At 44.1% G+C, this 144,179-nt stretch overlaps 1 protein-coding gene and 1 non-coding gene across 3 annotated transcripts; one reads left to right on the plus strand and one right to left on the minus strand.

Annotated features, from left to right (window-relative positions):
- The first annotated feature begins 56,225 nt into the window (after window positions 1-56,225).
- Window positions 56,226-56,298, plus strand: TRNAE-CUC (transfer RNA glutamic acid (anticodon CUC)). The gene has a single exon. It is a non-coding gene; the product is annotated as a tRNA-Glu (tRNA).
- Window positions 56,299-64,455: 8,157 nt separating this feature from the next.
- On the minus strand, window positions 64,456-96,348 carry PCMTD1 (protein-L-isoaspartate (D-aspartate) O-methyltransferase domain containing 1). Of its 2 annotated transcripts, none has more exons than XM_065895419.1 (5): window positions 96,042-96,348; window positions 83,352-83,454; window positions 71,664-71,835; window positions 70,031-70,073; window positions 64,456-64,820 (listed from the first exon to the last, which is right to left on the minus strand). In XM_065895419.1, the coding sequence occupies exons 1-5, from the start codon at window positions 96,346-96,348 to the stop codon at window positions 64,456-64,458; spliced, it is 990 nt and encodes a 329-aa protein (XP_065751491.1). The 2 variants fall into 2 exon arrangements, with proteins under 2 accessions (XP_065751491.1, XP_065751490.1); XM_065895418.1 differs by having other exon boundaries at window positions 70,031-70,154.
- Between the last annotated feature and the right edge of the window lie 47,831 nt (window positions 96,349-144,179).

Below are 144,179 nucleotides of genomic sequence, written 5' to 3' on the forward strand. Positions count from 1 at the left end.
CCTGTTCGACTGTATGACTGGAATGACGGAATGATTATAATTGCTCACTTAGGTTTTGGAAACATTTCAAGCTTCTTTGCCAATTTGTAATTGATGGCACCACTTAATCTCTTGATCCGGAGATGGTTGGTCAGACTGTTACCCCCGATGGCAGGTAACATCGGGCTTTCAGATGAACTACAGATTGGCAGGAATTTATCACGTACGTGGGCACACACATAGTCACCGCACACACACTCATAACGTTAGACTCAATTCCTGATTTAATTAACCAAAGATTATAAAATAACTATCAAAAGCAAGGTCGCCATACTGACAGAAGTAAAGCTACCCTAGCTTCCCTGAACCTCAGAAACCAAAAGAGAGACATGGTAATCTAAGGAGTGGCATTTCTAAACCGTTTACAAAATGGTACTTTTCACACACACACACACACCCCTCCATGAACGCCGTAAGAACACAGAATACGTTACATCCTCCCACAGCTTCTCTGATCCAACAAATGCACTGGTGAACAATGAACATTATGATTTATTCATCATTTTTAAATTGCCCACTGCTGATAAAGTACGATGCAGTAGAAAAAGCATCGGATTTGGGATTAAGGTCTACTGTTGACTAGCTGAGTGGCACTGGCGATCTCCTTAACCTCTGAACTGAATGAGGTGTCTTCACCGGGAGAAAGGTGAGTTTTACCTAGCTCTGTGCTAGGTGCCACTCCTGCCAACCCTAATAATGAGGTGTCAGCTGCCATCAATCTGTATTAGCATGATAATTATCATCAGTCTGTCGGTTCAGTTATACAGTACCTGAAATCCATATGCCCCAAATAAATATCTCGTAAAGTGTCCTTCTCAGGAGTTAGAAGTTGCAAGAAAACCTATGACGTTTTCTCCTTCTGTAGCATTCCAGAAATGGCAGCCACAGAGACCCTTACACCTTTTCACTCTTTACCAAATCCTACTTGGAAACAAAGGTCTGAGTTATCTTCCAAAGTACAGAAGAATTAGATATTGTATCATTTTCCAAATCATGTGACTACATCTTATGTGCTAATTTTTGTCTCTATTTTACACAGATGGTAAACGCTGAGGAAAAGCGTAAACCAGTGCAAAGTCTTCCTTCAGTAGCCTCGCTGCCCGGTCACTCCAGGCTGTGGCCTCACAACTGGGACCCGAGCCCAGCTCCCGCTGGCTCTCCTGGACGCTGAGCCCACTCCCGGAGCTGACAGCACAGCACTGCTCGCTCCCCCTCGTGGGGTTCTGTTAACTAAAAATAACTGATTATGTGTAAAGCCAGTGTTAGCCAGGATTTGTCAGTGAAAGAGCTAATGGACTCTTACATTGCACTATTAGACTACAGAAGAACATTCATCAATTATAGGAAAACACACTCCTAACTTGCGCTGAAATGCTCAGTTGTCAACCAAAGTATTGCGTTCGGTTGTAGGTAAAAGGTACAAGCAAACAAGATTAAATTCAGGAGAAAGCAATTTCGATGGTGAAAGGCAGAGAAACTGTTAGAGGGGAAACAACTGAAAAAAAAAACTGAGGGGTTTTTTAACTTTGAAAAGACACAAAGGAGACCTGAATACCCTCTTCAAATATTTGAAAGAAATTCCGAGTTTTATACAAGTATGTTTATGTGAACTGAGTGACCCACAAACTCAGGGAATGGTAAATAAATTACGGCACATCCCAATTTTGGACTATTTGGAACCATACTTTCGAAGACTATTTGATGACGTGGAGAAACGTTTCCCACGTAAGACGTAGTTCTGAAAATAATGTGAGGGGCCAGAGTTCCATTGCCATTTCACACCTGAGTGTGTTTACAAGCACACGTGGGGAAACCTGTGAAAAAAAGATACCACATGCTAACAGTGACTGTGTCTGCAGGGTACAGTGTAGGGGAATTTCATTTTATTTTTCATTCCTTTTTATGTTTCCCGAAGTTTCTAAAATGAACAAATACTTCTTTTCTCAGTGTGAACAATATCATTATAATAAAAATTTGCTTACGGCTCTCCTCCCAAAAGACAGCAACAAAGACCAGCAGCCGTAGGCAGGGAGACAGATTTTGGCTTTAACGAAACGTTCTCAGTTTCTACGTCAGGTTTGTCCAGCGAGATGAACAGCCCTGGGAAACAATCAGTGCTCAGGACCTCAGACATTTCGACGAAGGCTAGAAGGACAACCCAACTAGTACCTCATAAAGAAGAATCAAGCAGAAGGTGTTTTCAACTTTTACAATCCTTTTAATGCAGAGAATCTATGATCCCTTAAATGTGAAAACCCAAGAGTCACAAAGCCGGCCTGTGCGAACAGTCTGGTTAAACCCAGAGCTGATGTACAGAAAGACCTTAGCCCTCCAGCGACTCAGACCTGGGAGAAGTTTAGGCTTTTCTAGGTTTCTAGATGTGGGTATAACTTGTTCAATATTTAATTAGGAAATGCCAACAGATCACAGATGCTAAATAATTGTCTTTTTAAAAATCTCTGAGGCATAAATAAGAAGAAGTTATATTTAAATGTACTAGTTAAAACAATTGACCCAAAACTCGAAGCCACACTAAATTCCATGACCAATTTATTAGTCCAGTATTTTCAACCATTAGATTTCAAAAATGCCTTTTCATCTCTTTGAAGTTTATGAAATATATTCAGTGTCTCTGAATTAGCGTACATGTTTCTCCCGTTTTCTACGTATAAGGAGCAGAATCCAAGTCATTGCCTGTTTTTCTCTACGGCCACTGAGAAGGCCCTTGATTCTGGATCCTGAAAAGAAGAAGGGATCGCAGTGCAGCGTTATGCACCTGCTCAGTGACGCAGGAACCTCAAGCTGCCTGGTGCCCAGATGGGTTCAAGGACCGAGTCCGGATCGCCCTGGGCCCTGGACTCTCCCCACGCCGGTGAACTGAAATGTGAAGGTAATAACGGCAAGTCGGCGTCTTGAATTGAGCGTCCAGGAAAACCCCTAAAATAACTGGATGCCACGACTTTGGAAAGAGAACCTTCCTATAGGTTGCTCTTTGCAGATAACCTCAGACATGGGGGCTCCTGTCGTTCACTTAACGTGACTGCCGTTGAATGACACATTCCCCAGGGCAAGCGGCACGGTGATGAGGCAGGTTACAGCGTGAACTTCATCTGGTTAAGTCTTTCTTCTGAGATTCCAGGTGGTATTCGGCACTAACATGGGAGGAGCTTGGACCTGAGTCAGGAGTCTGGGCTCCCGTCCTGGCTGTGATGGACACAACAGCAAGAGCCAGCTCACGTTTCACCACGACCCGGCTGCACTGGCAGGCCACCTCGGCATTACACGTGAGCACCTAGGTAACTTGCCCAGGGGCCACCAACCTGCTCAGGTAGTGGACAGCACAGCCAGTTTCAATCCAGATCTGTCACTGTCCGAAGTGCTTACTTAGCAGCCCTGCAACGCTTCCTTAGATTGTAGACAAACCTCGTTCCCTCCTTGGGTCTCACTTTCCTGGGCTGTGATGCTGTCGATCAGTGACCCGGCCGCCTCTGTCGTGATGACATCCCGAGTCTGTGGGAAACTGAGAGCAGCTCCTGGTTCCTGGCCACCCCGGCAACCACACAACCCCTCGTCTGCCAAACGCCGCCCTGCTTCTCCGGGGCTCTAACTTCACGCTCGGAACCCGCCTGCCCTTACAAGCCCTCATCTCTGTCCAGTGGAAGACTGTTCCCTTCTACGGCCTTCCTGATGCAAAGTCAACATGGAAACATTCTGAAAGTCACTTGTGTAGATTCTTAATCCAGTACATCTCTTACAGTTTTCTCCCCTACACACCTCAAGTATAACAGTCAGTAATCAGTGCTGTTTGGGGAAGTCACTAAGAGTTCCAAGCCTCTGCGCCATCCTTCAGTAGAAGGAAGGATGTGAGAGCTGAGTCCCCAGTGAGCAATCCTGGCGCTCAGGTTCCTGCTGGCTGAGCTGCGGGTACTATTATCTTTACCTCCCCCGATGCCCCGCCTGCGTCTTCATACACATCGGTTCCTTCCTCTGTCCTGGCCATTCGCTCTCTGACAAGCGTCTGTTCTCTGTGGTCCTCTCAGCACAGAATGGCCTTTGACCGCTAGCCCTCCTTTCCCATTTGTTCTCCAGCAGAGGAGACATGCCATGTTCCAGAAGCTTCCAGTCCCCCATCCAAAGTCAACTAGACCCTCCCACTTGGCTTAGAATTTCCAACCATGTGGGGATGATGTGCTTCTGGGCAAAGGCCTTATCTCTTCCATCTAATTAGTTCTAAGCCTGTGAGGACAGGCTTACGTTTGTGTTCTCTCATCGCTGTACATCACCCAGCTCAGTGCCAGAGAGCCCTTGCCCACATAATAAAAAAGGCCCTTGCCCTTTGACCTTGGTGATGGGGCCCTGGGGTCCTCCTCCTGGCACAGGGTTCACGTGACCTCGAGGACAGAGAGCCCCAGCCTCTGTTCACACACAGCTCCAGCCTCAGCTGTTGCCTCCTAAGCACCGTGTTGGCCTCGGACCACCGACTTTCTCCCCACCCACCTCCTCGTTACCCAAGCTTACCTCGTTAACTAAACATTCTAACTTCTGTAACTGTATAAAATAGTGTTTACTGTCTCCAGTCTTTCAATAAAAAGTTCAGGGATAGAGACATAGGTATTCAAGACAGACAGGAGGTTGTATGACTTGATGGGTCTCAAACTAGAGTTGACCAGACTCCCCTGCAGGGCTTGTTGAACACTGACGGCTGGACGCACGACCCACTCCCCGGCCCGCCAGGGCTTTGGCGAGCAGGTGTGGGGTGGGCCCTGAGGATGTCCAACCTCACACATCGGCAGACGATGCTGACGCTGTTTACACTCCAGGAGCCGTGGGCGCTGCCCTTGCTCCAAACCACGGGTACCACAAATCACAGATGAGTAGTGACCTAGGTCAAAGCAAGATCACAGCTTATATAAAACACTGAGATCGATCAAAAAGATCCAGAAATATTAATTAACACATTATGCATAGACAGATCAACAAGATGAAATAAGTAAGACACAGGAGCAAAGCAGAGGACATGCTCCCAGCCTCTCCTCTAAATCTTCCAAACAAAAAGCATCATCACAAGGGCTTCCCTGGCGGCGCAGTGGTTGAGAGTCCACCTGCCGATGCAGGGGGCACGGGTTCGTGCCCCGGTCCGGGAAGATCCCACGTGCCACAGAGCGGCTGGGCCCGTGAGCCATGGCCGCTGAGCCTGCACGTCCGGAGCCTGTGCTCCGCAACGGGAGAGGCCACGGCAGTGAGAGGCCTGCGTACCACAAAAAAAAAAAAAGCATCATCACGGACCATGCTTTGAAGTACAGAGTCTTAGCAAAAGCCCAAGAAAAGAGGCAGAGTCACAATTTTGTGCCTTTAATAACTATTTTCGGGGGAATTTTCAAACGTATTTTCAGGCAGTTTCCCTGGATTTAAACACAATCTATGTCTTCTAAAAACCATGGAGCCTCTATCCATTTCAAGAATACTACTCAATGAGCCCACTGTGCTGGAAATAACAAATTATGTCCATTCTAACATAAAAATAAATGCCATGAAAGTTGCAGGCAATAATAACATCTCTGCATTTACCGGCAGAGATGAGCACAAAGTAGCGAACAGTCAAAACACTGGTCAGGCTCAATGTCATAAAGAATATGTTGAAGGTTTGTGTTTTCTGGATCATGACTGCTGCCCTGTACTGTGCTTGTGTTAGGATGAGAACGAGTTATTCACTTCATGCCAAACGCTGGGTTCGTGCTCTGCATTACGGTCCTTATTTCACAGAAGATAAACAGAGACTGAGGTTCAGTTTTCTGGTCAACATCACCCATCTACTAAGAGAATTTGAAACCAAGGCTAATGTCTCTTCAGTTCAGGCTTGTAACACACAGGCTATAAAGGACACAGAAGAACATCTTTCACTGTCAACAGAAATGTGATCACAGTGTACATACTGTTTAGAGAAAAAAGCTAGAAACAAGAATGTATCTTAAAAAAGATGATAATGTACTCAGAGTTACTAAATCACAGTTCTGTTTTGCTCCCAAACATAATTCATTTGGGGAAAACACAGCAGCTTTCTCTTCACCACCCTCCATCCTACCAATGGGAACAAAGAGTGGCAGCCTGGTTTCCTGGAGAAAAATGCTTCACCAATGCCCGTGCCCCTGACACACCTAATCCCATAGAGCTGGTGCCCTTGTGAGAGAAGAAACAGCAGAGCCCTTTCTCCACCAGGTGAGGACACAGCGGGAGGCGGCCATCTGCAAGCCAGGGGAAGGGCCCTCTCCAGAATCTGACCACCCGGCACCTTAGTCTTGGACCCTCAGCCTCCAGAGCTGTGAGAAATTTATGTCTGCTGTTCACCACCCAGTCTGTGGTATTTGTTATGCAGCCCAAGCTGACTAAGACACTGGTTCAACTCAGAGGAGCATCTGGACAGAGAAGGCAGGAGACTGCTCCTCGCGGGACAGGACTCGAGGCTCAGGGAAGCGCACATACACGCAAAAACACACACATCTCATATACACATTCACACACGTGCACACAGGCACATACAGATGCATACAAATACATAAACACACATGCACACAAATACATACACACACATACATGCTACTTTGGAACAGTCTTTGTTGGTCGTGGTGCTGCTTTTTCAAAGCAGAGACCAGCAGACAAAATAGACACATATATGAGGAAAGTTATAGATAAAGAACAGAACAGTTCTTTAGATTTTCATTTAAGTGTGGAGGAATAGGGCTTCCCTGGTGGCGCAGTGGTTGAGAGTCCGCCTGCCGATGCGGGGGACACGGGTTCGTGCCCCGGTCCGGGAAGATCCCACGTGCCACCGAGCGGCTGGGCCCGTGAGCCGTGGCCGCTGAGCCTGCGCGTCGGGAGCCTGTGCTCCGCAACGGGAGAGGCCACAGCAGTGAGAGGCCCGCGTACCGCAAAAAAAAAAAAAAAAATGGAGGAATACACTCAAAACTAAATAAGGAAATAGAAAAGGTGATTACTCTTGTTCTAAAAAGATTTAATGAAGAGCTTATTGGCTTAAATGTACTTAATGGTGCATAAGAAAAGCAATCTGTTCTGCTAGGCAGTATACGTTGAGGGAGGGGCGGATTGCAAAATGATGTAGGCCTTCAAGGTGCCTGCTATCCGCAAGAGTTTCCTCTAGAAAGCTTCCTGATGACTACTGGTTAGTAAGTCTTTTACTCAAAATTATATAATTACAAGTACTTTCAGGAAAGCACATTCTACTTAGATGACATAAATTACATACATAAGCATTAGCGATTTCGTTATTAGTACTTCACATGTATTTATATAAACAATGTTTATCTTCATCCTGTTTAGATCCTTATGTTTATATCACAGATGAAATAAAACAGAAATGCAGGAATGCAGGTGGCTGTGGACTAGCGAGCCCCCGCCCCTGGCTCCTTCACCCAAAGTCTGCATTAAAACCTCCTCTTTCACGTTCAGTGGGTCTCCAGACATTGCTTTGAATAATTTGCGGTGACTATCATTCCAGAGCAGATGTAATGCATTATTCAATGATAATTCATTTTCCCCTTGTTTTAGAAGAAGAGTTAGAAATTCTAAGGTTTCGCTTTCAGGCTGGAACCGATGGAACGGTCTCCGTTCCACTTGGCCAAGCTGAGGGATCCCTTCCTTTCAGTCCCTGGCGGCTCATTAAAGCAATTAGCATCACCTCGGTGATGTATTTCCCACCCCTCTCTACATTGCTGTAATTAAACAGATTCCAGCGTGATTGATGTACACGAGCATCTCTCCACTGCCCATTTCTCTAATCCTAGCAAAACCAACTCTGAATGTCTGGTTGTGTTTCCATCGAGGGAGGTTTAGGTACTCGATTAAAAGATAAAGGCGAATAAAAAGAACAAAAGAGTGCCATTTGCAGCAATACGGACAGACCTAGAGATTCTCAAACTGAGTGAAGTAAGCCAGACAGAGAAAGACAAATATCATGTGATATTGCTTATATGCGGAATCTAAAAAGAAATGATACAAATGCACTTATTTACAAAATGGAAACAGACTCACAGACGAAGAGAACTCACTTATGGTTACCAAGGGGGAAGGATGGGGGGAAGGGATAGATTGGGGGTTTGGGATTGGCATGTACACACTGCTCTATTTAAAATGGATACCCAACAAGGACCTACTGTAGAGCACAGGGAACTCTGCTCAATACTCTGTAACGGCCTATATGGGAAAAGAATCAAAAGGAGAGTGGATATATGTATATGTAAAACAGATTCACTCTGCTGTACACCTGAAACTATCACGACAGTGTTAATCAACCATACTCCAAAATAAAAAGTTTTAAAAAAAGATAAAGGCTGGACTTCCCTGGTGGCGCAGCGGTTAAGAATCCGCCTGCCAATGCAGGGGACACGGGTTCAAGCCCTGGTCCAGGAAGATGCCACATGCCGCGGAGCAACTAAGCCCGTGCGCCACAACTACTGAGCCTGCGCTCTAGAACCCGTGAGCCACAACTACTGAGCCCGCGTGCCACAACTCCTGAAGCCCGCGCGCCTAAAGCCCGTGCTCTGCAACAAGAGAAGCCACCGCAATGAGAAGCCCGCACACCGCAAGGAAGAGTAACCCCCGCTCGCCACAACTAGAGAAAGCCCGCACGCACCAACGAAGACCCAACGCAGCCAAAAATAAATAATTTTCTTAAAAGACAGAGGCAAGATTTTTCAGATATAGGAACAAAGAAAACACATTCCTTAATTACTTAGAAGCAACTCAAACGGCACTTAGACGGGAAACATCTTAAGACAGTGGTTCTCAGGCCTGGCTGCCAGCTAGATTCACCTGAAGAAAGTTTTGAAATCCTGATGCCTGAGCCCCTCCCCAGAGATGCTGATATAAGTCATGTGGGACAGACCTGGTCCTGAGTACAATTTAAAAGGGCCCATGTGAGTCTTGTATGTAGGCCAGGTAGAGACCCGCTAGTCCAAAGTTTGGACTTTAGATGAATACTGAAATAGGCCATTAATCAATTTATTTTTTGTTAGAATGTTGAAAGTATTCAATAAAAAACACTGTATTAATCCAGAATACTCCTTTAAATATTTTTACAATGTTAGAAAAAATCCATGTTTCCCATCCAGGCTCACTTTAAGAAGCATGACCATTTACTCCACTATTTCTCCACAGTTTTTCAGTAGAGGATGTTCAATTTGCATAACAGCTCTCACACTGCAGAAGCACCTCCTGTTACTTTATCCATCGGTCTTCCGTAACAAGCTGGACAAAGGGCACTGACCTCTAGAAAACTTCCGAACGACTGACTTACTATTGGCGGCAGGCTCTCTACTGACGTACCCACTGGAATGCTGTGGCCCCCAGCTGACGCAGAAACACGACCCTCGGGCATCAGTCCTGGGAAATTAGCGTGGAAAGTGAATGCCAATAGCGGTGGGTGTTTGAGAAACTTGTGGACGATGGTGGGGAAAGCAAGGACACAGCCATGCAGAGAACTCTGCAGCTCTCACGAGAACTTTCAGATCAGAATCAACTCACACCCTCCCTTCACCCTACATGAAAGACACTGAAACTCGCTTGCCCAAGTCTCTGCATCTGTCAGGTGGGCAGAGGAACAGGCTGGAGTTTAGGAAGAGTAAATAAGAGGCAGTGTGAACTGGTACCACGTTCCCAGAACTGCACTTGGACTATCACGGCTTCAAAATGGTTCCATCGTTTTCAAATCTATCCAACCAATCCAGAGCTACACTGAAATGCAGCAGCAAAACTAAACTTCCTGACTGTTTTCTACGTCAACACAATCTCTTTGGTCACAAGCAGGGACCATGGAATCTGAACACCCAGGTAGCTTCGACACGTTTCATGATCTCATTCTCATCACCACATTTCCTCTGTATTCAGAATAACACTTCAGAGACATTCTTCTCTACACTGTAAACTGTGGCCACTCTCTGGAATCTTTTGCTAATCAGCTGAGGTTAAATGTACATAAAGCACCAGACGTACTTTGGGGAAAACCACTGCATTCATCTTTCACTTCTCAGTGAACTTCTTTCCTTTCCTGTGCTAAGGAACTCGAATTGAATACATTAATCAAACTGATTTTACACAGGTATAATTTCATAGTACAGCATAAATTTTTCATTTTGAGGACTTTTTTCATAGCAGAAGAGATGCGGTGTTTCCCATTAACAGCTGACCACAAAAAGCAGCCAAAGGAAACTTTCTGGGTGTTTTCCTTATATGCTCTTTATTTATTAGAAATTGATCATTAGGGGCTTCCCTGGTGGCGCAGTGGCTGAGAGTCCGCCTGCTGATGCAGGGGATACGGGTTCGTGCCCCGGTCCGGGAGGATCCCACATGCCGCGGAGCGGCTGGGCCCGTGAGCCATGGCCGCTGAGCCTGCGCGTCCGGAGCCTGTGCTCCGCAACGGGAGAGGCCACAACAGTGAGAGGCCCGCGTACCACAAAAAAAAAAAAAACAAACAAACAAAAAAAAAAAAAAAAAAAAAAAGAAATTGATCATTAACTTATCTGTCAATTTCATTGCATTTTTTTTTCAAATGAACAAGCATAATTGTATCTTTGCCAAAATTTGAGGATTTGGTTTGTTTTTGGTTTTGCTTCTCCAGCTTTTATTTTTGCCCAAACTTGCAAACTGTGAACTCTGACCTTAACCCAGCGTTTCTCACAACGTGGTCCCCAGAACACAGGTTCCTGGAACCCAGAGCCAGTCCCTCTGAGCCACCTGATCAGAAACTGCAGGTAATGGGGGACTTCCCTGGTGGTCCAGTGGTAAAGAATCCGCCTTCCAATGCAGGGGACGCGGGTTCAATCCCTCGTCCAGGAACTAGGATCCCACATGCCGCGGGGCAACCAAGCCCACGTGACACAACTACTGAGCCCGCACACCACATCTAGAGAGAGAGAGAGAAAAAAAAGAAACTGCAGGTAAGAAATACTGCCGAGTCCCAAGTGAAACTTCTAATGTCCACACAGAATCACCCTCTGAAGGATTTTCTATTTAATCTGTTTGTCCAGCTCATAATCTTGTTAATTCTAGTAGACATTTTAAAAGAATAAGGAATTTACGTGCACCGTGTTTAAGAAGCCCTCTCGTGAACTTGAGTGGCAAATATTCTGCTTTCGTTTATGTTGTGCTAAGACGTTTACTTGGACAACTAGTTTAGAGTATTTGCTTTTGTTTCTTCTAATGTTTTCCAGAGCAAAGTAATATAAAATTGTCTTCGAGCTTTTACTTTTTTTCTCGTAAGGAAAAAACAATCTACTGTCAGAAGTCTTTCCTACTTAAAAAAAAAAATCACAGAATCCACTACAAACACCCATACTCGTGATGCTGATGTCCCATGTGTCTGCCCCTTTTCAGCCTGTGACTAGCCTATGATAAGAATTTAATACATTAAATGTCATGTTTATTCAGATGATAGTCATTGCTTTACTAATTGAATTTACTGTTTGAACTTTACCAAAGCTACAACTCTGTGAGCTTTCAAAGCTTGATGCTAGACAGCACTTAACTTTTTTTCCTTTCGGTTTTCTACAGTAAGCAATGGATATTTTTTTTATAATGTCCCCCTGTGTCCCAGCCCTTTTCTGAAATTCCGAATAAAAAAAAGACAAAATTCATCACATTCCAGATTTTAAACAATAAAATTTGTGTAGAAGCAACTTCCTCCTTCCATTTCAAGCGAACCTGACGTTGTCTCTTGACCACATAGACGCACTGTGGTCTTTTGTTTCAGAATTATACAGTTTGTCCTCTGATTATAAAAATTACAAAGATGTAATAGAGTTAAGAGTCTACCATGACATGACACTCCAGAATTACGAAAAAGAAACAGTACATATCTGGGAACCAGAGAACTATGACCTCTAGATTCCAACCACTTTTTTTTGTATCTTTTTATTCTAGGTCATTATAATACTGATGTTTAAACTCAGGGAAATACCACCCTTGTACCTAAATTTTTGCCTTGCTAACTGCCTGCTTTGCAATTGCCCTGATGAAGTTTTCCTCTAAAATGTATATCTATAACTCTAAGGTTACAAAGCCATTTTCTCAAATCCAACCACTTTGGTCAATTTACTTTCAAGTGTCTTTGTTTTGTGAAGGGGACTTTCCACAATGTCCAAATGGAGGTGCTGGTCTAGACCAGCATTTCCAAAAGTATAGCACGTCTTGGTGGTATACAGTTGATTTTATTACGTGTCAGTAAAACACACTGTGTCTATGTGATTTTCCTTAGCACACCTGCTTGTCTTTTTCCTTTTTCCTTTTTATGTAGCATTTGTTACCATATAAACTATGTTTATTTACCATGTTTCTCACTTATTTTCTCCATCTCTCTGCTAAAATGTAAGGCCAGGAGGCTTGGTTCTGTTTAGTTCGCCCATCTGTTGCAAGCATGTAGAACAGTGCCTGGGACATAGCAGTCACTGAATAAACATTTCTTGAATAAGTGTTTAGACATTTATCACGTGGATCAAAGTTAATATAAACAAAATAGATGACTTTAGCTCTTCTAGTACAAGAAAAACGTAACGACTTTAGCCTCTATAGCAGAAGAAAAAAAATAATTTGCGTTGTATGGCAAAGTTTGAATGTTAGACACATGTTCCATACAGACACATCTAGATTAGACACAATGCTCAGGAGATTGTACAATTTGGTTTATTAAATTCTGCTAACTGTTAAAATATTCCTTTCTCCACAGTGGTCGCACCAATTTACAGTCCCACCAACAGTGTAGGACACACGCACCCCCATGTTCACAGCAGCTCTATTTACAATGGCCAGGACACGAAAGCAACCTCAGTGTCCCGCGACAGATGAGCGGATAAAGAAGACGTGGTGTACACATATATAGATATAGATATACAATGGAATACTACTCAGCCATAAAAAGGAGTGAAATAATGCCATTTTCAGCAACATGGATGGACACAGAGATTATCATACTAAGTGAAGAATTAATAAGTCAGAAAGAGACAAATACCATATGATATCACTTATACGTAGCATCTAAAATATGACACAAATGACCTTATCTATGAAACAGAAACAGACCCACAGACATAGAGAACAGACTTGTGGTTGCTAAGGGGGAGGGGATGGGGGAGGGATGGATTGGGAGCCTGGGGTTAGCAGATGCAAACTATTATATACAGGATGGATAAACAAGGTCTTACTGTATAGCACAGGGAACTATATTCACTATCCTGTGATAAACCATAATAGAAAAGAATATGAAAAAAAGTATATGTATGTACAGCTGAGTCAATTTGCTGTACAGCAGGAACTAAACAGAGCATTGTAAGTCAACTATACTTAAATAAATAAATAAAATATTCCTTTCAAACCTGTTTTGGAAATGTTTTAATATCCTATGATTAATGGGTAATAAAATACATTTCTTCATTTACAATTTTGCAATGTTTCGGAGCTCTAATTCTGAACACTATTTCACATTATGCAACAATAAACCACAGAAAGAAAAAGTATGGAAGACTGAGCCAAAAGGGTACTGACCACAATTAACTCCTTCATGGGAGCTAGTTTTAAGGTCATTTTTATCTTTCTCCTAAAATGTGAGTGAATAAAAAATCAGGTTAACCAATACTTGGGGTTTAATCCAGCTGAATTTTTCTAAATGGCTTAATAAGGAAAGCATTACCTGAAACTGGTTTACATCCCTTCTCTTTAGAAAATCTCGTTAAGACAGATGTACTTAAACATTACCAAGAATTTATAATATCAGCTGAGCCGTCCTAAGGCAGAGGTGAGGCTAAAACATACAAAATCTCACTTGAAATACCACCCAAGGCACCTCTGAGGTTTGATGTGCCTGTGCTTTTTTAAATTATTATTTTAAGCGGGGGTGGGGGGTCTTTAGTATTATTTTTTCTTATAAATTTATTTATTTTTGGCTGCGTTGGGTCTTCGTTGCCGTGCGCGGGCTTCCTCCAACTGCGGCGCGTGGGCTTCTCGTTGCGGTGGCTTCTCTTGTTGCAGAGCACGGGCTCCAGTGCACAGGCTCAGTAGTTGAGGCGCACGGGCTCTAGAGCGCAGGCTCAGCAGCTGTAGCACAAGGGCTTAGTTGCTCCGCTCGAACCCGTATCCCCAGCACTGGCAGGCGGATTCTTAACCACTGCGCCACCAGGGAAGTCCCTGCCTGTGCTTTTCTAATGAAGAAACTTTAAATCCCTAGAGCAGTCTTCTGGAAAGCAGCAGCTGGCTGTAAAGTGACGGTGTGACCTGGCATCCAAACAGGGACCCTTGAGGGTGGAAAAGGACGCCTTGACCCCGAGAGCAGCCTCGCATCCGCCTGGTCCTGCGACGAGACTTGGCCAACCCAGCTCCCACCCCGTGGAACCAGTTCAAACCGCTGAGCTGAAGATCAAGCCACCAGCATACGGACGCTGAGAACCAACTGCTCAGCCACGGAAGCTCCACGAGGTGTACGCTCACATGCTGCAAGGCCCGCTTAGTGAAACGGGTTTTACCCTTTTGTCATCAAAGTAGAAAAAAATGCAATGAGAAAATGAAGTGCTTGCCACAAAGAAACACACATTTTTCTGAGAAATCATTGGTAATACAGAAGAGCTGGTTAACAAAATCTGAACTTACCATCGTGGGCCATTTATCTTAATTAGGGCTGAAAGTATTCCCAAAGTATATTAGATGTCAGATCCAAGCAAAATAGTCACTAGCTTTATTAAAATAAAAGCGGGCTATTATTTAAAAAAAAAAAAAAAGCTTTGCCTTTCCTCTGTATCACTCTAATTCTCTACATAATTATATTTGTGAAATCCATGCAATAAAAATGTACATTGTTCTGTCAGCGCTTTCAATGAAGGAAACTGCACAAATAAGATCCAATAATCACCCAAAAACGCCCTTTAAAGCTATTTAAAATAGAGAGTACATTGTGATTTCAACCTCTTGTTAAGATTAGACTATTGTAATGAGTGAAACTGTCATCCCTAATGACCATTGCATAAATTGGTCACATTTTATGGAATGTTTTCCTCTAGGCCTCGTATTTTTTTTTTTTTTTTTTTTTGCGGTACGCGGGCCTCTCACTGCTGTGGCCTCTCCCGTCGCGGAGCACAGGCTCCGGACGCGCAGGCCCAGCGGCCATGGCCCACGGGCCCAGCCGCTCCGCGGCACGTGGGATCCTCCCGGACCGGGGCACGAACCCGCGTCCCCTGCATCGGCAGGCAGACCCCCAACCACTGCGCCACCAGGGAAGCCCCTAGGCCTCGTATTTTTTTTTTTTTTTTTTTTTGCGGTACGCGGGCCTCTCACTGCTGTGGCCTCTCCCGTCGCGGAGCACAGGCTCCGGACGGTTTCCTCTAGGCCTCGTATTTTTGAGTTAACAGGTATGTCCGTACTTTCTCTGGGCCTCCAGATCCCTCTTCTGCTTCACAGACTGACTGCTAGTCACTGACGACATCGCACTGTTAATGAATCCAAGACATCGTTTTGCTGATTTAGTACAATTGCAGCGCTCTCCCCCAGCACCATCCTGTCATGGCACTGAGGAAATCTCAGATAGCGTTCCATCCCCACTAGACTGTCTAAACATATCTCCAGTGAACAGACACTGCAGTCACTCTGGAGAGCTGTCTGCACTTTCTGTGAACGGCTCAAGGGAACAAAAAAAGCTTTTCCGAGCATAATATTCGGGAAAACATTCAATTTTAAACACTGAGATTGTTAAATATTGAGATCCTATTACCACAATAATCCAATTCTGAAAGCACTTGAAAATCTAGAAGGAATAAAGTGTCAGCAATTTTCACAGAACAATTCAAGGGAGAATTGTCCAGAGAAGAGAATCGTCCAGAGAGAAAAATAATTGCCAAGAAGGGGGGGGGGGGGGGAAATGATGACATAAGGTGTTTTTTCCAATGTGCCATTTTGCAAACTGAAATGAATCTAATTGAACAAATGAAATATATTTCCAGATGCTTTTTTTTCTTTGCACTGTCTGCTATTTTCCCACTCAATTTACAAATTCAAAGTCCATCAACAGATGAATGGATAAAGAAGATGTAGCACATATATATAGTGGAATATTAGCCATAAAAAGAAACGAAATTGAGCTATTTGTAGTGAGGTGGATGGACCTAGAGTCTGTCATACAGAGTGAAGTAAGTCAGAAAGAGAAAAGCAAATACCGTATGCTAACACATATATATGGAGTCTTAAAAAAAAAAAGGTTCTGAAGAACCTAGGGGCAGGACAGGAATAAAGACGCAGATGAAGAGAATGGCCTTGAGGACATGGGGAGGGGGAAGGGGAAGCTGGGACGAAGTGAGGGAGTGGCATGGATATATATACACTACCAAATGTAAAATAGGTAGCTAGTGGGAAGCAGCCACATAGCACAGGGAGATCAGCTCGGTGCTTTGTGACCACCTAGAGGGGTGGGATAGGGAGGGTGGGAGGGAGACGCAAGAGGGAGGAGATATGGGGATAGATGTATACGCATAGCTGATTCACTTTGTTATACAGCAGAAACTAACACACCTTTGTAAAGCAATTATACTCCAATAAAGATGTTAAGAAAAAAAAGTTCAGTTTTCTTTTGTCAAGGAAACAGAGAAAGCGTCAAGGAGGTATTGATATTCCTCCTTCTGTAAAGAAAGAAAGTGCAGAGCCATAAAGCACTTCCAACCTCCCCAAGTGTCCACTACTCAGACATCACCAGGCAGCGTTACCTGCCCACATCCTTGCCGTTTCCCTCAACTCTTCCTAAGGTTTCCGCTGTTTCTGAAAGCAGCTCTTTTGCCCCTTTCCTGTTTCCCCATTTCTGTTCCCCTCTAACCTTAAAAACCTGATTACAGGAATGAGATCCCTAAGCAACTGAACCTAACTCTTGACTTGGGCTCTCCTGAATGCACACCATGCCTTGCCTGACCTGTTCTTCTCCTAGATAAAAAGAAGATGAAGAATTAAGTAGTTAAAGAATGGCTAGCTCTCTACCCCCACCCCCCAGCGGCCCCCTTAGCAATGCTGCAGGCAGACCACGTGGGCAAGAGAACATCAGAGAAGAGTCAGCCAGTCTGCACATAATGGAGAAGGATGAAGAATCAACCTTCTGCCTCGATGATTCACCGAGATTCTCAAATCCCACTTTCCCCTTTCAACACTGTCCTGGCTGAGCAGAATCTTCAGAGCTGGTCTCTCAACACGAGTCCACCTTCTCCCCAGACTGCCGGCTTTTCTGATGAAAGCACCTTTCCTCTCTGTTGACACTTGTCTCTCGAATTATTGGCTTTTGAGTGGTGAGCAGCCAAACCCGAGTTCGGTAACAACTGATGAACTGAGTTTGGTTCAGAGATGAACACTAAACACAGACGCGCCTCACTGACACGGATGAGAAGGGAAGACTTCCTTTCTAGACTTTTACACCCTGCATCGCGACGACGTCAGTAAGTGCAATGGTGTTTGGTTTCCTCGGTGGGCATCTTCCGCCGTGGCCCTGGTCTCCAGGGCCCCCTTGTCTTTGCTGCCTCTGCTCCCTGGGCCAGTACACGAGGTCCCCTGTGTGGTCTGTTCTCCTCTCCTGTGTCACCTTTATTTCTTCCACATCATCCTCTTGTTTTTGACTCTTTTTCAAATTTGCTGACTTGGATGCTCTGCTCTACTTTCCTGATACCCCTCATTCCGTCGTCTATAAAGTGAGACGTCAGGGCTCTGGTGTCATCATGAAAACTACAGATAAAAATATGATTTTTGGGGTGGGATAGGGAGAGTGGGAGGGAGGGAGACGCAAGAGGGAAGACATATGGGAACGTATGTATATGTATAACACTTGGTTATAAAGCAGAAACTAACACACCATTGTAAAACAATTATTCCCCAATAAAGATGTTTTAAAAAATTTTAAAAAAAGAAAAAAGAACCACAGTCCTATTTTAGAACACTTCCATTGCCCCCCAAAAGTTCCCTTGTGCCCTCATTCCCTGCTTACACAATCAATCCCTATTCCCACCCCCAACACCAGGCGACCACTGATCTTTCTGTCGCTATAATTTTGTCTATTTTAGAAACTTCATATAAATGGAACTATAAAATATGTAGTTTTCTGGGTTAGGCTTCTGTTATGGGCTGAATTGTGTCCCCACCCCAAATTCATATGTTGAAATTCTAACTCCCAGTAGCTCAGAATGTGACTATATTGGGAGATAGGGTCTTTAAAGAGATAATTAAGTTAAAATGAGGTTATTGGGGTGGGCCCTAATCTAATATGACTGGTGTCCATATAAGAAGAGGAAATTAAGACACATGTACACTGCAGATGGAAGACCATGTGAAGACACAGGGAGAAGAGGGCCATCGACAAGCCAAGGAGAGAGGCCTCAGAAGAAGTCAACCCTGATAACACCTTGATCTCAGACTTCTAGCCTCCAGAATCGTGAAAAAATAAATTTCTATTGTTTAAGCCAAAAATATATATATATATATATGATTTTAATCTTCAGTGGTCTTGAAACGGGGCATCTGTTGGTGATACAGAGGCAATGGCCCCCTAACATACTCATGCAGGATAAGGGGGAGAATAACACCAGGCTCAGCAGGAAGAGGCCCAAAGGATACTGGTTTGTTTGCTTCTTGCCTGGTTTTCTAATTTTATGGACGAGGGAGTTGAATCCTTGAGGAGCTTGGTCTGAAGCTTCATGTCTAACAGGCGGAAGGAAGGGCGAGTCCCATGTCACCTGACGACCCCACCGTGCTCCGGAATCACAGATTTCAGCAACATCCCTCAAGAAACACAGAACCATTCAGGTCTATGGAACCGTACAGTATATGGAATTATTTAGCTCATAAAAAAGGAGCCAAGTTAGCATGTCTAATCATTTGCATATTGTCAAATGCTTTCTTAGGCTAATCTTTCCTACTTTACAAGTCCTTAGTGTCTGAATAAATAAGGACCTTAAGAAACCTTCAGCACCATCACACACAAATCTTCAACTTGCTGAACAACTGAAACCATCAGTGTCGTAACACGTGAACCTTCTCCTTTCTCCACAACTGCTAGTGGCTTAGCCGTTACCTTCATGCATCTATCAATGTCAGAACATTAGGTTTGTTAAACTTAACGTGTTTACTCTTCACTTTTACACAGACATGAGAATCTGATTAGTGAATGTGGTGGTTCTTCCTACACATCTGGTTCAATATTGGTATTTGGTCCACTTGGAAGACTCTTGTTTTGGGGAGGGTGAAATTTCCGCCTCTACCCTTCTTGGGCTCTTCGGGCTGGACTAATAATAAAGTTGATACAAGACAGACGAACAGGAGAAAAAGAAACAAATTTTAATTTGTGCACATGGAGGTCTCACAGAAATGGGACCCAAGAAGTGGTCAAAGCAGGCAGCTTTTATACTTTTTAGAAAAAGAAACAATACACTGGTGAGGAATTGACAGGACAAAGAAACTTCGGTTTGGGTGCTCATTTAGTGAAGAATCTAAACAGACCTTGGGCCTGGGGAGTCAACTAGAGGAGTCAGAAGTTTTGTTCACCCAGCCTGCTTGGCCGAATTCCCTATCTCTGGAGATAAGGACGTCCTTCTACCTCTGGACGCAGGGAGAAGCACCTTTCACATGAGAGACTGATTTCCTGCTTTCAGGGAGACAGAGAGGAGGGTCAGAGTGTCCCCCTTGCCTTGGCCGTTTCTTAAGTAACTTTAATTCAAAATAATCTGTCAAGCAGAAAGGAACACACCATTGTAAAGCAATTATACTCCCCAAAAGATGTTTAAAAAAATCAATCAAAATAATCAACATTGATTATTTTGAGGCATAGTTGGAGGTGGCCCACCCTGAGTCCCAACAGTTCCAATATGAAAATTTAAATTCAAGAGTTTACTTTTACCTTTCTGATTCCTAGATACTGATTCTCTCTGCGGGCCTCAACCACAGGCTGATCGGACACTCACAGATCCCTCCAGCATCCGAAGCTGGGGTCCCACCTGGACCAGCATTCCTCGACACCTACGGTGAGGCCTCCATCTCATTCACCAATGTCAGGAACAAAAGGCGTCCACAGGGATGGCTGCCTGCAAAACACTAAATTCCCATCTGGCAAGATCCCAATGACAAAGGAAAGCTCTGTGTTTAGTGAAGCAGTTCCCTTTTGGTCCCTGTTTCTTGGCAGCTGTGCCCTGGGGCCACTGCAGTTCCGGCTTCAACAGTGCCCCTTGAAAACCATAAAACCCTAAAGCAAACTCGGCTTCAAATGCTCACACATAGAACAAAAACGCTCTTCTACCCCTTGCTATTCCATGGAATGGGACTGACCTTCAATCTGAGAGAACAGTTAAACTGAGGTGTGGTTACCTAGTTTGTCCTCATGCTGCGCATTTTTATAAGCTACAGCGCTCGGGCTGCAAAATGCAGCTGGATCAGTGAAAGGCAAACACACTTGTCGTTAGGAAAAAGCCCCATGAAAAAGAAGACAGTTCAGAATCCTTAAGGACAGGGGCTTCCCTGCTGGCGCAGTGGTTGGGAGTCCGCCTGCTAATGCAGGGGACACGGGTTCGAGCCCTGGTCCGGGAGGATCCCACATGCCGCGGAGCGGCTGGGCCCGTGAGCCACAACTACTGAGCCTGCGCGTCTGGAGCCTGTGCTCCGCAACAGGAGAGGCCGCGATAGTGAGAAGCCTGCGCACCGCGGTGAAGAGTGGCCCCCGCTTGCCACAACTAGAGAAAGCCCTCGCACAGAAACGAAGACCCAACACAGCAAAAATAAAAAAATAAAATAAAATAAAATAATCAGAAAGAACTGAAGTAATCTGCTGATTCATAGATCTAAATATTCATTTAAAAAAAAAACAAAAAGAATCCTTAAGGACAATGGTCTAGGAGCCTGAACGCGTGCCATGATTCCTTCCAGATTATTGTCTGGGTCTAATTCCTAGCAGAAAGTAAATGGTAACATGAGAAAGATGAAAACAGTAGCTTTGGACAGTCCCCAGGGCAGGCAGGAAGCCACTGTGTGTGCAGCTCCTGCAGCCACCAGGGAAAAGGTGGAGACGCTTCCCCAGACCCCCCAGCACCCGCTGGGGGGAAACTGGGGCTTAGAAAAGCAAGGCTTTAGTCACCATCCAAGGATGTGCAAATCCAAGTGTTTTTTGGGGGGGGGTTTGTTTGTTTGTCTTTCCTATTGTATCCGTTAGGCATAACTTAGGCTGCAAATAACAAAGTCTGAACCAGGCTCAAAGAGACACATCCCAGAAGACCTGGGGGACTGTCAGGCTGCAGCCCCCAGCGTGTCGTCTGCGACAAGCTTTTACATTTCCACCCTCGGCATGTGGGCTTCTTACTCCTCGTTATGACAGTGGCTTATTTTCTTGCTACCAGGAATGAGACAGAAGAGACCAATGACCTACTTTCCAGCATTACAACTGTTTTTCTTTTCAAAAAAGGTGGCAGCCACCCACAGGGAACCAAGAAATACCAATCACAGCTAAACCTTAATAGTTTGCCTTTACCTATATTTTCCTATGGTGCCCTAAAAGGGTACTTTTCTTTGCTTACCGGTCACATTTGCTTTGGTCATTTTTTTTTTTAATAGAAATTTTTTAAAGAATGTTGTAATTTCTCTTTTCAAGTGCTATAAAACCCAAAGATGAACACATCCGCTTGAGGTATCTCATTTTACAGTTTCCTGTGACAAGTCATCTGACTCTCCAAGGAATGGAGATTTCTCCACTTCTTTGTAAATAGATTTGGAAATTCTTATACAGATTTTCGGCATGAGCGCCTCCACTACTTTCATAACCATCATAGCTGGATGTTTTTAATTCTTCGGGATCCCGGACTTGTCATTGTGTTAAAATGCTCACAGACTAAAGATAAGCTTTATCTGAGTGACACCAGCCTGTGACCTCACCATCTACCAATCAGAGAACTGGCGAGCTGATCACATACCCTGTGACCCCCTCCATCACCTGGCTTTCCTGAAATTCATCCTGAATCTCATCGGGGAGCTCGGGCTTTTTGAGCACTAGCTGTCCTGGACTCTTTGTTTGGTCCCTTAACAATAAACGCTGCTCTTTCCTCCACCAAAACCTGGTGTCAGTAGATTGCCTTTACTGCGGGCAGGCTAGCGCACCCAAGTTTCGTTCGGTAACAAGAGTACGATATTTGTCATGGCACTTTTTCCTCTTGCTGCCAGCTCCCCAAGGGCCCATGGACACGCAGATAAGAACGGATGTTAAATTCTGACAAATACAATAAAACTAGGGCACCGGCACTCACACACAAGGGCAAATCCCATCCTCTTCCCAAAGCCTGTCCCATCATGGCCCCAGGATATCTAGGTACTAAAGGAAGCTCCTAGGTGGGGACAGAGAGAGCCAAGGATGATCTCTCAGAGGTTACAAAGCCAGAGAAAAACCCAGCAGAGGCTCCTCGCTGGGCCAACGTTCACAGGCAGAAAGGAGCCCCGAAACAGAGGTCCCGCCAAAGGTGGAGCTGTCATCGGTTGACAGCCTTCACGTGGCGGACGAGGCCTCAGAACTGCAGTCTGATGCGTTTTACCTGGCACTGAAGACTAGAATCTCAAGAATTTATTTCTATAGCTGTGCTACTGTCATTTCTAAGAGATAGATACACATTTGGTCCTAGCACACAGCTCCTAAAGCCTTGGAATTTCCTAAGGAATAAGAGCGAGGAGAGAGAATCTTTTGTTCTCAAATAGCCCCAGAGTGATAAAGGAGAAAGAAGTGTCTTGTTATTCCTAATGGACCCCTTCCAACCCCACCAGGGTTTATGTTAATTAGGCAACTACTGGAAGCACCTAAGGATGGGGGCTGGTTGCCAGGGGAACCAACCATCCATCTGAGGTTTGGAATTTTCAGCCCCGCTCCTTCGTCCTCCCACCCCCAACATACTGGTAGGACACAGGGGCTGGAGGTTGAATTAATTACCAGTGACCAATGACTTGATCAATCATGCTTATGTAATGGAGCCTCCATAAAAACCCAAAAGGAGGGGGCTCGGGGAGCTTCTGGGCTGGTGAAGAGCTGGAGGCGCTGGGAGGGTGGTGCGTGCAGAGAGGGCGTGGACATCCGCATCCGCCCACACACCCCGCCCCGGGCATCACTCCCATCTGGCTGTTCTTGAGTTACATACACCCTTTTAGAATAAAGAGGTAATCTGATAAGTAAACTGCTTCCCTAAATTCTGTGAGCTGCTCTAGCAAATTAATGGAATTCAAGTAAGAGGTCATGGGAACCTACAATTTGTGGCTAGTTGGTCCACATGTGACACCCTGGACTTGTAAGTGGTGTCTCGGGGGGGATGGGCAGGGCTGTGGGACTGAGCCCTTGACTGTGGATCTGATGCCGTCTCCAGGTAAACAGTGTCAGAAGTCAGCTGAATTGTAGGACGCCCAGCTGGTGTCACAGAATTGCCTGGTGTGGGGAAAACCCCGCATATTCGGTGACCTGAAGTGTCAGAAGTGTTGAGAGTAATGTAGACGAGATGCAGATGCGAAACACAGGAGTTTTTCCTTTAAAAAATACCATATACCGAAAAAGAGAGAGAGAGAGGAATAAAGAAAGAAAGGAAGAGGGAAGGAAGGAAGGAAGGAAGGAAAGAAAGAAAGAAAGAAAGAAAGGAAGGAAGGAAGGAAGGAAGGAAGGAAAGAAGGAAGGAAGGAAGGAAGGAAGGAAGAAAGAAAGAAAGAAAGAAAAGAAGGAGGGAAGGCAAGAAGGGAAGGAAGGAGGCGAGGAGGGAAGGAAAGGAAGACAAAGAGTTCCTCAATGTCTGTGAGCAAAACTTCTTGGAAAAATCTATAAAAAGCAATTATTCTCCCTTCTGAGCAGTGTAAAATAAAGAAAGTTGCCCCCCATCCAGTTCTACGGGGACCGCGTCATCAGCCACTGCAGTCGCTGTGCACCCTGAAAGGAGTTCAGGACGCAGAAGAGGATGAGGTACTCTGTGCTCTGGGGAAATAGGCAAGATAGGCCCTTAGACAGATATATTTCAGGAACCCGAACACCTGTATCTTCCCACACTTAGCAAAGCACTGAAAACATTAACTGACATGTCTGTTCCCCGTGAGTAGCAGGAGCCTGGCCCGAGACGCGCGCTTGACGGCTCGCAGCCCTCAGCCGAGATCGCACGCTCGCCCGCCCCTCCAATGCCTCTTCAGCTCAGAGGGGCTCCCCCGGGGGCTGCAGTCCCCAGTGAGACCCTGAATAAGACCGCCTCACAGACCTGACACTGTGCGTTTTCCTTTCAGTCAACAACAGCGTTCCCAAAAGTCTTAAGTTTCCTGATGAGCGTACAGCTCACTTAGGGAAGACAGAGGCATGTAGTGGAGAGAACACAGTTCGAGTCCCGCTGACGCGGATTCGAATCCAGACCCTTGAAGTTAGCATTCCTAATGCCTCGATGCCTTGCAGAGACAAGGGAGAAAAGTGAAAAGAAAGAAACAGGCACAACGGAACCCAGACGCAGAACTGCCTTCACAGAGCTCCCGGTGCAGCAGGCAGGCCCACAGCCGGACGGCAGCTGCGGAGATGGGCTCAGCCCTCAGGGCCGCCCGGGCGCCGGTACCTGGCGCGGAGCATCAGGAAAGGCTGCCCTGAGCCCCACGCGGAGGAAGCAAAGGGCTGGCGCGCCGAGTCTCGGCCGCAGGGACGGCAAGGCTCCCGACGGGGCTCTGGTGGGAGGGCCACGGGGAAGCAGGTGGCCTCCCTCCGGGCAGCAAGGGCCGCCCGAACCGTGCCTGGACCCCTCCCTGGGGGCGACGGGAAGCCACGGCAGACATCAGATAGGGCAGTGCCCTCATCACACCTGTTTTGACAGGCAGTCTGCGTCGGACGCCCAGGGCGCTAGAGTGGGGAAAATGAAGGAGGAGGGGTGACCCGGAGAACAGCCGTGCGGACGCGGCGGAGACGTGCTCAGGGGCGGGACGGAACCTCTGTGTGCCTGCCCGGCGGGTGGGGAGTCCCGGGGCGGCAGGGCCGAGCACCACGAGCCCTCTCGGCCCACCTCTGGGTCCTGGGGCTGCTGGCCGCGCGAGGGTCATCTCGGAAGGGGCGGGCCTGGGGCCAGCGCGGGAAGACTGCGGCCTGGGCTCTGCTGAGGACAACTGAGCCACGGTGTCCAGAGGCTGGTGGATGCACTCGTCCAGCGTTCGGAAGGGAGTCTGGGGCTACAAAGGGCTGTTTTGGGACTCACCAGGGTAAGGCTGTCGTCGAAGGAGCCTGGGAGGGGCGTCCAGACCTTCCGGGGAACAGAGACCCACGTGTTTGGCCCATCATACCCTGGTGTCTCCGAGCCGTGATGGCCACAACCTAGGTGTCTGTTCCACCAGTCAGCAAAGAGCACCGCAGGAGACAGGAGAAAGGCCTGTCGGGAGGCAGAGCCTTCTCGAGAGAACCTGAACTTGTGTTCATCCGTGGCTTCCAGGGCGTCTGCCCTTGGGGTCGGCCCCCAGCGGAGACGCCAGGCCCGTTCTTAGGCGATAAGGTGCCACCCAGGGGCAGCGCCAGCACCGTGCCCAGGAGGTCGTCGGGGGCTCACCTGGCTCTGCCCGAGGAGTCGGCCCAGAAGAGACTCCGGGGCACGTGGTGTCTTTCCCAGTCAACCACATAGGAAGGTCCTGAGGACAAAGGCCTTTTCATGGTTGTCCCCTCCCCCCGTGGCGCTCACAGCCACGCCTCGAAAATATCAAGCTTTCCACCAAGGCTTGTCGCCCGGGCCCTGGCACGTCGGCGTCACACCGTGCTCTGCCGATGGCTCACAGGCAGGGCAAGACATTGGCCACGTTAGCGGGTCCACATCTGCCCCTTTCTCATCAGCGAGAAGCACGAGAATTAGAAATGAAAGCTGTGTTGCTCTTACTAACACGTGAAATGCAGGAAACAGAGATTAAATAAACCGAGTGCAAATCCTAACAGTTTGTGTAAATGTGCGTTTCTAACACCACTTATTTTATTGTTCTTTGATAAACTGAGCTACAAAGCTTCAGGCAGCACCTCCACCAGGTGAGGTTCTGAGGACGTGCTCAAGGGCAGCATACTCTTTCCTTCCTGGGAGCCATCGGGGGGGACGGGACGCTGGCCACCTCCGGCTCCACCAGCTGCCAGGTGTTGCAATATCGGGATGAGCGAGTGCTCCCAGCCAGAGTCATAATCCTGGGAGGGGACACCTGAGGAACAATTTGATGGGGAAGGTCCGGTTTTCCTTAATACACGTTATCATTTTCGCTTTTTGTGAATATGGACTGCAAATACCCAGACGTAACTAGTCAACAGGCAAATATTCAAATTCAGGTAAAAGATCATCCCTGAAGTGTAGGCGGTGTTACTGGCTTTTTAAGATCTCCTTCGCTCGGTTTAGATGGGATCACTGACCACGTGAACAATGCTGCACTGATGTTTCGGCTCAGCCAGTGACTAATGATGGAGCCCTAACTAAATCGCTCCGTCCTGAGTCTCAGCTCTCTTAACTGGAAAATAAGGGTTGTCTACAATCACCATGAATCTCCAGAAATTCTAACAGTGATCCTGTGATGGAAACAAGACAGATCCCGACCCGCTGTGTGCGTCTCCATTGCAGCTCTACCCTCATCCCGATCGCACCGGTGTTTTCATGGTCCAGTTCTCCCACAGAGAGAGCTGGGGAAGCAGGGCTGGTTCCATCCACCGTCCCTGCAGCCCTGGGGCAGGGTCAACCACTCTCGGTGCCTTTGGGCCCAGGTCCCCCACTGAGTGGAGCCCCTGTGCCCCTCCTCTACCCCGTGGGCACCCCGTCCCCACCAGGGCTGGGACAGCCCAGAAAAATGGCATTCACACACATGCCTGCACATCTGCCCTCACCTGCCACTCGTATGCCCTTTCGTTCTCAGGGAAACCACAAGAAACAGCAGACATGACTCTGCAAACAGAGACAGAAAGTGAAGAAGCCGGGCCTTCACACCTGCCCATGAGGCTTCTTTATTAATCAGGGTTCTTTATTATTTATCTGGACTTCTCTTTAACTCAAAGTCTAAGTTATAAGATAACAGCTTCATGGAACGTTAAACAGCACTTAAAACAGCATACACTTAACCTAAGACCAGCGAAACAAAGTAATTTACAACGGTTATGAATCTGGTGTGAATTCTTCTAACATTTTCATTACACTGAGCCATTAAAAGAAAGTAGTATTTGAAAAAAGAGTCAACTCTATTGAAAAGACTGATTTCGTTCATCAACCTTTTAGAATATTCCATTTGAGGGGCTTCCCTGGTGGCGCAGTGGTTGAGAGTCTGCCTGCCAATGCAGGGGACACGGGTTCGAGCCCTGGTCTGGGAAGATCCTATATGCCACGGAGCAACTAAGCCCCTGCGCCACAACTACTGAGCGTGCGCTCTAGAGCCTGCAAGCCACAACTACTGAGCCCACGTGCCACAGCTACTGAAGCCCGCGTGCCTAGAGCCTGTGCTCCGCAACAAGAGAAGCCACCGCAACGAGAAGCCCGCGCACCGCAACAGAGTAGCCCCCGCTCGCCGCAACTAGAGAAAGCCCACACGCAGCAACGAAGACCCAATGCAACCAAAAATTAATTAATCAATTAATTAAAAATATATTTTTAAAATATTTTTAAATGCTAAATGCTTTCGGCCGACTGCTTATTAGCAACAAATTCCAAATAGTCAGTCAGCAAATATATCTGTTTTGTCCTACTTTTAGATTAGAACAAGCCTTTCACTTAGGACGCATAGCCCCTGCTAACATCCCATAACTGCACAATTTGAGGTGTAAAAACAATAAACAGAAACCTCAATTAAATAGAGCCGGGAGGCCGGAAGGGGGAGCTCTCATGCCTGTGCCGATCGCAGACCCCAGCAGGAAGAAGACAGACTCCTCTCTCCTGGCCAGGACTCGGCCAGTGACAAGCCATGGACCCTTTGTTTACTACATCCCTCCTCAGTTCCTTTCCCCTCTATAAAAGATTCTCCTTTCCTTGCCCTGCGGGGACTTGCTGTGGTTGCCATGGTTGCAGACCCCCGAATGGCAATTCTCTGCAGCTCTGAATAAACCCGCCTTTGCTGGAGAAATATCTGGCAGGCTAATATTTGTTCCAGGTCGACAGAAGCACAAGTGACCTCCACAGTCACTGATCTTATATTTTCATCTGAAGTCGGATTATGCGGTAGAACTAATATCATGACTACCAAACAGCTGGAGAAGACACAAAAACAGTACTAAATTCCAAATATCATTTTGTCTTCCTCTTTTTAATTCCCATCTGTTTGCTGAAAAGCCTACATCTCACCCAAGTAATTACAAAACAAACACAGATTATAAACAAAACCAGATTCTAGATTTCAAACAAGCTTACGTATTTTGTTTTTCTTAGACAGATTTATGGCAAAAGTCCGGTCTCATAAAGCCTGTAAGGGCGCCGCGGGTGCAGTGCCTGCCCCGTGGCAGGCAACCCTCTGTAGCAGCTGTACCGCGATACCAGTGCATCTGCGAGAGTGCGTCACATCAGCGCCACCCACCTGGCTTTCCAGCCATCCGTCCATCCATCAGTACAAAACCACAAGGTAGTCATCGACACTAAAAGCTTTCCTGGTCCAAACGCCGGGTATGTGATTTTAATTATTCTCTGGGTTGCTGCTAATCCAACGGCTATTTTCTCATGTGAGTTTATCATATTTATAATTAGGTTAAGGTAAAAAGTTAGATTTAGGTCCTTAGAATTAGATTTAGAATTAGATTAAGGTAAAAAGTTGAAAAAACAAATCTCACAAATTACCATTTGAGGCATGAAATTAAATTAAATTAAATTACCATTTACGCCCAAGAAATCGTTTAAAGTTGGAAAGAGGAGATTCTCCACGCGGTAAGGAAGAAGCCGTGCAGGTCCCAGTGGAGCCTGAGGGGACGCCTTCAAAGGCTGCTCCAGCCTCAACGCCTAACCCACAGCAGGGATGGGGGGTGGCCACGTGAATATTACGAACCAGAACAGAAGGGCGGCAAAAGCCACCCAAAGGAAAGAACAGAGGAAAATAGTTTCTCTTCAAAGAATTACTCCTGCATCATGCATCTGTGTATATCTCCCCCTTTACATCTCCTACCTTTTATAACAATACTACACTTCACATTTGCGAGGCTTAATATATTTATCACTTTTGTAGTGATTGCCTGCGAGGCAAGCATTCACTGCGAGGCCGGACACCGGGCACCTTGATGGGGAGTGAGCAGGAACACGACCCCCCCGAGTCCCAGCGTTCCTGGAACACACGCGGTGGTGGGTGGACAGGTATGGGTAACAGAGACGGAAAAGGAAGACTTGACAAGACCACAGGCGGCACTGAGAGGAGATGGGAAGATATGTGCAGAGGACAGTGTAACAACGATGGACGTGACACCCAGAGACAAGGGCAGCCGTGCAGGCTGGCGATGGCGTCAGGGGCGCCTCTTGGAGAAAGGGACACTGCAGGGGTCCCGTGAGCCAGGACGGGCCAGGACGAGCATCTGAAAACCAGAAGTTTGAGCTTTTCCCAGCACTGACTCAGCAAACTGAGAACAAGGGGTGGGTCCTGGGAGAACAGAGATCAGCTGGGAGGGCGCAGGACCAGCTCAGATGGACAAGCCCTGGCCCCTGAAGGCGGTCTGAGTCCATCCCAAGGACCATGGACACTGCCTGGAAAGTCTTAAGCAAGGGAGTGTGACAACACAAGTTGTGTCTTAAAAAGATCACCCCGTGTGATATTGTGTAGTATTTTATGTGGCCGCTACAAAAGATCTATGATGTAGTCAGCTCAGATAAATTACCTTATACATATGACATCAGATATAAATATAAGGACTTTGTATTTTATAGCCTTTTCAAAATGTAGTACCAATCTTAGTAGAACTGGGTTAGGAAAGAGCCTTAATGAGGGGGATTTGGTACTCCTAAGGGACATATATAAAAGCTATGCATTGTACTCCACAATAATCATGTTTGTAGAACAGTTTTCAGTGGAGAAGCACTTAATTAATTAAAAATCAAGTTCCCTATGCAAGCAGGAAAGCTTTTCAACTTTCCTTTAAAAGCCAGCACAGGGTCTTCCCTGATGGCACAGTGGTTGAGAGTCCGCCTGCCGATGCGGGGGACGCGGGTTCGTGCCCCGGTCCAGGAAGATCCCACATGCCGCGGAGCGGCTGGGCCCATGAGCCATGGCCACTGAGCCTGCGCGTCCAGAGCCTGTGCTCCGCAACGGGAGAGGCCACAGCAGTGAGAGGCCCGCGTACCGCAAAAAAAAAAAAAAAGCAAAACTATAAAACTCCTAGAAGTTAACACAGAAGAAAATCTAGAGGACTTCGGATTTGGTGATGCCTTTTTAGGTACAACACTAAAAACGCAATCCATGAAAGAAAATTGATAAGCTGGACTTCATAAAAATTAGAAACTTCTGCTCTGCAAAAGATAGGTCAAAAGAATCAGAAGACAAGCCACAGACTGGGCAAAAATATTTACGAAAGACATATCTGATAAAAGATTGCTAGCCAAATCCCCAGTTCTACTAAGATTGCTAGCTTAAGACTCAACAATAAGAAAACGAACAATCCAACTAAAAAACTGAACAAAAGACCTCAATGGGACACCTCACCAAAGAAGGTAAAAACATACGGCAAATCAGCATACGCGGAGATGCTCCATATAATACATCATTTGGGAAATGCAAATTAAAACAATGAGCTACCACTACACACCTGTTAGAAGGGACCAGAATCAGAGCACTGACAACGCCAAATGCTGCTGAGGATGTGAAGCAACAGGAACCCTCACCCACTGTGGGTGGAGTGCAGAATGGTGCGGCCACTTTGGAAGACAGTTACTGCCAAAGTAAACATACTCTTACTATACTCTTACTACTCTCGTACTCTTGCTATAATCTAATAATTGTGCTCCTTGGGATCCACCCAGATGAGTTGAAAACATATATCCTCAGTATAACCCGCACACAGATATTTATAGAAAGTTTATTCACCATTGCCAAAACTTGGAGGCAACCAAGATATCCTTCAGCAGATGAATGGATAAATAAACTGTGGTCCGTCCAGACACTGGACTATTAAAAAGAAACGAGCCATCAAGCCTTGAAAAGACAGGGAGGAACCTTACACGCACGTGACTAAGTGAACGCGGCTCATCTGAAAAGGCTGCACACTGTGTGATTCCAGCTGTGAGACATTCTGAAAACGCGAAGCTACGGCGACAATAAAAACGTAAGTGTCGCCAGGGGTTAGAGGGAAGAGAGGGATGAACAGGTGAAGCGCAGAGGATGCTTAGCGCAGTGAAAACACTCTGTATCATGGTATAATGCCCGTATACATTTGTCAAAGCTCACAGAATGTCCAAAACCAAGAGTGAACCCTAATGTAAACTATGGACTCTGGGTGATAATGAGGTGTCAGTGTAGGTTCATTGATTGTAACGAATGTACCATCTGGAGGAGGATGTTGATGGCGGGAACCTGAGCTTGGTAGAGGCTGTGTCTGTCCGGGCGGGCGGACAGGGAGTATATGGGAAACCTTTGCGTTTGCCTCTCAGTTCTGCTGTGAGCTCAAAACTGTTCTAAAATATAAAGTCTATTTTTTTAAGTCAACACAATCAAATAACCTTTCCTGGATTTTGTTTCTCTTTCCTTCATACATCCCATATTTCAGAACCAGTTTTTAATTACAGCACATTCTGTGAATAAATCATAGCTTTATTTTCACAATCTGGCTTTGATCAAACCACAGTCCTTGTTTTGCAGTGATAAGGGGGAAATCTCTAGTCTATGAGCAGGTTACCAATCGTCTACTATGCCGGTGACTGTCTATATGTTGTGGATACAAAGATAATTAAGAGGAAAGCTCTGACCCTACGGTCAAAGTAAACACTCATAAGAGGTGTTTATACATAAAGAGATACCGACATGGGATCCCACGTGTGTTCTCCCGACGCACTGCTCTCTGTTCACTACAAACACTCAATGCCTGCGGCTGCTTCTGGAGCAGGTCCTTTCCTAACAGCCCTGATGACAGTCTGAGTTGTGTGTTCTTTCTGAACGGTGCCCATCGTGTGGTCAGTGCTCAGCAACTGTCTGGGGCACGAGCACAACCCTGGGAACAGTCACCTTAGAATCCGATCTGGGAGTAAAGCTACGGCCGAGGGGAAAGGGAAAACCCTGCCTTGGCCTTGCCTGGGATGGTAAAACTTATTTCAGGAGCATCTGGAAGAAACCATATAAGCAGCACAGTTTTCGCTTCCCTCTTCTCTCTTTCCACCCCCAAAGGGGCGACCACAGCTCCCACTGTGCCCAAGGGGCTGCCCCAGGGCTGGCAGACCTCTAGGAAACTCAAGCGTACTCAAGCATACTCAGACAGGCAGATTTCGGTTTTGGAAAATTAGAGGAGTAAAGGATCTGCACACCACGTGCTTACCACGAACAGAAATCAAGTTTATTGACGATGCATTTTTGGAAAAGGAGGATACATGAAGGAGAAAGCAACAGAAGAGGGTGGAATATAAAGAAAGGAAAAAAACGAAAGAAGAGATACAGGGAGGTCTGCCCGGCCCAGAGTGCATTTTAAGTAACACACCCGCACAAGAGTATTTCATTTCATGTTAACAAACATCTTGAATACCTACTTTGTCATTAACACCAAACATCCTTGTCTAAAAGTGTATCTTTCTTTTCTTTTCTTTATTGAAGTATAGTTGGTTTACAATACTGTGTTAATTTCTGCTGTACAGCAGAGTGATTCAGTTATACATATGTACACATTCTCTTTCATGTTCTTTTCCACTATGGTTCATCACAGGATATTGAATACAGTTCCCTGTGCTCTACAGTAGGACCTTGCTGTTTATCCATTCTCTCTATATAAAGTTTGCATCTGCTAACTCCAAACTCTCAGTCCATCCCTCCCCCACCACCCTCCCCCTCAGCAACCGCAAGACTGTCCTCTATGTCTGCGAGTCTCTGTTTAGTAGATAAGTTCATTTGTGTCATATATTAGACTCCACATATAAGTGATATCATATGATACTTATCTTCCTCTGTCTGACCTACTTCACTTAGTATGATAATCTCTAGGTCCATCCATGTTGCTGCAAATGGCATCACTTCATTCTTTTTTATGGTTGCGTAATATTCCACTGTATCTATGTACCACATCTTCTTTATCCATTCCTCTGTGGATGGACATTTAGGTTGCTTCTGTGTCTTGACTTACCGTAAATAGTGCTGCTATGAACATTGGGAAAGTGTATCTTTCAAGCTGAGGAACGATGGTCTCATCGTATCAGCAAAGAAACTTCACTTTCAGTATATTACGGAGCTTTGGTCAATAGGATAGCATCTTTCTATTACTTTGGAAATTATTTTAGAACTTACAGCTCCAAGAATTTTTTTTAAGAGTCTGTTAGGGGAGAATAAACAATGCATTCAGACTAACTAGTGTTTACATCATTTACTGAGAATAAGAACTGAAGAGAACTGAAACAAAAATAGAGGACATATCTGAAAATACCCTATTTTTCCAGTACCCTAAATTCCTTTCTGTGTATGGCCTAGATAAATTGGTCTATTTGAGTTCCAGTCGTCCTTTCAAAATGATGGAAACAATTTGGCTATGATAGCTCAGGCCTGAGAAAGGGAATCTCGGAAGGAGGCTGAATCGTCTCCAGCCCTTCAGGAATTCACAGCTCATCAGCATCAAGACACAGTGTTTGTATGAGAATCTTAACGTTTTAATAGGAAAGAGATAAACGACATAGACAATACAAACAGTCATTCTGCCCAGCAATTTCAGGCATGCATGCCTCTATATATAAGGCAGAGAAAAACAGACCAAACCATCCACTACCTTCTAGGTTGACACTTAATAAATCAAGTGTAGACAGTGTTTCCTGCTCTGCTCTTTCAAACCTCCAAGGAAAATTAAAAGACAGTGTTAAGCGTGGAGTCACTGAGACTCAAAATTACATTACTTGGCAATATTAGCACGGCAGAAACCTGAGAACACGAGAGGTGAGTCCCGTGACCCTCCTGGAAGTCTCCCACATGGAACACCAAATTAGAATAGTCACGACCAGTCCTTCACCCTGATGTTCTAGAAAGAGATGCTGAGGCAGTGGGACAGTTCCGTGATAAAGGCTGCATCTCTGGACAGGTTTGGAGGCTCCTCCCAAGAACTGTTGTCTTTCTCCCTACGTGTCTGTCAAGGTAAAGCTTCCAGCTTTCAAAAAAACCTCAATCACTAGTCAAAACAAAATAATACAAAACAAAATAACCAAATAAGAGGAAGAAAATCAACAAAACCCCTGATTCTGTTAGCCCAGCTGGTCTTCCATGCTTCATTTAAAAGCTGTCCACCTCTCTAGCAAGGCTTTAAAATAAGTTATCTTCAAATATATATTCATAAAAAAGGCAGATAATCTAAAGGAAGCATGTGCTAGAGTAGCAGATTTTATTCACCTTCAGACTAGTTAATCTAACCCAGAAGGCAAATCGCTACTCTGCTCCCAGGGTCATAAATCGATACCTACCGCCCCGAGGCACAGTCCTTACCTGAAGGCAGAGAGCAGACTGGGGCCTCCTGTCACACACTCCCTTCAGGTAAAATCAGAGTCAGCAATCCTCACAGAGCAAACGCCCTTACATCCTACAACCACCTCCAGTTCTCATATGCGGCTTAAGTCGGCAACACTCTGGTGCAGACTCGGAGTCTGCAGTGTCGTGGTGATGTCATTAGTCAGGAAGATCAAGCAGAGAACAGAGAATCGAGGCTCCGTCTTCATCTGTGCATACTGTCCTCATTAAGGCACCCGATGAAGGGCAGACACCGTTTCCAACAGTAACGTGCATTCAGATCTTCGGGAGATCTGGCTGAAACGCACATTCTGCGTCAGAAGGTCTGGGTTACTGCTGAGACCTAACCACCTCCCAGGTGGTACCACTGTTGCTGTGATGAGTTGTTCAGGTATAAGGACATTCCTTCCATTACTAAATACTCTGTTATTATTACCATCAGCAGCTGTTGCATTATTGTTGTTGTAGGCTGCATAAAGTTTTCCCCAAAAGGTCTACGCCCTAATCCCCGGAACCCATGAATATGTTAACTTATATGACGAAAAGAACTTTGCAGATGTGATTAAATTAATGATCTTGCAATGGGGAGATGACCCTGAATTATCCAGGCGGGCCCAGGGTAACCACAAGGGTCAGAGGTAAGAAAGAGGCAGGACGGGGAAAGTTAGAGAAGATGGAAGGTCAGAGGCAGAGATCGGACAGAAGAGAGGATGCCATGCTGCCGACTTTGAAGCTGAGGAAGGGGCCCTGAGCCCAGACACGCAGGCGCCTCTGGAAGCTGCAAAAGGTCGGGAAACAGACTCTCCCCTGCAGCCTCCAGAAGGAGCCAGCTCTGCCCTCACGTGGACTTCAGTGGAACTGCGTTCAAACTTCTGGCCTCCACAACTGTAAGAGAATAAATGTGTGTTGTTCTGAGCCACGAAGTTTGTGGGAGTTCGTTACAGTAGCAATAGGAAACTAATACAATGGATATCAACAGTAACAGTTTATAAAGAGCTCACTATATGCCAGGCATTGTCTTAACTGCTTTACATACATAATTTCTCAAAGCAACCCTATTGCTACACGGATAAACCGTGACGACATTATGCTAAGTGAAACCATCCAGTCCCAAGAGGACAAATACTGTACGATTCTTATATGAGGTCCCTAGAGCATCAAATTTACCAAGACAGAAAGTAGGATGGAGGGTACCAGGGACCAGGGACCGGGGCGGCGGGGGCGGGGGGGGGGGGGCGGGGATGTTATTTGATGGGTACAGAGCTCCAGTTTGGGAAGATGAAAAAAAATTTTGGAGATGGATGTGACGCTGGTTCCACAGCAGGTGCCTGTAGTGGATGCCACTGGATTGTACATTTAAAATGGTAAGTTTCATGTTAAGTTTATTCTTATACCATTTTGTAAAAATCTACCATCTAATGCAATCCTTGGAAGACCTAGAAAGCAACGCTCTGTGGCAGGAAGAGCCCAGGTGTGAGGTGAGGCGACCCAGCCACTCACAGGTCACCCTGTCCTGGGCCTTCGGGCCTCAGCTTCGGCTCAGGAAAGAGCTGAGGGCTTCCCAACATCCAGCCGTGAGCAAATTCCTGACGGGAAAAGAAGCTATTTTTTAAAAGCCACCATTGTGGGTTTCATTGTTATGATTTATTAATAAATCCCACAAAGAGGCTCCTGACCCCAGACATATGTCGCCCAAAATGAAATAACTCAACCCAAGGAGCTGAATGTCTCTTTCTAAATAAAAGATGGCAGGTATTAGAAACAAAGATTGATCACGATAGTATTTTGAGAAAGAAGCCTCCCGTGATTAAATTCTTTCAAAGACTCTTTGGGAAGTTGTACATTTATAGTAATAACACGGAGTTTTTACACTTCTTGTAACGTAACTTTGCCAGGCGGGATTTCAGTAAGTCTCTCCACAGTAGAGTCCAGCCTCAGCCAGGCCCTGGAGCCCGGCTCTCAGTTCTGTCCTGTCATTTGTGTCTCCTTGGACACATTGCTGTTCTCTTATTTCTATAATGGGGACAATAACAGAACTTTCCCCATAAGTTTATTACAAGGATTAAATGAGTTATCATTTAAGGTACTTAGATGAGTGTCTAGCACATAATATGCATTACAAATTTTTGCTATTTTATTATTATGATTCCTCCCAAACTCAACACAGAAACCTATGACCATGATATTTTAAAGGCAAGTTAATGCTGTGGGTAGACTACTGACATACTGCCACAGTTATTGTTAGTTAATATATTAACACTGCTCTCTCTGTTTAAAGACAAAATATAAATAGCTACAAAAGATAAAACATAAATACCTATAAAGATATCCAAAACTCTATTAACCCTCATAATCAGAGACATAAAAATTAAAACAGCAAGCCAATAACAGGAGTGACCAGGACAGTATCTCGGGAAGCCCCGACCCAGCCTCCCAGGGGCCCCGAAAAGCCTGCAAAGCCACGACTCTCCAGAGCATCTCCATAAGCAGCACCGGCAGAAAGGAGCTTCTGGAACTGAAGACACGAAGAAGGAACCACAAGGAGACGGGGCGGGCGAGATGCGGTTTAGCTGAGCCCCACCCCAGGATGAACAGCCAACAGACGGAGGGTGACCACACCACAGAGGTTCAGCTGGAAACAGAGGTCTGTGCCCCATGGGGCTCCCCAGCCCGTCTCCTGTGCCAGGAGACGAGCCCCCAGAAAGTCTGGTGCCAAGGCCAGTGGGGCTGACTCTCAGGGGAGCAGAGGGCTAAGGGGATGGAGGCTCCAGGCCTAAAAGATGTGCAAAACCTCCCAGGCTCCGGGTGGAAGCAGTGACCCGATAGGAGACTGGGCACCTCCACCAGCTGGTCCTGGAGGGCCTCCCGAGGAGGAGGCCAGGTGAGAGACAGGGAGGGGAGGGGACCCTGTGCTTCCCAGGGACACAGACAGGGCACAGCCATCCTGGGAGCTCACTCTACCGCCAGGGCATCTCCAAGTCATTTGCAAACATCTTCTCCCATTCAGCAGGCTGCCTTCTCATTTTGGTGATAGTTTCCTTCACTGTGCAAAAGTTTTTCAGTTTGATGTGGTCCCATTTGTTTGTCTTTGCTTTTGTTTCCCTTGCGTATTTTTATAGAGACAGATCCATTAAAATATCGCTAAGACCAATGTCAAAGAACATACTGCCTACGTTTTCTTCCAGGAGTTTTATGGTTTCAGGTCTTACACTTAAGTCTTTAATCCATTTTGAGTTTATTTTTGTATATGGTGTGCGAAAGTAGTCCAGTTTGTTTCTCTGGCATGTAGAAGTTCAGTTTTCCCAACACCATTTATTGAAGAGGCTGTCTTTTCCCCATCATATATCCTTGCCTCCTTTGTTGTAGATTAAATGACCACATAAGTGTGGGTTCATTTCTGGGATCTCTACTCTGTTCCATTGATCTATGTGTCTGTTTTGGGGCCAGTACCATACTGTTTTAATTACTGTAACTTTGTAGCAGACTTTGAAATCAGAGAGGATGATACCTCCAGCTTTGTTCTTCTTTCTCAAGATTGTTTGGGATATTTGGGGTCTTTTGTGTTTCCATACAAGTTTCAGAATTATTTGTTCTTGTTCTGTGAAAAAAAATGCCATTGGTATTTTGTTAGGGATTACATTCAATCTGTAAATTGTCTTGGCTAGTCATCTTTTAACAATGTTAATTCTTCCAATCCATGAATATGGTATATCTTTCCACTTGTTAGTGTCATCTTCTGTTTCTTTCATCAGTGTCTTATAGTTTTGGGAGTACAGGTCTTTTACCTCCTTGGTTAAATGTATTCCTAGGTATCTTATTCTTTTTGATGCAATTGTAAATGGGACTGTTTTCTTAATTTCGCTTTCTGATAGTCTGTTGTTAGTATATAGAAATGTAACAGATTTCTGTATATTAATTTTCTATCCTGAAACATTACTGAATTCATTTATTAGTTCTAATAGTTTTTTGGTGGTGTCTTTAGGATTTTCTATATATAGTATCATGTCACCTGAAAACAGTGATAGTTTAACTTCTTCCTTTCCAATCTGGATTCTTTTTATTATTATATTTTTTAGTCTGGTTGCTATGGCTGGGATTTCCAATACCAGGTTGACTAAAAGTGGGGAGAGTGAGCGTCCTTGTCTTGTTCCTGATTGTAGAGGAAATCCTTTCAGCTTTTCACTGTTGAGTATGATGTTGGCTGTAATTTTGTCATATGTGGCCTTTACTATGTTGAGGTATTTCCCTCTAACCCACTTTGTTGAGAGTTTTAATCATAAATGGATGTTGAATTTTGTCAACAGGTTTTTCTACATTATTGAGATGATCACATGATTTTTATTCTTCAATTTGCTTAATGTGGTGCCAGCAGGCTGGTGGGTAGGACTGGAAGTGATAACAGTACCTTCATCAGCATCCTCTGTGAGGAGCAAATTAACTGCTGCGTCAAGAGTGCTCAGTCAAGGGACTTCCCTGGTGGCGCAGTACTTAAGAATCTGCCTGCCAATGCAGGGTACACGGGTTTGAGCCCTGGTGCAGGAAGATCCCACATGCCGCGGAGCAACTAGGTCCGTGCACCACAACTACTGAGCCTGTGCTCTAGAGCCCGCGAGCCACAACTACTGAGCCCGCATGCCACAACTACTGAGCCTGCGCTCTAAAGCCCATGCACAACTACTGAGGCTGTGCTCCAGAGCCCACGAGCCACAAGTCCTGAAGCCTGGGTGCCTAGAGCCCGTGCACTGCAACAGGAGAAGCCACTGCAGTGAGAAGCCTGCACACCGCAATGAAGAGTAGCCCCCGCTCACCGCAACTAGAGAAAGCCCATGCACAGCAATAAAGACCCAACGCAGCCAAAAAATAAATAAAAATAAATAAATTTTTTAAAAATAAAAGAAAATAAAAATCACCTGGGAAGGGCGGTGCTCATTTTCACAAATAGGGCACTAAAACTAAGCAGAGAATGTATTTTATTTAAGAACCTCATCTGCTTTAAAACTACCTGTTGTTTCTTTCAAGTTTATTTAGATTTCATTATAAATTCAAAGACTTAACTAGTCTAGGTGTAAGAGGATCAATTTAGCGCATAATAACCTGAGAAAAAAAACAATTTTAAAGGAATCAGGGACTTTCCTGGATGCCCAGCGGTTAAGACTCCACACTTACACTGCAGAAGGTGCAAGGTTCGATCCCTGGACAGGGAATTAAGATCCCACATGCCACATGGTGCAGCCAAAATGTAAGAAAGAAAGAAATAATTGTAAAAAAGGAATCATTATGAATTCTTTTAAAAGTTTTAAACCTTCTGATACCAGTATTCACTGCATTTGTCTGTAGGCTTTATTCATTGATACCAATTACCTGATTCAAGGAATGTGTGCAGATGACCATGTTTATACAAAAATAATCTTCCAAATTATGTCCTAGGACTCTCTAGGAAGGCTTGAGATGTAAATGGACAGCAGTCTATTTGAGATAAATGGTCAGACAATTATTTTACACCCACAGTAGCATCTGAGCCAGAGCTACTTAGAGGGCAGGAGACAAGCTCTCTTACTCACTTACCCTTCCAGTTACCGAAGCTTCCCGAAAGCCTTTTTCTTGGAGTCAGTCCCAATGCCCAGTGGTATCTAAGGAAACGTGACGTAGGCTCCAGAACCCCAGTCCTCTGAGGGCAGAGCATCCCGACACACGGCCCCTCGGCCGCCCCTCAAGGCCTCATCAAGACGCAAGGGGACCTGTGCTGCCCGCGGCTTACTGGGCAGGAGGCAGCCTCCCGGGGTGGAGGGAACCCCCCTGTCAGAGTCCCAGCCCTGGCTGACCTCCAAACACTCCTTGTAAGGCCTTCAAAGCCCTGTTTACAAGAGTCCACCTGTCTAGACCCAGCAGCCACGGGGATCACTGGGCGTTTTCTGAAGCTCTGAGCAAAGGTGTGGACTGAACTGGGAGTCTCAGGAGATACCGCAGGTCCAGAACCCAGCCAGATCCCTCGTCAAGATCACCTTCAGCATCTTTTGTTTCCTCTCCTGTTAACTGAAATACTTATCTACCCCGTAGCGAATGTGGAGGCTGATAAATGTTGTTGAATTTAACTATTAAAATACTTTAGAAACGCCTTCAATAAGACAAACGTGATTCACAAACTTGGGATGAGCCACACTGACCCCATGCGCACTGCCTCTCTCTTTCTGGTCCCCTGCTTCTCACCCAGAGTGTACTCTTCTGTTGGGGCAGGTGACACAGCACTGACTGATGAAAAGCATCCCAGGCCAGGTTTAGGGTAATGCACAGCACTGCCTCCAAAATCCCTCATCATCAACACACACACACACACACACACACACACACACACACACACACACACACCCTCCAATAATAAGGGAGGAAAGGGCACAAATGACGTGAAGTGGAGGACAGGTCAGCACCTTCATGAACATGAACCACAGCTATACTCACAATTCATCCGAGTTTCAATCCGAACCAGAGGCCACAGGTGGATTAAATCACCCCACATCAAGCCCCGCAAACATCAAGGAAGAGGCAACAGAAAACAAAATCCTTTCTTTCTTACGCTGTCTACCCAACGCTCAACCTAGACAACCTAAAAAACAGCGGCCTTAAATACACACATTGTCAAAAAAAAAAAACCCAAAAATACACACATTGTCTTTGCTAGTAAAGAGGCAGTTCAGACAGAGAAGTTTCCCTGGCTTGGGACAAGAGCCGCTATGGCTTTGGCAGTCTTCAACTTTCTGCTTACGGCAGGGGAAATGCAAAGTCTCTCCAGAGAAAATGCCAGTTATTTAAATATATATATATCCATAGAGGAAAAGTACTTACAGACAGTTGCAATGAGTTTTCAAACAGAAATGTCATCGCTCTTATTTTGCCAAAGGGAAACTGAGAGACCTCATCGTGGGTCATATCAATGTGACCTGGTGACAAAATGCTTCAGACACCATGCTAGATATGGAGCAGACCCCTTTTAATTTTAATTACTCGAAAGCTTAAAATTACTAACAGAATACAATTTACAATAACATAAGAGACACTATAGACATACAGCGCCACTAAAGACTGTATTTTCAAGATCAAATACTATCCAGTCTTCGTTTTCTGAGTACTTCCTCGGCAGATTTTGTCCCTGTCAAAATGTTTTTTATTTTCCTTCTAAATTTTAACCACCATTTCCAATCAATGATTTCTCTGTGAGGTGTGAATAAATGAATTGGCACGTTTCTTTTACACTATGCTCGAGCTCATGTTTTCTCTGAGCTAAAGCTCATGTATTAGATGATGCTGTCTGACTCCAAGTCACCATGGATTCCAAAGGTCCGATAAGAAAGAAAAGGAATGTTGCATTAGAATATTTGGTTTAATCCCAACTGCGTCCTCCTGGCTTGCCCTCTGATCATGTCAAGATTCAGCAAAGAAAACCCAGACGCAAGAAGCTGGGTGGGGGACACAAGGGGTTTGCTTTTATTGTCATTCTACCTGGTCCTCGATAATCTCAAAAAGAGAATCAAGGTTTATAAACGTAAGTAGTTTTTTGGTAGTTAGTGTATTCTCCCTCCAAATTCCTTTCTTTATCAGCTAAGATATGTACTTCTGTAATTTCAATTAACACTTAGGGCTGTTGTTGTTGTTTTTTTAATTTATTTTATTTTATTTATTTATTTATTTGGCTGCCGTTGGGTCTTCGTTGTTGCGCGCAGGCTTTCTCTAGTTGCAGCAAGCAGGGGCTACTCTTTGTTGCGGTGCTCAGACTTCTCATTGTGGTGGCTTCTCTTGTTGTGGAGCACGGGCTCTAGACGCGTGGCTTCATTATTTGCAGCACGCAGGCTCAGTAGTTGTGGCACACGGGCTTAGTTGCTCCGTGGCTTGTGGGATCTTCCCAGACCAGGGCTCGAACCCGTGTCCCCTGAATTGGCAGGCGGATTCTTAACCACTGCACCACCACAGGGAAGCCCAGTTAGGGCTGTTTTAATATAGATCGTGTATTCTAGCATCATGAACCCAAACTAAAGACCACCACCCACCACCTCTGGCCAAATGGGTTCAGATGGGGGAGGTTAGGTGTGCCCATACATCTGCAGTAAGGTTTTCTGTCCTTATTGTTCATTTCCTCAATGCCCACCTTATTTAAAATTACTGTCATGACATCAGTGATACCTGCTTGCATTGTAACAAAGCACCACGTTACAGCAGCCCCAGGAATTCCTCTGGCAGTGGGGGAAATCCTGGCTTTGCAGATGGAAGTGAATTTGGTGGTCACATCTCAGCTCCCCAAGAAAACTTTCCACATGACAAAGTCTGCTCACAAAGGATGAGCAAACCATGTGTGTGGGCGGAGGTGCTCTGCAAGCTGGTCGCTGAGGTATCTCAGGTCAAGACGGAGGTGAAGACCACTAGCCCCTCATCAGTGAGCACGTGAACATTTACACAGCAAAACGGGAAAAGCACAGTCACCATTCAGGGCACGGATCCGTCCTCCAAACAGATCTCTCTTGCTCGCATAAAATCTAACAGAATAGTTTCCAGAGAAATCTAATTCCCCTTTCCATTGCTCAGTAAAGATTATCCAAAGCCGTAAACTGCTATTGGCTATTTTTAAAAACTATTTTTGAATACTGATTACTCGTCTTCCTCTTGAAGTTGCCATCACATGACCTCCCAGGTGTGAGACAATGAATACCAGGCAGAATCCTTAACAGAGAACGTCCTGAAGGAAAGAGTAAAGACCCCCAGGAATTGCAATCATCCCTCTATTTCTACCAAACCGGTGGAAATGAGGACGCATTTCAAATGTTTACAAACTGACGTCATTTCATTTGGAACTACTCTTTAATAAAAAAGAACACCTTTTTTCTGTTTTCACTCTGACCCATAACATCACAGTCATCCTAAAACAGCACCTCAGTGAAGTCCTGAAACCCGCATGTCTCATGCCAAATGGTTCATCGGTGATCTGGTTCATTTTCTGCCTGAAGCAAGCAGAATACAAAAGAACAGAACGGAATTCAGCTAAGGTCAAGCTGGGAAGATTCCTTCACAGGAACGGAAAAACGAAAAAGAAATAAGGTGCTTAAGGGGGTATAATGTTTTCTGAGAAAGTTATAGCAGCTAAAAATAGATCATCTACAGCAAGCAGAGTAAAGGTGGTTCCAACAGCAGATTTACAATTAAATAAGCAGGGCAGGAGATCCTGACCCAGAGCCTGGCTGTGCCGAAGCTCTGGTCCACACAACCTCTCAGACCCAGCAGACTAGCGTGCGCTCCTTTCTTTGACTTGAGAGAAAATCACACTTAACCTCAACGGATTAATGCATCTTTGACCCTCAAACTATGTATTTCTTTGATCAAGCCACCAGAGATCTGAAACTTATTTTTATATTTTTCTCTTGGCTATTTTGATAACAACTTATAAAGATTTATCCTGAAACATTATAAAAATCATTCACCAGTCTCAAAATGAACAGTGTCTGTTACGTACGTATTTAATACAAGGTTAAAAAATCTGCAGCAAAAGGACAAAACCACAAGTACTTATTTCATAAATGTGGAGGAATAGGGATTTTACTATAGGATTTACGTATACTAATTTCTTAAAATATCATAGTCAGTAAAAGAAAAAATGTACTGAATACCCCCATGCCAAGTCCTGTGGGAAGCTGCAAAGACCAGTGTGTTTGCCCTAAGGCTGCTGTTGATACAGGGACAGAGGGGATGCTGAGAGCATCTACGATGACCCTCTGTGGGATGCAGCCAGATGTAAGGTCTGCAGAAGCCCAGAGGGAGAAGCGATGGCTCGGGCTGATGGGGGATGGGAAATGCTTCCCTAAGAATGAGCCAGTCCATCCAGGCTCTGAAAGGCAAGTCGTAGTGACAAGTGGAATTGCAGGAGGGAGTACCAGGTAATATGCGTTCATCTGGCAACACTGATTGGGCATAGAACACAAGAGGCCCCAGTCCACCCAGGCCAAGCACTTCCACTGCAGAGTCTGGACAGGACTACAAATGGACCCACACTGTGCGTCTACACTGTAAAGTAATGGAAACCAAACTATTAAATAAAATATATTCTGCCACCCTCTCCTGACAAGAATACCTCCATAATCATAAGATCTTTTGAATATCATAATCATCACATGTGCTGAGATGTCCTGATGATGGACCAGTGGTGGTGGATGACTAATAAAAGACCTAGAGAACTCATCAATACTCACATATTTATTCCACAAGATTTATCTCTTGCCTTCATGTCAAAAAAAATCACTAATTATGTGTTGACAATCCAGGCTGTCCACATAATCTCGCTCTGTTGAGAATAATGCCAAATTAAACCTCATTTCTAGAGTCACTGTAATTCTTGGAGAGATGTTTTCAGTTTGGAGAAATTTTATTCACTGAGGCAGCAGCAACTGTTAATAAAATTCTTGAAGTGATACTTAGACTCAGAAAAAAACCTAACAGATTTTACATATAGAATTGTAAAGGCGGACTGAACATGAAAAATTATCATTATCATGGAAAATACCATGAAATATTTTAACTTCCTTCATATGAATCATTATTACAGATCTCAGCATCTCTTAAATATCTAAAAGAGAATGGATATATGTATATGTATAACAGATTCACTTTGCAACACCTGAAACTAACACAACACTGTAAGTCAACTATACTCCAATAAAAATTTTTTAAAAATAATAAATGAAAAAATAAATATCTGGATCCTAACAATATTCCCATTATATTAAAATTTTCACTTGATTTTATCATTCTAGATAGTTTGTTTTTTTTGTTTGTTTGTTTGTTTTTGCAGTACGCGGGCCTCTTCACTGTTGTGGCCGCTCCCGTTGCGGAGCACAGGCTCCGGACGCACAGGCTCAGTGGCCATGGCTCACGGGCCCAGCCGCGCCGCGGCATGTGGGATCTTCGCGGACCAGGGCACGAACCCATGTCCCCCGCATCGGCAGGCGGACTCTCAACCACTGCGCCACCAGGGAAGCCCCATTCTAGATAGTTTTAATTTGTTTTATTATTTTTATATTTATCTGACATATTCAGACATTCTAGCCTCAAATTCCAAAGTTACTTCTTCTATACTTAGAATCTAGCCATTGTTTTCAGTAAATATTGGACACTGTCAAAAAATAAATAAAGTGTCATTTTATTTGACTAAATATGTTTGGCTAAGTATTTTTAGAACATCATACCAATGTTTTTATATTAACTATTACTTCTCTTTGTTAAATACTACCAATTTTTTGCTATTTCTCCAGGATTTTTTTCAATTCTAGCCGTTGTATTATGTGTGCTTTTCTCTATAATAGTGCTTTTCTTATATTCTCTTCATAAAGAACCCAAATGCTTCCATCACAAATAACTTCACTGACAAAAGCTGCTCTCCAAAATTAGCTATAAAACATAGAAAAATAGTAACAAAATATAGATGGTCTGCGAACTTAAAGGTTCGTTTCTATTTCTTCTTCATCCAATGCAAAAGGTTTCTCACCATGAACCCGAATCAGCTTGTTTTCCGGGAGCAGGGCCACACCCTCCAGGATCAGCTCCCAGACGACAGCGGGGCCCCCAGTCCTGACCTTCTCCCCCGATCTGCTGATTCTGGGAAGGAGTCTTCTTTGTCATCTTGCACTGGACAGAACCGCCTTTGTGTTTCTGGGTTAGAAATTTGATGTAAATACTTTTGTCACTTATTCTCATTATTTTGATCAGTAACTCAAGCTTCATTTACTAAAGACTGTAGTTTCATAAATTTTATCAGACCTGATAAAACTGTGGATTTGATGAGAATAATTTTCTGCTCATTTTCATTATTTTGATCAGTGGTAAAAATCTAAACAATTTGCAATGCCCAGTTGGCTTGTTTTTATTGTTTTGATCAGTAATTAAACCTGAAAAATGTGTAATGAACTCTGCAGATTTTATATGGGTCATGCATGACAGAAGCCTACTCTTTCATTATCTTCAGATTTTAAAAATTTAAGCAGATTGCTTCTAAAATCCTACTTTCCGCTGTTTTTTCCCCTTTTCTGAGCTCTATTTTTGTGTCTTCTTTTCCAGCCCTTCCTTAGCATGTACTATAATATTTCTCAATGATCTAAAGAATTTTTAAAACATAATTGTATCCAAAGGCTGTTTGAATATATATTCATAAAAATCCAAATCAAATGTAAAAACTGAATAAATTATTTTCATATGTATTTTGACAAAGTTTATTTTTCTAAAATAATCTAAACTGAGCAAGATGAAACAGTAGGAGATACCAGCCTTCGCTCCCCTCACAAAAAAACAATCAGACAGCTACTCACAATTGAAAATAGCCTTAGGAGGGCTGAAGAATCCAATTAAGGTGCTTCCCTGGTGGCGCAGTGGTTGAGAGTCCGCCTGCCAATGCAGGGGACATGGGTTCGTGACCCGGTCCGGGAAGATCCCCCATGCCGCTGAGCGACTAGGCCCATGAGCCATGGCCGCTGAGCCTGTGCGTCCGGAGCCTGTGCTCCGCAACGGGAGAGGCCACAGCAGTGAGAGGCCCACGTACCGCAAAAAAACAAACAAAACAAACAAACAAAAAAGAATTCAATTAAGAACCTACAGCAACACAGTGGAGCAAAAGAAGGAGAAAAATTGCACAGAAAGGATTGCTGGGGAGCTCAGCTCAGCAGAGACGTCAGAGGCAGCGAGGAACAAAGAAGACGGGGGTCCAACAACACCAGGCAAGCAGCAGGTGCCCCTGTGGTGCCCACGGCCTGCTCTGTGGGGACTGGGCAGCCTTTGCCACTGGGGAGCACGGCAGCTGTAGATTTCCTGCAGCTTCCCTAGTGGAGGACCCCTAGTGTTATATGCACAGGCCCCCCGGGAGGGAGATGCTGCCATGCCCCCCACCGAAAGGAGCCTCTGCTACACTGCCCCATGACCACAGCTGCCAGCAACCTCACCCCGCTGCACACCCAGCCCCCAAAGCCTGCTCTGCTTCCTCTGTGCCCACCTGCACCCCAGACAATGGCTCTGCACCCGTAACTCGGGCTCCCCGAGCCAGCACTGCTGCAGGCTGGCCAGCACCCCGGACGCAGGAGCCACTGCAGATCCACAAGTGCCCCCTCTCCAGACCCCGGCTCCACGGCTACTGCATGGGCACCCACACATCCAACACCAGTGACATCACCACCATGAAGGCCACCACAAGCTGGACCGATTGCCAAAAAAATCCCCTCAGCCACGACATCCCCCATGGAAGAAAAAAATATCGGGTGGTCCCAGCAGGCTTTGCCACTAAAGACCCCAGCAGCCCTCAGCACCACTGTGGACACCCACAGCCTTGGTCCTCTAGAAGCCCTGCAATCTTCACCAACACTGCCCCCAGCTGACAGAGCTGCCTAGAGCCTAACACAGAGGCATCCCCAGAGCCAGAACCACTACTCCAACCCAGCCACACCCTCTCACCCACGCACAGGTGAAGGTCTTTCCACACCAAAACCAGTCTGTCACGTATGAAAGAGGTGACTGCTCCATCAAATATGCAGACATCAGAGCAAGGCTACAAGAAACATAAAAAAACTGAAAAACGTGATACACCAAAGGAACACAGCTTAAGCTGCTGTCAGCTTAAAAGAGACTGTTACATTTACAAGAAGTTTCATGTAAGCCTTATGGTAACCACAAGGCAAAAAAACCTATGGTAGATACACACAAGACAAAGGAATCAAAGCACACCACTACGGAAAATCATCAAATCATAAGGAAGAAAGCAAGAGAGGTAGAAAAAAAAGAAAAGAACCACAAAACAGCCAGAAAACAATTAACAAGATGATAACAGTGAGTCCCTACCTATCAATAATTACTTTAAATGTAAATGGATTAAATTATCCAACCAAAAGACACAGAGTAGCTGAATGGATTTTTTTTAAAAAAGAGAGAGACCCAACTATAGACTGCTACAAGAGACTTGCTTCAGCTTTAAGGACACAGGCTCAAAGTAAAGAGGTGGAAAAAGATATTCCACACAAATAGATACCAAAAGAGAGCAGGGGTAGCTATACTTATATCTGACAAAATAAACTTTAGGTCAAAAACTATAACAAGAACAGAGAAGGTCATTATACAACGATAAAGAGGTCAATTCATCAAGAGAGTATAACAATTGTAAATATATATTACCCAACATTGGTACACTCAAATACATAAAACAAATATTAACAGATCTGTAGGGAGAAATAGACAGCAATGTAACAATAACACGGGACTTCAATACCCCATTTTTAACGATAGATCATTCAGACAAAATAAATAAGGGGATATTGAACTTAGATTACACATTAGCCAAATGGACCTAACACACATATACAGAATACTTCATCCAACAACAGCAGAATACGCATTCTTCTCAAGCTCACATGGAACATTCTCCAGGATAGATCATATGTTAAGTCACAAAACAAGGCTTAACAGATTTAAGAAGATTGAAATCATATCCGGTAAATATCTTTTCTGAACCACAATGGGATGAAAGCATACATTAATAACAAGAGGAAAACTGGAAACTTCACAAATATGTGGAAATTAAACAGCACACTCCTGAACAATCAATGGGTCAAAACAGAAACCAAAAATGAAATTTTAAAAAATCTTGAAACAAATGAAAATGTAAACACAACATAGTAAAATGTATGGGATTCAGCAAAAGCAGTTCTAAGTGGGAAGTTGATAGCCATAACACCCACAATAAGAAAAAAGAAAGACCTTAAATAAACAATCTACTTTTACACTTCTAAGAACTAGAAAAAGAAGAACAAAACTAAGCCTGAAGTTAGCAGAAGGAAGGAAATAACAAAAATCAGAGCAGAAATAAATGATATGGAGACTAGAAAAACAGTAAAAAAGATCAATGAAAGGAGGAGCTAGATTTCAGACAGGTAAAATTGACAAATCTGTAAGTAGACTAAGAAAAAAAGAAGACTCAATTAAAATCAGAAATTAAAGAGGAAACATAACAACTGATAGCACAAAAATACAAAGGTTCATAAGTGGCTACTATGAAAAATTATATGCCAGCACACTGGATAACCTAGAAGAAATGGATAAATTTCTAGAAAAGTACAACCTACCACGACTGAATCAAAAAAAAAAAAAAAAAGGAAAATCTGAAGATCTGTAATCAAAAACACCCAAAAAGGAAAAGTTCAGGACCAGATGGTTTCAATGGTGAATACCATCAAACATTTAAAGACAAATTAACCTCAATCCTTCTCAAACTCTTCCAAAAATTTTAAGCTGAAGGAAAACTTCCAAACTCATTTTACAAGGCCAGCATTACTCTCAATAACAAGAATAGTACGAGAAGAGACAATCACAGGTCAATATCCCTGACAAAAAATACATGCAAAAATCCACAACAAAATACCAGCAAACTGAATTCAACAGCACATCGAAAGGATCAAACACCACAATCAAGTGGGATTTATCCCTGGGATGCAAGAACGGTTCAACATACACAAATCAATAAATGTGATACACTACATTAAGAGAATGAAAGATAAAAATCAAATGATTATCTCAATAGATGCAGAAAAAGCATTTGACAAAATTCAACATTTTTTCATGATAAAAACTCTCAACAAAGAGGGTTTAGAAAGAACATATCTCAACATAATAAAAGCCATATATAGCAAGCACACGATTAATATCAGACTTGGTGGTGAAAGCTGAAAGTTTTTCCTCTAAGATCAGGAACAAGACAAGAGTTCCCACTGTTACCATTTCTAATCAACATAATACTGGAAGTCCTAGCCAGAGCAATTAGGTAAGAAAAAAAAATAAAAGGCATCCAAATCAGAAAGGCAGAAGTAAAATTGTCTCTGTTTGCAAATGACAATCTTAGATTTAGAAAACCCTAAAGACTCCATCAAACTAACTGAAAGAGAAATTAGGAAATCAATCCCATTGACAATTGCATCAAAAACAATAATATACTTAGGAATAAATGTAACCAGGGAGGTAAAAAAAATCTGTGTGCTGAAAACTATAAGACAATGATGAAAAAAACTGAAGACACAAACAAATAAAAAGATATCCCATGTTCACAGATTGGAAGAATTAATATTGTTAAAATATCCATACTATCCAAAGCGATACACAGGTGCAATGCAATCTTTATTAAAACACAATGGCATTTTTCACGAGAATAGAAAAACATTTATAAATCCTAAAATTCATATGGAACCACAAAGTACCCCAAAATAGACAAAGCAATCCTCAGAAAGAAGAACATAGCTGGAGAAATCACACTTTCTGAGTACAAGCTACATTACAAAGCTATAGTAATCAAAACAATATGATACTGGCATTAAAAAGACACATAGACCGATGGAACTGAATAGAGAGTCCACTATTAAACCCACACATATACGGTCAATTAATATTTGCCAAAGGCACTAAGAATACACAATGGGGAAAAGATAACCTCTTCAATTAATGGTGTTGGGAAAACTGGACAGCCACACACAAAAGAATAAAACTGGATCACTAATTTATACCACTCACAAAAATTAACTCAACATACATTAAAGATTTAAATGTAAGAACTGCGACCTAAATCTCCTAGAAGAAAACACAGAAGAAAAGCTCCTTAAGATTGGTCTTGGCGATTTTTTGGATCTGATCCCAAAAGCAAAGGCAACAAAAGCAAACACAGGACTACATCAAACTAGAAAAATTCTACATAGCAAAGGAAATCATCCACAAAATGAAAAAGCAACCTATAGAATGGGAGAAAATATCTGCAAATCATATATCTGATACCTGGCTAATACCCAAAATATATAAAGAACTTATAAAACTCAATAACAAAATCCCCAAATAATCTAATTTTAAAATGGGCAAAGGACCTGAATAGACATTTTTCCAAAGAAGATATACAAATGGCCAACGGATAGATGAAAAGATGCTCAACATCACTAGTCATTAGGAAAATGTAATTCAAAACCACAATGAGCTATCACCACACTTGTTCGGATGGGATGGCTGTTAACAAACAGACAAGAGATGACAAACGTTGGCAAGGATGTGGGAAAAAGAGAAACCGTGTGCACTGTTGGTGGAATGTAAACTGGTGCAGTCACTATGGAAAACAGTATGGAGGTTCCTCAGAAAAATGAAAAATAGAACTACCATATGAACCAGCCATCCCACTTCTGTGTATATCTCCAAAGGAAACAAAATCAGGATCTCAGGGGGCTTCCCTGGTGGCACAGTGGTTGGGAATCCGCCTGCCGATGCAGGGGACACAGGTTCGTGCCCCGGTCCGGGAGGATCCCACATGCCACGGAGCGGCTGGGCCCGTGAGCCATGGCCATTGAGCCTGCGCGTCCAGAGCCTGTGCTCCGCAACGGGAGAGGCCACAATAGTGAGAGGCCCGCATACCGCAAAAAAAAAAATCAGTATCTCAAAGAGATTACCTGCACTCCCAGGTCCACTGCAGCACTGTTCACAATATCCAAGATACTGGCAACGTGGATGACCTGGAGGGCTTCGTGCTAAGTGAAATAAGCCCAACAGAGAAAGATAAACACTGTGTGGTATCACTTATATGTGGAACCCTAAAATTAAAGTTGAACTCACAGAATCAGAGAATAAACGGTAGTTGCCAGAGAAATGGGGAAATGGGGAGCTGTTGGTCAAAATGTACAAACTTTCAGTTAAAAGAGGTTCTGAGGATCTAATGTACACCATGGTGACTATAGTACCGTGGATGTGAAATTTGCTGAGAGAGTACAGTTAAAGCATTCTCACAAAAACAAAACAAAAGAGTAACTATGTGAGGTGATGATGTGTTATTTAACTTGGTTGTGGTAATCATTTTATAATGTATACACAGATCAAATCATCACATTGTACATTTTAAATATATACAATTTTGTCAATTATACTCAATAAAGCTGGAAAAATAAAATATATAATAATCTAAACTAGTTAAATGCAAATCATAATCTATCAAATTTTAAATCAAATGTATTAAAATTAAATCTTTACTTATAAAAATGTAATTAAACCTTATTAAATATTTTTACAAAAGTAAATCTATTTTTAATTAAGCATTTCAAGTTTATACAGTTACCAGCGTAAAGAGTCTGTTATCACACTTCACACACATTATGTCTAGACATACAAATATTCAAACGTAGAGTGTGTGAATTCAAGAGGAAGATGCAAATCCCTTGCTAACTTATGAGTATGTCCAGTCCAGGGATGGGTTCATGAAGAGAATCAAGGAAACGGATAATCAATGAGATTGGGAAATTGATTATGCGTGAACGAGAATGGCTGTCATGCTATTGTGAATGGAGGGATGTGACAAGGTAGCGTATTTGTGTTCTCTCTTACCTACATGTTCCTACAGCTCAAATCGCCTCTCTGCTCCAGGGTTAGCACCAGTATCTCCCATAAGTCCCGGCAGCCTTTGGAGAGGTAACATCCCCCTTTGTTTTGAGGCATTAGGGCAGGAGATGAGGGGAAGCATCTTCTGGGACCACAGAAGATGGTCCTCGTGATGGCCACGTGATGGTGATGGCCACGAGAGCAGACGTTCGGGTTTTGGGTGCACCCTGCCAGCACCAAGCCCTGGCTCCCAGGGACAGAGGCCCAGGGGCTGCTCGCCTGCCCAGGCTTGGCTGAAGGAGGTTCTCCTCTACTCGCTTCCTCTACTCGATGTCTTGAGACACTCTCCTTCCAGCCACGAAGCCCCACTGCCCTTCTTTCAGCTTCTCTAAGAGCCAAAATCTACTCAGCCTTAGACTTCACTCCTCTGCTTGGAAGTTCTTTGAATGGCTGTCTCCTCATTCTGTAGGTTTCAACCCCCTTCTCAGGCAGGCCAGCCCTGATGCTTCTAAGTAAGCTCTCCCCACACCCACCCCTGCTGGCAATGTTCCATCCCTGCACAGTTTCCTACATAGGACATCTGAGAATTTGCACTCTATATATTTGGGGGGTTGGGGTTTTTTTTCTTTATTATCTATGTTCCCATTTTTGGTATTAAGAGCCAGAGGGAAGGACCAAGAAGCAAAATATAGCTCTTTTTTTTCTTTTTTTTTTTAGCTATTAGTATAAAATAGGCACTCCATGAATATTTGTAGGAAGGAGAGAGGGAGAGAGACTGGAAAATTCTCTGTAGGCAGGAATTATTTATAGATCAATTCTCCACTTAAAAATACTGCTAAAGGGACTTCCGTGGTGGTGCAGTGGTTAAGAATCCGCCTGCCAACGCAGGGGACACGGGTTAGAGCCCTGGTCCAGGGAGATCCCACATGCCACGGAGCAACTAAGCCCGCAAGCCACAACTACTGAGCCCGTGTGCCACAACTACTGAAGCCCGCACGCCTAGAGCCCATGCTCCACAACAAGAGAAGCCACCACAGTGAGAAGACCGAGCGCCTAGAGCCCGTGCTCTGCAACAAGGGAAGCCACCGCAATGAGAAGCCCGCGGACCGCAACAAAGAGTAGCCCCCGCTCACCGCAACTAGAGAAAGCCTGCGCACAGCAACAAAGACCCAACGCAGCCAAAAATTAATAAATTAATTTTTTTAAAGAAAACATTGATGAGAGAAATCAAAGATGACACCAACAGATGGAGAGATATACCACGTTCTTGGATTGGAAGAATCAATATCATGTTTTCGTTTTTCTTGGACCAGAATTGCTGGGTCATACGGTAATTCTACGTTTAAGGTTTTGAGGAATTGCCAAGCTGTCCTCCAACGGGCTCTGCTTCACAATTCCATCAGCAGTGTTTCTCCACATCCTTGCTGGCACGTTATCATCTGTCATTTTTATTTTGCCATTCTCAAGAGTTAAAGTTGTAGCTCATTCTGGATTTGCATTTCATTAATTACTAATGATGTTGAGCATCTCCGGATGGGTTTTATTCGCCATTTGTGTACCTTCTTTTAAAAAATAGCTCTTCAAATACTTTGCTCAATTTTGACTGGGTTATGTGGTTTTTTAAATTGTTGAGGTAAAAGGGTTCTCATATATGATTTGAAATTTTTCTCCCATTCTGTCTTATTACTTTTTTGATGGTGTCCTTTGAAGTGCAAAAGCTGTTGACTTTGATGAAGAACAATTTATCTATTTTTTCTTTTGTCAGTGTGCTTTTGGTGCACAGTATCCAAGAATCCATTGCCGAACCCAAGACTACGAAGGGATGTGGTGGAGAACGGGGACCCTCGGGGGAGACCAGACGCCCCTGGGGCAGACCTGGCCAGTCCTCCAAGGTCCCTTCCAGCCTGCATTCTGCCCTGGGGCTCCTCTTGGAAGTCAGGTGTAACAGAGCACTTTGCTATAGTTTTACCTGATTGGTTACCTTTATTTACCATTCGTCAAATTCAACTTTCTGCTAAGAAACAGAGTATCTTGAAACTTTCACATTGAAAAGTCCTTCCACTAAGCGTATACGATTTACACAATTTCCAGCAGTGGTCCATTTTTTTTTTTTTTTTTTTTTTTTTAATTTTTACTTCTGGCTGCATTGGGTCCTCGTTGCTGCGTGTGGGCTTTCTCTAGTTGCGGCGAGCAGGGGCTACTCTTCGTTGTGGTACGTGGGCTTCTCATTACGGTGGCTTCTCTTGTTATGGAACACGGGCTCTAGACACACGGGCTTTTGTAGTTGCGGCGCCTGGGCTCAGTAGTTGTGGCTCGCGGGCTCTAGAGCGCAGGCTCAGTAGTCGTGGCGCACGGGCTTAGTTGCTCCACGGCATGTGGGATCTTCCCGGACCAGGGCTCGAACCCGTGTCCCCTGCATTGGCAGGCAGATTCTTAACCACTGCACCACCAGGGGTGTCCTGAGAGTTTCAAAATGGTAATAGAATATTTGGTAAACGATATGTGCTTTGAAATCTTTATAGATGGAATCAAATTAAAATTGAGGAAGGGAATAGCTTTGCATTTTTCTAATCTTAAAGCCCTGATTAACCATAATCTTTAAATATAGTGAAGTTTTTTATCTATGGCTAAGAAAAATATTTTCTACATTAAGGTTAAAATTCTAAAAACACGGAAAGAAAAAAAATCAAGGAAAGTATCAATATAACAATACTACAAATTAACACTTACTAGCACTTTGGCCATTTATAGTGTTAAATGTGTTCTTTACACTGTTTCCACTGTTATGTGACAATACACATATATTTAAATGTGCTTTAACAAAAACTTAATTCTGCTGTTAGGGAGAAACTGAGCCAGGCCCCATATGCCTTTGCTTTCAAAGGCTGATCTGCCTTTTCTTTTTCAGAATTTTCATCTTAATCAGTTAGTTGTGGTCCTTCATGATATTGCTGGCATGAAAATGTAATCCTATGTCAAGGATTTTTGGCCCCAAGGAAGTAGAGGACCAATTTGTACAGACTTTGCATATATTTCTCTCAGCTTTCATACCCTGTCTCCAATAGGGGTCAAAAACTGAAGGTTCTGGGCTGAAAGCAACCTGCAAATACACGTGGTCGAGCCTTTCACTTTGAAAAACTGTAATTAGCTGCTAATATTGAAAAGTCAGGGGGACTTCCCTGGTGGTCCAGTGGGTAAGACTCTGCGCTCTCAATGCAGGGGACCCAGGTTTGATCCCTGGTCAGGGAACTAGATCCCGCATGCAGAAACGAAGATGCCGTGTGCCGCCATTAAGACCTGGCGCAGCCAAATAAATAAACAAATGTTTTTTAAAATAAATAAATAAAAATAAAAGTCAGGGAGGGAACTTCCCAGCAGTCCAGTGGTTAGGACTCCACGCTTTCACTGCCTAGCGCCCAGGTTCCATCCCTGGTTGGGGAACTAACATACCTGCAAGATGTGTCGCTTGGCCAAAAAAATTTTTTAAAAATAAAAATCAGGGAATTTCACTTTTGACTTCCATATTTTCTTGAAAACTACAGCCAGCTCATTATCAATGGGCCCCAAGCCCTGAGGGCAGCACCCACTCAGGAGCTGGCTGGCCCCGGGCTGTCCCTGCTCCCCAGGACTCCAGCTGCAGGTAAGTCGCTGCCCATCACTCTACTAAGGGCAGGTCGTCTTTCGCCGCCCCCCCCCCCCGCTGCTCCCCTCAGAGGACCCTGCCAGCCAGCTTCCTGTAGGTATATGAGTCCAAAGTTCATGCCCTGAGCCATAAACAGTAGTCACTGCAAACCCTTCCATAGCGCTGGGCAGAACCAGATCGAGACTCTCCTAAGCGTGTAACGCGCACGAGCTCATGTCACCTGAGAATAACGCCAGGGGGCGAAAACCGCTAGCATCCCCATTTTACAGACTAAGAAACCGAGACCCCAGGAAGCTGGGAACTCGCAGGGGGCCCGGCTGGGGTCCTGAGGGTCCAGCCACTGGGCGTCATTCTCCAGCCGAGGAAGGCTTCTGCACAGCTGCAAGGACAACGCCCTCTCCCTTCCGCTCAGGGCCTCCAGGACAGGGTGTCCGGCACGGGCCGACCGCCGACCTTGGCACCTGACGGACAGGCCGCCCTGTGCCTGGCGCTGGGGCTTCTGCAGAAACTGACGCCGCAACACGACACAGGCAAGGTTCAAGGCCAAAGGCCCCGCTCGCCCTGCCCTCTGGCCACCACACGAGAAGCGGCCCCGGGCTCAAGAATGCGTCTTGTGGGTTTTTACAGTAAGGCTGTTTTTCGTATTCACGAGCACATAAAATTAAGATGCTTACCAAAAATTACTCTGGGCCGAATATAAGTGGGCTTATGTGCAACGACCAACCACCAGCTTGAACTCTCATTACCCAGCTAGACCCTCATTTCACGATTATGACGAAAAGTGACCCGGCGCTGCTCGTCCTACCTCTTGCTCAAAATTCCCAGAGTCTCACTCGGGGAGAGTGAGACTCACCCGCCCAGGGATGCACCCGAACGGGGCAGGCGGCTCTCTCCCGCGCGCACCCGCCACGACCGGCAGACACTTTACCGGGGACGCTGGGCCCTTGCAACCGCCTCGTCCTGGAGGCACTTCTCCTCTTCTCCTCTTGGGGCGTAAAGCCTGAGCACCACGATGAGAAGGGTGCGCGCTCCACACACTGTGCGAGCCGAAGGGCAGCTCAGTGATGCGGTTTCTCTCCCCACACGGAAGGCGAGGACGGCGGGTGAGCACCCAGGCCCATCTGCCCGCCCACTCCGGCGTGGTCTCCCGGGCGCCGACTGCTTGCTCGCCCGGGCCCCCGCCCCGCGCTCCCGGCTGCTCTGGGTACCCGGGAGCAACGCCCACCGCAGGGCGCGGGGAGGCCCAGCCGGGAGCGGGGGCACGCGGCGTGGGCGGCTGCTTCACCCAATTCAGGGAAGGGAAGATTTGGGGGTGGGGGGCGACGATAAAGGGTTAAACTGGGACTCTATGCAGGCAAATTACCCAAGGAATGAAGATGGGAATTCTCTGTGGTAAGTTCTGGAAGATGCTAGGAGACCCGTTCCTTTCACCGCTTCAGGGCTCGCGCTTTCCAGTCTAAGCGCCGAAGCCTGGGGTTGCGGAAAAGTGAGGACCCTGCTCCGACGACCCGAGCGGGGGCGGGACCTGGGGGGACAGAGGCGCGGCGGGGCGGGGGCGCACGCCGCGGGGCGGGGGGGGAACGCGGGAGCGGGGTGGGGCGCGGGGCTGGGCCAGGAGGCGGGGCGGGGTGCGCCGCGGGGAAGAGGGCCCGTCAGCGCCAAAGCCGCCCGGCAAAGGCACCTCCTCTTGGCGCGTCGCTCCACTGTTTCCGTGAGCCCAGCCTCTCAGCCCCCGGCCGGGCTTCGGCAGCTCACGTTGGTTCATTATTTATTGCATCCACGCAGGACAGCTTTTCTTTTTATCCGGTAACACTTCCAAATCCTGAAGGGCGAGCGCAGTGATAATTGGCTGACCCAGGAACACATACTCCCTACTCCGAACTGTATTATTCCACTCCTGAAACCCAAAGCGCTGGCTGCACTAATAAGAGATTCCCACCAGCTGCTTCTGGTTTCTTCCTTTAACACTGAGTGTTTAGCGCCCACGCCCGGCCCTGGAGCAGACGCACCCACGGTCACGCGTGTGAGCACGTGAAGTGGCACCGATGAGCCTCCAGGACCCGCCGCCCCGGCGGCTGCAGACCCGCCTCTCACCCTCTAGGTGCACGGGGGCGGGCGGCCCTCTCCCGGCGACACCGCTGGAAAACAGAAGACTTCTGCCACAAGTATGTCTTGCAGTTCAACGTGTACTTTCTGGGCACTCTGTAAGCAGTTATTTAAGGTTTTGGTTTTATCTTTAAAGACTGAAACTTTCAAACAAAGCTCATCCCTAAAATAGGACTTTAAAAAATGCAAAACAGAAAAACAAAGTTAAACTTGGATGGTTAATTTAGGCAGCAACTCCAGATGACCGGGCTGCGAGACAGAGGTAGTGAGTGGAGAACGTTCTGTCAAATTTTATCAACCTTATGAGTATAAAGAAAAAACAAATTCATTCTCCTCTCAGCAATTCTTCGTTCCTTTACATTCTACTGTAGGTGAACACTGCCCTCTATTGGCAGAATGTTCCAACTTTTAAATATGTGGGGTTTTGGGGTTTTTTAATACAAAAATCAGAAGAAAAAACTCAATCTCCATGAACAAGAATGATCTTAAAATAAACTTGAACTATGCTTGACATCGTTCGTGTGTCTCTTACTGTCTATATCAATAAACGAAAAAGCCACCTTCGTCCTTTCAGGCCCACCGCTAACAATTCCGACGCTCTTGGTGATGTTTGCAATTTGGAGAACTTGGACAAGACACGCGGGTTTGTGCGTCGTTTTCAGTTCAAAATATTCAATATAATAAATATTACATTGTATTCGTAGGGCATTTTTCTGGAAGGAAAGACTAAAAACTTTCTTCTTTTAAAATCCTGACAGTCAATGAAAAAAAAACACCCTACTGTTACCTTCCATGAGTATAAGGCTAAGAACTGCAAGGCCCAGAGGAGCACATGAATGCCAGCCTCATCGTGGCTGTAGGACCTTTCCTTGCAGGCCTTAGGAGACTCTCCAGCAGAAAACTGTGTGTGCTAGATAAAGCATTAGAAACATTTTTTTTAAAAAAAGGCAGCAGTGTACTGAGTGAGCCAGTTAGTAAGACGTATACAAGGGTCCAAAAACAAAGTGAAAAGGGAGCCAGCAAGGTACGTGAACACTGGGGTCTCGTTCAGCTGGAGGATTTGCTTAACTTTCCGACATTAACTTCAGATTTGGGGCAGCAAGCTTACAGGAAGAAGGGGAAAAGCCCTTTCCTAAATGGGGAGGGCTTCACTGGAATCTCCACGTCCCCATAAAGTCCATTAAGGAGAACTAGAAATAATCCACCTTATCCCCTCCTTCCCCCAGAGAACGCAGAGAAAACTGCCTATTTCAAAACTTGCTATGAGGAGGGAGTAAAACCTCCCCGAAGATGTAACGTCCCCAGCTTAGCTTTCCCGTGGATGTTCAGGCCCCTCTCCCTGAGTGGTGTGAAACCCTTAAACCCAGGACTTAGTTTAAAGAGGCTGTGAGCCAGCAGTGCTTCTGGCAAAGCCTCTAATAAACTCTCACAGATAAGAGTTCCACACGCTCAGTCAAAGCCCGCAAAGCACAAGAGAAACGGGGTCGTCACAGCTAGCCCTCAGAGACATCCTGAGCAGAAGCCCACCACAGAGTTCAGACACTGGAATCAGATATGGAATAAAAACAGGTTCAGTGTGCTTACCGAACTGAACGTATTAATAAAGAGCAGGAAATTTTTTTTTTTAAAGCAGAACTAGAAAAGTTAACAGACATTAAAACTCAGTGTAAGGGTTTAACAGCAGACTTAAAGCAAGTGAAGACAGAATTAGTGGTTGGAAGATATATTTGAATAAATTATTTAGAATCCAATGCTGAGAGGCAAAAAGTTGAGGCAATGTCTGTAAGAAAAGAAAATGGCCAAGAATTTCCAGAGCTGATCAAAGAGGCCAATCCACACACCTATAAAACAAATACCAGGTAGGATTAAAGATAAAAATTAACACCTGGCACATTATATGAAACTACAGAAAATCAACAATGCCAAGACAAGAGTATTAATGTCAGGACAAAACTGCAAAAACAGAGATAAAAGATAACCTTCAAAGAAATGGCTATCAGTGAACTTCTCAACAGCTACAATGAAAGCCAGAATGTAGAGAAGTAACTCCATTGTTTTAGAGAAAAATACTGTCATCCTAAAATTATATTAGTCGTATTTTTCAAGAACAAAGATAAATTTTTTTCAGACAGACAAAACTAAGAGCTAGCTACCCAGGGTCTTTCACCAAAAGAAATTTTAAAAGATGTACTTTAGGCAAAAGAAAATTGAGATGATCTAAGAGTCAAGAAGAAATAATGAACAAAAAGGTGGGAATGTGGGAATCTAGCATCACTACAGACAACAGGGACCAGCCTCAGAAAGACAACGTGCAGTGAAAAGTAGGTGCACAGGAACGAACAGGGGTGATTCCACTCATACCGCCTGGAGATACGAGCGTATGTGTAAAACCGCGGCAAAAAGCCAGGTGTGACCGACACAAACGGGCACCCTGAGAGGGGGGCTAAGATGAGCGGGGAAGAGGGGCACACACAGGTAACAGCAGTGCTGTCAGTCAAGCCTCATGGTTCGTACTCACATGTACGTACATGAACACTCATTCCTTGGACTTTCCAAGCATCTTATAAATATCCTTCGTATCTACTTGAATAGTTCATAAAAATAAATTTTTGTTGTCGTTGTTTTGTTTTTTTGCGGTACGCGGGTCTCTCACCGTTGTGGCCTCTCCCCTTGCGGAGCCCAGGCTCCGGACGCGCAGGCTCAGCGGCCACGGCTCACGGGCCCAGCCGCTCCGCGGCATGTGGGATCTTCCCGGACCGGGGCACGAACCCGTGTCCCCTGCATCGGCAGGCGGACTCTCAACCACTGCGCCACCAGGGAAGCCCCATAAAAATAAATTTTTTAAAACCCTACACCCTACAGAGGTGGCAACAGTCAAAAGGAAATGAGATGTCCAAATACAGACAATTCTATACCATAATTCAGCATATATCCATAGGTGTACTGACATTTTCTAAGAGAAAAAAGGCAGGCCACTGGAGAACGATGCTTAATTATATGCAACTGTTTATTTAAAATAATTTTCCAAGTTTTCCCATAAATTAACAGGTTTTGCTTCACTTCTGTCCTCTCAAACAGCTGGAAACCAACACTTCCACATTTTGTATTTTAACTACTATGTGTGCTATCTTAATGACATTTTTCTTCATTAGTACTAGAACCAGATATATGGACCAATAAGCAGTACAGATTTAAACGATGTTCCTGGTAGTTAATGGTGTTGCCGGCAGTTTCTCGGGCTCTATCAGATCCTGGGTGCTGTTTCAAGCCATCTCCAACCAGCAATCTGACTGAGGGGGGAAGTCGTCGCGCTCCCTCCCTAGGCCTACTTTCTCTCCGCAAGACAAATAATTACCCCACTGTAAAATCCCATGAATACACTGCTCATCATTTTCAATTACTTCATCTTTATTTGCTACCTCTCCACCTATAAAGCATAATTATCCACACTCAAATATAACATGATTCATTAAAAAATAAACACCCAAAATATTCTTAATCATTCTAATATATTCCCATTAATAGATAAAAGGGCTTTCGCTTAAAATTTCATTCTTTATTTCTACTTCTTTATTTAAAGTCAATAGTAAAGTCACAACTGTGAAATAAATGCATTTAAAAACACAAAAGATACATTTCAATGACAAAAAATAGGCAATGATTATGAAAACCTACTGTACATTTTGCCAAAGCCAACAGAATAAAAGCTGATATGAAAAACTCCATCTTCAAATATATCCTTAACAAAAACGTCCCTCATGAATAGTTAACACCACGATTTAAGAAAACGTCGTGTTGACGTTATCTGAACACTTTGCCCCGAAAACAACAAAGCTGGTGGGGGGGCGGCTAGGTAAAAAATATGTGGGCACCAGGAACCCAAAATTAAACTTCTAAAATGGACACTGATTTCAAAATAAAAGGAACATTTCTAACGTGACAATAGTATGAAACTATTTTTTTCTCCTTGATAGAAATGAATGGGGCATTTCTTAACAATAACAGCTTAGTAATCGCCTAAGAAAAATTGTGGAGATACCCCCAACGCCCAAGCCCAGTCAATGGTAAAAAACGAACAGCTTCCACGAAATTATCTTTCACATTACTAAAATATCCTGATTTACCTGGGATGATTCATGCTTAGACTATTTCAAACAGTTGTCTTTAGATGTGTGGAATTACCAGAGCTGAGATTTTTTTAAACCATTCATCTAACGGTTGAATCTTTGCAGAGACATAATAATCCTTCCACTACACATCGATTGCGTTTCCTCGAGCATACTTGTTCAACAGTTGTAACAGTGATGCTGGTGGTGATAAGTGATACTCTCAAATTTTTCCTTCTGAAAAATATATAATCCATGGAACACTAAATAGTAAATATGCTACACTGTATACTTTCTTAAACAAGGCATGACCCTTCAGGCCCTAGTAGGAAGAAAAGTAACACACTAATAATGGCATTTATCACCTGTTTCACTACTGACATTCAAAGAATGAATACAGGGGTATTAATCAAAAAAATGAAAATCACTGTTACTTTACCACAAGAAACAAGAACAAAATAAAAACATGGGAAGAAATTAAATGAGCCCAGTGTAGGTCCCAAAGATTACACTATGATTCCGAATTTTCAAAGAAAAGGTCATCTACATATAATTTCTGTGAATACTTCCTATGCTACAAAGATGAATTTCAAAGCAAATGCAGGCTGGCGCAGCCCTGCTTGTCAAGGATGAACCTGCCAATGAACCAGGAGTTTCCTTTGCTAAAGTGCACCTGTGACCAGCCCACTCAGGCCGATTCACCGATGAGCCATCAACAGTCGCGTAGAACAACGGACTCTCTTAAAGCAAATACTTTATACAGTGGACTACAGGGAAAACCGTCCTAAATATACTATCTTCTAAATCTTCAGAGTAAGATAACCTCATCATTTTTAAATACTGGAAATGTAAAGGGTCCACCCAAACTAAGAGTTGTATTAAGTATATACGTTTTACTTTAATATTCACTTGACGTGCTCCTAAAATCTCTATGAGAGAAGCAGATGTTTTCCCCATGTCTTTTGGCAACAGATTCAAGAGCAAGAGTAGCAGTGCTGTTGAACTCCCTGAAAGGAGGCTTTTTAAAGCTACGTTACTCCGTATCTGCATCGTTATTGCACTCATACATTGCCCGGAACAGACCTACAGCAACTCAGCAACAGTGACTGCAACACACAAAGCTTCTGATTTCCTTGTTAAGATAAAGGTTTCATGGAGGAAATGCAAATGGCTGCAATTGGAATCAGACTACATATGCTTCCTGATTATTTCACCTTATGGAAGATTAAATCTAACCCTCACCACTGCTAGTCTGTAAGGAACCAGATGAGGGTCTGAAGGACCCAGTCTTGACTACTGTTACATTCCACTCTTGAAGTCGCTCCAAGTTAAAACAGCAATTTTAACAAGATTTAAAGAAAAATATATTTTATAAAAGGGATTCTTTTTAATCACAGAATACATCATTTTTATTACCAAGACAGAAACAAGTTATACTTTTTCCACTAAAAATTCACTCTGATGAAAGAAGAATTCTCTTTTAACTCCTAACAAACGCTACCTTTTCGGGACTAAAGGACTGTCGGTAGGCATTCTTCTTCGTGCTCCAAGTCACTTCTCCCTGAAGTACGTCAAGTACGCTTTCAGAGCCTCGGGCAGGGGGAGTCTCATGATCTTCTCCCTCAGCAAGTTCTGCGGCGGCGTCTCCTGCTCGCGGGCGGCGCCGCGGCCCGCCTCCTCCCCCGCGTTATCCTCTTCCATCTTCTCCTCCTCCTCGCTGTCCAGAGGCTGAGGGATGAGCTGATTCCCCACAAAGACGTAAGTGTTAATCCTCTGCTTGACCCTCTTCCTTTTCCTTCTGGGCGGAGCCCTCTGAGGAACGCCCTTGGCCTGCATCTCATCATTTATGAAATTTCTAAGTGTGCGTCGAATGTAAATACGGGCCAAGTCCTGCAGATTCCTGACAGCACAGGGGGCTAAAAACACATGAAAAACATAGAAAGTAAAACGTTATATACCGTTCACTTCTTAGTGAATATTAGGAGACAGGACATAAAAAACAGACGCTCATCTAACACAGATTTTAGGAAGCGCGCCTACTATGTGCCAGACCACTGCAGTACTGAGGACAGCGGACGGCACCGGGGGCTGTGTGTATGGACGTGTGCGCATCCCCAGGTATGAGCACAAACCCTCTCGGGGAGGATAAATAACTTACAACAGCTGGAGCGCATGTGAATTAAGCAGTTAGGGGACAAGAATAGAAGAGCTTTTACCCTACACATTTTCTGTACTTTCTGATGTTGAAAAGCATGTAAAGGACCTGTTTAAAAACCTCAAACGAAGGCACTGTTTGAACAGCTGCCTCAGTCTGAGCTCTAAACTATTACACGCATGCACGCGCAGTTTCCATCTTTCTGTAAATCAACAGGCAGAACTGGTTCACAGGTAAAGGGCCCCCAGAAATCGTGGCGCACACTTTAGCAGCCCCGAAACACCACAGACCTAAGCTGCTGACGCTCGCTTCTATCTAGCGCACGGGGAGAGTCGGAACAGGCCCTGTCTGCTTCACTCCTGCCTCCCACCGGCGCGCAGGTGTTAAGGCCTAGCGCCACACGCCCCTCTTGGTGGCCGCCTCCAGTGCATTGCACCCAGACAAAGAAAACTCTCAGGTCCCCACCTGAAATCCGTTTTTCCTAGTTTCCACCCCTGTGGGAATAAAACCCTTATCAAGGATTCTTCTCAAATACCTAACAAAACAAAACACAGCCCTGCTCAGTTCAACAGCACAAGAAAGCCTTCATCACTTCTCCCCTTACTTTTGGTACTTGTTCTTAGCTACCTCCTTCCCAACCTTCCTGTGATCATGTCACTTATCCGAATGTGTATGTGGCCGCTCTCTGCCCTCAGCTGTGAGCCCTTGGGGGCGGGGGGTAGGAAAGAGGCCTGGGGTCCTTCCTCACCCCCCCACAAAGGGCCTGAGGGTACACATCCTGTCCTGGGTGCTTCCCTCCTGCCCTAGTGCCCGGGGCTCTGCCCAGTCACAAGCTGGGCACATCCTGCAGCGGGAGATGTGGTCTTTCATAAAACTCCAGGCAGGAGGCATTTTAGACCAATTCCAAGATCCCTTAGCACATACTTCCTGGCCTGCTACAAAACCTCTTCTTCAGACTCTTCTACTGAAACCCAAAATGGAAGAGCACGGCCCGGCCCCTCTGTGGGGTGGCGGCTGGCAAGGGAAGGAGCGGGCGTGCCAGGGGCCGGCATGAGACAGGACCATGCTGGGGCGGAGAGAGGGGACAAGCCTGAGTTCTGCTGTGAAGACAGGACGGACGGGGACTGGACGCGGAGTCTTTGGCCCGAGCGACGAGGCAGATGTAACGCTGATTACCCACGTGACAAAGAGAAAGCACAGTTCAGGGAGGAGAAGATAAAGATTTGCTTTGCTCGCGCTGTGTGTCCTAAATGGAGGTCTGGGCGCTGCCGCCACCCCGTGGGCCTTTCACACGGGGCAGCCCGTCAGTGCCGGGCGAGGCAAGCGGGGAGGGGCCGGCAAGGTGCTCGGGGCCCAGAGGCCACACGACGTGCTGGCCCTTTCCAGCCGCGGCAGTTCCTCCAGCGCCGGGCTCGGGGCAACGCCCGGCTGCAGACGGGAGTCATGGGGTCATCAGCCCCAAAGGCCAGGACGGCCCCCGCGGGGGGCGCCGGCGGGAGGGAGGCCGGAGGTCAAGGGACCACTGCAGGAAGCGGGGTAGAGAACAAGCGGGGATAGAGCTTCAGAAGCTACAAAGAAGAGAAGGAGTCCTTAGACTTCTCGGCTGTCCCTGTGGGTGTGACCCGCCCACACCCCGGGCGCTCTCCCAACACGTCCACTGTCCTCCTCCTCTGCCAGCACTGCCTGCTCCTCCAGGGACAAGATGATCACCACGACGACTGCCGGGGCAGCCCGACTTCAGAAGCACCAACCGGACCCGGACTTGGAAAAGGATTCAGACCTGGCTCCATTCAGTCGCTTCTAACACTCACAGGTCCTGAAAGAGCACCCACAAGAGCCTCATTTAAACGTTCTTCTGATAATACGAACACTTTTAGACAATTCTCAGCCCTACTTATTCAAAAATCCCAGTATTTTCTGCACTGCAACCCTCCTTGTTCCTAATGCTTCTAGTCACGAGAAGGATTCAATGGACCAGACAGACAACACTAGTCCTGACTGCTATAAAATTTTACTGTGAATTGAAGCTTTCAGGCCAAAACTACAATGACGGTTATCTCTAACGCACGCATCAGCTCTATTTGTTTCCCAAAAGGTGGTCTCTATGTAGATTTTATAGAAACCTAGCAGTCAGCACTTTCATTTTTATTTGTTAAGCAAGACTGAAAAGGGCACTGGATTTAGGTCAAACCCCGTTTTTAACCTACAAAACCGCAACTTCGTATGGCTCAGTGTGGTGCAGTTCAAGTTATGAAATCTCCTGACCTCTGTGATACTGAGATTTATAAGAAGAAATGCACATTTGGCCTCCCCTTCCTGACACAGAGCTCCTAAAACACGTGGAATTTCCTAAGTGATGAGAGCATCAAAGTGAAAAGCAGTGCCTTTTAGTGTTCCTGAGAGGCTCCCTTCAACCACACGTGACTTGATGTTACGGGGTGACTTTCACTAAGCCCTTCAAGGTGCTAGGCTGGCTGTCGGGCACACCAACCATGGGATTAGAGAAATGGAACTTTCAGGCTACCCCTCCAGAGACGGGAAAGGGGCTAGAGGTTGAGTTAATCACCGAGAGTCAATGATTTAATCAATCGAACCTCCATATAAGCCCCTAATGGAAAGGGCTCGGAGAGCTTCTGGGCTGGTGAACAACTGGAGGCGCTGGGAGGGTGGTGCTTGCAGAGACGGCGTGGAGGTCCGCATCCACCCACAACCCCCGCCCCAGGCATCACTCCCATCTGGCTGTTCCCCAGTTAATCTAATGATTAATCTGTGCTCCTGCATTCTGGGAGCCGCTCCAGCAAATTATCGAACTCTAGGAGGGGTCGTGGGGGCCTGATTCACAAGCAGCCTGTGAGAAGCTGGAGGAGGACAGAGCCTGCAGCCTGCGGGGTCTGTGCTAGCACCGGCGAGCGCCGCAACTGCACCAGACCCCAGTCCAGCTCGCTGGGGTCCGCAGACTGCAGGATTGCTCAGGGAGGAGAACCCACAGGTCTGGATGACAGGAGGATTCGGCAGGTGGTGTATAAAGGAAACAGAGTTTTCCTTTAGTTGGTGTAGAGTTTTTCCTTCACCCCTTCTAAAGGGCCTGCTGTGAAATTTATTTTTATAATGTCTTATACCAAGGAAAGAAATATGACTTTAAGTTGAATAAAAATTTGTGATGAACCTGAGGAAAAGTTATAAATACATTTTAGTAACTGCTTATATGAGCAATTTCATAGCTACAAAATACATTTGGCAAAGGATTTGCACGTGTACTTTTTAGGGTTTTTTTGTGCTAACATTCTTTCACATTTTTATTCCCTATAATTAATGAAATAATGTTCTCTACACAGAAACCTATTTTAACAGAAAAGCAAACGTGTTCTTATTCTCCACACATCCTATTCCATTTCAACTCCTCGCTACCTAGTCCCCAAGTCCACCTCTCCACTGGTAAGAACTTGAGCAGGGGAAACGGGTGTAATTTACTGGCCTTCCCTGAGTGCCAACACTACTCTTTACTAAGCCGTTATTACCGGCTAAGCACTCTATAAACACTGTTTCACTGAATTCTCAAAACCACCCGGGGCTCCCCTGGTGGCGCAGCGGTTAACAATCCGCCTGCCAGTGCAGGGGTCACGGGTTCGAGCCCTGGTCCGGGAAGATCCCACATGCCGCGGAGCAACTAAGCCTGTGTGCCACAACTACTGAGCCTGCGCCCTAGAGCCTGCATGCCACAACTACTGAGCCCACGCGCCTGGAGCCCGTGCTCTGCAACAAGAGAAGCCACCGCGATGAGAAGCCCGCGCACCGCACGGAAGAGCAGCCCCCGCTCGCCGCAACTCGAGAAAGCCCGCGCGCAGCAACGAAGACCCAACGCAGCCAAAAGTAAATAAATAAAATAAAATTTTAAAAAACACCCCAAAAGACCACAAAACCACATGGGTTGCAAGAGGGTAAAATAACCCTGAAAATAAAATGAAATCCCTCCCAGGTTCCTATAAAATAAATTCATTTAGAAAGCAAATTAAACCAAGAAGTCTACTATGGTAAAGTTCTAAAGCTCATTTTTGGCAAAGAACTCTACTTACTGGTCTCCAAAGCCATGATACACGCTGGGCCAACCACGGCCGCGCTCACCGCTCTTCCTCAGGGTCTCAGCAGCCCTCAGGGAGCTCAGCGCTCCCGCCTTCTCCAAAGTCCGGTCTCGCACACCGCACACTGCTGTCCCCCCCACTTCTCGGCCCTGCCTCTGCTCGTGGTCCAGCTCTGACCTGGTGGATCACAGGCCCGGTCCCAGCGACTCCTCACCTATCCTCCTAGCTCGTGCAGCGGGGTGACACCCACATGCCTACCTAATGGGAAACTCAAGCCCAGCCAAAATAAAAGTCTCTGATCTTCCTACACCGATTTCCAAGCTATTCACCCTCGGTCCTCAACAGCAATAAATGGTACCATCACTCAGTGAGGGGCTCAGGGTACAACTTTAGAGCCCTCTTTTTCCTCCACCATTTTCCTACCTTCAAACAACTCCACCCCCATCAACACTGACTCTCTCCTTGAGGACAAGGAAAGTCTCCATCAGCTATCCTCTGCAGTCCAGCCGAGGAGCTTCAGCGACCCTGAAAGTCATTGCTGGTCTTGGGACGAGCAAGCTCTTTTCAGCCTGAAGGAAGGCTTTTGTGTCTGCTGTCCCTCCGTATGCAAAAGGATGCCAACAAATTTACCATAAATAATAACTTCACAACTGTGAGTAATAAACTCATCTTTTCATTTGACCTGCCCCTTCTGTTCATGCCTCCATGAAGGCAGCTAACAGGGTCTGGTGCAAGGTAGGAGCCTCATCAAAAAAAAAAACAAATAATCCATGGAATATATTACCGCATCATTTACTTAACTCTTCATAATTAACACAGTCCATTAATCGCAAGCACAGCTGCTGAACAACGTAAGCCACAGTCCAGTCAGAAAGGCGCGGCGGTCACTTACGGAGGCCGACAGAGTCCGCTTGGCCACTGTCATTCTTGCTCGGCTGTACAAGTGGGGCAAATGACACAGCAAGGATGTTTTTACTTTCCCAAGTGTTTTGTCCAGTTCGCATAATTTGCGTTAACTATTTAGAGGGAGAAAAGAAATAGAACGGCTTAATCTTGGAAGTGTGATCGCCTTAGAGTCACAATTTTGTTTTAACAGAATAACAGCAGCGATTGCTACATAATCACTTGTATCTGAATGCAAGCAAATTACTTTCGTTTAAATATTTACCATAAAATGATACAGGAGGAATCACAAATACTTGCTGTTCAAGACAGACACCTGAGCGCAAAAGGCATGACTTTGCAGGTTGTATCTGGGGTCTGAGGGCTTCTAGGGGTACTCTTCCAACCCACACCTGCCACTGGCCCCCAAAACACATGTCTCACACGGGTTCAGTTGTTTGGTTAACATGCTGCATTAGTAAAAAGACGTTTTCATTACTGTACCAACGAATCAACTTCATGATCTTTCCACGGTGGTTATAAAATACAGATTCTAATTCTAATCCCAACTTGACATTTCATAGATACATGCAATTAGTCACAAGGGGATTAGAAGTTTTACCCACTCGGCAAATACCCACCATCAGTTCTAGAGAAAAAATATTAGCTCAGTACATGACTGAAGGAAGATGAATTAGTATCTTCAATTTATATGATAGCAATCAGCCTATTATATTTTACATTAGTACAATAGTATATAATAAATTTTCAATAAAATACCAATGGGAAACCATATTTTAAATGTTTAAAAACGTCTCTTTAAAGGAAAACAGAAAAAGACGATTCATCTGGGAGTCTCAACACTCCAGAAGCATTCAAGTAACATTTTTCCAAGAATGTGTTTTAATGAATGCTTTACATTCTTTCTAATAACTGACAATCACAGTACGTGGTGATGGTGAAATCCTCTGACCTGCAAGTCACATGTGTGAACTTAGGGGACCCTCAGATATACAAACTCCAAAACGACCACACTATGTCCCAGTCATCTTGGACAATCGACCTTCTACTTACAAACCACAAGGTGCTTTAAACATCTCAGATGTAGGTCAATATGAATATAAAAGATACTTTTTGCAATGTGTATTTATAAAATTTCCAAGTGAAAGAGCCACCCGTTCTCTGAATGAATTCGTATTTCATACTTATTATACCTAATAATTCCAAACCAAAGGCAGACAACAGGTGAAAAATACTTTCCAATGCGCCTCCGTATACTAAGAGAAGACCCAAAAATTTACTCGTTTCTAGAATGGAGTTAAGCAGTTCAAAGCAAACCGCAAACAGGATTTCCTCTTCACACGTTCAGCTAGAAGCAGTTACCACATTCAGTGGCACTCACGCCCCTCACCCGGACCAGGGAGCAGGTCAGCGTGGCTCTCCTGACCCTAGTTAACGGGTCTTTTCCGCACCTGCCTTGGTTAATAGTCAAGAGCCCGTTTCAACGTTCTCCTCTATAGACAGACCTGTGAAGAGTGTTTATTTCTTCCTTAACACTTACAGTGTACCTTTCACTGAGGTAACGCTTCCCGTCTTACGCTAAGTGCGTCTCCTACGTCAAGTGAAAGGACAGTGGAAGCTACCTGGTCTTCTACAGGCATGACCAGGATGCCCCCGACTTTCAGCAGTATCTTCATGTAGTGTTCGTGGTCCTTCTGGACTCCAGCCCCGCAGTAGACCCGGTCATACTGGTGGCTGTCTGACGCTATCTGCAGACAATTACCAACCACAAATGCAGGCTCACAGAACTCGAATCTATACGGAAAACAGATGGCATTTTACCTCATTAAGCAAAAGATCAGATCTAAACAAATTAACAGAGTCTAGCTTCTTGAAATAGTGAAGTTACCAAATTAATTATAAGGATAAAATATTATAAAGTTTGACTGAAATATCAGATTTATGAAGTTTAACACTGATCAAATATATTGTTTTATTATCAGTGATGCAGTGTACGTTTTTTCAAAACATTAACCTTTTTTTTGCCACACTGAAACCTTACTTAAGGCTTAAAAGGTGAATACAGTGAAAAAGCCATCACAACGGCAACCTTGCGATGCCCACAAAGGACATACAATAAGGATGAGAATCCCAAGGGTCAAACGAGAGAGAAAAGGCTTCACTCGCCCCGCTCTTTCCAAAAGAAGCCAGGGGCCAGTGGACATGGAAGGGCTTGTGCAGTCTCCACTGCGGGCATCTTGCTGCAGTTAACAGTGGCGAAGCTTGTCAGGAAAAGACACCGGTGCCCTTACCCTATGCTCTTGCAACCGCTAAAGAGTAGGGAGGTTTTCCTAATACATTTTGGCAGAACTATGTTACAGGGTTGGAAAAGAGAGCAGAATGAAGTGGTTTTTGGCCCCTGTGATCTCCCTACACAACAAAAGAAGAGAGACGGATGGTTTCAAAGCAAAGGCATCTTATCCAGGCCGCCCGTTCCTGGTTACAGTGTTGGTCCGTTGTATATCGAGTTATGCTTTTACAAACTATCCTATTTAGACTTCTACTTTATTCCTTAAGTTCTGGCAAATGTGAAAACGGTCTCTAAAATACATAATTAAAAGCCTAATTCACTAATAAAACACGTACGGTAATATTTTTAAATTAATTCATGAAATATCCTTTCACTTTTAAGTTGACTGATGTTAATTTGACCACACAGCAAAATCAGACGATCGTTTGAGGATGAAATAATTGACATTAAAAGTTTTGGCATGCGGTGAAAAATGACTCTGAATCATCATCACTTTTATTTTGTAAAACGTATTCTGTCCTTTGGTAATTAACAGACTTATTACGCAGTAAGTTCCCATTAAAATTCACTGAAGTACAGACACACTACGGCCATCGATATCTAAAGAAGAGTTTCGCAGCACGGCGTCGTCCTCAACTTCCTGTCCCCTTGCTGGAGGGGCTGGGGGCATGGGGGTCAGTGTAGAGCCTGCACCCTCCTCTCCACGCGGGGCTCCACACAGGGCCGGCCCCGCGCCACGCTCCTTCTGCGGCACCTGCGCCCCGGTGCTCACGCCTTCTGGCTCTCCCCTCCCTCCACCGCTTCCCGCACAGCTGCTCAGCACAGGTCCGCGCCCCTTAGAGGGCCATGTGGGGCTCCTTACGGTTCTACCTGGATGTCCCCAATTCCAGACTCACTCCCTGGCTCTGCCCCCTACCCCACACACACTGCACTGCAGCCACAGGTTGAATTGTTGGCTTCTCATCACTTAGAGGAAATATTACAAAGTGTCTCCTGTATCTGTGTCTGTGCTGTTCCTTTGACTGAAAGGCCCCTCCCTCTCTTCTTGATAAACGCCTAGCATCACTTGGAGACACAGCTCAGATATGAGATACACAACGAAATCTTACCCAACTCCTTAATCGGGTCTCATTCTTTCTACTTGCATAATACACACAAAAGTGTGAACTTACCTATGTAATGGACAATGTTTAATTCCTCTCTTACACTCAACACAACCTAGGCTTGTCTAAAATCTGGCTTTCAAATAACTAAATAATACGGATCACGTGGTTTAATCATCTCAACAAACTCAAGATAAGCATCCTTTAAAAAGAAAAAAGACCAGTATTTTCAATCTAAAAATCCTCATTCTTATAAAATTTCATTTTAAATAACTTAATTTTATAATAATTTAAGCCAGTCTTAAAATTTTCAGGATGAACGTGAGCAGGGAATTTAAATTTAAAAATCTGAATTATTAAACCTCTTTTACCATTAAGTCTGTTAAATCAACTTAAAAATATGCTTAGAGTTTAAAAGTTTCCTACTAGTTAAAAATACATGATAGCTCACAGAACTATTATCTAGCAAAACACCATCACAAGTAAACAACTTACAATTAAAACCACTTCTCATATTCGTGATACTTTTATATACTCTCATCCCAGCAAAATGAATTAGAAGGAGTTTAGTGTCTGATTCTAAAATCAAATGTGTGACTCTAGCCAAGTGGCCTGACACTAGCGATTAGGACAATTCATTCCAAATACTGTTTCTGGAGCACCAGTTGTGTGTCGGCTGGAAATACAACAGGAAACACTCAGGCCTGCATCTAGTGGAAGAGACAACAATCTCAGTAATTAAAGATTAATTTACAAGTGTGATAAATGCTCTAAAGGTATATGACTCCATAAATAAGACTGAGGATGCAAGGAAACGGACAGCCCTGGGGAGTGAGAGAAAGGCTCCCTGAGAAATGATTAAGCCGTGATCTGAAAGGTGAGACAGGACAATCAAACCACACTATCCAAGATGGTAGCCACTAGCCACATGTGGATACGAGCCCCTAAAATGTGGCTCGTCCACACTGAGATGTGCTGACAGGATAAAAATCACACAAGATCTCAAATATTCAGTATGAAAATGTAAAATATCTCAGTATTTCCTTTATATGCGTGTGTATATGTGTATGTATATATGTGTGTGTGTCTGTGTGTGTGTATGTGTATGTGTGTGTGTATACTTCAACAGCCACATAAACTGAAAACACTGAACAACTACCCTTCTAACTCTATCACCTGTAAACAGGAGCTTCAAATATTTCCCTTAACACAAACTTCCCTTTGGAATATTCTCCTGGTTTTCCTGATGTCTCTTTGAACACTTCCTCTGAATTTTAATTGTATCTCCATCACCTATTACGGGCCTCAAAAAACACTTACTAAGTAGGTGAGAAACATAAGAAACAATTGTTTTGTCAGCTGTTCCACCTACCAACTCTGAATATGAACCCAAACTTGACAAACTAAATATGTTAATCACAAGAACCCCAGGACTAGAAGAGAAACCTGCACAGAAACAGTTACAGAAAAAATATGTGCCCATGGCACCTTCTATATCAATATGATGGTTCTCGCTTTACTAAATTGGATAACTATAAATAACTGTAGCTTCATGTTACAAAATACATGGGTTTTTTCCCCAAGTGCCAAAAAAAAAGCAAAACTCAAACAGTAAAAAAAAAAAAAACCAAAACAAACACTTTTGCCTTTAATGAATAAACCAAACCAACTGTCCTCTAACTGAAAGGTACTTTCTTGTTGGTTTTTTTTGAGGTATGCAGGCCTCTCACTGTTGTGGCCTCTCCCGTTGCGGAGCACAGGCTCCGGACGCGCAGGCCCAGCGGGCATGGCTCACGGGCCTAGCCGCTCTGCGGCATGTCGGATCCTCCCGGACCAGGGCACGAACCCGCGTCCCCCGCATCAGCAGGCGGACTCCCAACCACTGCGCCACCAGGGAAGCCCCTGAAAGGTACCTTTTAGGGGCCTTTCTGAAGATCTTAAATAAGCCACCTTATTCTAGGAAAGAAAGTCTTTTCCCTTGTAATGCAGATCTGAACAAGTATAACTGCTTCCACTTAGGGAATATTACAAAGAATCATTATAGAGAAAAATTAGACCTCTAAATTTATAAATAACTTCTACAAATGCAAATGGACCACATACCTCTAACAAATGCATATGGGTCTTTACACTTTCATTTAACATACAAATTAATTTCCTTTACCAGCATACTCAAATTTGAAAGTTTAACTGAACCTGAAACAACATTCCAAAAAGAGTAGAAGGATTGGACTATTTCTAGACACAAAATAGAAAAGCTTCAAGGACATATCAGGTAGAAACGTGAATGTTTTTAAATATAGGCACAAAAACACCTAGCACATAGTAATTTACTAGTTATAAGAAACATGTCTAGCAGAGACAGTGTTCCGTCTGGGTACTGTTTATTACACTTAGAGCTATGGCTTCGACCTTCACCAATAATTCACGAATCCTTCACGTTATCAAAGAAAACAAAACAACTCTCAAACTGCCTGTACTTATAACATTATTTTTTTAAATACACAAATGGGTTATAGTTTATCTTTCCTAATAAAGGATTTAGAGATGAGCTTTAGTACTTCTGACGAGGTAGAGGTGAGGATCTGACTTAGACATTCTGTATTCTGATACTGAAATTATGGCTCATTTTTAAAATAGCATTTCATGTAAATAAATTCATATAAATCCTACTAATAATATTTTTTCAAAAGTCTATGATTAAACTTTTTCAGGCAAATGTTTACGGATGTGCTCGTATACGTACGAAGAACAAATGACTGATTTGAGGCATGGATGACAGCTACCGTGTGGTAGAGTCAATTACAACTGTTACTAATTCTTCCAGTGTAAAGAAGAAAATAAAGAGAACAGTTTCCTCCTTCAGCTTTAACCAGATTCTGAAAGCTGCATCTTCCCAAAGTTTCCACAAACCTCTATAGGCAAAGGACATATAACAAAAATACCATTCTGTATAATCTGGAAGACTGTAGTAATAAACTAACCAGAAGTTTTCACTTTATTATAAAATAGTGCTACATTATTTATAGATTTATACATAAAATCTAGGTTTAAAAATAGTGAAAGAAAAAATCCAAATTCCACCTTTCCACATCAACTACACACAAATGGAACCTGAGAAGGGAAAAAAAAAAAAAAAACAGCAAAACAAAAATAAACAAAAAAAAGAAAGATAAGAGACCTACCAAAAGGAGACTTCCTACGTGGTTATCATTTTAATCCTAAAAGTATGGTTCTTGTGTTCTCTTCCAGTTTTCATACTTGATTTAGGGGAGCTCATTAAAATTTTATGTCTGTTAGTAATGTGAAAAGTAGCAATCATTTTTATCCTTTGAAGAAAATTTCCAAAACAAAATTTCCCAGATACAGATACCTTATACTCCTATATTACACCAAATTATACTTCCTAACAAGTTAGGTAACTTTGTTACCTGTATACAAAAAAAAAAAAGTTAAACAGTTCTAAAATGTAATAACTACAAATTCATCCACTTTAGACTTATAATTATTTATTGATTTAAACCTGAAAACCTAATGGCTTTTTAGACTCTTATGTCGAGAGGGAAAATTATTTGACATGCCCTTACTAAAATAAAATGTGCACGGAAAATCATTTGTGGGAAAAGAGAGAGCACAGATAGTTTGGTTTACGACATGAGCTCTTGGCCAAACTAGCACCCGAAGTCCAATCACTTACCTCAGCGGTGCTTTTCTTTACAGGTGCATGCTGGATTACCTTCATCTCCAGATGGACAGACGATTCCACTTACAGCAGGGACCTTGCCAACTTGCCCATATAATTCTTTTGATAAGCTGCTAGGAGACCAGGGTGACCTAGCCTTGCCCTGCAGCTTCCCTCTTAGATGGATAGTCTAGGTCTAGGAGCTGACTGAGAGTAGAAAAAACAACATTCCCCTTCAATACACCGTTGGAGTGGGAGCTGACAGTTTGCACACCTAGTTTATCATGTGCCATAGGATACTATCATTGAAATTTCAGACTATTATTCCCGTGGAATAAAGGACTTCAAGGACAAAGGAAAGAATCCTATCTTGTTCTCATACTTCGTCCAAAACAACCTGCCAAATGAATCACAGACACTTCTTTTTCTTAAAACACTTTGTCATAATACACATTTTGAACTCTAACAGCTAGGACTACTTCATTAAAACAAGACTTCAGGTCTTCCCTGGTGGCACAGTGGTTGAGAGTCCGCCTGCCGATGCAGGGGACACAGGTTCGTGCCCCGGTCCGGGAGGATCCCACATGCCGCGGAGCGGCTGGGCCCGTGAGCCATGGCCGCTGAACCTGTGCGTCCGGAGCCTGTGCTCCGCAAAGGGAGAGGCCACAACAGTGAGAGGCCCGCGTACTGCAAAAAAAAAAAACAAACTTCACAACCTTCCATTGGGAAAAAACCCAAGGAAACATTAAATCTCTTGATCTCCAAACACAGTTATACCATTCAAAAACTCGTACAACCAAGGATTAAGCTACGGAATTTCAAAAAATTTAAAAAATCAAAGACTTTACCTTTTCAAGTGGTTTCCCTTCCAACTGTATCAAACTCACTTCAGAATAATTCAAGCATTATTTAAACCACAGTGTTACGAGTAAACACACAGATTTCTCATTGAGTAGAGCTTTAGGAGACTCCACAGGACCAAAAACAATCTGTAAACATTTTATAGGGAATGTGACAGGTATGTCGTATAAAAGTGAGTCTTCATATATTTCAACAATAATTTCTTATAAAGTAACTTGGGATAAAAACTATTTTATTTCTGTCAAACAGTATGTTATTCCCGGAATAATTTCTTCTCCTAAAATGTGTTAGAAGCCATCAAACTTTCACCCATGCCATTTGTAACCGATGTTAAAATACATAACTGGTAGCCCTGATGACTATTTTTAAGCATTTTTCTGTCCCACCATTTCAAGGTTTGTCATGATTAAAAACTGTGTTTACAACCTATAATATCTCTCATCCAACTACTATCTGAACATTATTAATATACCAAAGGGTTCAAGTATCCGAGAACTAGTTTGAAATAATATTGACTATATATCTAAGATAGCAAAACTACTTCAAGTATGCCATAATTCTCTTAAAGATGAAGCAGGACTGCTCTAGTGATAAACTCATAGAATACAGTACCATTTAATTTTTTCCAATGCAAACTATATAATGTGGAAAAGGAGCCTATAATTAAAAATGAAATTAGGACACTAGACATTGCCACAAATCGATCAAATCTTCTAAAATGCAGACAACTACACTAGCTCTGAAGGTAATTTAAAGTGTGTACCTTGACTGACCCTGAGGGACACGCTTCCTCTCCTGCCCATCTCCATCACCCATACCACAAGTAAGTCTCGTTAATGAACAGGTAGGCGTGCTTTCTGATAAAAATGCTATAGTGCACGTAACCATGCTAACAGCAGTCCCTAAGTCCTAATCTGGAAAAAATAAATAAATGATGGAAATAAAAGTGCTGCTTCAACTTTTGTATCTGGGGCCAAGTCGCTAGGCTGTAATTCATTGGCACAGCTTACCCCTGAGAAGAAACACTGAGATAAATCAGTTTTTACATCATCATAGCTAAATCAGAACTAAACAAAGACTGGCCTAGCTGAAGTTATGGACTGTCTAACCCTGTTTATCCATCTGGGAAATGTGGACATCAATATTGCCTCTAGGACTGTGGGTACAGCACTTAGAATGGTACTTGGTACTTAAGGAACAGATAATACACATTACCTGCTGTTATTTTTATCATCTCATTACTGTCTTCATGACTCATTTCTACAACAAACTATGTAGAAACAACAGTCCTCCATTCAAAGAGAATGAAAACCTTCAATTAGTCAGGGTACACTGCACTCCTGTGGCCAATGACAGTAGAGTATTTCCAAGATCAGGTACAGCTTCCTTGGAGGGGAGAGGAGACAGGACCTATTGTCTCACAGGGAATGGCACACCCCGAAGCACACCCCCTAGGGAGCCAAGTCGGCTCCGTGTATACAGCGTATACAAACACATAAATGAAGCCGTAAATAAATGCTACACCAATTACCACTTACTTGCAAAGCACTTACAGGGTAAAGGTTTATAATTCACGCTCCTTTAACCGACTTACTCTTCCAAGTAAACACAGCTGGAGAGATTATTTTGCTTACTCTACGTGCACAAACACTGATTCAGATAACCTGACCTTCCCCAAACTTCTCCTTCGCTCATGAAAGCCACTGGGCTAAGATAAAAACGTCGCGGAGCGTGTGTGTGACGGGCAGAACAGGAGTCGGCAGACCACGGAGAGGAGGCCAAATGCAGCCCGCACTTGTTTCTGTCAATGAAGTGGTACCGGAACTCCTCGCCCACCCCTCCACAGGGTGTCCCAGGAGGCCTCTGCACTACAGTGGCACAGCTGAGCAGCTGCAACAGCGCCTGCTTGGCCCAGGAAGCCAGATACATCCACTATCTGGTCCTTCATCTGAAAAAGCGTGCCAGTGTTTTAGAGAACCTTTGAAATCAAATGTCAGTTCATTAGGGAATTTCGGCGCATGTGGGTATACCACAGGCAGAGCAAAGGAATAAACCACACAAGAGAACTCCCCCTTCCCTCCTATCTCCAAGTACAGTAAATTCAGGGTAGCCTCTCCAAATTATTTCATTTGCTGATACAGAACCAAGACATAGAAAGAAAGTTTAAAAGTATACACATTATACTAAGGATCTTTTTTCTGAAAGAAGAAATAGTACTTTCAAGACTCAGGAACCAAGCCTGCTTTATAAAGCACACACAGAAACATACACCTGTATGTTGTTGTTTAAATATGTATCTTACATTACATATTCTAATGTTGAGTAGTTTACTGAATCTTTTCCCGCCTACTATGTTTGAGAGTTCACTATGATCTCCAATAGATATACATAAGAAAACTTTAAAGATACAATTTAAATCATAAGTGACATGACAATACTTTCAAAAAAGGAACTGATAAAAAAGATCCAAACCAACAGGATAAATAAGATTGGAAAAGTATTAGGTTTTAGCTTTCTACTGTCTTCGTGTTACACACAATCAAGGATAGCCTGGTACTAAGGAACAGTACTAAGTACTAAGGAATACATAAATAGCAATGTTTTCCTGAGTTACTTTATATTTTATTAATTAAAACGTATTTTGATGACCCGTACACAATTAAATATAATAAAATTGCTTAGGAACGGAATTTTAAACATCACTTTCCAAAGCAAGGTTTTCAAATTTAAAAATTGAAAATAACTAGGAATATTATCAACAAACGCCAAGAAAAATCAAAGAAATCATCAAAACACAAGTAAGATAGGAAGAAAACTACTACATCTTCATCATTTCAATCACCAAAACCAAATGATGTTAAAGGAGCCCATTAAATGACTCAACTTTGATTACTTAACTTCCACCCAACTCACGACTTTGTGCAAAACGAAGTACTTCCCAGTACCTACTACCCCTTGTATGTGCAAGATACCTTTATAATCTGAAGTACGTAACCACTATTTCAGGAGCGACTTGAAAACCAGAATAGATAACATTTCCAGAACTGTCTTTTTTTTTTTTTTTTCAGAAGAGTTTATTAATATAAGAATCTGTTTTAAAAGTAAGTTGTAACACTTCAGAAACAACCATATCATAAAGTCTGATTAACTAAAGTAACAAGACCATTAAAAATTATAAAGAAACATTTAGATCAGTCATATCACCATATTTGATGATTCACCATTTTATGAATAACAAACCTGTATAACACGGTAACAACACTCAAGAAATACAAGGCAAGGACATCTGATCATGTTACGATTACATGAAAAACAATTTTAGAAAAAAAACTTTAATTGAGACACTTAAATATATAAAACCTTCAAAATTATCTGTGTTATAGATTACTTAATATTTAAATTACATCAACACAGAAATACTTTAAAGAATGACATATTTTACTGTTTGCCAGGACCATGCCCACTTGTCAGCAAGAAACTTGACTCCACAGATATTGTAAAGAGGTACTTCAATGATTCAAAGTTCTTCCTTGAGTTTGTTCTGCCTGATTAATGACCCAAAAGTGAATTATCTGTGCCTTTATGTGTTAACACCTGAAATATATTATCTAATATATAGTAGTTCTTAAGATAGACCTTAAACATTTGCTTTTAGTAATATTACTTTCATATTTTCCAAGTTTACCTGTATTCAAAAGGTCTTATGTGTATGTTAAGTTTCAACATCAAAGCAAATACTGAGAACAACAGAAATTCAATAAATTCAAAGTTCCATAGTTCTAATAACCAATATAAAAACTAGCCATGCCCATATCTTAAGCACTTACCATACCACTAATTATAAGACAGACGGAAATGATGAAGACACAAAAGGATACTAACATTGAAACTCAATTTCTTATCAAATAACTTGAACTCAAAACTATTTTATTTCTGTCAAACAGTATGTTATTCTTGGAAACAGAATATGAACCCACATGGTAAGCATTTGAAAAATGATTCAAAAACATGAATTAAATGTTAACTCTTTATAAATAAGATAAAGAGCTGTGTTCAGCAAACTGCTGCAGAAAATTCAAGGGACTTGCTCAGATCCACCGGCTTGATTACAGAACAAAGCGAAAGCCCGGCACGCTCGCCAGCGCCCAGCTCGCCGGTAACACCCAGTCACACTCCCTCCCTGGTCCTTCCCCCGGCACTGCGGACTCTGAGGCACCTCGGTTTTCTGTTCTTCAACCCACCAAGTGCCACTTGCCAGGGGACACATACAAACTGGCCATGGCAAAGGGGACGGAAAGAAAAGGGCCAGGGAAGGAAGGGGAGAAGGGGCAGAGAAGGGAGGAGAGAGGAGAAGACGCTCCAGGAGACCCTCAAAGGCCCTCCTGCTTCCTTCTTAGCGCTGACCCCCAGGCCTGAACCCTAGGAACAGCCCTCAGCTCGGAACCCACCCCCAGCCGAGGTCCCCACCTCCAAGCAAGGCCAGGCCAGGCCAGGCCAGGCCAGAGCTGAGCGAGGCCCACTCCCAACAAGCTGGGTTGGAACCCTGGACCAAAGCTCTGCTATACAGTAAAGGGACTAGGTTCTACGCTTGATTCCTATCCGTTTTAGGCCTTTCTCTCTTTGAAAATATGACTAGTCGAGAGAGATAAATGCCCTCCAAATTTTCCAGTTTCACAAGAGTTCACGGACTTCAGCAGAAGCAGCCTTTGCCCCACAGTACTACCACTGCTGAACTTTAGGGACATTACACAGCAAACAGACTTCCTTGCCCAACGCAAGGGCCAACGCCTGTGCAGTATTTCTTCTAAGGGAAAGTAGGAGTTCAAAACAATGGTTCTATAAGCAAATCTGTCAAACACAGCCCTCACAGGATGTATCAATATACTTCGATGATAATTTCCTCTGGCCATATTACTAAGTAACTTCATGTTTTTAAGAAAGTCCTCCATATTCTAACAGGGATCACTCTTATGCTACAAACAAAGACGGCAGACTATTAAATTACTATCCCAAAGGTGTAAACACAGTTCCCAAAAAGTATTCTAATGCCAAGCACATCTTTACATTCTATCTTCAGGAAAGGTACTTGTATGATGTTTAATGAATGGAACATTACCCTACTAATAAAGTGACAGTAGCCTATAATTAAAACATAGAAGTTATTTATTTGTAATTCACTATATACGTACACAGAATAAAAATCACAGCACGGTTTTCTAACTTAATTTTTTCTCTCATTTTATACCACACTGATTTTTGCTGCATTCAACTGACAACTCAGGATCAATAAACTCACAGTAGTGAGGAACAGACATGTCACACGTGTCTACTTATCAAGTGCTTTCAAAGCAGAACTATAGATATGAATACTTACTTATCAAAGCTATCACTATTTTTGATGAAGCTCTCCAGTTTTTCCTTGGCATACTCCACCACATCTGAATGAAGCTCAATCCCATGATTTATTCCAAAAGGACCTGCAATTGTAGCAGCAGCATTTATAAAAAATATTAAGAATGTCTTTATAGAGCTCTTTTAATTTCTGCTCATTTATCTATCACAGGCGCATTTAAAGAGGGCTTGAAATATGTCTCTGCTAGCCACAGATTTAAAAGCTATATGGAAAACTATTTACACTGCTTTAAAAAAAATAAGTCACAAAGAGTTCTCTCCAGGGTGTAGCTTATCTGTCAGGACAATACTGCCAAAGAGATAATCATATTTCTATACGAAGTTTAAGTTAATTACCATTATCTTCTCCTTTATCATTTGTTAAAAATTTGGTAATTCTCAAATGTCTGCATCCACGGGCTGACACAGGTATGACAAAGGCCTCGCACAGCACACACCCACCCACACCCACCCCCCCACCCAGTGAATGCTCCTTTCCTCCAGGGCTGAGACCACACCCTCTGCCTCTGGAGCTCCCACTGTCCAGGGGAGTGTGGCGCCGGGCGGAGCTGGTTTGACTCTCCTGTTCCCGCCCACTTTACACCGCTTACTTGGCATTTCTTTTTGCACACAGCCAAGGATGAGTGACAGTCCAGGAACGAGGTACAGGGCAACGATCTAGGGACTGCTCCTTCCCCCACCCTGGTACTGGCCGAGAATATGACCAACAGGATTCCCGTTTCCTAAGGCTACTGTGTCTTGTGCCTGCCCCACAACCCCAGGACAGTAACACACTGTTCTGAGCTAGTCATCTCATTCGTCCCAAACTTCTGAGACTGAGCCAATCAGGTTTTCCATTCTACGCTTTTGTTATATTCCTGTCTTACTTTGAGATTGGTCTCTCAGGAAAAAGTGTGTGTGTGTGTGTGTGTGTGTTATTTTCTGTATCTGGTATGTATCTTAGGAACTACTTAACTGGATGTGCCCCCTACTGAATGCCATTAAAAATACAACATATACTGGAGTTCTACCGACCTCTAAGAACTTTAAAATAACAAAAAAATCAGTCCTCGATTAACATTTTTGAATGTACAGGGGGGCACATGAAAATACCGGTTTGTAATCTAGGAATTACCTAACTATAAAAATTAAACCAAAATGTTCAGATACTATCTTCAGGTCAAAAGCAGATAAACCTACTATATTTCTATTGCATTTGATTAATTTAAAAAAAAACTGATTCTACTTGGAAAATGTATTCAGATTAAAAAAAAGATTAGATAAAAAGGTCCATCAGACCACAACACGTATAGCATTACCTTCCTTTGAAATGCTTTATACTTTTTTAAATAAGTTATTCTGATCAATGAAATCTTAAATGTTTTGCTTCTCATTTTTTGTTTCCTTACTGTCAAACCATTAGTCTTCATCTGCTAACTGGGACACCCATCCAGTATCTTTTAAGATCTCTTGTAATTCCTTAATATTACCAAAGACAAATTGCCAAAAACTAGAATTTCCTTTTTCAAAAAATAAACGAAAATGGCACAAAAGAAATAAACTTAGAGAAGTACCCGTAGTAACGTCACTTTTTAATTTAGTATTGAATCTGACTATTTTGAAAACTTGAATTTCCGTAAGGAAACAAAAAAGGCTAGGAAACACTGAGTAAAGTTTTCCTCACTTAAAAAAACTCAAATTACGCTACAGTTACTTAACATTATATACATAGTAAGGAAAATATTGCTCTAGGAAATGAATCTAATTTTCCTTCTACCCTTTTAAGGTAATCCACTGAACGTAAAACATAACAGAGACTTTTTTCATTTTAAGAATCTAGTTATACTCATCAACCATCTGGAAAACAAAATGAGGGCTATATGGATGAGAGGTCAATAAAAAAAGGTCACTATTGCTGGGGCTGAAGCTTCCAATAGGACCGAATGGATAAACACTAAAATAAAGGCGGCAAGTAGAGAATGTAGAAATCAAGGCTTCTGCTCAATATTTCAGACTGCCTTAGTAACAGAGGGCGTCTGAACTTAAGAGCTCTAAGTCAAAAGGGACTACGTAGGCTGTTTGTCACTTAAGACACCACTGGTCTCATTTTCCTTTTCTTGCTTTCTGCTTATACAATATCTAAAAGCAAAGTGGCACCTTTTGGAAATAAGGTTTAAAGTTTGTTAAGAAAATTTCTTAACGTCGTTTTTCACATCACCTTGACACAAAATAAAGACAATTTCATTAACATACAATGGATTTGTTTGATAGTATCATAAACACACATGTACGATATACTATCATTAATTGCTAGTACAAACACCATTCATGATTTTTTAACAGGTGGAATTGCTTAATTTTAAAATATCATGGAGATATATCTTTAATTATCACTAATAAACTGAACAGTAATTAACATGTTGAAAAAAATAAATTGAAAAGAATGCATTAATAGAAGGCAGAACTTAAATGGCAATGTCACCAGTATCTCATTTATTTAGAATGTGATATACAACTAGAACACATCAAGCATATGATAAAATTGCAGTGCGATGCTCTTTATTACAACTCATTTGACACCTGTATTAAATAGAACGGAAGAATAAAACACAGAAAACTAAAAAAGCACACACAGCTGCTTCTAGGGAAGGGGACTAAGATGCCTGGGGTGGGAAGGAGGCATTCTCACCATTACACTCTATTGTCTGAAGTGTGTCTTAACACATGCATGTATAACTTTTTCGATCAAAAAATAATGAGCTTAGTCAAAGAGATTTAAAAAAAAAGTACAAGATTTTCAAATAAACAAGTAATGTACAATAATTCTAATAGAAAGGTATAATAAACTGTTGCTGGAGAAAACTGAAATGGCATCCAAAAGACGAGAGCTTAAGACTCCCTATCACCATCTAACAGATGAAACGTTAATTGGACTGTGCTGAAGAGATGCCAGTGTTATTTTGTATGTGCCAATGTGAAGAGATTTTTCTATGAAATAATAAAAGCTTAATTTTTGTCATATAAATTCTTAAAAAATCAAAGTACTGACAGTTGACCACTATCTTTAATTGCTAAATACTCAAGAGAAAACAGAAACTTACACAGAAGTCAAAGTTTATTAAGACAAATACAGGTATTAGAAAAACATAGGTATCCTATATTAGAAATTATTTTTAAGGCTGGCAAAAGTCCATTTATTAAGAGCAATAATATAACAAAATTCCTATATAACAAAAAAATCTAAAGACTTTTTCTTTTGTAGTATTTGGACCTAAACCAGCTTATTTATTATCTTCCAGTTAGTCAATAATGAGAGCTTATACATAAACGTCGCTGATTATTAGGTCTAGGTGTCAAGTGTCTATCAACACCTCCATTTCTTACCTACATGGCTGCTGACCCTGTGTGACGCCCAGCACCCCACGCCCCCTCTGAAGCACTGAGTGTGGTGTGCAGGCCTGGGCACCTGAGAGCTGCACAGCGCCCGGGATGCCCGGTGTCCTCCGTGCTGTGCGGAGAGCTAATCCGTGGAACAGCCACAGCAAAAAGCACCTCACAGTGCACAGCACATAACCAGAGGAGCTCTGAAGATGAACAAGTCGCAGTCCGTGTGAGACCGAAGCACTGCGGGGTGCTGAGAAACCGGGTGGATTTGAGGCCAGTGCCTTCGTTTCCAATCCTGGCTCCTGCTACAGCTGTATCATCAGACCAGTCACTTACCATGTGAGGTCTTTCCTACTGTATGGAATGGGTCTGTGGGAAAATCATGTAAATTATGTAAAAGTCTTTCACACACCATAAAGTACAAGATGGGTACAAATCATTAGAAATTATAACATGCTCTCCCCTTGAATACAGAACTGGTTAACTGTAGAAGCAAAACTGCAGCTTATAGGTGGTTCTCTACCCTGACTGCATGCTAGAATAACCTGTGAATTTTAAAATCAAATTTCAAAGTCGATTAAATTTAATTTGATTTAAACTGTAAACAGGGGGAGGGAATCTCTCAGTGTGAGGCCCAGGCTCTGCAGGTGACTCTAACAAGGCAGCTTGGGTTGAGCACCCTAGCTACACCCTCCTAATTATTGCCATGCCCAATCTAAATGATTTTTTAAATCTCTTTGGACTATTCAAATCTGTACTCTCGTTGCTAAAATGATAATCAAGAGTTAATAACTACAAATAAAAGCATCGGGATAAAACTAAATATTTACCACAAGAGGGAGCAGGTGAATCAGTTATTCGGTTTCCATGAAATTAGCATAAAGTTTCTCAGTGAGAATTAAAAGTCACCCTTCAGTATTGGGGCGGGGGGGGGGGGGGGTTGGTTCCAGGACCACCCCCTGCAAATACCAAAATCTGTGCAACTCAAGTCCCTCATATAAATGGTAGTATCCGCATGCACCCTGCACATCTGTACATCCTCCCCTAATCATCTTGACTACTTGTAATACCCAATACATAAATGCTACGTATAGGAAATACAGCGTAAATGCTATGTATATAGTTGCCGGCACGTGACAAATTCAAGTTCTGCTTTTAGGGACTTGCTGGACTTTTTCCCCCCAATATCTTGATGCATGGTAGATGAATCCATAGATGCAGAGCCCGTGGATACAGAGGACCAACTGTATATGTGAAAACACCTTTAAACAAGTTACAATGACATTTGATTACTAATCCTAGTTGAATAAAGTAGGCATCTTTGGGAAGATTTACAAGTTAACTTTAGAAGAATTCAGAGATGGTAACAGGTGAAAAGCAAACAAGAATAGGTTTAATTCCTTCTTTCCATGAACACCCTGGGGTATAACGCCAAGAAACAAAATAGTGCAAAGGTAGATGAAGAAAAGGGGAGAAAAAATGAGATCAGCAAAAGATTAAGTAACCGATAACCAGATAAGAGAAACTGACCGAATGCATTTCCACTTACGATATAAATATTTTCTTATGGTTCTCCGCCTTATTATATCACGTTACCAAAGCATATTAACAAAAGACACTGTCAAACATTTACTGAATCTTGTCATGTTAAGCTTAAAATTCTTTAGCTAGTGGGACATACCTGAGACTGGAGACTTGTTCTCTGCTCTCTAGGTTTGGGAAAGGCCTCGTGAAGCAAGCCTTGGAATTTACCAGAACGTTCCAGTCCCTCAGGCTTCTCTCAGCTTATGGATATAAGTACTGTTTTCTTTTACTACAGGTGAATCTTAAAAATATGTTTACACGAAATCTGAAAGTGTCGGTTTAAACAGTTACGGAGCATGGCCCCAAGATCCTAAGTAAACTATATGTCTAAATGTCCAAATATCAAGAACACACGTCACCATCAGCTGCTTCAGGTATTACCCAGTGGGCTGATAATACCCAAGTCTGACGTGGCCAGAGTAGTTTACGACCATCTCTCACACGCCTACACCAGACACTACGCCAAAGCAGTCAGTAAACTAGGAGTGTGAGCAACTGTGACAGGGCAGAACATGGTTTACAAGGTAACGAGAACAGCCGTAGGTCTTGATCCAACTCTGTTAACGCACTCACTTTCCACGGAAGCCATTTCATCAGCCCTTCTGTTGTACTGCATATTCACCTGTGAAGACACTCCAGGGCCAGTGCAGTGACCAAGTCACATCAGTACTCAATAAAAATTCCTGAACTAAATGAAGAACAGCCAATAAATCTGACCCAACGCTTCTATTGCTAGTTCAGAAGCGACGTGCACCATTTCGAGGGTGTGGGATGTGTCTTCTGCACTGCTGTACCCTCAGCAGCGGGCTCAATGGCACGTATGATAAATACTCTTTGGGAGAATGATGAAGTACATAAACTTAGCTACCATCCCAAATTTAAAAGGTTCACAAGGAAGACTGAGGCAAGTGATATATAGACAAAGCATAAAAATGTGTATTTGTCACGTCTTCATGTGTCAAATCTATTTTATCACAGAATGAGGCATTGTACAGAAGTAAATCTTACAGAAAAGTATATGTCATTGAAAATAAATTTCTCACTAATTTTAGCTGTTTGCTAGAAATCTTCTAAAATGCAATACAGGCTTTCCTTTCTGTACCTAGGAAAGGTCTTCTGCTTTCAAGTCAACTGCCACCCTCTAAGCATCCTGCCAGTCTGTGCCGAAGCGGAGGTGTCCCCAGGGCTCCACGCGCTGACTGCTCTTCAGGTGGGAAGATGAGACAAAGCGAGGAGACAGGTGAGGGGCCTGGTGGTTCTTTCAGGTTTCTAACCCTGTGAACATGCCTATCCCTCAAGATAAAGTTAAGGACAGAGAAGAGAGACTGCTGTTCAGGCCCTGCCTTGAGTAATTTTTGTAGGAAAAAGTACCTTTCACCAAAATGCAAACACAGGAGGTATAAGCCACTTGAGCTGCTCTGTCTTGTGTGGGCGAGGGTAAGGAAGGGCAACTTGAGCTGGAGACAGGATGAACTTGGGAATCTCGTGCACACTGAAGAAGAGGCGTGCAGTAAGCACTGCATAATCAAGTATCCAGCTTGTTGGCCAGCTTGGAGGATGCGGAGTGTCCAGAGCTCAGCAGACAGACCTGGTGCTGGAAACCTGGGAATCCTCTGCCTGTGGAGGTGACCTGAAGACAGAAGGAAGAGCCACCCTTCACCATAGGCTGAAGCCAAAGAAGCTTCCACAAAAGGACAGAGGAAGTGTATGTAAAGGCAACGCAAAGAGCAGCAGAATCCAGGGGAAGGTTCTTTCCACCAAAGGTGAGGGAGGCTGGACGGGCTGAGGCTGCAGGAGCTCCCGCACAGACGACGTGAAGGCAGCTTCCAGGAGCAGCCCTGCGACACAGGTGAGCCTCTGACGCGGGTGCTCAGTCCGGCACCCAGCTCAGCCTAGAGGAGACTGCCAGGGAGAGACACGGCGTGGGCGCCAGCTCCGGAGGGAGTCGCCGGGAGACGGAGATTCACAAGTCATTTCACACAGAGACACAAATTCAGAGAGGGTGAGGAGTGTTCTGGAGTACACAGTCAGTACGTGGTGTCTGTGGTCGTTTATGTTCTGTAAAGTCCAGAAAATACTTACGAAGCAAATGCTACACCACGGCTACTAGGGAAATACGCACACATACACATACATACGTACCTCACAGAGATAATAACGTTCGGTCCTAAAAACTCACCCTGGTGGAGTCTACTTTCTCTATTTTGCACAAGAAGCGAGCTTCAGGAGAAAGGGGCCCAGCACCCAAGCTGCTCGCACCGCACTGTGACTCGATCCTCTGGCCGCTGCTCTGAGACGCTGAAACCAGGAGCAGAACCGTCCCTCGACCCAGGCCAGCTGGGGCCACGCCCACAGAGCGGCTCCCACCACCACCACCCCGCCCCCGCCGGCACCCGCACACGTGCGCCAATGACAGACACTGACATCAGGGTTACAGACGCATTTCAGCAAGTCGGCAAATTCGCAAATACGGTTCAACTGGTTTTGGTGCACGGACGATCCAGGCTGGGGAGCGTTAAGCCTGAAGGTAAAAACTCAGGATGCAAAGTGACCCACCTGAGACTTTTCACAGCACCGAGGGAAGTGCCTTTCAACCTCGAAGAAGAGCTTGAAGAAATATAACCAGAAGAAATTACTATGAAAACTTGGTAAAACTCCTGCAGCTTGCACTGTTCCCTAAAACTGTATTTTTATTACTATTAGCTGCCCTGTAATAATCAGCAGTAACACCCATAAACACAATCATCTGGGGACTTCCACAGGAGCAGCAATGAAGGAGACGGCTGTCAGTAATGACTTCCGCTCCACAACCAGAAGTGAGGGGAAAACCCCAAGAAACACAATAATGGTAGCAACTCAATGCAGGGCATACGGGCAGAAAAAAGATGCACGGGAGCCCAACCAGGGCTAAGAAGTAACGGTGTAAAGGAGCTTAACTGGTCTCAGAAAATGGTAGTGGCCTAAACGCAAGGGTTCTTTTCAAAACAGATTTGCTCAGAGCCCAAAATAAAGCCCATACCAAGAACAGTCTTTGTAATTCTTAAAAAGAAAAAAAATAATAATCATCTCCTTAAAAAGAAGAAGTAGGGTAGAAATATAGAGGGAAAACTGAGGTTTGGCTTAATGCAGAGAAGAAGAGAAGAGAATCTACCTTAGAGAGAACCCTGGAAACCTACAAAATGGGTTTTGTCTCACCAAAAAAGATGGGGGAGATGAGGCAGAAGACCACTCTGGATCTCCCTCATTCTCAGGCCTGAAGTGAGCCATGGGGGTTTTCTAAAAGGGGTGCTTAAAAAGATGTGAAACGATTATTTGAAAATCATATTTCTGATAAAGGGCTTGTACCTAAAATATATAAAGAACACTTACAACTCAATAATAAGTACACCAACAACTTAATTTAAAAATGGAGAAAAGATCTGAATAGACATTTCACCAAAGAAAATAGAGGAATAACCAAAAAGCACAGGAACAGATACTCCACATCATTAGGCATCAGGGAAGTGCAAGCTAAAACCACAAGATACCACTTTATACCCACTAAGATGGCTATTAAAGAAAAAAAAAAACCATTAGTGCGGCTATGGAGAAACTAGAACCTCGTGTATTGTTGGTGGGAATATAAAATGGTGCAAGCCACTCCAGAAAACAGTTCAGCAAGTTCTTAAAAAGTTAAACATAAACTCACCATACAGCCCAGCAATTTCACTCCTAGGAATCCACCCAAGAGAAATGAAACTCGATGTCTCCACCAAGATTTGTACATGAATGTTCACATCAGCATCATTCAAAATCAGCATTAACTGGTGAAAGGACAAACAAAATGTGGTACACCCACACAACGGAGGATTACTCAGCCACCAGAAGGAATGGACCACTGATACACGCTACAGCACAGATGAACCCTGAAAATGTAACCCTAAAGGACAGAAACCATACAAAAAAGATCACAGACTGCATGACTCCACTGACATGAAAGGTACAGAAAAGGCAAATCTACAGAGACAGAAAGTAGCTAAGTGGCGGCCAGGGGCTGGGGCAGGGGTCTTTACGGGTGATGGAAGTGCTCTCAGATTGGATTATGGTCATGTTTGTACAACTCTGCTAACAGACTTAAACTCCCTGACTTGTACAGTTAAAATGGGTGAACTTTATGGCATGTAAATTAGAACTTCATCCAAGTGAGGAAGAGGGCTAAAGTGAGAGAGAAAACATGAATGTCTGAAGTCAAAGGCAATGTCAGTGTAGCTGAATAAGTAAGTACCACGTAACGTCCTGTGGTAAAGAGAAAGAGCACAGAGACCAAACATGACGGCCACGCGCAGCTTGACCAGCCCCCTGGGAAGTGAGGGCATTTAGGTACACTGGCAGTGCTCTTCCCATCAGACACACAAGCCTGCCCACCGCGTGACCTGTAGGAACTAACGCTGCAGAGTTGAGGCAGCGGCGTACGCAGTGCTGGGTGATTCTGGCAGTCTCTCCACAGTCACGTCTGCTAACTCAGGACCTAGGCAAGAGACTGAGAAAGTCATTCAGCCCGAGGTTACAGGTTTTATAAGCAACACCTAAGTTTTATATTATGGGTTACATAAGGGGTGGAACCCTCAGCACAAAGGACCAGAATGGAGACGAAGCGTCCCCACCTGAACCAGAAAGATGATCAGAGTAACGTGCCTGCGTGGTTCTGATATTTAATGAGGACAAGAGAGACCTCTTTCCCGCACCCTATTCAATGCGCTTCCCTGGAGAAGACAGCACTGCAAGGAGGGTCAATTAAGGACTAGATTCTGTGTGGAAACCCTTTGCTCCAGGAAGACTCCTAAGGAGAAGAGAGCGGAACAAGAATTTATCTTCAACTGGGAACGAAACAAGTTGTCCAGAAGGAGGCATGATTTAGAACCTGGAGCAGTCCATTTTCTCAGTGCGCGGCAAAACTAAATTCCATTTATGAGTAACTGCTCCAAATGTGGTGGAATCACAAGACACTTCCTGCGGCCAGGATCACCCTAACCTCTCAGTGAACGAGAGCTCTCAGGACTGCAGCCCACCCTCTCCAGGGGAGATCCCTCAAGGGGCGCTGCCCTCCCGGTGCGGCCCAGAGCCTCCGGATCACACGGAGCGTGTCCTCGGGCGAGGAGTGCTGCCCACAGGAGCACGCGCTGCCCGTCCCGGGACTGGAGGGCAGGGCTGAGGGCCAGGGTGCTAGAGTAGTGCAGCAAGGAGGCAGCTTCTGCTGCCACGGCCTCTGCGAAGCACTGGGCCAAGCCCGACGCACGACTCTCAGATCGTTACAGGCAACACGGAAGCAGCCCCCTGTGGAGCTGGTTCCAAGTGAATTTTACGGATGTATCCCCCTCCTTGACTTTAATTAAATGCTCGAGAAACACAAACCAAAAAGGGGGAGCAGGAGGAAAAATGATGAGCTTCCTCAGAAGCTGGAGAGATCCAAGGTTTATTAACTGTAATCACAGTCTTACAGACTCCGCTCTCTGCCTTTCCTTTTTTAAAATGTCTTTATCTTTCTCATCAAATGAATCATTTACCAGCAAAAGGAGAGGTATTCTATCTTGGTCTTGACTGCAGGACCACACACAGACAAACGCTGGAATACTGTCCAGTCAGCGCGGTCACACATGTGACTGAAGACTCGCGACCTCCTGGAGCCTGCTAACAGGAGGAAGCGGCATCACTGTGGGTCACTCAAACCAGGGTCTGTTTCCCCACAATGCCCGCGGGTATAGAGGAGAAAGCATTCAAGATATGATGACGTTTGCAGTCGGCCTACAAATGCATCTGGCCCCAGTCATCTAATTTCTTGGAGACAAGTACTAAGGAATGGAGTTTAGGAGGGTGACCTCACTGCTGGTAAGGCAGCTAGGTAGGACCCGTGCTCTCCCCCCACCAGGCCTTTGGCTAAACTGCCCTCCCTCAGCAGGAGCCAGCTGACCGGCTAAAGGCAGAACAACAGGTGCTTGGACGTGGAGTGAGGCCTGGACTTGAGTCTCAAGCAGCCACAGCTAGTCAAGAAATGCACTGGCTCAAGGAAGGCAGCTCCCACTTTGGAAAAGCAGCTCTCCCTACTCCCCCTCCGCTAAGTTCCTTTGATTTGGAGACCGTCTCAAACCCTAGAGATTCCTTTTTCAAAGAGGCTCTAATGACACAAGTGCTAGGTTTCTGGGGTTCCCAACCTGATGAAAAATTGCTATCTCAGGATCAGCAGAGCACCAAATTTAAATGTAAGCTGCTAAATTTCTTTCTTGGCAGAAATCAATGTTACCGTTTTTGACCAGTTATTATGTATCGGGAGCTGACTCAGCTGTGGGATGAAAGGGCTTTTTTTTTTTTTTTTTTTTTAAAGTGAAATGACTGCAGGTTCCACGACTAGGAGAGCAAGTACGGAGCTAGTCAGTGTTTAGGAAGCGGGAACTTCGGGCCTGAAAATGCCTAAAGTCGTACGATGTGAACACATAATTTACCGTGCAGACTGGGACACTTTGGGAAAGAAAAGGACATCATTAATATTGATGCTAGGATAACCAGGAAAAACCAGGACTGCCTCAGCGCACCAGGACCTCCTAGAGTACAGCCATTTCTCTATTTAAAATCCTTCCATGATCCCCATCACTGTAGAGTAGTCTGTAAACCAGTCTCATCCCTGTAACGTGGGCACACACCCAACCACGGCACACAGCACCTTCCTGTCTCTCCACTCCTGCCAGTCTGCAAACTCAAGGGCAAGAGTCCATGTTTTGGGCCTGATGCTCTACCTTAATGCTTGTCACACAGCAGTTCTCGGTAAATACTAAGCGGCTCAGTGACACTCGTGATTGTTCATCCTCCATCCAGCATCACAATGTCTCAGAGCAGACGCTCCTGCGTGCATGCTTTGTCCACCCGCCTTCTCAATCCCCCAGCTGTCATTTCCTAGCTACGTGACTCTAGGCGAGTTACTGAACCTCTGTGCCTCGGTTCACTCACCGACATACGCAGGAATCATGACAATACATACTTCACAGGGTTACTGGGAGCATTAAATGAGTTACTGTATGTCAAGTGCTTTCAGCAATGCCTAGCCCTCGTAGTAAGCACCCTGTAAGCTTCTTGAAGGCAGAGACATTTGTCCCTTTTGATCACTGCTGTATACTCGCTCCAAAAATAAGGCCTAGCAGAGAGACATTCAACGAGACGGCTGAAACTTAATGACATACACACTTCTCTCCCCGGTCCTGTGCTTTGCCCCACAGTGCCACACCCTCCATACCCCACAGACTCCTGCACCCTAACAAGAGCACAGCACCATCCCCTTCACCATGGGGCACTGACTGATAGCCATCAAACTCTCTACGCCAGCTGTCAGGATGCCAGCTGTCAGGACACTTTACCTGAAGTAGATTACATGATACTCCTCAGTTTCCCACCTTCCAACTGTTCAATTCTAAGTACAGACAATGGCTGGGGGTTCAAAAACAGTTCCAAGAACTTTTTAAGTCTAGGACTGAACGCAAAGCTAACTATCAGGGTCAGGGCTGAAAATAAGGCAAGATTACTGCTATGACCTTGTGTTTCCACACTTAAGGAAGGTAACTACTTTTAGAATATACATTCAAACATACATTGTACACAAAGTTACAAACCCTATAAATCATAAACAGTAATACAAACTCAGCTTACTTTTTAAAATAGAATTTTACAAAAATTAAATTACCTAAAATTAAGCCCACCATTGTACTTAAATATCCGGTTCCACTTCCCAGGTTAAGAAAAGACAATCCTGGTTGAAGTTTCAACGCTTCCATAACTTCTGAATAAATGCAAGGTGCTGACAAGTGTATGTTGCCATGCTTCCAGGCTAAGTCTTTGTAAGCATTGTCTCGGTAGCCTTCCAAATAGTAATCTCCGCGATCAATCGCTCTGAAGGCTTGCTCCACTCTTTCAGTGCGGATATACTGAGCTTCTTTTAAGTTATCAATTAAGTCATCATTATCTTCCCCAGCACTCACAGCGCCTCCCATGATAGAATTCAAATCAAACCATAAACTGTAAAATGTAATAAAATTAGCAGAAATGGCTTCCAATAATGTAGTGTGGTTTGTTTTCCTTTAATATTGCACTTGATTTCCAAAAATAAATTAATCCTGAAAGGGAAGAATAAAAATAAACAGGTTTAAATGAATGCTCAAAAGGAAAGTAATTCCAGCTTATTAAATATATAATAGTCATTATAACTAACTACCATTTCTCAAGGACATATTCTGTTCCAGGCACAGAGTTAAGCTCTTTAAATATATTGTTTTATTTATTCTTATAACCACCACAAAAGGCAGCTTAAGTTTGATCTCCTCTGTACAGACAGGAAACCTGGGACACAGAACTAAGTTAAATCACCTCATACTGTGAGGCCCAGTATGGCAGCCACAGTCACACATGGCTACCCAGACCTAAATTAATTAAAATTAAATACAATTAAAAATTCAGTCACACTGGCCACACTCCAAGTGCTGAAGAGCCCCACGTGGCCAGTGGCTGCCATGGTGGACAGGCTGCTCTGGAAGGGGGTGCGGCTGGGGCGTGGCCCCCGGCCTTCCCGACTCCAGAGACCACGCCCCTCCATCACTGAGCCACGTGGCCTTCTTCAGGGTGTGGAAAGCCTAGGTAAATAAACACGAGTTACTGGATTTAAAGTTCCTAAACTTAAACATCCACTATCAATTCCTAAATGCACCACATAAATTCAAAAGGTTAACATAAAGAATAGATTACCTAAACACAGAATACAAAATGGAACATGTTTAAAATGTGTGTATAGAAATAAATATATATACATATATGTAAATATACATATTAAGATTGTTGTGTTTGGTAAACCCTGTCATGATAAATGAGACCACAAATTTTGTTAACAACTTTAATAGTTTAAGCCTTAGAACATACGTTATACACACGTAGGTACAATGAACTTCTAACAAGTCAAACTCAGCATCTTTGAACGGAAACATAAGTGCAACTTGATAAAATAAGAATTTCAATAGTACTATTCAATACACAATTTAAGCTTTATTCAATGCGCTAATAAGCAAATTCATGTATCAATTTCTGAATTGATAAATCAGGCGAGAGGGAAAGCGAGAAACGAAAACACCCATATGGCCAAAAACCAGAGTTCTGACAGCCCACTCGGTCCGCTCCTGACTGGCGAGAAGGCGAGCAGCCGGACCGCAGCCGGACAGAGTGGCCGCGCCCCCAGGGCCTGCCCCACTGCCGGGGCCCCTCTTGTCTCTCCTCCTCTCCAAGCAGGGGAAACACTGCAGACTCGCGCCGCGCTATCTAGCGCGCTCAAGCTCACGCACACAAACGGCTGGCTCCAACGTCACCACCCGCTCTCCTTGGAAAGGGCCAGGGCCCGCGGCGCCATCCTCCCCGCGAGCTGAGCGCCCTGCAGCCGCCACGCAACGAAGGCGGACGGGGACAGACCCCTTCCAGCTCAAGCACCGCGCGCCGCGCGGAGTGCAATTCCAGCACTTAAAGGTGGTGGGATTTGGGGTCGCGCCGTGAGGCTTGCGGGATCTTCGAGGCCTACCGCTGGCCCGCCAGGGAATTCCCCATTTAGAGGTGTTTTTGACAGCATGGCCTCTAAGCACAGGTTATAGCTTTCTCACCGGGTCCTCAAAGTCTTCCCGAGACGACAGAAAAGCTGGCGACGCTGGGCTGCGGCGGCTGCCGTCAGCGCCCCCACGGGCAGCACTTGCTGAGGATCTGACGAGAGCGGCTCTGACTACGTTTTACACAGACACATTTTACACACGGCTCTTCCGAAACGCCGTAATCTACTAGCTTGAAAAATTATTTCCCTTCTGCTCTGTTTTATGGCTGAAGAGTGACCTGACCCTTCTCGTGTCCTTCTGAACTCTAACCCAAAGTCATCATAGCAAAACGCACGCGTGGACCGCACCACACGGGAGCTCACACTCTCAGTGAGAAAGGCAAGGGGAAGACCCAAGCGAGCAGGGACTGCAGCCATTTGCCGCCATCTGTGTACTGCCTCACCAACGCCACCGTAAGCCTGGGAAGAAGGCCCTGGCACGCCCACTGTCAAGTGAGAAACCATCCGTAAAGGATGGGGAGCTACAGCTCACGTGACAGACGCTGCTGAAGGAGCCCACGGAGCCCACAAGGAACTGGCTCCCGGGATCAAGGAAGCTTTCCTAAGGGCATGGACTGTGCAACACAGTAATGGGAGTCAGGGAATTACAGGCTGAGGAAACAGCTCAGCCTAAGTCAAGAGAGCAGAGAAATTACACGGAGCTGGGTAGACTTCAGCCTGTAGGCCAGTGATTTCTTTGGAGGGGGACCCTTTTGAGAGTCTGATCACAAACTCCCCTCTATTAAAAAATGAACAAATTAGAAGTGTTGCATACAATTTTAGAAGGCTCCTGAGTTCCTAGAGACCCAGGAGTCCACTCTAGTTTAGGAACATCTACTATAGGCAGCAGAGTCAGTCAGGTTATTAACAAGGGAAATTACTTTTCCATTTTAGAAAGTGCAGTACATCTGTGTTTCAGATCTACTGCAACAGACCAGGCACTCAGAAGGCTGGAAAAAACATCACCTTTGTCAACAGGGTGTAGCGCCCAACTGCAAAATCAGATTTCCCAGACTCCTTTCTCTCTGGTCTGGTAGGAAAGAAACAGATCTGAACAGAAAGCTGAAAGGCTATGCAGGAGGGAGGAAGTCAGGAAAGGCTTCCTGGAGTAGGAGGTACAACCTGCTGCAGAGCATGTTTCTTCAACACAAATGAGCTCACACGTTCAGCATACACGGTAATGACGTGGAGATAATGAAGGTGTGGTGGTTTACAATACATGTTCGTGTTCTGAAGTGACAGGAAGGCACAAGCTTCCACACACTAAAGGCATACCGTAGCAGCTCATAAAGACTTCAAGCGAAAAGCTTAGAATAGAGTACCTTCCTGTGTAAGACAATTAGATGATGGTACAGTGTCTTCAAGTGATCTGGGGGACTGTGGATGCAGATGTAAAACTGGTATGACGTTTTCCCTGAATTAAAACAACAGACTAATGAAGGCTATACCCAGGTTCAGATTTTTTAATTTTAATAAAAATGACATCTATATGCAAATGAAATGATAACCCACAAGCAAATGGTCTTCCAGGGCCTGAATGTCAAAGGAGGACCATGAACCCTAGGGTTTAAGGCTGTGAAGGACTGACTGGCTGTGATGCCAGCTGCAAACCCCACTAGGGGTTTAGCTGTCCCAGAAATTTTCTTGGGATTGGTATTGTTTCTGCTGGTAAGCTGGCTGCACAGGCTTTGAGTGGCATGCCCCAACGCTATTTTTCCCACAAGCCCTGCTGTTTTGCAAAACATTAGGTGTTTTCAGATGTTATAGTAGAAAAACCCAGTACTTGACCTCTCAGACCCTTGAAAAGATCCTAGGAGACCTCAAGGACCCCAGAGCACATGTGGCAAGCAGCTGGCATAAACGATTACAAACTCAGATGAACAGGGCACAGCAGTTGCACAAGGTGTTAGGGGGCACCCAGCCCAGACACAGTGGGGGGAGGGGAGGGGATGGAAGGACCGCACGAGTTGCCTAAAGAAGGCCTGGGAAGCAGAGACAGCAGAAAGCAGGAAAGGCATTTCGGGATGTAGAAGGGACAGGGGCAATACACCCGCTCAAACACTGCAAACAGCACCGCAGAGGTGAGCCCGGGGACAGAAAGCAGTGCTCCTGAGGCCAGAAGGACCAAGGGGCCTGGCAAACTCGCAGGCCACAGCACATGGAGCCTAGACCTCCTCCTGCAGACGGGGCAAGCCAGGGAAGGATTTCAGACAATGAGAAGCGCACTGAATGACTCAAACAGGATGTTGAGGGAAAACCAAAACCGTAAAAGAAAGGGACTGTTAGAATTGGAATACATTATTTGGTCTGTGGAAGGCAATATTTACATAGTCGTAACAGAAAACATGATTGCTGATTTAACTTGAATAGTCATTTAACCACACTATGAGAGGATGAGAGGGAGGTAAAGGGGGTATGGGAGTTAACCCTTCATCTGTAGCAGGACGTAAAAGCTATCTTTTTAAGTTCCCTCTGGAGTGTGAGCCTCCTGGGGGGGACAGGTGAAGCCAGGAACTGCTATGCTTTGTCTGCAAGGCTCGTAGTATCGCTTAACTTTCTAAACTGCGTGTCTGCATTATTTGAACAAAACTGACAAGGTAAAAATGAAGACAGCTATATATATTTATTTAGACCAGAAGAAGTACAATAAAGACACATGGAGAATAGTTTCCTAAGGAATAAAAATACATTTAACAAATAAAATAAGTCTACAGCAGAAAAACCACGGAACAAAAAAGAGATAATATAATTTGCACTACAGAGCTTCAAAGATGTCATTTTATCATATACATTGTTCTGAAAAACTGAGTGAAAAATGAATCACATAGTACATATAAATTGTATGTATAATTATAAGTTACATTTTATAATATTCATTGATTTGATTATAAAAGTAGTATATGCATTTGCAGAAAACCTGAAAACCAAGTAAAATAAAAATTATTGATAAGCCTAACCTTTGAAGAGTCACTGTTATTATTTACTTTCTAAGCATCAATATTCTTATTTTTTTAACACAATGTTGGTATTAAACTGTATATATTATTTCAGACATTCAGTTAATGTCCTAAGCATTTATTCATGCCATCAAAAATTCTTCCAAAATCCAGGGGCGTGATATTCCATCAGACAGATGCACCAAGTAACCAATCCCCTGACTACTGGACCATGAGATTTTAAACTGATTATAACCAATGTACATATGAGGAGTTCGCAAGTTAAATCTGTAGTGAATATTTTGATAATTCAACAATCATCTCCTAACCTGAAATTCAGTTCATTTTTTATGAGTAAGGCAAACAATAATAATCTCCTAACTTGAAATACAGTTCATTTTTTATGAGTAAAGCAAACAGTATTAAAAAAGCCATTACAGCATTAGGTCATGGAATGTGTTTGCCAGTTGTTAATTCTGAGATAATTCCATCTCTATCATGGAAAAGTGCCAAACACAAGTCAAGAGACCAAGGTCTAGCCTTGATCCCATTGATAACTTTGCTGAATGGCTCTGGGCAACCCTCCAGAACATCACTTCCTCACCTGTGAAGTGAAGAGGCTAATTCTCTGATTCCTAAGGTACCCCAAGGCTCTGATTTCTCTGCTATTTTGGCATCAGTTAAACCTGCATTGAATACAACTGAGTTTTAGTTATCTAGAAATGAGCGTCTGTGCCTCAGCATTTCTGTTACTTCAATCACAATTTTTTCTGCCCCACTCCTGCCATTGTCTGTAACATAGAAGAAAAAAAAAATTTAGGGGTGTTCAAGTCCTGCATTAAACAATAAAAGCAAAATAAGGATTCTGAGAAAAAGAAGAAAGGGTAAAGGTAGAATAGGACAAAGTGTCAGAATAAAGGACTGAACAGCTTAAGCAGTTATGTCCCAGAAGGAAGCTGTGGCACTTACTCCTAAGAACAGTTTTCACTCCTGAGGGTGGAGGAACAAAGGGCACATTCACATAAGCTCACCTGACATGATTTCCAAGTGCTCCAAAAGCTGCTTGCCCTATGCTTTCAAAATTAGGTCTGTGACTTTATGTACCTGGCTGTGGGAAAGAACTACTGGCAGCTCCATTCAACATCATGGTGTCTTTCAGGCAGCTCAGGGATGTTTTATGGAAGGTTAAAGCCAAGTCAAAGGAGGCAGGAAGCAAGCCGGTGGCAGACAGACGCCACGGGGCGGGAAGAGAACAGGCGGAAGGCTGACCCCTCCCCTGCCTTCCTGGCACTGGTGGCCAGCAGTCACTCCTTGTGCTTCTGTCCCCGCAGGTGGGGACGCAGCCCACCCAGCTTTGGGGGAAGGAGACTGGTGACCCAAACAAAGGAGAACACACTACTGGAGGGCACGAACATAGGCTCTTTCTTCCTCAAGCCTTCAAGGATCTTGCCATGGGAGTCATGGACCAAGGCCGCTCTGAGTACAGACAGAACGGCACGGGAACCTTTCTCAATGATGACAGACAAACACGAGGAAACATAGAGACTTATGAAAGGAAGAAAAATAAAAAATAGGGTGAGCCAAGGTTCGCTACTCCATGCCCAAAGCTGCTGAGAACGTCTAATTAACTCCACGTCCAAGGATAATGCAAAGCTTGCCCTTGTTTTACCACTAATAACACACATTTGCAATTCCCTGTGTACCTCTACCTACCAGGCACTGGAGTCTGTTTCTTCAGCATCCCTACAAAGAAGCACTAACCTCATCTTACTGACAAGAACAAAGTTCAAAGACCACGAGACAAGCTCACAGCTGGCAGGGGTGAGCCACAACGCAAATCCGGTCTGTCAAGCCATGGACCCTCCTGAAACACAACAGCTGACCCAGAGGCTCCTGACCTCTCACTCCGAAGAACCTTTCATTCTCTTAGCTGAAAAGATGTTCAGTTCAGATCTCCTTCCCTCTCCTCAACCTCTCATTTCCTTTTTTTCCTCCCTTTTGTACTCTTGGTTCCAAAGAAAGAATGGATTAGAACAGCGGTCCCCAACCTTTTGGGCACCAGGGACCAGTTTCGTGGAAGACAATTTTTCCACGGACGGGGGCGGGGGCGCAAGCGGTGGGCAGCGGCAGACGAAGCCTGGCTCGGTTACCCGCCTCTCACCTCCTGCTGTGCGGCCCGCCTCCTAACGGGTCCGCAGCCCGGGGGTTGGGGACCCCTGGATTCGAGGGAAATTAAGCATCTGATGTCATTTAATGACTGTACAGCCTCGGGCAAACTGTTTAACCTGTGATCTTCAGTTTCCCTATCTATAAAATGGGAAAAATAATAATCACATCATCAATTTGTGAAGAGTAAAGAGTACGCTACATATAAAGCTCCTAATAATACACAAATCCAGTAAATACTTCATTTTCTTTCACTTCTATGACACAATGCACATTCCAAACTTTCATTTTTCAATCTAGAAGACCAAAGAGGGAACACAAAGAAGCACCAGTTCTGGAATCTGGCACAGTTATCACCTAGCGAGTGGCCTCCGTGAGACACGATTCTAGAGAGAGAGTGTGAACCCTGAAGCTGGAGCGCCAGGAAGAAAGGCAAACTGATAAGCCACTGTTCAAGCGTCCACACTAGATACTCTGACATTCAGCAAGTGCTAAGATGCCTATATTCACAGGTGCGGACTTCTCAGTTACCTTCTCAGCCCCACGACTCCAGAGCTGCCCCTGCTGCCTTTCCCCACAGTGCCCCTCATTCTTCTAAGTCTCCCCTCCTCCCCACCTGGGACGGTGGACAACGGCATGAACTCACAGATGGACAGAGAAGCAGTAGGTGGTGGCTCGCTGAAGAGTTCAAGGTACAGGACATGAGGGGGTAAAGAAATACACATTTTTTTAAAAGAAGAGATATGAAGCAACTCAATCTGAATTTTTTTTCTATTTTGAAAATTACAGAACTTCATATAGCTCCAGAAGTCTCTCCTCTCCTCTTACTCAAAGATCTGAATCTACGGCCTTGTCAAACCTCTACCACTGCCACGCAAGCCCGTGGTCACTGAGCACAGCCCTAATCGTAGACCACAAACACCCTCACTACACACGTGTCTGTGACCTAACAAAACCAATCCTCGGGGAATAACCTCATCAGGTTTGAGGATATTTACTTGACATCTTTCCATTTTTCAGCAAGTATTAAGAAGTGCTATACTACAATCCTTAACACTTAAAGACAATCCTCATGGGAGCCACAGCCTGCAAGTTGTCTGCCTCCTCTAACTCGGGAAAAGTCTGAACCAGAATACTGAAATGGCAGCTGTGCTGTCCGCTTTCAGTCCGTTAAGTGACAATTTTCTTAGGACGTAATGAGATCGATGGGGAAGCATGAGAGAAAAGCAAACGTATTTTCAGCTCCTCTTGGGTCACACTTTCAAAGTGGGGCTGATTTGAAAAATTATGAATTCACACAGGACAATATTCAAATAAAAATAAAAGAATACTCCGAAGCGAAACAACATGGTTTGGAAACTACTCATCAGTTCAGATGATTTGTATCCGTTCCCTTCCACTAATTTGTTCCAACATGTCGTTATAAAATGAACCCGAAGATGAGCTCACGCCGAAGATGTTCTTTCTCTGTATTAACGTGCTGTGTAATGCAGAGACTGGCCCTGTCACACAGTATGATTCTGGGCAAGTGGTTAGCTTTTCTGGTTTTGGTTTTTTCAACTGGGACACAGTCATTACATCAAATTATTTTGATGGCACCTTTAAAAACTTTCAAAAAGTCTAAGTAAGCGCTTTACTAAGCAAAGATAAAGAATGTAAGTAGGTTAACTACCGTTTTCCAGTATTATAAAATGGCATCATTTTTTTTTTTAACATCTTTAATGGAGTATAATTGCTCTACAATGGTGTGTTAGTTGCTGCTGTATAACAAAGTGAATCAGCTATACGTATACATATATCCCCATATCCACTCCCTCTTGCATCTCCCTCCCACCCTCCCTATCCCAACCCCTAGGTGGTCACCAAGCACCGAGCTGATCTCCCTGTGCTATGCGGCTGCTTCCCTACCTATTTTACGTTTGGTAGTGTATATATGTCCATGGCACTCTCTCACTTTGTCACAGCTTACCCTTCCCCCTCCCCATATCCTCAAGTCCGTTCTCTAGTAGGTCTGTGTCTTTATTCCCATCTTGCCCCTAGGTTCTTCATGACCTTTTTTTTTTCTTCTTCCTCCTTAGATTCCATATATATGTGTTAGCATACAGTATTTGTTTTTCTATTTCTGACTGACTTCACTCTGTATGACAGACTCTAGGTCCATCCACCTCACTACAAATAACTCAATTTCGTTTCTTTTTATGGCTGAGTAATATTCCATTGTATATATGTGCCACATCTTCTTTATCCATTCATCTGTCGATGGACACTTAGGTTGCTTCCATGTCCTGGCTATTGTAAATAGAGCTGCAATGAACATCGTGGTACATGACTCTTTGAATTATGGTTTTCTCAGGGTATATGCCCGGTAGTGGAATTGCTAGGTCGTATGGTAGTTCTATAAAATGGCATCTTTCTGAAGTCCATGATGGCCACTTTATCTATAGACAGACACTAGTAAAAGCTGCATAAAACAAAAACACCTTGTTATATTTCAGTACCAACTCACATAATATCCTAATTACCTTAGGGTATTTCAGAACAGGTGGTATTACCTGTACCATATGAATGAAGAAAACCAACTGAGAAAGAGTAAATTGTTCTAGATTTCCTAAATACAGAGATATTTCAGCCTTATTCATAGCTCTTATGTCATGCACTACTACTAATATTCACATTATCAGAAATAAAATGACTAGAAATGCAGGTCTGAGACCCTTGAGAAATGCAAACACACACACACACCACATTGATACTATAGCTTCATTTCATTTATGGGGACAAATATTTCTATCCTTACTTTTACTCACAACGCAGAGAAAGTTTAAGAAGTTCTAAGAAATGAACTGTCGTCCTAAGACAGTCATAACAATGCTACATGGGCTCTGAAGTGAGTGCTAAGAGCTTCACCTTTTAAGTTCAAATGATTCATTTGTCATCCATGGTTCCTTTAGTTAATAAATCTCATTTTCAGAAAACTGTCCAAACTAAGCAATCAAAATGCTTGCAAAAGCTTTTACAACTATAGTTCAGTACCTCTCTCCAGCCTGCACTGAACACTTCTTCACCACGAATCCGGCAAGATGAGCACGACACAGGCACACTGAGGAAAGGATGTCAAAGGATGGCTTCAGTGCACACGGACAGTCTCTGCTCAAGGAAATCAGTCTCTTAAATAGTTAGCATATTTTCAGAAAAAGTCAATTTAAAATTTACTTTTAACTTGGCTAAAATGAATTTACAGAACTAAAGATCTCTAGTAATGTAAGAAACCGTTTCATTTTAACATGAAATTAGACCGGTCTTCAAACTATAAACAGTAGTCAAAATGGGTGAGTAAAATCATGTTTATTAACAGCGTATTTAAAACACTACACGTTCCCTCAACAAAAAGTTACTCAAAGTAAATAGTATTACCTTACATTTGGATATTTTAATTTTTAAGTGTTTTGCACAAAAAGACTTTACTTGATGATTTCCTCATTTAATAAACAAAAACTGATAACCTAGTCTCAGGAACTCTGATAGGCACAGGGGTTACGGTGCTGGGTCACAACCTCCGCAATGTGAAGTTCTGGTCAGAAATCACCAGGAGCCACACCAACAGGAACATAACTTAATGTCACTTTACTCTTTGCTACCCTTACAAGGGTCATTTGTAGAATGATCACCTGTAGAATGAGTTCTAGTACATCAAATCATACCTTCACATCAAGTTGTATGTTCATTATGAATCGTATTCTAACAGAAAGTGCTCTTTTCAAATAAAAATTATACTTAAATAAAGGCTCACAGGATACTGTGTGGGTTCTGCGTCAGAACCTAATTGTACAGCTTCCCAGCTATGCGGCCTCAGGACACATAATCCATCTCTCTAGGCCTCAGCTACTACATGGTAAACCCAATATTAATAATAATAACTACCTCAGGATTAGTGAGAAATATATGGGATAATCTACGTAAACTGCCTGTGACATTCCATAACACACACCATGTGCTCAACAGCTGTTTTTATGATTTAATACAGACCTACTTAGTCCTCTCACAAAAGAACATGTTTCCATTTCAAGAAACATTCATCATATGTATAGAAATCTAGCAATAAAATATAATAAAGACACATAAAATACTGTGGATGTTAGGTGCCAATTGTCAATGAGATCTCAAAAACCCTATGGTGTTTCTGAGAGAAACCAAAGCATGGAAAGATCGGGGCAAGACCACGAGGATATATCTCGTGAGCTGGATGGAACTGGAGGAATCAATGTGAACTCATGATACGCGTTTAAAATATATACATATAAAATATATATGTGTGTGTGTACACATATACATGTATATATACACACACACACATATAAAAATAAGAAGCTAGAGAAAACACATATACATACATAGTCTTCCGTGTTTAAGAAGGCCTAGAAGATTGACAGCGACTGCTTTTCACTCTTGTTGGAAAAGGTGCGGAAGACGTTGTGCATTTCTACCTCCCACTCCACTCTCCTATCTGTGCACACTGATCTCCCCATCCACACACTGAGGACCCTGAGGTGTCCACTCCCCCAGTGTCAGTGGGGACGCTGGCACCTCAGCTGCAGGTTCTCTGCTGCCAGCTCTCACCATCATCCTGGGCACCTTCAACAAGCACCACAACTCCAACAACAGCAACTGTCTCATGTCTGAGGACCTGCCCACCCACTGCCCCTGGGAATCCTTATTTCATTCTCCAGGCACATCTTGCATCTAATTTGCTGATCCTTCTACCACTACACTTAACCTTCAGTGTCCCCAGTCCTTGAGCTAACTTTTTCTATAAAAGGTCAGAGAGCAAGTATTTTAGGATTTGCAAGCCATAGTTTCCATCACAACTTCTGAACTGTGTGCTTCCAGAGCAAAGGCAGCTACAAACAACTTATAAATCAAATAGTGTGGCTATGTCCCAGAAATTTTATTTATGGACCCCTGAAACCTGAATTACATAGAATTTTCACATCATGAAACAGTACTCTTAGTATTTTTCCAACCATCTGAAAATGTAAACACCCTTCTTAGTTTGCAGGCTACACAAAAACAGACAGCAGGCCCAGTTTAACCCATGGGCCACAATTTGCTAACATCCGCCAGTACCACTTTCTTCCCAGACTGAACAGGTCCCACGAACAAGTCTTCACCCCCTTACTCTGCCCCTCCTCCTGTCCCTCTCAGCCCCTCGCCCGGGCTTTCCACCTGACTCCTCCTGCGGGCTCCTGACCTTGGACAGCCCAGCCACGTCTCGGCGGGCTCCCACAGAGCAAGAGGGTTCCCGGCACCTGGCTCACTCAGCGGCTGCCCTAGCCACTTTGCGGAAGGCAGCCTCTGGTGAAACACCTCTCTAGCATTTTTGCCTCGTACCCCAGAGAGCAGATTTCTAGAAAATTCCATCAAGGAGGCACCAGAGCAACTTCTCTGCCATCCAATGAGCCAGACACCCTCCCAACAAGGCCTGGATCTCAGTGCCAGGCGGGCCTCTTCCTGGAGCGCTCAATCCCAGCCCCAGGAGTAGTGGCTGCTCCTCATACCGTTTCTATATTCTTTAGGGCTCTCTTTACTTACTAGCCAATCCCATTACAGCTAACAACTCTTCACATTAAACTTTCCCTGTTCAAAGTACCGTGTGGTTTTCCTTTCCTGTACGAACTAGACTCATACAAACCTGAAAACCAGAAAGACTACATTCAGGTCCATCAGAGAACGAAAGACAGTTAGGCAGTAAAATGAACTGAGGATACACGAGACCCTGATACTATGCCAGCCAAAACACCCACAGTCCCATGGATCTGACGTGAGTTGCTATATCCTGCAACGACCACCCCTTTTTTTAAAACTTCTAAATATGTGATTGTGTTTTATCTTAGTTTCTTGGCAAAATGTTAAACACTTGTCACCAGCTTTTCTGTGCTATGAGAGCTTTCCACCATGATCACAAAGGGAAGTTAGACGGCCAACAGCAACTAGGAGTCTGAGGGCAGCGGGCGCCAATTCTGCCGTCTTAAAGCTCTTGCTCAGGGAGACTTTCCTGGGGGAGCCATGGCTAAGAATCCGCCTGCCAATGCAGAGGACACGGGTTCGAGCCCTGGTCCAGGAAGATCCCACAGGCCGCAGAGCAACAAAGCCCATGCACCACAACTACCGGGTCTGCGCTCTAGAGCCCGCGAGCCACAACTACTGAAGCCCGCACGCGTAGAGCCCGTGCTCCACAACAAGAGAAGCCCCCGCTCGCCGCAACTAGAGACAGCCCAGGCGTAGCAATGAAGACCCAACACAGCCAAAACTTAATTAATTAATTAAAGTTCCTTCTCAGGAGATCCATCACTGGGTCACACTCTTAGACAGAAGGTTGCCTGGTAGCCTCAGCTACTGGGAGTCAGCTTAAACATGAGCTTGTTAACTGAAACACAACATCTTCCTGGTTCCCTTGTTTCCCCTGTATAGACTTCAATAATTATTAGCACACCTGGAAAAGGACAAAATAAAACCAATGAAAAACTCATTAAATTTCATGTAGACATGGTAGGCAGGCTAAAAATAGAGACCCACAAAGGAATGAAGGAACAGGGAAACAGCAAAGCCAAATTCTTGAAACAAATGCCAGAGATAAGCAATAGTAAAGGTTACTTTTTCTAGCCAGTGGCATTTCAAATCGAAAGAAGACCATCAAAAAACATTTATTGGAAAATGCAGTCCCAGAGTTGTAGGAACACAGAGGGAAAACTAAATATACAAACAGGCCCTAAAGAATTCAATGGATTTGTTGTATTACTCATTTTGCAGAAAATAATTTTGGAAGAAAGCAACAGTAAAAAATGGTAAATAAGCCATATGAACGTTGCTGCTGTACCCTAAAAATATGATACACTGAACACCAGAGAAGAGCAGGACTAGCCAGAGAGACATCCTTATGCTTCTACAGAGCAGTTGGTTTTATTTTCATGTGTGTTGTGTGGGGAGGTATATGTGTTCTGGAGAATAAAAATATTTTCGGGCTCCCCTGGTGGCGCAGTGGTTGGGAGTCCGCCTGCCGATGCAGCGGACATGGGTTCGTGCCCCGGTCCGGGAAGGTCCCACATGCCGCGGAGCGGCTGGGCCCGTGAGCCATGGCCGCTGAGCCTGCGCGTCCGGAGCCTGTGCTCCGCAACGGGAGAGGCCACAGCAGTGAGAGGCCCCCGTACTGCAAAAAAAAAAAAAAAAAATTTCAAAAATAATAATCTCTAATAATTTACCTTATCCAACTACCTTACTGTCATTTTTCCATTTTTTACAGCAGGGGAGCCTAGGGTAGAAATTTACTTATGTCTATTTACAGTGAATGCAGAGGGATAGTCTTTCTTTCCTACTGAGAACAAAGAGTATATACAACTTCTTCAAATATAAGACTCCTTCCCCCAAACTGGAAGGATTCCATGTAGCAAATTCACAAGGACCCCAGCTTCTATCTGCCAGAAAAGCAACTTAAATAGCTGTTAATTTTGTCCATGGCTTCCTCCAACATACTGCCTCAGGATTTTGAGGGCATGTATGTATTTCTCCTTTCTCTTGCTCTGCTGATTCTAAGTCACCCTCCTCTTCAGTACAAATTTTCCAGTGCATTTAATAAATTACTAGATTAATTTCACAGGGCCAGGGGTCCCCACCATCACTTCAAACACAATACACCCAAAGCCTTCTACACAGCCCTCACCCTGCAGGGCAGCTACTCGCTTCAATTACTCCCACCGCTCTCAGTGAAAATTCCATTCTATCACCATCCTTGTCAATTTTAGCTAGATTACTACAACTAACTCCAAGACGGTCTTCATACTTGTGGTTCTCCCAACTTCAACAGCATCTGTACACCATTTTGATTCACTCACCCAATACACCACTTTTGTCATTAAAAAAAGGACGAAGCTCCAAAAACTCAGAGGTATCTCCAGGATGCTACAAAAATGAGAGAAAATCCCACCTGGCAGGGCTCAAGACCACCCCCATTTAAAAACAGCAGTAGGACTTCCCTGGTGGCACAGTGGCTAAGAATCCGCCTGCCAATGCAGTGGACACGGGTTCGAGCCCTGGTCCGGGAAGGTCCCACATGCCATGGAGCAAATAAACCCATGCGTCACAACTACTGAGCCTGCGCTCTAGAGCCCACGAGCCACAACTACTGAGCCCACGTGCCACAACTACTGAAGCCCGCACGCCTAGAGCCCACGCACCGCGACAAAGAGTAGCCCCCGCTCTCCGCAACTGGAGAAAGCCCCAGCGCAGCAACGAAGCCAAAAATAAATAAATAAATAAATATGACACATATAAACGCTCTAAATCAAGCCTTTAAAAAAATTTTTTTAATAAAAATAAACACAGCAGTACTAGTTTTTTATCAGCTTCGTAATGTCATCTAAATATTTTGTTGGGGGAAGGGGCCGCTTAGCAATCACTTCCCTAAGGAATCAGAGGATCACAATGTGTTATTATTACCTGTATACATTTTCTATCACTGCCTTAACAAATCACCACAAATGAAACTGCCTAAAACCACACAGGTTCCTTATATTACAGTCCCGGAGGTCAGAGTCTAACACAGGTCTCACTGGGCTAAGATCAGGGTGCAGGCAGGGCTGCATTCCTTTCTGGAGGCTCTAAGGGGGGTTACCTCTTGCATTTTCAAAAGTCTAGTGTCCGTCTGCTTTCTTTGGCTTATGACCCTTTTCTCCATCTTCAAAGCTAGCCACGTCAGGCTGGGTCCTCACTCTGCCTCTTTCTTCCAATTCTAAGGAACCCTGTGATCACACTGGGCCCATCACAGTAATACAGGACACTCTCCCTATCAAAGTCAGCTAATTAGCAACCTTAATTCCCCTGAGCCATACAGGGTAACACACTGACAGGGTCCAGGAATTAAAGCATGAACACCCTGGGGAAGAGGGCATTATCTGTCTATCACACTGCCCGAAGTCTACAACCAAATGCTGCTCCACAGGGAATTAAATCTGTACACTTGGGGCCTGAATCCATTCTACTCACCAAGACACAGGAAACAAAGTAAGAGATCACAAGGATAATCGGCGGCAAGAGAGCTCGTGGTCCTGACGGAACACGGAAGTCATTTTCTCTTACAGACAAGGCACGGCCACACCAAGACAACCCGAAGTCCCCTGAAACAACAATGACTATACTGCAGACGACTATACAAGGACTTTAAAGATGACCCTGAAATTCAATTTGAAGCACTAACTGGAAACACTGCAACAAATAAAACCATCGATTTTTTGATTTGGTTATTCTTAAGGCATGTAATCATTTTTTCTTATAAATGAAAACGTATGCCCAGTCCTATAACCCTTGAGCAGTATCACAAAAAAACTCGAGCATCCCTAATATGCTACACACTGGGCGAAGCTGTACCTAAGCTCAAAACCACTTAGGGCTCAGCCCTGCTCGATTCCTGCCCTTACTTTTAGGACAGTGGGAAGCCACTGCACAGATTCATTCTGAGGGCTGACAAAAATCCAGTTCAGCCTGAGTTAAGACCCTGTACGTGAGAGCTGGCACCTTTTCTCAGCTGTTGGTACTTGTCAGGATTTTTGCAGCAGATTCAAAATTGCTCAAACTTTAATGTAGTATGATTCCAGGTTGGCCTCAAGAGGGAGCCCCCTTTTAAAATCAGACTGCCCTACAGGTGGTGCTTTGCATGTTATCACTAAAAACGAACGGAAGACAAGCGAGCCTAAGGTGGCTCCCCAGCGACCGCACCCCGGCTCCCTGGCTACTCCTGACCCCCCACACAATACTGACGCGAGGCTGCTCCCAAGGCTAGACTCTCGTTTAAATGGCCACTACTGCTGTGCGAGTCCCTCGCTCTGCCGAGTGACGACTGATCTCATATTTGAAAAGCAGTGTGTGACTCATAAAGCATTACTACCTTTATCATTAGTGCAACTTTCATTAGTCGAGCATTTACTGCATATAAAGTGGTGCCATTTTAATTCATTCAATCTTACAAAACTCCGTGTAATAGTTTCACTTCCAAGGAAAGGGATGACCTAACTTCCTTAGGAGGCAGAACGGGCTCTGAGTTCTAGGTCTATTCTCGCACCAAGCCCTCTGTCCTTAAAGACTGCAGATCACTTCACAGGAAAGAAAGCAGATTCAGCAGATTCAGGAAAAGGAACTAACTCTGAATCTCAGTTCATGCATCTATAAAATGAGACTAATGATACTCACCAGACAAGACACTCTTTGACAAGGCTGTTGTAAAGATTAAATGAAGGGAAAGTTATACAAAAGTGTGGAAATGTTAAAGCACCAAGACATTAGCATCTCGTACTGCACCGTTCCAGGGCGCATCCGTCGCACACAGGAGACTTCCTGAGGCAGCGCAGGGAACGGCACTCACACTGTGTCTGTGTGAACGGGGCCTCCTGGAGCCGCGCGCCGCGGATGCCCATGCGCACGTGCATAGGCAGGTGTGGCCCCAAGTACATACAGGATGTACTACCTAGGCACAATAAAACCAGGGATTATTCAACAGTGACAACTGAACAAGTCCTTAACAAGAAACAGAAAGCTTACAAAAAGCTTTTTGCCATAAACAATAAGGCGGCTCAACTAGTTTAAGACCATGGTAATCTCTCCCTTTCCATCAGAATCACACCAATTTCAGGAACAGTTACAATACAGATATTTATATAAATCACTGCAGAAAAGCCTAAATCTTTCTTTTGCCATTTCTAATTTCTCTGGTTCATAAAAGAATAAAGGTTCAAAATCACTCTATTTGCAGGAAAAAAAGTCAAGTCCATTAAACCATTAAAATGGTTTAGAAGTATCTGAAGTAATTCTTTCACAATGGTATTTACAATACATGTTAAATCACTACAGACCACTGCCAGGTTTTTTCTTAAAACTAAAACTGTAGTAACTACCTTCATGTGTTCCAAAATCTGCTCTTATATTTGAGTATCAAGGTGACCATGAATTTAAAAATCCACTCTAGTCATCAAGAGACTACAATGCAGGGGGCTTCCCTGGTGGCGCAGTGGTTAAGAATCCGCCTGCCAATGCAGGGGACACGGGTTCGAGCCCTGGTCCAGGAAGATGCCACATGCCGCGGAGCAACTAAGCCCGTGAGCCACGACTACTGAGCCTGCGAGTCACAACTACTGAGCCCCTGTGCTGCAACTACTGAAGCCGGCACACCTAGAGCCCGTGCGCCACAGCCAGAGAAGCCACCGTAATGAGAAGCCCGCGCACCGCAACGAAGAGCAGCCCCCGCTCGCTGCAACTAAAGAAAAGCCCGCGCGCAGCAACAAAGACCTAATGCAGCCAAAAATAAATTAATTAACTGATTAATTTTTAAAAAGAGACTAGAATGCAAACAGGAGACTAAGAGTACCAGGACTCACAGGGGTCACAGGGATAAAACACAGCATCCTTCAAAATACTGTCAAACAAAGAAAGGCTCATTTTGTGTTTGTTTTTGAGCTATGGCATTTCTAAATATTTCTTTCTAATAAACTTAAGATCCAGTATTTTAAAGATGATTACAAAAATACAATGATACACAATCAGAATAAAAGCTCTGAATTATTAAACCAGGAACAGCAACAGAGGTGGATATACTAACCCACCTACTGACACACGTGGGGCTCCCATCACCAACAGCTAAACCACTCCGCACTTGGCCATTCATGCACAAATCACCTGACACGCTAAGCTGAGGCCCTACCACAGCCTCGGTCACCTGGCAAAGCATCCAGGTCAGAGAAAATTCAAGCACTCACATTTTCCATGCTTCTATCACCAAATGTATTTGCCTTATATGGCAGCAGGATTTATAAAGCTGGGCTTTTCTAGTTGGTGTTCTCATTAATACAGAAATCTCTCAGAATTAACTAGAGGACACACACCCCGGGTGATTACATTCCCGACAATCTGTTTCTTTTTTATCCATATTTTCTAGTCTTTCTACAAGGAATTCTTACTGCTATTATATGTGGCAGGATCTGGAGATGAACAAAGACAAATGACCTTTTTACCTATTATTTCTACGATGGCCAGGAAAGTGTGTATAAGTGACCAAAAGAGAACCACAGGTGTTCAGAAATGAGTCAGTGCAAACGAATCCTTGTTACAAAAACCTGAGCCATGTGGACCCAGGCAGCATATACAGTACCAGCATAAAGAGAAATGACATAGCTACCAAACACCTAAAAAACTCATTTTTTGATGCCTATCAGAAAAACACTCAAATCCCATATTTAGAACAGAATTACTGAAAAATAACAAAGAAAAGATAACTCATCCTGTTCAGTAAGCCATATCTACTATGTTTAAAAAACAAACAAACAAAAAAAAGGCACAGCTTGGAAAACCTTAAATGACTTGTTAGGAGTAACCTGATAGACCAGCTACACAACTTTAGCAGCTGTTACACTTGTATACAATGACAGTCTGTATTTATAGCACCCTTGGTCAGAAGGAATCAAAGTGCATTCATTATTTACCTGACATCCCATCATCACCTTATTCACTTGTTATTACATTCAATTCTGACTTTTCATTATTCTTACCGTGACTTGTTATTCAATAGGATTCTGACATTTTTAAGATACATGAATGTTATTTCTGTTTATACATAAAGTCTGAAAGGATTCACACCACACTGTTAAAAAGCCACTATTACCCAAACAACCCATGAGCAACAGATGTGGATGACAGAGGTTTGCTGAAGGAGGAATCTGTTAAACTTCATTTATTTCAGTAGTTTAAATCTTACGCCTGAACATACAATAATACTACAGTAAAAAATTCAATGACCTCATAAAATATATTGTATTATTGGCCATGACATTTCCTTCTAGATGACACCCAGGGATCTTAGTTCATTCCCTGAACAGATTTCCTATGTTAAATATACTATTACAGGCCACAGTCCCAGAGACGAGTTTCCAGGTATGGAGAACCCTTGCCAAGTACAGAACTTCTAACCGCAGGCAGAGGTGGCCTCGCGCAGAGCGGACACTGGCCCTGGGAGCTGCGGCCAATCACCACTGCCACTGCCATTCCTACTCTTCCACCCACAGTCACCAGGGACTCACTCCAGCAAGCACCTTCACATGGCCCGTCCTTCTCTCACCAGTAATCATCAGGCCTGAAAAGGAAACCATTTCATTCCCCAAGAAACATCCATTTCAGTTTTCAATTTTTATTTTTCCCTAGAAAGAAAGATCTACTTTTTATTTCTCTTCCTTCAAACGGGTGCCTCAATGGGTATAACAGTATAAAACTGGAAACAATCTAAATGTCCATCAGTAGGGAATAAGGTTAAATAAATGATAATACATACAATCTACATATGTAGCAACATATAGCAAATACTTTGAGGCTGCAAAAAGATTTTTTTAAAGAATGAAGAAATTCTTTACTGTTATGGAATATTAGAGATACACTCCGTGAAAAATGCAAGTGAAACTGTTTGCAATGACCCTCATCCTAACTGGAAAGAAGAAGAGTATTTATTCAAATTTACTCACATACAAATAGTTTCTTTTGTATCATTCCAGAGATAAGTGGCTACCTCCCAGCGGGGAAAAGGGCAGCCTGAGGAGTCATCTTGAGGCTAGAAACTTCTCACAGCACTTAAACCTTGAACCATGTGACTGCAGTACCTATTTTCAAAATCATTTATTTTAAACTTGCTTTATCTTTAGAGAAGTATTTGTGATTACTTTAATCCTTTATGAAGTCGAGAGCAGGAAGACTAATAATTAGTCTGAGAATCAATCTCACTCTTTTATAATCATGCATTTAGTATTCCAAAAAGAAACCCCAAATGTGTCCCCCTATCACCATCACCAAGATATCCTACATTCTCAACTCCTAACAGAAAGGATTATATTTTTATATGATAAAGCAGAAACTAATTACTTAATATAATACTTATATTGTATTACTTACACTATAATACAAGATGCAGAGGCAGATATAAGAGAAATATAAAATTTTAACCTTTGCATGGTAACCATTAACCTTGATAGATTCAAAATAATCTGAAATTTCACATGAACTCTTCAGGAAGCAGACTTATGTATAATCTGTGTGAGTGCATTTCGGCTGACCAAAAAGTTGGAGCTTCCTGGTGTCACAAAAAAGGAATAAATGACACTGCAGGATAGGCCCGTATCTACATAAGCACAGAGAAAGGTGTGAGGCCAGAAAGCTTATGAGAACACTGTAGTTCATTTGACAATATGTCTAATTTAACCGCATCGAAAAGAATTCAAATGTCAAACCATTAATTTTAAGAATTTATATACATGTATTATACATATGTACAACTGTCAATAACTCAGACACATGCATACAAAAAAAACAAAACTGAATTTTTAAGAAAAAACAACTTATCATAATTACCTAGAAATGAATCTGAAAATTGAACTCATTTGATAGCCTACAACAAGAAAATCTGGTTTTGTCACATACACAAAATTAAAAACTCCAATAAACTATTGGGTGTCATCTACCAACTAAAGTCAAATACTACTTAAATTGCCATTAACAGGGCAGGTGACCAGAGATCATTTTCATATTCATTCACACCCATCTCCTGAGCGTCCACAACACACGGTTTCTGTTTTCGAGCATTTTTTAATCCAATTACAACTGTTAGAGTACTCAAAAACAAATTCAGAGTAGAAAGTTCTCATCACAAGGTTAAGCAACTATATGAATGAGAGGAGACCTTACTCGCAGGCCGGGAAGAGGAGCCCTAGCGAAATACAGCGCATCAGCAAGCCTTCCACAAGGAGGGCCTCAAAGAGCAGAGACAGGAAAGGGAGGAAACTCTGAAAGAAAATGCATAAGAAACCAGAAGTCTGAATAAAACAAGGAACCAATTTGAGGAGGAGCACTGGGGCCACGTAATGCAGTTTTGAAAAGGCAAAGGTGAAGAACAAGGACTGTGTTCCAGAGTCGATCAGGAGCCACGCGGTGCAGGCACAAAGGTCAAGGACACAAAATCGGAAGACATGCTTGGGATTCCAACTCCAGTTCACCTACCCACTAGCAACTCCCTCAGGCTCATGAACTCTCAATTTCTTCCTCCGTAAAGTGGCATAATAGTACCTACAAAATAAAACTATTACGAAGACCAAATGAGACAAAGCACCCAGCACAGTGGCTGTCAGAAGAAACACTCCGTAAGTTTTGGGGTTTTGTTTTGTTTGCAGGCAGGGGAAAAAAAATGATCAGGGCTGCATTTAGTACAATTAATTTGATAGCAGCAAACATGATGGGATGGTAAAACCTAGAGATTAGGGATGACTCCTGTTAATGGCAGTTGAAGCAAAGGGATTAAAATCACTTAACTGCTGGGAAAATGGAAAAGAGGCAGGAGAATCAGGAACCACATGCAATAAAATGACAAATCATTTATAAGGGGCAAAGTGCCAAAGGTGTCCTTTGATTTTGAGTCTAGATGACTAAGAAAATGTGAGGATCATTAATACAAACAAGTCAATGAAGGAAAAAGAATTAACTTTGCAAGGAAAACACTTCAATTCTGAATCTATTTGATTCAAGCTAACAAAATGACAGCACTTTAAAGAGTTTGTCAAGGAAAACAACAGAAGGCAGGTCTGAAGCTCTGGAAATAAAATGAAGCTGGTGATACAAACTGGGACCTCAGCAAAGAGGGAATGAACAGGGGGATCCAGGGGCCTGAGGCGGCCAGAAAGGAGAAAACACAGCTCCAAAAAAGGGAGACGGGAACTGTATCTCAGGTAACACCTGTACGTAAGTCCAAGGTGCTGGCCTGTAGCAGGAACAGGGAAGACAAAGGCCTCATGACACTTCACAGTCCACAGCTCTCAGATGCTCACTGCGCTTGAGGTTACACACTGAACTGACTTACTGCACTGTGGTTACTACAGGTTTACAAGAGCCCACCCATTACTGCAAAGTGTTAATTATCCCAACTCAACCCCCAGCAGGACACAGCTACCACAGGATAATAATCGTAATTAGACTTTTTTTCAGTATCTCAAAGAACTATAACTTTTAAGTTCTTATCTCCCTTGACCTCCAACCACGGAGCTGACTCTTTGAGGGCTCCCCTTTCCCTCTGTCTACTCTGAGGGCCAACTCTCAGATAATCTCCCCTCTCTTTTGGCCTCTCTTGCATCTTAGCTATTTTCTCCCTAGAAACAGAGCTATCAGGGAACAGGTCCTTTAGGCAATGCCACAAGAGTTCTTTCATACTTAGCTTTTAAATCTCATCTAGATTTTAAACTCTAGATCATAGCTGACGCTTTTGTTACCATTCATAGGCCCTAAATAGTTTATTGACAGCTACTCATAAATGTATGCCGCCCCAAAAGGATTTTTAGGCTAAATGGAAAACTGTATTTCTCCCCGTGAGCCATAAGATCTCTCTTATTAATTTTTGAGACTATGCACACACAGAATTGGATTCCCCATCCTCCAACAGCTGGAAGTCCTAACATATTCTAAAGACATCTTGCTAGTGCTGAATTGTTTTTTTGTATCCCACAACTATATAACCCACTCACATCCAGTGTAAGTTGTCCAAGAGACAAGTGATGGCAGATATGCCATTTAAATGTGAATCTAATTACCATCCTTAACAAATGCCAAGAAAAAAAAGCTCAAATATTTTCCTATACGTGGGTTTCTTCTCAAATACATATCACAACTGATCATACTTTAGCTTCAGCACGTGCTGTATTTCTTTAAACCACACAGTTGTCACATCTGCTGGAAAACCAAAACAGATCAATAACCATAACATTATGACATATACTCTATTAAACTGCCTGTCATGATGCAGTTTTAGGTGGCCAAAATAAATAAGCAAATTTTAATCTTTTTAGGACCCTCTTTGTATTGTTTTCATCATATTAGTTTACAAAGAGTGTAATGGTGTTCATAAAAATAATACTAAATGAAATGAAACTAGTCTATAAGGGATTAAAGCATCTGTAATAGCTACAATTCACTATGACATCCAAATTTTGCACGGCATCAAATGGAGTGACTGAAAACTAAAGTAACACAGTCCCCCATGTTCTTGCTTAATGGCATCACCTCAAGGAATTCAGTATTTTAATAATACACCATCAGAGACCCCATCTAAAAGATATCATTAGAGGGACTTCCCTGGTGGCGCAGTGGTTAAGAATCCACCTGCCAATGCAGGGGACACGGGTTCAAGCCCTGGTCCGGGAACATCTCACACGCCGCGGAGCAATTAAGCCTGCAAGCCACAACTACTGAGCCCACATGCCACAACTACTGAGCCCGTGTGCAAGAGAAGCCACCGCAATGAAAAGCCCGCGCACCGCAACAAAGAGTAGCCCCCGCTCGCCGCAACTAGAGAAACCCTGCGCAAAGCAACAAAGACCCAAAGCAGCCAAAAATAAAAATTAATAAAAATAAATAAATAGATATTGTTAGTTTCACACTAATTATCCTTTAGATTATTTTCAATACATACAATTATATTTATGTCTCTATTTGTAAGGAACGCTTCCAAGCCAAAAAAGAGAAGGAAACTCTAAGTTCAGTCATTTTGTAAGGTAATTTTCATTAATGGGGCGCAGCACAGTAGAGCAAAAAACAGGTTCTTGGATGCATGTCTGAAGCATGAAGCATGCCTGAGTCTAATGCAGTCAGCACCACTAAAAAGGCAGTGGGGTCTTCACCAGTTTAATCTCTCAGAGCCTCTGTTTAAAGATTCATATAATGGAGAGACTGCCACCTATGTTGTGAGAAATACATAAGAAAGCGCATTCTACTACCAGCAAGGATAACTAAAAAGGCCACGGATGTTTTTTTATTCCTTCTGAACACAGTTTCCCAACTAATAAAATGCTACACAACTGGGCCTCAGATTTCAGGCTATACATGTTGAGAACCAGATGGTTCTCTGTGATTACCTTACTCAGTTGTTTTCCCTGGAAGCCAGCACCAAGATGAACGCACAGCACATTTTTAATAGATACAAGGCAGTGATTAGATCAACAAAGCCTCCAGTTCTGCACGCAGAAATATCAAGTGTAGTAGAGCCCCTAGTTCCCCGTCCTCTTGAATAGTAAGCAGCTGCTCTCATCCCTCCACTTAACAGCTTACTCCCTACGGTTTACCTGCCCGAGACACAAACTTGGGGGCCACTGGCCTCCTACCTTTACCTCTTCGTCACACAGGGGCCAGTTCACATTTGAGGGACTGAATCTGTTTTCAACTGAGCATATGGAATTTAAGTTTACTCTGAAAAATGCACTTAAAAAAACAAAAAATGAAGTATTTTAGTAACCTGCATTATGAAGTCACCCAGACCTCCTGAAAGCTACCATTAAGCTCTATGTAAACATATTACTCAACTTCCTAATATGTAAGTATCCCCAACTGGCAGACATTCTGAAAGTTCTACCACATTACGTTTCAAAACATTAGTTTGTAGACCTTATTAAAAGCTAACTAAAAGCTAAAAGATTACAGAACTATGGACGACAATGTTCATCGATTAAAAGAATAGAGCTCTGTATGTTTTTAAAAGAATGAGGTGTGTCATAAAATGGAGAAACCACCATGAGTAGAACTGGCCAATAAGAACTATATACTACATATGATCCCAATTTTAGTTTTTTTGTTTTATTGAAGTATAGTTGATTTACAACAACGTGACAACTGTGTTTTTAAACCGTATTTATTACACGCACAGACAAATCCTTAATGGCTAAACACCACACTCGCAGGCTGGTTCCCCTGGGCAGAAAGCGGGGGGGGGGGAGGGGGTGGGGGGGGTAGATGGGTGGGAGGCCGGCGCGGCGGGAGGACACACTTCGTCACTGTGCGGCTGCGCTGTGTTTCCTTAAAGAGCACAGAGTACTTCTGCAACAATGATACATAACAAACTAAGAGCAAAAACTATCGGGAAGACCGTACTTCCTCCTCCGTACCCAAAGGATGCCAATGTGTAATTTAAAAAACACAGGATCTCTAAATTTTAAGAAAAGGATAGATGGAAACACAGTTCTGGAAGCGGGGAACAAACAAACAATAAAATAATTGGATTCGCAAAATTTCTCCCCGTGTGGTTCCACGCCTGGGTCCCCTCTACTCCGGCGGTGGACGAGCCCGCACTCTACAGCAGTAACCGCCCAACCGAGACCCGAAAACGAGAAAAGGCGGCGCCGCTCCAGCCCCCGAGACCCCCTCCAGCCGCAGCGCCGAGGCCGCGCGAGGCGCCGCGGGCAGGTCCGCCTCCTCCGAAGCCGACAACAACAAAGTCGCGGCGGCGAGGCCCGGGCCCGGGCCCCCGGCCCTTCCACCTCCTTGGACCCCGCGGCCGCCAGCCTTCCCTCAGCACCCAGGCCCCCTCGAACCCTCAGCCGCCGGCCCCGACCTCCGGCCCCTAGGCCCTTCCGACCTCCCGGCCTCCGACCCCGGCCCCGCGGCCCTTCCGACCTCCAGGCCCCAGACCCTCCTCCAACCCCGGGCCCAGCCTCCTCCGAACCCTCGGCCGCCCGGCCCAGACCTCCCTCCTCCCGGCCCCCGACCACCCCCTGACTCCCTCAATCCCTCGGCCCCCTTCGGCCTTTCCGGCCCCTTGGCCCCCGACCCCGCCCCCAGCCCGAGGCGACTGCCTTACCTGTGGCGAGGCGGTCGGTGGGCCCGCCGCAGCGGGCGCAGGTGAGGCGCTGGGACTCGGCGGGCTCCGCGGCAGCCGGCGCCGCCGCCAAAACAACACGTCCGCCGCCGCCGCCGCCGGGGGGAGGGGCGGGGCCCGGACGCTGGTTGGGGAAGCCCGAGCGCCGCGGCCTCCGAGCCGGCGGGGACCGAGCATGCGCGGACGGCGGCGGGCGCGAGGGCCGCCGCGAGGACGCTGAAATCAACAAGGCCCGGGGACGCCCCATCCGACTCCGCCCCTCGACTCGCCCCGCCCCTAGCCCAAACCACGCGAGATCTCTACGGAGCCCGAAGACACGGAGGCAGAGAGAGATCCCGCGAGAGCAGCCGCCGCGTAGCCGCCGCCGCAGCCGTCCTCCCTCCCCCCCTCCCCCGCCTCCCCGCGTGGGGCGGCTGTTTCCGGGGCTGGGGCCGGTGGGTGAGCTGGTGCTGTTCAGCGGTTCCCGGCGGCGTGTGGGCGCTTGTCCGTCCGTCACGGCGGGCGGCTTCCACCCCCTCGGGCGGCGCCGGGAGAGGAGGCGGGGCCGAGGGCTGCCCGGCGGGAGGGGTCTGCCCGCGGCTGCCGGCCTTGCAGATGTGCGGACCATGTCCGCGGGTTGCCTCCGCGGGTGAACAGTTAGAGCGCCTTGAATGCCGTGCTGCTTCCCACCGTGGCTATCTGTGTGCAGAAGCGTTTAAATCAGATACTGTTGGCGGAAACCCTTCAGGCGAGGTCAGAGCCCTAGGGAGGAGCTCGCAGACGGAGCAGAGTTGCTAAGAGCTGGTCGGCGTTCAGTTCAGCAACTGTGTTTGCAGTGAATGGAGTGTAAATGCAGGTCCGGCGGCCGCTCCGCTCCTCCTGCAGTCTTTCTGTCTGCGGTGCCCTTGACCCCTGCATTCCTGGTCTCGGGCCCTAACTGTGTACTCACCGTTTTGGGGTCACGGAACAGTCTTAAAGGGTTCGCTTTCTGAAATTCCCGAGCAGGAATTTCTGCACCCGAAAGTCTCCTACTATAAGCTAAATAAGTAAAAATGGTCAAGTTAGGAAAATAGCTGAAATCATGAATCACCTGCCACAGCATTTTCCCTCTTTTCTCCCCTTCATTTCTTTATGCATTTTCTTTACTTTCCCCATTCTGCAATAGGAATTTTTCAGAGTTCTAGACTTCTCTTTTTCTTCTTCCGCAACTGCATTAAACTTGACCACATGTCATTTTTAGTAAGACTACCAGTAAGGATGTAGTTAGCAAACGGGACCAAGTGCTGTTCTTGTGGGTGAGTGATTCAACAGCAAATCGGCCGACAGTTCAGTGTCTTCCTGGGGTTTTCCACCTTCAGACCATTTCTGATTACGCCTGCATTTAGCACTTCTCGTGCATAATTTATTTCTGGTGAGTGTGTGCCTTCCTACTGATGTGTAATCCACAAAGTCTGGGCGCAGGCCTGTGGTGTTCCCTGCTGCTCTCCAGCACCCAGTACAGGGTCTCCTGCAAGACTAGTCCTCTGCAGCTGTTGAATGGCTGATATAATTTTAAATTATCCCATCATCCAGAATTATTTAGAGATTTGTTTAGACTTTGATTAATCTAGATGCCCACAAGACAATTTATTCCTAGAGCTCTTGGTCCAGTGTTGCAGCGAGTGTGGTCCTGGCAACGGGAAAGTAACACTTGCTGCAGTAACTTAATTCTTCACACCAGGTTGCTTCAGTTTTAATATTAAGCAGGAGATAGCCAGAGTGCATACTTCATGAATACAGAATCCTGTGTAGGCAGGAGCCTTGTAATATCGGAAATGCTCTGTTAGTTGCACGCAGAAGGCTGTCGACTGAAAAAAAATGCACAAAGTGAGAGTTGTGAGTTAAGTTTTATTTGCGGGAAGATCAGGACTATAGCCTGGGAGACAGCTTTTCAGATAACCCTGAGAAGCTGCCCCGAGGAGGTAGGGGACGGTCAGTGTTATACAGGTTTTGAGTGCAGGGGGTGCACACACGTTTTGGCAGAGGCTTGCTGCTAGTCACGAGGAGCAGATGTCACTGCTTATGCTTTTAGTGCTTTTCTAGGTATGAGGACATGCAAGAATTGGGCTCATAAAATCTTCCGAGACTATCTGACTGTCTGAAAGCCTGTTCCACCAGTTTTTCCCGGAGCACAGAGCGCCTCATTCCTGATCTCCAACCTGAGCTGCTCGCAGGGGGTGCTGAAGGTCAGCAGCTGCAGCGGCTCATGATTTAATCCTTGTAAAGGTAGATGGCGAATGCCAGTGTGTAGTTGGCAGGGCGTTCAGCAAATGCTTATTAAACTAAACCAAATTCAGAATACAAACTACTGCCACCATCCTGGAGTTCACATTTCCCAAAGTCATGGCAAGAGTTGTTGCATGTTCTCTTCAGCCTCAGGATTGGAGGTCTTCGTGTGTTGCCCAGATTAACCTTAAATCACCTAGTTATTTGCAAACACCTCTGTTGCATAATGGGCCTTGGTTATGGTTTATAGTGAGTGCCAAGTCTGGTCTGAGGCCTGAAAGAATTTCTTTGTATCTTTCATTTGACCTGCAATGTCTGGGGAAAATCCAGGACTAAATCCTACTAAATATGGAACTGTTTTGTTCTGCAACTAAATTTCCTTGTACTATTTTCAGTACAGTTACAAGTCCATCGCCTCCTTCCCCGCCCCACAAAAAAATAAAAATAAATATCTCCTCTCTAATAAAAGAGAATTAGTTTCACTGTACTTACTTTTCTGTTTGAAAAACAAGAGCCACACAACAGCATTTTCTTACTGATTTTAGGAAACATAAATTTGGTTTTTGGGGAAGATGGTCATGTTTCTAGAGTAGCACTAGAATTTGGAAATGAAGGAGAAAACTTCAGACCCTACATTCCTGAGGAGTGATATCTATATAATTTACAAATCGAGGAAATACAAAGCAGTCTCAGAGCTGACAGCTGAAAGGGAATCTTTTAACTTCGTGACAACCTTTGTTTATAGCCATTAGCACTTTGTTTTATTCCAAGGTGTCTCCTTGGTGTTGCGTCCCACTGTGATCACTTAAGATTACTGAGAAACGTTAAAGTCAGAATTCAGGATTTCTCTATGACAACATAAAAGTAGCTTATCCTCTAGAAGAAAAGTGAAACAGACTTTAAGTCAGTGGTTCTCAAAATGTGGTCTCGGGTGGCCTCAGCCTGCAGCGGCTTGAAGCAGGGTTTCAGTTCCCGGCCAGTGATTGAGGTCGGGTCACAGCAGTGAGAGCACCAAATGCTAGCCACTAGACCAAAGGTCAGTGACAAGGCCCTGGCCCTACAGCTTTGCAGAAAAAGAATTCCCACAAAGACGGAAAGTAGTGAAACAAGTAAAGTATTTATTAGGAGAAAAAGAAGCACAGTACGTGTGGAGAGACACATGGGCAGACTAAAAGATATCGTTAGAGGGACTTCTCTGGTGGAGCAGTGGTTAAGAATCCGCCCGCCAATGCAGGGGACAGGGGTTCGAGCCCTGGTCCGGGAAGATCCCACATGCCACGGAACAACTAAGCCCGTACACCACAACTACTGAGCCTGCAGGCCACGACTACTGAAGCCCACGTGCCTAGAGCCCATGCTCTGCAACAAGAGAAGCCACCGCAATGAGAAGCCCGCGCACCACAACAAAGAGTAGACCCCGCTCGCCACAACTGGAGAAAGCCCGCGCGCAGCAACGAAGACCCAACGCAGCCAAAAATAAAATAAAATAAAATAAAATAAATTAAATAAATTTTTTTAATTGAAATAATTGTTTAATGATTGTATAGTTATCTTTGCCTATTTTTTCTCTTACTCTGGAACCTGCGTTCCCTCCACATGTCAGATTTCACCCCCTCTCTGACAAAGTACAAAAAGTTAAAATAATTTCCCTAAGACAAATATTTACATTATATCTTTGTTTCAAATTTTGCAAAACAGGCTTCTTTCTGGAACTCAAATATGATTATGTGGTTTCCTTTTTCATTAGAATAACAGCTTAGGGAAGAAATTGCCCTAATAAGCTAACTATATATCATAGGTTTATATATTTTAAGCTACTAACATAATAAATGTAATGAAGATATTTTTATTGACAAAAATAGCATTTAAGATACTCTATTTCCATGAAAACTTTCAGGCTCTTCCTCTCGTCCTTTCTCCACGTCTTCACCATCTTTTCTACTGTGGGCATTCAGGCACTAGTAAATGGAAAGAGGAAGTTATTCCATTTTCAGAGATGATTAACGTTTAAGAGAAGAGAAATCTAACCATCTTGCATCTGGATTCAGATCCACCTTTAGATTTTTTTTTTTTTTTCCTATCAAAGCTTATTCCAGAGAGCTGCCTGTGGGCAAACTTCTATTATAAACTTGAAAAGTAATGGCATGGTACCTTCAAATTTGATAAGATTAGGTTTCTGTTTTTTGTTTTGGGGCCACGCCCGCTTCTTGTGGGTCTTAGTTCCCTGAACAGGGATTGAACCCCGGGCCCGGCAGTGAAAGCACTGAGTCCTAACCACTGGACCACCAGGAAATTCCCAAGATTAGTCTTTTATGAATGAATGACTGAGAAGGAGAAAAACACTGGAAGTCTACCCATTTTCATACTTCCTATTCCTTGGTACTGTGAGAATTATATTCTATAAAATATATATATATATATTACATTTGTAATATATATATGTATACATATATATGGATATGAAAGGAAATATACATATATATATGTATATGAAAGGAAAAGCCTCCCACTCTCCATTTAGTAAAATTCATAGAGGCCAAATTAATTGATTCTTCTAATCCTTTTGAATTATCATTCCCATATTGTCTTATTTTTAACAGCTCTTACAGCTGTGTTCACATTTAATTTATGGTGTTGACAGGCCTCTCCACATAGATTGTGAGGAGCTTAAAAGAGGCCTAGGGCCTAGCACAGTGGCCCGCGGGAGGGGCTCTACCAAAAAAGCATCAGTAGAATGTTCATAGTCTATAAACCTCTGCGGGAGGGAGACAAGCAGTCTGGTTAAGTGATGCGCTCATTCGTTCAACAAGTGTTTATTAGGATGTGAGCTCTGCTGGGCAAGGAGATACAGCAGGTAACAGCTGGAAAAGGCCCTGCCTTCTTAGAGCTCATATTTTAGTGCAGCTGTACATAAACAGACAGAGGAAATTATGGGGCACTAGTATAAAGAATTTCAGAGCTAACCATTACCTTAGAAGGCATTTGGTCAGCTCTCATGTTTTAACAGATGGATTGAGTATTAACTGTAACTTTGCAATTACAGTAGATTTCATATTGATAGGATACTGGAAGTTCTTCCAGTAAAAGGAAATATAAAAATTATCAACAAAAAAGGAATTTATTTTAGGAAAATAAGCATTTCTACTTCATTGTCTGCAGTAAATAGTGACTTCAACTCTAATATGTTTTTTAAACTATAGAGATGCTTTTCTTTCACTAGGCATACTGCTTGTAAATTAGATGCATTGAAACTATAGATTTAATTTTTTTTCATTTATATGTAACTAAATTTTAAATTAATTTTTAAAGAATCTATTAAAAATTTAATGAACATTTTCTGAGAAACTGTGATAGATGTTCAAGATATGAAGCAAAATGTGACATCATTGCTTTCTTAATAAACTTGTATTCAAATAATGCAAGGAAGAAAGTGACGCGGCACGTGCTTAAGCTATGGCATCTGAACTCTGAGATGAAGATGATAAATTCCTTGGTCAATAAGCCTGTCTTTATTGATCAGATAACTGAACCATAGTAATGAGTCCAGGCACTGAAATGATAACTGGTATTCATAGATTCTTCCTGCTCTAAATGGGTTGATAATCTTGAACACAGTAATTAGGAGGAATTGACCAGAACCAACTGGCCTTCAAATAGAGTGTGTTTTTAAAAATCCCATTAAATGGAATAGTTTGCTAAAAATAATACTAAAAATAGGGGTTTTGTCAACAAATTCATTATTAGGGCAGAACAGAGAATTTAAATGAAAAATCCTAAAACAAAGCCTTGGCCTAAATAATCATCAACACCCTTCCTTTTGGCAAAAATGTGGTATAAATCAGAATGTGACTTAAAGTCTACGCTTTTTCAAGGAGATATTTACAGAGTCTGGTCCACCCCAAACACTCTGGAAGAGTGTTCAGTGTAGCGCAATTTGAAGGTCACGGTTAAGTGACAGAGGCAGTCCAAGAGCACAGGTGCTTGGATCACGCAGCTCCCTGGCCAGGACCAGCTATAAACCAGCACTTAACATGAGCAGCACATCAGCTCTCCTCCTCTGCCTGGTGCCGTCACGCTGCCCGACCCCTCTGTGGTCTCATCCCCACCTTCCCCACCAACATTCCCTCTGCCTCTCTACAATGTGTCCTGTTGGACCCAGGAGTAGCACCATGTTGGAAAGAACTTATGATAAGGGATTCACGCCAAAATGCTTCATATACTAAATCAGCTCGGTTTCCCTCCAGGAGTATTCTTACTTAGACAACTCTCTAAAAAATGTAGAATTCTTACAAAGGAATTAACTAACGATGTTCTAATCACAGAGGACTTTGGCCTCAGCGGTAAGCCGCCACTGAATGTTACAGGGAGAGGGCTTTCTGTCTCCTTAGCTTCCTTCAATTTCTAATTAAAAGTCTGAAATATGAAATACATCTCTGACACTAGTTTATATTTTTATTCTGCATCTGTTCCTTTTCCCTTGATCTGCTTGAGCAGGTAGGCAAGTCATGTGGCTGCTCGCCTTGTGGGAGAGGTGAAGTTGGCAGGACAGAAAGCTGACTTTGTTAGCACAATTATGCCCCAAGGCCTCCCTCCCCAGATGGGAATGAAACAGATGACCCTGCGTCCAGTGAGCAGCAAAACAAAAACAAAACCTGTTTACCAAGCCAGGGGCGAGACCTCGGAGAAAATGGATGCACAGTATAGCTGGAGAGGCCGGACTTCCAGACTTGGAGTTTCTGGTTGCACTACATTCTCTCACGCCCGTAAGGTAGAACGGACTCAGTAGGACCTCCAGAAGCAAAGGGTCAACACCAGGTGGGACAATGGGCATCTCAGCAGTAACTACTGTGAGCTGATAGCTCCAGGCCAGGACAGCCTCCTTGGTGGTTTGACCTCACACAAGAACCCAGGAGGTTTAATCATTACGGACATAGGAGACCTGCAAGTATAATTCAAATGGAAATTTCTCATTGGTTCCGTAGGTTACGAACTCACACTCAAAATTCATTTGACTAGGAAAAAATATTTGACTGTATTGACTTAGGCTTTAAAATTGCACCGTCTGCTGTGGTTTTAACTGCATTCCAACATACCACTGGAGAATATTACTGGACGGCTGTCTGGAGGTCAGATATTCTCAGCCCACAGACTGAAGGTGACCATCCATCCTGGTCTGCTCGTGGCAGTCCCAGTTGATGACTGCTCTCCTGTCGTGATTATTAACAGTGCACCCTTTCACTCTCAAGTGTGCAGGTTTGGATGATACACTGCATGGCTCCCCGATACAAAACTCTCAACTACCCTCTGCACAGGCTAGATTCTGCCTCTGTAACAACACAGAGTTGCAGCGGTTTCCCCCGACACAAGTTTATCAGGTGAACTCTAGGCCGCTGTCCCCGTGGGTTGGCTCAGGGTTCCAGACCCCACCATATTAACATGTGTTTTCCACGACCTTTACAACGGGAAAAGAGAGCTCTTAAAGTGTCTCATGCCAGCGAATAAATGATCCAACTTGCTGGCCAGGACTATTCATACGGCTCAAACTATTGGCAAGGGCAGGGGTGGGTAATTTTGCCATTTTCCGAGAAGAAAAGAGCAGAATATGAGTGTGAAAACTCTCACTGCTAGCTATTCAAGCAAGAAGCCAAGGGGCCTATTCATTGTCATGTTATGAAGCTGAAAAATGTACTCTCGAGTAGGCGGATGAGTTCTTTGCCACTTCCCTCCTGCTTAACCACAGTTCTAGTCAAAGTGACTCTCTGAGGTTCCTTGATGGCGCAGTGGTTAAGAATCCTCCTGCCAACACAGGGGACACAGGTTCGAGTCCTGGTCCAGGAAGATCCCACGTGCTGTGGAGCAACTAAGCCCATGCGCCACAACTCCTGAAGCCTGTGCGCCTGAAGCCCATGCTCTGCAACAAGAGAAGCCACTGCAATGAGAAGCCCGCTCACCGCAATGAAGAGTAGCCCCCGCTCGCTGCAACTAGAGAAAGCCGGTGCGCAGCAACGAAGACCCAACTCAGCCAAAAATAAATAAATTTATTTATTTGTTTATTAAAAATATATATTAAAAAAAGATAAGAGGGTTTAAAGTTCTGTTTGTCACTAAGAAAAAAATCCAAAATACGATTCAAGATCCTTTGAGTTTGAGAACATTACCAGTTAAAAATAATAGTCATAAAACAAATGCACACTTCATAAATATATATGTATTGCCTAGCCCCTAAGGTAACTAGTAGTCAGGAGAAAAAGAAAAAAAAAAAAGTCTAAGCTAATTCATACATATGCATTCACGGCCATTAGCATTCCTGTTGAAGAAATTAACCATTTGTTTTGACTGTAGAGAGAAACTTTATGTTTCAATAGAAAACCATACCACAGCCTCTGGGTTATCAGACTCTAGTCCTAGTCGCTGTCTTGGAGCGATGTGTCGCCTCTTTATAACCTGCCTGGTATTCGCACCTACCTGTCAGTTGGGCTGGGTTCCGCTGTTGTGCACATTCTGCCCATCCTTTACCAAGTTTTCATTTCTTCACATTGGTTCATACTGTTCTCCTCCCCTCCGTGTGATGGGGGAAGCTTGCCCAGGGGTCTGGTGGCTGCGGTCTGATGCTGCCAGAAGGTCACTACCTCAGCCCAGCTGTTACTAGCGCTCTGCAAATACTGCTCACCCCAGAAGCACTTAGTGGCCACTTCAGAGGACATGTTTAAGTTAGCGCTTCTTTGTTATAATCCACCACGTTCTCAAAATTATCCCGTGGTCATTTTGCTTGATTACAAAGTTTTTGTTGTCATTTTTCTTCTGAAGGCTACTTTTGTTTTCCTTATTAGTAAGAAAAGATATTCCATCTTCCATATATTTCTATTATCTTAAATTCTTAATCATTGTTATTCGAATACATTTCAACCTGTTCCTTTTCTTAACATTTTTTTTGGAAATAATTATAGATCCACAGGAAATGATAAAGATAGTACAGAGAGTTCCCATGTACCTTTACCTAGTTTAATATCTGATGTGTTTATAATATGATATCAAAACCAACAGCTTGGGGGTTCTCTGGTGGCCTAGTGGTTAGGTTTAGGTGCTTTCACTGCGGAGGCCTGGGTTTGATCCCCGGTTTGATCCCGTAGAGCAAGCCGTACTGTACGGCCAAAATAAATTTAAAAAAAAGAAAGCAAAAAAAACCAAAGAGCTTGACATTGGTGCAGTATGCACTCTTCTGCTGGATCCAGTCTGAAGCTCTCTGTTGCATTTTTCATTTCATTCATTGAATTCTTCAGCTCCAGAACCAACCTTTGGTTCTTTTGAATGATTTCTCTCTCTTTGTTGAACTTCTCCTTTTGTTCATGGATTGTCTTCCTGATCTCACTGTCTATCAGTGTTCTCACTGAACTTACTTAAAACACTTATTTTGAATTCTTTGTCGGGCAATTTGTAGATCTCCATATTTGGGGTTGGTTACTAGAAATTCAGTGTTCCTTTGGTAGTGTCACATTTCTCTCATTTTGTGTGTTCCTTGCAGCCTTGGTGGGTGTATGGTGGCCCCTTCCAGACTTGACGGACTGGCTTGGGCGGGAAAGACCTTCCCCTGCAGTGGTGCGAGGGTGCCTGCTGGGGTGGGGGTGGGGTCACACCGCGACACGTCCAGGGATGTGGGGTGCCGTGGAGGCATGGACTCTGGGGGAGCACGACGGCACCGCAGATGCGGGGGTGTGCGGTGAGAGGGTCTCAGGGGCGCCTCCAGCTGGGCAGGGGCCGCGGGGGCAGAGGTGGCTCCACAGAGGGAAGGTGGGGTCTTCGGCCCCTCGATCAGCATAAGCAGACTGAGGAGGCCATCCTGCTCTCCTTTTTCCCCCCAGAAGGAGGCTGCTGCTGAGGGCGTCCCTCTCTACACTCAGCTGTGCAGTCTGCAGGAAGAGGCCGACGCAGGTAAAATGCTCCCTGTGCTTTGCTGTGCAGCCATCCTTGGTTTTTATGCTCCACTGGGTCCCTGAAGCATTTTAATTGTATTCTGGAACTTTCCCAGAGCTACTTTCTTTTTTCCATGAGTAGTTGTTCATTGTTTTTCTGGGAGAAGGAGGGCTGGGAGGTCTTAGTCTACCATCTTGCTGACATGACTTCTGTATGTAGAACTCTAGGTAATCTTACTACATGTGTAGATTCCTGTAATCACTACTGCAGTCAAGACATAGCACGATTCTATCATCACAAAGATCTCCCATCTATTACCCCTTTATAATCACATCCACCCCTTCCCCACCATTCCTAACCCATGTCAACTACTAATCTGTTTTCCATGTCTATAATTTTGTCATGTAAAGAAAGTTATAAACATGGAATCATACAATAATATGACATTTTGAGATTGGCATTTTTCAATCAGGTTAACGTCTTTAATATCCTTCCAAGTTGTTGCCTGTATCAGTAATGTGTCCCGGGCTTCCCCGGTGGTGCAGTGGTTGAGAATCCGCCTGCCAATGCAGGGGACACGGGTTCAAGCCCCGGTTTGGGAATATTCCACACGCCGCGGAGTAACTAAGCCCGTGCACCACAACTACTGAGCCTGAACTCTAGAGCCCGCGAGCCACAACTATTGAGCTCGGGTGCTGCAACTACTGAAGCCCGTGTGCTCTAGGGTCCGTACTCCACAACAACAAGAGAAGCCACCGCAGCGAGAAGCCCGCACACCGTAACAAAGAGCAGCCCCTGCTCACCGCAACTAGAGAAAGCCCACACGCAGCAACGAAGACCCAACACAGCAAAAAATAAATAAATTAAATTAAAAAAATAGTGTGTCCCTTTTCATTGCTGACTAGCATTCCATGGTACAGATGTACCACCGTTAATTGAACTTTTCATCATCTATTGAGGGATACCTTGATTATTTCCAGTTTGGGGCTATTACAAATAAAAGTGTTATGCATACTTATGCTATGCATAATTTTTCTGCAGATATAAGCTTTCATAAGTAAAATTTCTGGGTCATGTCGTAAGTGTATGATTAGTTTTTTAAGAGTTTGCCAGGCTATTTTCTTTCTTTTTGATAAATTTATTTATTTATTTCTGGCTGCATTGGGTCTCTGTTGCTGCACACAGGCTTTCTCTAACTGCAGCGAGCGGGGGCTAATCTTGGTTGTAGTGCGCAGGCTTCTCATTGCGGTGGCTTCTCTTGTTGCAGAGCATGGGCTCTAGAGCGCAGGCTTCAGTAGTTGCGGCACGCGGGCTTCAGTAGTTGTGGCTCGTGGACTCTAGAGCACAGGCTCAGTAGTTGTGGCGCACGGGCTTAGTTGCTCTGCGGCATGTGGGCTCTTCCCGGACCAGGGCTTGAACCCGTGTCCCCTGAAGTGGCAGGCAGATTCTTAACCACTGTGCCACCAAGAAAGCCCCTGCCAGGCTATTTTCGAGTGGTTGTACCATTTTACATTCTCAGCGGTAATGTATCAGAGAACTAGATTTTCCACATCCTCACCGGCCTTTAGTATTGTCATTTTTTTTTTTTTAAACTGTCCTACTAGTAGTGATTCTGAACATCTTTCTCTGTGCTTACTTACCATCAATATATCCTCTTCAGTGAAGTGTTTCTTTAGGTCTTTTTCTCATTTTCAAATCGAATCTAAAATAGGACACAAATGAACTTACCTACGAAACAGAAACAGACTCAGACATAGCGAACAAACTTGTGGTTGCCACCACTAGGTTTCAGGACCTCGGAATAATCATCTGGGCTCACAAATTCACCCTCTGAATTACTGACTGTCCTCTGGGCTTGTAGTCCCACCCTCTGGTTCCGTGTCTCCACACGTAGAGCCATCCTTCTTCTTTCATGAAAGGTAGCAGGTTTGCGATTGAGTGGTTTTATCAGCCTGTTTCCTGCCTGGAGAATTTGGGGAGTCTGACACCCTTGGCATCCTTCCTTCATTCTGTTCTGTCTGGTCCATTTCAGCTCAGTTCAGTGTTTCTGCCAAGAACCGTGTGAGTCTCCCGTGTAAGTCTCAGGGATTCACTCCATTAGAGACAAGAGGCTTCTCTACACATCTTTCCTGGATTACCCATATCTATTCCTTGTTTACACTTAGGTGGCTGAGGATGGCCATGAGTCAAATACCTGGTCTCTTCAAAGATCCCCCTGTGTGCTTGAATACTCTCACGACAGCAAAAGATGTCCAGCCACACTCCTGGCTTGCTCTCAGAGAATGCTTTCCTGCCAGTGAATCTCTTACTTCTAGCACCTTTTGCAATCTGAGTAGAATGTTTCCCAAATCATCAAACCCCGATTCTTTTTTGCTTCACAGTTCTTCCTTCAGTTTATCTCTTTCCTCTCACTTTTTACTTAAAAGCTGCAAGAAGAAACCGGGCATCAACTTCAACATTCTTGAAAACCTCCTCAGCTACATAGTGACAAGGACTCTCTCCTTTGACCAGACTCTCTCCTCTGAGCTCTGGTTTTGACTAGGTCTTGCCCTTGGGTTCTGTCCTTGGCTTACTTTGTCCAATTTTAGCAAGAATCCTGCAGATTCGGTTTAGTGAAAAACCCCACCCTGATCAAATTCCTCATCCTCAAACTTTGCTAGCCGCCTTCAGCAGAAATCCTGTCGGGCCGGTTTAGCCAGAATCCCCCTACCCCCAGTGCCTCCTCTTAGTAATCTTCCATCCACGGACCGCCATCTGCTTCTTGGGGTACTTGTGCTTGTACTTGGCATTAAGCTGAATCTCTTTGCTTCCTGCAGACCCCGTCGTAGTGGTCGCTGAATGAAGTCAACCTTACTGTCTTTCACATGAGTCATGAAAGTTTTCCTTTACCATTGTCCAAGTTCATCACTTACAAGTTCTGCTTTCCACAGAAACTGCCAGTATGTAACAAGGATCCCCTCCCTCCAATTTCCAGTAATGTTTTCCCCATCTCCTTCTGGGCCCTCACAGCAGAGCCTTCGGTGTCTTTGTTAACGGTCTCTTCCTGATGATTCACGAATTCTCTAAAACAATATCCTTTCTCTGCCATGCTTCTCACTGCCCGCTGAGTCCATACTAGCAGACCCACTAACAACCACATTTTCTGATAGGGAAGAACAAATCTCCCTTTACTTTAACCTGTGTATTCTATCGCTTTTGCTCCAAATTCATCACTAATGGGATGTTGCCTATAGCTTAAAGTATACACAATTCCCCATCTCAGGGAACCCTGCCCCCCAGGCTTGAATGTTAAACTAGAATACCTTTGTTCAGCTCACAGAGAACATCCGGACCCCGCCCACCTGTAAATGGCTGCAGGAAAGAAGACATTAACTCATCCCCTACAGAGTCTGGCAGAAACCAGGAGATATTTGTAACAACCTATAACCTAGATTGCCTTTTTTGTTGTTTCTTGCGTTAACAGATGTGCGACTGAGCCTCTGATAAAATGATAATGTATAGTTCCAGATGAGATTGTCGACTTTAAAAAAATGCCCAGTGTGGGGGTTACGAGTTAAGTTTTATTGGGGGCAAAATGAGGACTGCAGCCCGGGAAACAGCATCCCAGATAGAACTGAGAAACTGCTCCAAAGAGGCGAGGGGCGGGGTGGGGGGGGAGGTCAGTATATATATATGTGATTTTGGTGTACTGCTATAGTCACGCGGGGCAGATGTCACCGTGAAGGAATTTAGTGCTTTTCTAGGTAAGAGGAGATACAAGAATTGGGCTCATAAAATCAGCTCCCGAAAATACCTATCTGAAGACCTGTTCTGCCGGTTTTTCCCAGAGCACCGAGCGCCTCATCCCTGATCACCCTGAACTCCTTTCCGGGGATGTTGAAGGTCAGCGGCCGCAGGGACACCTGATTTAATCCTCAAAGACGTAGAGGGCGAATGCCAATGGCGAGTGACAATTTGTAGTTGACGAAATCTTCGCCAGACCTGGGGATGAGCATTCCTAGCACCATGGGACGAAACGGTTATGAAATGCCACAAAAACCATGGTCAAATTTAGGACCATGAAGGGGCCCTGCTGGCTGAAAATTGACACTTACCACCTGCCTCTCCACTGTAGCTGCTGTCCTTCAACACGCCCTGAAAGGAGTTCAGGGTGATCAGGAACGAGGCCCTCTGTGCTCTGGGAAAAACTAGCAGAACACGTCTTCAGATAGTTAGATGTTTTCAGGAGAAGATTTGACGAGCCCAAGTTCTTGCATCTTCACATATCTAGAAAAACATCAAAATCACTAATGGTGATGTCTGCTTTGGCCATTGAGGAGAGAAACGCAATTGGAAGTAAAAATGGAGTAGCTGTGTCAGACTTAGATGCCGCCAGCCATTCTCAAAGCAGTGTCGCCCGGAATGTGGGTATCTCTGTCAAGTTTATGATTAACTTCCTTATCTGAACCTTTATTCCTTTTCTTGTTCAAAACTTGTTCTCCTCAAGACTGAGGAGTAGCAAAGAAAAGGGGGAATTGTAACCGAACAGGACCCCAGGGCCTTCCCAGGGCAGACCTCCCCCATGTCCTGTGCTGCAGCTCCTCTCTGAAGGACCTAGATAGTAGTATTTGATGCGAATTTCCTGAGTTGTTTTGCAGATGTGAAAAACCCCCACCAAAGGGAAGATGTTAACAATTGACGACCATAAGCACACAGCCCCAGGCCTCCTGGAGCCTAAGGACTGATAATGTGAACCCCTGTGACACCACCCTGCAGCCTCAGCCGCGGGCTTCAGTAGTTGTGGCGCACGGACTCAGTAGTTATGGCTTTCAGGCTCTAGAGCACAGGCTCAGTAGTTGTGACACATGGGCTTAGTTGTTCCACGGCATGTGGGATCTTCCCGGATCAGGGCTCGAACCTGTGTCCCCTGCATTGGAAGGTGGATTCTTAACCACTGCACCACCAGGGAAGCCCCTTCCGTCCCTCTTTGGAACAGCTTCTCAGAGCCACTGAGAGGTTGTCTCCCAGGCTACAGTTCTCAATAAGACCCTGAATAAAACTTAACTCACAGCCCTTACGTTGTGCACTGTTCTTTCAGCCAACACTTGTCAGTTACCCTTGCTCATTACGAGTTCTTTAGGGTCTCATTCTGCAGGAATTCCTGGGTACCCACTCTGGCCTGTGAAAACACCTGTGTAAATGAAGATTAGGAGTTGACTTTGGGACCCTAATTAAGTGGGGAAGAAATGAGTAGACAGAGAAGAAACATTACACATTTTGCACATAGAATTAAATGAATAAGATGAAATAATGTCTTTTCTCATGTAACCTTCAATTTAAAATTGAACCACAGGTCTTATAAACCTTGCTAAAACATGACGATAGATACAACTTTTACTACTATCTGGTTTTTGCAGAGAATGTAAAAGAGTGAGAACTATAAAATACGCATCAAGGATGGTCAGATCCTAAAAGTAAAGCTAGAACATTTCCACAAGGATGGTCCAGAGGCTGTGAAGTAACTTCTCCCAGCCTTGACAGGTCGCCCACCCCAGGCAATGTCAGGGATGGTGAGGAATTCTGGGTGGCATTGAAGAGGCAACCGGGAGAATTTGGGGAAGAATTGGTGTTTGCTCTGACCACTCCCCTCCCTCTCCCACGCAGGAGGCCAAAGGAGAGGATCTTGGCAGCGTGGGGAGCTGTGGTCACCTGGGACTTGTGGGGTTAACGGGGCCACTAGGCTCGTTCGTTCAGCAAATGTGTGCAGGAGTCACAGTGGCTGCTTTTTAAAATTAATTAATTAATTTAATTGTTGGCTGGGTTGGGTCTTCGTTGCTGCGCACGGGCTTTCTCTAGTTGCGGTGAGCAGGGGCTACTCTTCGTTGCAGTGCACGCGCTTCTCACTGCGGTAGCTTCTCTTGCTGCGGAGCATGGGCTCTAGGCGCATGGGTTTCAGTAGTTGCAGCACACAGGCTCAGTAGTTGTGGCTTGCGGGCTCTAGAGCACAGGCTCAGTAGTTGTGGCGCACGGGCTTAGTTGATCCGTGGCATGTGGGATCTTCCCAGACCAGGGATCAAACCCGTGTCCCCTGCATTGGCAGGCGGATTCTTAAGCACTGAGCCACCAGGGAAGTCCCCGCAGTGGCTGCTTTCAACATCAGCTCTGCTACCAGCAGCAACACCAGCTTGGGTGTGGTCCTCAGTACCTCCATGCCTTTGCTTCCTCATCTGTAGAGTGGGGTCACAGATGACTCACGTCCCAAGACTGTTGTGGGGATTTAATGACGTTTGTGAAGGATAGTACTTCTGGGGCTTCCCTGGTGGCGCAGTGGTTAAGAGTCCACCTGCCAATACAGGGGACATAGGTTCGAGCCCTGGTCTGGGAAGATCTCACATGCCGTGGAGTAACTAAGCACGTGCGCCACAACTACTGAGCATGTGCTCTAGAGCCCACAAGCCACAACTACTGAGCCCGCGAACCACAACTACTGAAGCCCGTGTGCCTAGAGCCTGTGCTCCGCAACAAGAGAAGCCACCACAATGAGAAGCCTGTGCACCGCAGTGAAGAGCAGCCCCTGCTCGCTGCAACTAGAGAAAGCCCAGGTGCAGCAACGAAGACCCAACACAGCCAAAAAAAAAAAAAAAAAAATAGCAGTTCTGACACGTGGTAGGTCTATGTGTGTAAGAACTCTGCTGATTAATCCCTGAGTGCCAGGGATTGTTTCTGTCTCTAGGGAAGCAGCAGAGAACTAAAGCACACAGGCCTTTGTGATTCTGACCGTTGTCAACTGTGATCTGAACATCTCTGATTTCAAGATGCTTCATCTTTCAAAATCTTTCCAGCTCTGAAATTCTATGAAAAAGGGAAATATTACTAAATTGACAAAACACCTATCAATTCAATGCTAATTATTTTCCTACTATGATGGTTAATTTTATGTGTCAACTTGGTTGGGCCACTATTCCTAGATATTTGGTCAAATACCAGTCTAGATGTTGCTGTGAAGGTGTTTTTAAGATGGGATTAACATTTAAGTCAGTAGGCTTTGAGTAAAGCAGATTACCCTCCATGAGGTGGGTGGGCCTTATCCAATCAGTTGAAGGCCTTAACAGAAAGAAGACTGAGGTCACCTGAGGAAGAGGGAATTCTGCTCCAGATGCCTTTGGAATTGAGCTGCAACTTCAGTTCTTCCCTGGGTTTCCGCTTCCCAGCAACCCCCATCATGTGAACCAATTCCTGAAAATAAATTTCTCTCTCTCTCAATAAATACATAGACAGATGGATAGATAGATAAGTGGTTCTCTTTTTCTGGAAAAATTCGACTAATGTACCTACCAAAATTAATGTACGGGCCCTGTGTTTTCTTGTTTGGGGACTGTAAGCAAGATTACATTGGTTAAAGTGTGATATATACTATCTGATACGTGAAACTGCACAAACTCATCTTTTTATTCATTTATTTAAAATTTTTTTTTCTTTTTATAAATTTATTTATTTTTGGCTGTGTTGGGTCTTCGTTGCTGTGAGCGGGCTTTCTCTAGTTGGCGGCAAGCAGGGGCTACTCTTCGTTGTGGTGTGTGGGCTTCTTATAGCAGTGGCTTCTCCTGCTGCAGAGCACTGGGTCTAGGTGCGCAGGCTTCAGTAGTTATGGTACGTGGGCTCAGCAGTTGTGGCTCACAGGCTCTAGAGCTCAGGCTCAGTAGTTGTGGCACGCGGGCTCAGTTGCTCCGTGGCATGTGGGATCTTCCCGGACCCGTGTCCCCTGCATTGGTAGGCGGATTCTTAACCACTGTGCCACCAGGGAAGTCCTAACTCACCTTTTTAAATTGCTCAAATCATTAACCAAGGAGATGAGTATATAAAATGGGCAATTGTTAACAGATGTCAATTTCTTCCTGTATCTCACAAGCCTCTCCAGTTTCCTACTAAATTTGGATACTGTAAGATATTAAAAGAAAAAGTCCCCACCAATTTAGGTTTTATTTTATAAGCTCTTCTATCCTTCTGGAATAATAAAAAAAAATCCCAAGTTTAGCTGCTGGAAGCTGCATCCTTCTTAGAGGAGGTTTCCCGAGATCTGGGACCATCTTCTCGCCAGCTGAAACTCAGTTATCATCCACACAGGACGGGTTCAAGAAGCATCCAAGGCCCTGCTTGCATTTTACCATTATAAAGGTGAACTGTAGTTTCTGCATAAGTTAACTTGTCTCTAAATTGAGGTTTGCTGGCCTGGGGATTCAGGGGCGGGCACGAGCTGGCCTGGCCTCCTCGGCTTGTCAGGTGCCCTGGAGGAGGTGACAGCTTCTGTCCTCTGTTCCCGACTCCATCCCAGAGATTTGGAGTCTCCAGGTCACAGGCAGCTCCCGGAATTTGGGGGGCTTCTGATCCAAATGTGAAGAGAGACTTCCTTTCCCTTTGTTTTGTCCCAAATTTAAGGTATGAGCCCCCTAGAGAATAGTTTTCAGTAGTGTTTTAATTTTGCGCCCCGAAGAACACTCAGAAATACGATGTTTTCTGCACCAGTCTCTCCATCTTCTACTGAGGCAAAATTGTTTTGCTTGTTATGCTTTGGGTTTTGGTGATGTGTTTCAAAGTTCTGAGAACTGGAGGCCCAATGTTCTCAGGAGAGGTGACCAGGAAAGTGTTCATTCATAATTTATCACAGAGCTAACAATAGTACCTGCCTGACAGGCTGACCTGGAGGTTTGCTAAATCAGCACCACCGTCAAGCTGTCCAAGTATCAATCAGCATGTAACGAACGGGTGCCACGGATCTCAGTTAAGGGAACCTGTGGTCAAGCTTTGTAGAGGCTGCCTTAACCCTAGCAAGGGGACCTGCCGCCCTCTTTTACTGCTCCAATAGCATTAAATTGCAACCCTGCCTTTCTTATTTGAGGGCATGGAGGGGAGAACTAGATCTGTTTTGTAACAAAAATGTAGCAAAGTTCCAAGCATACAGGAGGCTAGAGCAAGATGAAAAGATCAAAGGCCATCTCCTGCTTTTGTTCTGAGACCAGAATAGAAGCATGCCGGTTCCCTAAGGCAGTTTATCCAGGCCAGACTAGCAGAGGGAAAGAAACACTCCCCACAGCCAAGGAGGCAAGCTGTGGCGTCCAAGGGTGTCCAAGTGTTTCAGGCACGTTTAGGAAATGGTATTTTTGATACACACCTCAGATAACTCTCATGCAGGTGGTTTAAGGATCACAACTTTGAGAAACAAGGGTCTAGTCCCTTATTAAATTTCAATCAAACTCAACTTTTAAAATACATTGCACTTTAATTGAATAAGCTGCCTGAGGTTTTCTATTCTTTGTAATTTTAGATGAGATAGGAATAAAGGACTTAATAACAGTTACGCTGGATTTTTACAAAATGTAAAATGTGCAAAATGTTCTTTGCATGGGAGCAGGTTCCTTTATTTAGCATTTCTGACCTACTCCTTAAGTTCACATTTGAGTCCTTAATTCTCTTTCTGTTTTGTAAATTACTGAGAGGCTTCAAACGACCCAGGTGCACGCATTCCAAGCATCAGTTGTCTGGGTCTATGCAATGAGTACAATTTTGTACACTGGGATTTTGTTCAATGCTTTTGCAATGTGCCATGGACGACAGTCCAGCAATGTTTAAATTGGTTATATCGAAAACAAGAAAAAAATTCATGGTGGATCAAGCTGTTAAGATAAATGTTTGTAGCCGTAACTTAATAGTACATGAAATTGTTTTGCTTTTTTTTTTTTGAGTTGATAAATGTGGGCATGTTTGTGGGTAAATTTACCTGAGGCTTTACTTCTAACTTTGTCCTTATGTAACTATTAGGAAATGGCTCATATGGGACACTTAAAAAAAAAAAAAACACACAGTGCCATAAATAAATGTCACATCTCACAGAAATCATGATTTTCCCAAAGATGAAAATTACAGGAAACAGGACTGTTGAATTCTAGGAAGTCGTTGTCTGCACCGAGGACAATGGTCTTTTAAATTTCGACATTCCTTTTAAATTGTGCCTTTTCAGATAAGCCAGTGGGCCAGTAGGTGGTTATACACAAGGCCTTTGGGTTCTGTTCATGGATTGGGAAATTTCTGGCCTTTTCAAAATGCTCAAAGTTACCGTGTCATAGCCCAGCACCCTCCTTGTGTCTTTGTTGAAAATGAGAAGACATATACTAATGGAAAAAAATCAACACTGTTTTTGTGAAGTATTTTTTTTCCTAAAGAAAAGAAACGCCTTTAGTAAAAAAAAAAAAAAAAAAAAAAAAATTATCTTTCTATCTCCAATATGACATAACAGAGCCTTTAAATATTCTTTGGTACTCATATGGTGAAAGTACCATTCCCTACTTAATGAGGGTTAATTCATGAAAGTAGCAGATGGTCAGGAGTGGGTATGAAAGGTAGGGGCTCAAGGGGAACTACAGTGCCACAGTGAGTGGGAGAGAGAAGTAATGACCACCTTATCTAAAATCATCTGAGGAGAGAGAGAAATCCTCAGAAGATGCAGAGGCAGTGGTGAGTGGCGGGTGACAGAGGTGAGGTTAATTAAATGAAACAGCACGAGGACCCAGACCGTGTGAGCGCCTACAGGCTGTGGGTGATTTTATTAAGGAAGGTATTCGTGGCGCAAATGGAGAAGGATGCCCATTCCAGAAGATTCCAGAGCACTCTTCCCAACCTCATCGTAGGCGAGGACGTCGTCTTTCTTGCCTAAGCTCTTTCCACCACTTTCTACACGGCCACGAGGACAGAGCCCCCATAAATGCTTCCATATTTTCACCGCTGCTTGGAGAAAAGAAATTCCACCCTTCTTAATAATGTAGACTCACAACCCTTCGGATCCAAAAGATCTAGGTAGAATTGGGCGAACCTTGGCCAGTTCTGTGGAATTGTGGAAACCTGTGGAAAATTCTGTGGAGCCTGTGGAAAATGAACCTCCCCTAAAGATTTTATGGGAATTTCAGAGCCTGTTCTGAGTCTACACTTCTGTTTCTACGAGAGCGGTCTCTGGGAAACACCATGCTGTCCCATGGGTGAAGCCCACGAATAATCAGGGTGATCCACTCATACAAACTGTGCGTCTACATGGACGTGAAGAGGTGCTGGAGGTCTGTGGTCCCTGGGGAGTGACACTGGGCCCGGGACACACGGGGTCCCCACCCTGCCCTTCCCTCCTCTCTCCTCACACTGTTCCCCATCTCCTTCCCTGGGGCAGAACCACACTTTTCCCACGGCTGCCTGTGTAGGCATTTAACCAGCAGCGTTCGGGGT

The sequence above is a fragment of the Phocoena phocoena genome, chromosome 17 (assembly GCF_963924675.1).
Source record: "Phocoena phocoena chromosome 17, mPhoPho1.1, whole genome shotgun sequence".
In the NCBI taxonomy this organism is placed as follows: Eukaryota; Metazoa; Chordata; class Mammalia; order Artiodactyla; family Phocoenidae; genus Phocoena; species Phocoena phocoena.

What these genes read in the sequence shown, in the direction of transcription:
- PCMTD1 (XM_065895418.1), bottom strand. Translation starts at nt 96,348, where the DNA reads ATGGGAGGCGCTGTGAGTGCTGGGGAAGATAATGATGACTTAATTGAT. An exon ending in AATAGTGATAGCTTTGATAA is followed by an intron (nt 71,836 to 83,351) that starts GTAAGTATTCAT and finishes TTTTCCGTATAG; the next exon opens with ATTCGAGTTCTGTGAGCCTG. An exon ending in AGCGGACTCTGTCGGCCTCC is followed by an intron (nt 64,821 to 70,030) that starts GTAAGTGACCGC and finishes ATGTGTTTTTAG; the next exon opens with CCCCCTGTGCTGTCAGGAAT.